Genomic DNA, 144,179 nt, shown 5'->3' with positions numbered 1-144,179 from the left:
TTGACTTATAGATTCAAGGCAATACCAACTAAAATCCCAAAAACTTTCTTTGCAGAAATAGAAAATGACTGAATTTAATTGGAAGGGCAGTGTGCCTCAAATAGCTAAGAATTTCTTGAGAAAGAAAAATGAAATGGGAGGTCTCACATTACCTGACTTTAGAGCATATTGTGACCCTACAGTTGTCAAAACAATATGGTAATGTCATAAAGATAGATATACTGACCAATGGAATTGAACCAATTGTTCAGCAAATAGACCCTCTCATCTATGGACACTTGAACTTTGATAAGGTGGTTGTTCTAATTTGCTAAGCTGCTGGAATGCAGTATACCCAAAATAGAAAGGGTCTTAAAGGAAATTTAATAAGGTTACAATTTAATTGTTCTAAGCCTATCAAACTATCCAAACTATGGCTTCCAGGGAAATAAACTTCAATTCAAGAAGGGCCGATGGGTTTGGAACAACTCTGTCAGGTGAGAAGTCATGTGGTTGGCACCTGCTAATTCCTTGCCTCTGGACTCCCGTTGCTTTCAGCCTCTATTCCTATGGGAGTTTCCTCACGTTGCTTCTCTGGGCTGACTTTTATCTCTTGGCTTCCCTTGGCTCTCTCCAGATCCTAGCTTGCTTGACATCTCATGGGAAGGCACACAGCAACATCTGCTGGGCTCCAGTCATCTCCAGACTTCCACGTCTCTGCTCTCTCTGTTGGCTCTGAAGTTTCTGTTGGCTCTCTCTGTCAGGTCTGTCATTTGTGTCACTTCTGACTTTCTCCAAAATCTTTTAACATATTTCAGTAAACTAATTAAGACCCACCTGGAATGGGTGGGGTCATATCTCCATGTAATCAAACAGTCACATCCACAATTGGGAATGTCACGTCTGTGGAGATAACCTAATCAAAAGTTACTGCCCTGCAGTATTGAATTAGAATTAAAAGAAACAGCTGCCTCCACAAGACTGGGTCAGGATTAATACATGACTTTTCTAGGTCACAAAATATTTTCAAACCAGCACAGTGGTCAAGCCAACCCACCTGGGGCAGAACAGCCTCTTTAATAAGTGATGTTTTGAGAACTGTATATCCATATGCAAAATAATGAAAGAGGATCTATATCTCACATCCTATATAAAAATTAACTCTAAATACAACAAAGACCTAGATATCAGAGCTAAGACCACAAAACTTTCAGAAGAAAATGCAGGAAAATATCTGATAAATCTTGTAATAGGGGGCAGATTCTTAAAATTTACACCCAAAGCATAAGCATTTAAAAAATAAATAGATAAATTAGAACTCCTCAAAATCAAACACTTTAGTGCATCAAAGAAATTTGTCAGCAAAGTAAAAAGGCAGCCTACACAATGGGAGAAAATACTTGGGAACCAGATATCAGATAACAGTTTAGTAGGCAGAATATATGGAAATTCTTCAACTCAACAACAAAAAGTCATACAACCCAATTGAAAACTGTGCAAAAGACATGAACAGACACTTCTCAGAAGAGGAAATACAAATGGCTAAGAGGTACACGAAAAGATGCTCAACTTCACTGGCTATTAGGGAAATGCAAATCAAAACCACAATGAGATATCATCTGACACCAACTAAAATGACCACTATGAAAAAAAAAAAAAAGAAAATGTCAAGTGCTGGAGAGGATGTGGAGAAAGAGGCACATTTATCCATTGTTGGCGGGAATATAAAATGTTGCAACCACTCTGGGAGCCAGTTTTGTGGCTCCTCAGAAAGTTAAGTAAAGAGTTGCCAGATCATCCAACAATCTGACTACTAGATATATATTCAGAGGAATTGAAGGCAAGACACAAACATTTTCACACCTATGTTTATAGCTGCATTATTTACAATTGTCAAGATATAGAAATAACCTAAGCGTCCATCAAAAGATGAGTGACTAAACAAGCTGTAGTACATACATACAATGGGATATTTCACAGCTTGAATTCATATTCACAACATGAATGAAACTTTAGGACATTATACTGAGTGAAATTATCCAGAAACAAAAGGATAAATATTGTATGGTCTCATTAATATGAACTAACATTAATGAGTGACTTTGAGATTTGCAGTTAAGAACATAAGTTATCAGGAGATAGAAATAGGGTAAATATTGGGCATTTGGTGCTGAAAGAATACAGATTATGTAATAGGAAGGATTGTAAAAATTCAGAAATAGATAGAACAATACTACCTGATTGTAGCACAATAATATTAGTACACTAATTGAAGCTGAATGTGAGTATGATTGAGGCAGAAGTGCTGGGGACACATATAAAACCAGAAGGAAAGATAGAGGATAAAAACTGAGAAGGTATAACCTTAGGGATGCCTAGAATGGAAAATGCTGTTGATTAAAAGTACAAATAAAAAATGTTTTTTCATGAAGGACGACAAATGAATGTCAACATTGCCAGGTGTTGAAAATGGATGGTATACAGGCAAAAGTTTAATCAATGCAAGCTAGGGGAAAGCTATGAATTCTTTGTCAAAGAAAAGGAAATATATTCATATAGATAATGGTGGTGAAGTCATGTCTATTTACTTAGGTTGGATTGCATGATGTGCAAATAAAACTGCACATCTAGAGAAACAAGTCCTAGGGAAAATGCATAGAAAGGAATGAATTTGTTCACTGTCAGCAGGGAAACTGAGGGTTGCAGCCCCTTGGAAAGCAGTGTGGTGATTCCATAGGAGGCTAGGAACCATATTGCCATGTGATTCTGAAACCCCATGGCTCAGCATGTACCTGGAGGAACTGAGTATGAAGATAGGAATGGACATTTGCGCACTGGTGTTTATGGTGGCAGTGTTAGTGATTCACAAAGGATAGAGGTGGCTAAGGGTACAATGACTGAGGAATGAAAGGGGGAACTGTGGTGTATACATGCAATGAACTACTGAGCAAGAAGAAATGAAGTGGTGAAACATGCAAATAGGTAACTGAACCTGAAGGACTGTACGTTGAATGGAATGTTAGAAATAAACAGACAAATATTATCATGCCTCACTCAAATGGACTAATTATGATATTAAAACTCAATAAATTGGATGGGCCACAGTGGCTTAGCAGGCAGAGTTTTCACCTGCCATCCCAGAGACCTGGGTTTGATTCCTGGTTTTAATTGGTGTAAAATTTATATTTTGGTCAGTACATTGCCTAATTTAACTTGTATGGTCAGTTTAGTTGAACACCATAAGTGCATGGACTCTTGACTAGGGCATGATATCTTGGTTTCTCTAAGTTAGTGTGATGCCCCATATAGCCCAGAGTAATTTGGGCAGTGAATAAAGAGGTATTTGCATAGTCCTCTTGGGGGACTGGGGAGAAAAGAGGAAACATTCAACTTCCCTATTTGGAGAATTTCTGATAATCATGCAAGTGGTGGGGACACCCAGATCAACAATCTGAGCCCTGGATCTTGGGCCTATGAAACTTATTCTCCCAAGGATAGGCTAAGCCTTCTTAAAATTATGCCTAATCATCACCCCCAGAGAATCTCTTTTGTTACTCAGATGTCACCTCTCTCTCTAAGCCAACTCGGCAGATGACCTCATTGCCTTCCCCCCTAGATGAAACATGACTCCCAGGGATGTAAATCTCCCTGGCAACATGGGACAGAACTCCCATATTTGCTGGGACCTAGTATCATGGAATTGAGAAAACTTCTTGACCAAAAAGGGGAAGAGAGAAATGAGACAAATAAAGATTCAGTGGCTAACAGATTTCAAACAGAGTCAAGAGGTTATTACATAGATATCCTTTTTCAGTTTATGGTGTATTAGAGTAGCTGGAGAGAAATCCCTGAAACTGTTGAGCTGTATTCCAGTAACTTTGATTCTTGAAGATGATTGTATAATGATATAACTTTTACAGTGTGACTATGTGATTGAGTAAACCACGTCTCTGATGCTCTTCTCCAGAGTGTGGACAGATGAGTGGAAATATGCATAAAATAAATAAATAATAGGGGGGATAAGGGGTAAAATAAATTGGGTAGATTGGAATATTAGTGGTCAGTGAGAGGGCATGGTAAGGGGCATGGGATATATGAGATATTTCCTTTTACTTTTATTGTACACCATGTATGGACTGTACATGTGTGAAGCTTTGCCAATTAAAAGTTTAAAAAAATGAATGAGTAAATGAGTGAGTTTTTAAAAAATGAAGATGTAAATAAATTGAGTATTATGGGGGCAATATATAAAAATCATGGTGAAGTATCACTGGATATCTATAAGAATAGCTAAAATAAAAATTAATGGCATTACCAAATACTGACAGTATTTGTTCCAACGGTGGAGAGGAGAAAGTGAATCTTCTAATGAAGGCAGAAGTATAAAACTGTACATTCACTCTGAAATATAATTTAGTAGTTTCCTATAAAACTAAACATGTGCTTACCATATAACCCAGCAATAACACTCTTGACCTTTTATCCCAGACATATGCAAATTTACTTCCACGCAAAAACCTGTACATGAATATTTATAGTCACTTTTCTTTTTTTATAACCAATAATTGAAACCAACCATAATGACCCTTAATTAGTGAATGGTTAAAATTAACCATTACTCTGTTATCTCACTACCATGGAACACCACACAGGCTTAAAAAGATATAAATCATCAATACATGTGGCCACTGTATGTGTCACAAGGACATTGTGTTAAGTGGGGGAAAAGAAACCATCTTAAAAAGGCATATACTGCATGATTCCATGTATATAAAATTCTCAAAATGACAATGTTATTGAAATATAATACAGCTAAGTGGTTGCCAGGCATTAGGCATGGGTGGAGGGGAAGCAGAGGGGCATGACGATAATGGGTTAGCTAAAGGGAGATCTTTGTATAGATGGAATAGTTGCATGTCTTAGTTGTAGTGGTTCTTACAGCAGTCTCTACAGCAATAAAGTGACATAGAACTTGTATTAGCTGCCTGTAGTTGTTGTAACATATTATCACATGCTTTGCTGAAATAAGCAGTAATTTATAATATTTCTGGAAGCCAGCAGCCTGCAATCTGGGTTTTGTCAGGATCTGAAATCCCCAGGATACACTGGAGGAGAAACCATCCCATGCTTCTTCCAGCTTCTGGTGACGGTCACCTTGACTTGTGGCCACATACCTCTCTGCTCTGTCTTTACTTTGCCTTCTCTTGTGTGGGGATCTCCCTCTGCCTCTTTCTTATAATGACACTTGAGATGACATTGAGGGCCACTGGGCTATCCAGGATAAGGTCCTCCTCTCAAGGTTCTCAAGCACATCTTTTGCTATATAAGTTAACATTCATTTTTTTTTTACCATATATGGTTACATTTACCATTTCTTGTGATTAGTCAGTGTATCTTAGTGGGCACTATTCTACATTACCATAGAAGTACACACACACACATTGGCCCTAATTTCATCTAAGATGAAATCATTGGTGGAAACTAAGTGAGGGGTACACAGGATTTTACTATACTAGCTTTCCAATCGATGTGAATCTATAATTATTTCAAAATATGGCTGCAACGGTGGTTTCATGGCAGAATTCTCACCTGCCATGCTGGAGACCCAGATTTGATTCCTGGAGCCTGTCCATTCCAAAAAATAAATAAATAAATAAAAATAAAAAGTAGATAAAATATAAAACAAGAGTCGTTAAAGAAAAATGCACTTCTTTATTTTTGTTAGACAAGAGGTTTACTCTTGTTTATACTCAGTACAGAGTATAATCATTTGAGATTTTTCTCTAGAGGACATGATTAGAATCTAAAAAAAATAATTGGCTATAATCAGAAATAACGCTCATATGTAGATACTTTTTTATTTGCATAGCAAATTTGCATGTATTATCTCATGTGTTCATCACAGAAGCCAAGCACACCGGAATTTTCTATTATTTTTCACATTTATAGAGGAGAATATCATAGAAAGATCATGATCAAGGTCAGTAAGTTATTAAAACAGTGTAAATGATAGGCAGTCAATCTGCATTGCATAATAAATTCGTATTTTCTTGATAAATAATCTTTCATATAATACTAATAAAGGGAAGATTTATGCCAATTTAAGTTGCAGCCTCTTTTTATTAGGTGCACAAGGTTGTTGTCAAACAACAGCCCTTATTTAGTCATATTAACCCAAGAGGGAAAAAAACAGAATGAACATTTTTATATTTATTCACACAAATTGAGTCCTGGATGTGTTATTGTAAATGCACATAACTAACCCTAAGTTTGGTTCCTTGTGCATTTTCTGCATTACAATGAAAGAAAACTAATTTATGTCATGAAAGCATTGAGGAAGCACAAGAAACTGAAACAATGGTTTTAGTTTCTTAGGTTCCTCAAGCAAATACCATGAAATGGTTTGCTTAAATAGTGGGAATGTTTTAGTTTACAAGTGAGTATATTTATATAAACTCTACATTAGAGTAGTTGTGGTTTTCTAGAAAATCATACGTAAAAAACAATATTCCCACACACCACCTCATCACCAACACTTATCATTGGGGTGGAACATTTATTAAATTGATGATAACACTTTTTTATAATTTTTTTTTAAAAAAACAGTAGCTATCTTTGTTAAAATAGATGAAAAACTATCAAAATTGATGAAAGATTATTAAAATATACTATTACCTATAGTCCATAGTTTATGTTAAGTGTTTTTCTCATGTACAACTCATTATTAACACTTGCATAAGTGTGATGCATTTGTTATAATCCATGAAAGAACATTCATGTACTTATACTATTAACTATTGTCCATCATCTATAATAGGGCTCACTGCATTGTACAGTCCTATATTTTCTATTTTAATTTTTACTCTAGTAACGTATGAACTAGAAATTTCACCTTATAACTACCTTCACCTATATAACTCAGTGCTGTTAATTACACTCACATTATTGTGCTACCATTCATTCATTTCCAAACCTTTACAATCAACACAAAAAGAAATTCTGTACACTCAAACATCAATTCCTCATTCTCTGAAACCAATCTATCTCCTAGTAAACTATAATCTACATTCTAACTCCGTGAATTTTCTTGTTATAATAAGTTCATATTAGTGAGAGCATTACAATATGTGTCCTTTCGTGCCTTGCTTATTTCTCTCAATATTATGCCCTCGAGGTTCATTCATGTTGTCACATGTATCAGGACTTCATTCCTTTTTATGACTGAATAATATTCCATTAAATATACATACCGCATTTTACTGATTCATTCATCAACTGATGGACACTTGGGTTACTTCCATTTTTTGGCAATTGAGAATAATGCTGCTATGAATGTCAGTGTGCAAATATCTGTTTGAGCCCCTACTTTCAATCCTTCTGGGCATATACCTAGTAGCAGGATTGCTGGGTCATATAGTAATTCTACACTTAGCTTTCACAGGAAATGTCAAACTGTCTTGCACAGAAGTTTTCCATTTTACATTCCCACCAACAATGAGTGTTGCTGTTTCTCTACATCCTCTCCAAAACTTGTAGTGTTCTGTTTGTTAAAAGCAGACATTCTAGCAGAAGTGAAATGATATCTCATTCTGTTTTTTATTTGCATTCTCCTAATAGATAGTTATGTTGAGTATCTTTTCATATACTTTTTAGCCAATTGTATATCCTATTTGGAGAAATGTTTACTCAAGTCTTTTGCACATTTTTAAATTAGGCTGCTTGTCTTTTTTAAAATTTTTTTATTAATTAAAAAAAATTACAAGAAACCAAAATTCCCAACACATACACTCAGCAATTCACAGTATCATCACATAGTTGCATATTCATCATCATGATCATTTCTCAGAACATTAGCATCAATTCAGAAAAAGAAATAAAAAGACAACAGAAAAATATAACAAAGAGAAAAAAAAACTTACAGGCCATACCCCTTACTGATCCCTTTCATTGATCACTAGCATTTCAAACTAAATCTATTTTAACATTTGTTCCCCCTATTATTTATTTTTATTCCATTTGTTCCTCTCAGCTGTTGATAAGGCAGATAAAAGGAGTTATCAGACACAAGGTTTTCACAATCACACAATCACATTGTGAAAGCTATATCATTATACAATCATCATCAGGAAACATGGCTACTGGAACACAGCTCTACATTTTTAGGCAGTTCCCTCCAACCTCTCCATTACATCTTGGATAACAAGGTGATATCTACTTAATGCATAAGAATAACCTCCAGGATAACTTCTCGACTCTGTTTGGAATCTCTCAGCCATTGACGCTTTGTCTCATTTCACTCTTCCCCCTTTTGGTTGAGAAGGTTTTCTCAATCCCTTGATGCTGGGTCTCACCTTGTTCTAGAGTTTTTCTCAATCCCTTGATGCTGAATCTCAGCTCATTCTGGGATTTCTGTCCCACGCTGTCAGGAAGATCCACACCCCTGGTAGTCATGTCCCATGTAGACAGGGGGAGGGTGGTGAGTCTGCTTGCTGTGTTGGCTGGAGACAGAGGCCACATCTGAGCAACAAAAGAGGTTCTCTTGGGGGTGACTCCTAGGCTTAATTTTAAGTAGGCTTGAGCTGCTTGTCTTTTTATTGTTGAGCTCTAGGATTTTTTTATATTCTGGATATTAAACTCATCAAATATGTGGTTTCCAAACATTTTCTCCCCTTGGGTATATTGTCTTTTCAGCTTTGTAACAAAGTCCTTTGAGGTGCAAAAGTTTTTAATTTCGAGAAGGTTCCATTTATCCATTTTTTTTTCTTTTGTTGCCTATGCTTTGGGTATAAAGTCTAAGAAAACATTGCCTAACGCAAGATACTGAAGATGCTTCCCTACATTTCTTTAAATACAATTTTATCGAGATACATTCACATGCCTTATAATCATCCAAAGTATACAATCAATGGTTCATAGTAACATCATATAGTTGTGGCATTCATCACCACAATCAATTTTAGAATATTTTCATTATTACAAAAACAAATAAAAAATACATCCAAAATATACTATAACCCTTAACCCCCCTCTGATTTATTTATTTTTGCTTTTAGGTTTTTACTCATCTGCCTGTAGACTGGATAAAGGGAGTGTCAGTGTCAAGGTTGTCACAATCACATGATCACAACATAGAAGCTATATAGTTATACAATCATCTTCAAGAATCCAAGCTACTGGATTACAGTTAAAAAGTTTCAGGTATTTCCTTCTAGCTATTCTAATGCACCATGTTTCTAATGCAAAAAAAAAAAAGAATATTCACATAATGCATTGAATAATCTCCAAAATGACCTTTCAACTCTATTTGAAATCTCTTAGCCACTGAAATTTTATTTTATTTTTTTCCCATAATTCCAGGAACAGGCTCATCCCTAGGAGTCATGTCCCACATGACCAGGGAGATTTTGCACCCCTGGGAGTCATGTTCTACCTAGGGGAGATGGTAGTGGGTTTATTTGCGGTGTTGGTTTAGAGAGAGATGCTACATCTGAGAAACAAAAGAGGTTCTCTGGGAGTGACTCTTAGGCATAATTATAAGTAGGTTTAGCTTCTCCTTTGCAGGAATAAGTTTCATAAGTGAAAGCCTCAATATCAAAGTCTTGGGTTATTAAATTGGTAGTCACTAATGCTAACAAGAATATCAGGAATTCCCAACTGGGGAAGTTTAATATTTCCACATTTTTTTTTTGCAGTCCCTCAAGGGGACTTTGCTAGTACATTTTTTTTGTGGTTGTTGTTTTCACCCAAATTACTCTAGGATGTATCTGGATATTACAAGTCCCGTACAAACAAAAAGATATCTTTCCCTATTCAAGTTTACATGTAATTATGTTGCTTCAATAAGCTGAGGAGAGTTGAATGGAGATATGGTGAGAAAAAACACCCTGCATCCTTCAAGTACTTAAGAGTGGCACTGATCTCTGAAATCCCTCCAGGAATTTGGTATTGCTTCTGACTTATTATTTTCCTAGGTAGGGGCAGTTCCAGTGGCTTCTACTTGGACTTTCCCATCATGATAGCCCTCACTCCACGAGTCACAGAACCAATGTGGGGTTTCTGCCAGATGCTCAGTATATCTATTCCAATTACGCATTCTGGAACTGAGGAAATAACTGCAGAATGGGTATGAGGACCCACTGGACTTACTATGAGATGGGCCTGAGCTAAAAGTCCATTGACCACATGCCCTCCACAAACCCTAAATCTGATGGAGAGCTAGAGTGATGTTTTGGGTTCTCTGGAATTAATGTCACTTCTGAACCAGTGTCTAATAATCCCTGAAATATCTGATCATTTCCTTTTCCCAAAAGGGATCTGGCCTTCCCCTCATTCAAGGGGCTTTGGGTCTGTAAACTGTCTAAAGTATGAGAATTGATTGAGGGGCCATGACTCTCTGTTTTTGTAATTAAAGTTAAGCTCCTGCTCAGTTGCCTAGAATTCTTCTGCTTATACAGCTCAAGCAAGATAGTAGGCTTCCAATCTATTGTACTTCTAGATACCCCATGATTTCTTAACCAATGCCATAAGTCTCAGCAAGTCAGAGAATTTTGATGCCTACTTTGAGTCTGAGTTCCATTATGATAGCTGCACCCACCTTATCTTTGTGATTAAGTGCCACCACCTGGCTTCTGCCAACTCAGGATCCAATCATCCCCACTGTGTTTAAGGATTATAGCTCAGTGACAGCTGTTCCTATTGTAATATCTGACCTACAAAGAAAAGCAACTACAGAGCTTTTCAGAGATGATGTAGCTACTCTCACAAATTTATTTCTCACTGTTCTGGTTAAAGATGCGTCCTCTGGACATTCCTGGGATATATGAGCATTTCTTTCATGACAAATCCACTCTAATAGTTCAATCTCCCTATCTGGATCCCCTTTCTACATTATACCAGGGCAATTCTGGCATTTCAACCTCAGGTCATGTCAGCCACCTTTTGATCCAATTTTAAACCAATAATCCAAACAAATTGATAATGCCCTTTCTAACCCATTGACCTGCAACATTGAATAGGGAATATCTACTTAGTGGGCCCATATGAATAAATTAAGCTGATCTAGCTTTATAGTCCTTTTACCATTATCCCACACCCTTAATATCCATCCCCATACATATTCCCCTGATTTCTGTCTATACAAATTAGAAAACACATGTAGTTCTTTTGGAGATTAGTGTACTTCCTCATGGGTGACACTTTATACCTCAGCTTTTGGGGCTTGTTGAGGCTTTAGTCTAGTTATGGGTCTAGAAGAAAAGAAGAGTGGTGGGGTGGGTCATGAAAAGATTTAGAAGTTCCTTTCAAGCCAGTTACTGCAGAGCATTCATTTGCAGTTTCATCTTGTGAAACAGTGTTAATCTATCTAGACAGAGGGGCAAGGGCTGTTTCCCCATGGGAGTCAATTGCATACCTTGCAGGCACTGAAGATTTAATTTTTTCAGGTGAAGGTTAGATGGCTGAATCCTCAGGGTGGAATAGAGGTTGGGGAGTCATTTGCTCAAGCAAGGTGGACCTGGACCTCAGGTAGCTCTTTCCTCATGGTAGGCAGAAGGTGCAGTGGTTCTGTCCTCTCGGGAAACCATTATGGGTTTATCTGGAAAAGACTCAGCAGAATCGAGGATTTCAATGTCTCTGCAGCCATCATTATCAATCCATATGTCACCATCCCATTTATCAGGATCCCACTTCTTTCCAATCAGTGCCCTCAGTTTAACAGCAGATACCCTGCAAGGTTGAGATTTCAGCTTACAATTTAAATCTGCTACTCTAACAATGAGAATCTGGGTCTGATTTCCAGAGATCTCATGTCTGCAGGAAATAAGATTTTTCTTCAAGGCACTCATAGAAAAACTCACATTTTTGTACAGCACTTAAGCTGCAAATTTGAAGCCGCCTGCCAATCCCTTTATTTTATAACTGTACCCAGTGTACCTAGAAACAACCAGCCAATACCATTATACCTTTTAACTCCACAAAGCTCTGTGAAAGTGTCAAAACACTCTCACTCAGAGCCTTGCCTTGTGTAAGCATACATTTGCCAGAATCGAATGGTGATATTTTGTGTTTCTCTCTTGCTAACTCATCTCATGGACTGTCAGTGCCATCTTGATTATTGGAAACAGAGTAATTAGTGCCTTTGAGTCTAATCAAAGTAGAAAACCAATTATAAAATCCATTTTTAAGATTCTGTTTCTCAAGTACCACTCCCAGTACCAAGCTGTATAAAAGTCAAGGTTCTCTGGAGAAAGAGAAATAACAGAAAAGATCTGTAAATATGACATTCATGAAAGTTCATAATGCAACCATGGTGCTGTAAAAGTCCAAAATCTGTAGGGCAGACTGTAAACTGTCAGCTTCAATGAAGGGTCTTGATGAACTCCACAGGAAGGCTCACTGTCTAAACCAAAAAGGGAAATTGTTTCTTATAAATTCTTGTTAAATCCTTTGGGTGATTAGATTAAACATCACACATTGCAAAAGACACTCCCCTTAGCTGACTTCAGTTGTAATCAGCCATAGATGCAACCAATATGGTCGTGATTTAAGTCCATGAAATGTCCTCACAGCAGCAGTAACCAAGTGCTTGCTTCACCAAACCACTGGGCACTATCACCTGGCCAAGTTGACACATGAACCTGATCATCACACATCCCGTTTTCAACATATTGCAATGTTAACATTCACTTATTCCCATATTTGTACATTTAATCACCATGATTGTCCGTTCTGGGTTTCACTAAGTTATACAGTTCTAGTTTTTATCCTCTATCTTTATCTGTGGTGTCATACATGCCCCCTAGCCTTTCTCTTTCAATCAAACTCATACTGACCTTTGTTCAGTGACCGTAGACTATTGTGCTACCATCAGATAGTATTGTGCTATCCATTTCTGGGTCTTTACAATCAATTCTGTTGAACATTCTGTATTCCTTCAGCATCAAATGCCCAAACTTCATTATCTCTTTCTATCTACAAAAATAACCTGTGTCCTCAACTTAAACTGTCAGAATTTGCTCATTATTATTAGTTCATATTAGTCTTCCATTTTTTCCTCTCTTACCCTTACTGATAGCATTCATTTCTGCACTCTTTCCCTCTCTCTCTTTTCCTATCTGTCAGTCGTAATCCCTTTAGCATTTCTTGTAGAGCAGGTCTCTTGTTCACAAACTCTGTCTGTTTGTCTGAAAATATTTTAACCTTGCCCTCATTTTGAAGGACAGTACCATGAGATATAGAATTCTTGGTTGACAGTTTTTCCCTTTCAGTGTCTTAGATACGTTATACCAGGGCCTTCTTACCTCCATGATTTGTGTTGAGAAATCTGCACAAAGTCTTATCAAGCTTTCTTTGTATGTGATGGATTGCTTCTCTCTCACTGCTTTCAGAATTCTCTCTGTCTTTGATATTTGCTAATCTGATTGAAATTATCTTGGAATAGGTCTATCTGAGTTCTGTTTAGGGGATGCTGTGATTCTGGGTTCTGCAATTTTATGTCTTTCATAAGAGTTGGGGAATTTTCAGTGAAATTATTTCCTCTGTTATTCTTTCTGCCACTTTTCCCTTCTCTTCTCCATCCCATAGCATATGTATTTGTGCACTTCATGTTATCATTCAATTTCCTGAGAACTGGCTAATATTTTCTTCATAATTTTTTGTATGGGATTTCAGTTACTCTGTCCTGTAGTTCACTAATCTTTTCTTCTGCCTCTTCAGTCTGCTGCTGTGTCTCCATTGTGTGTGTGTGTGTGTGTGTGTGTGTGTGTGTGTGTTCAAATCTCTTCTACCATGACTTTCATTCCCATAAATTCTGGTATTTGTTTATTCAAGCTTTTGAGTTCTTTAGGGTCGCTGATGTCTTCTTTCATCTACTTTGACATATATCCCCTCAACTCATTGATTTGAAATTTGATTGGATATAGATTTGTTTGAACACTTTTAATTAGTTGTTTTAGCTCCTCTGTATCTCATTAGAAGAATTGGTTTCTTCCTTTGATCAGGCCGTATCTTTTTTCCCTCCTGATATGAGTTGGTATTTTTGCTGATATCTAAGCACGTGATGTCCTTGATTAGTTTATCCTAGAGATTGTTTTCCTCTTTTTCTTAGAGATTTTTTTTTTTTTGGCTTGTTCTTTATATTTCTTTGACATTCATTTAAACTTATTCTACATCTCTAGCACAGCTTTTGCTTAACTTACCAGAGTTTTTCAGCTGTTGTTCATTTGGTTCTTGCTCTGTTTATATGGAATGTTTTTTTTTTCTTATTGAGGAGGAGGAGGTGGAAGGTCTCCCCAGATATGTCCAACTGCAATCAGATTTTCCCAGACAAGACAGACCCAGTTTTTAAGAAGAGGGTGTAACAGGTAGCAAGTTTCACTGAGAATGAGACCCAACAGGTTGTCAGTCTTTCCTGAAAAGCCTCTTAACCCTGTGCTTTCCCTGTCCTGCCCAGCAGGTGACACTTGTCAGCCTGCTGCTCCCCACTGGTGTAAAGTGAGGTAGTGCCTTTAATTTCAGCAGACCCTGTCTCTGACAGGGGCCTGGGTGAGACCCAGGCTGAAGTAGAAGACAGGCTTTAGCTGTTTCTGTTTCTAGCCCTTGGGAGCTGCCACTTTGGCCAGGCCCTGCACCTCTTTTCTTGGGGGAATTTATGCCCTTTAGCAAATATCTCCTTCAGCTGACTAGTTACTTTGTCTTTCAGACATACCTTAACTCCACCCTTGCCTGAGTCACTGCTGACAACTGAAAATGCCTGAGGCTTTTTTTAACTTTTTTTTTTTTAATATTTATTTTTAATGAGTCCTTTTCAGAGCCAGTCCACAGCCCCTCACCTCAGGGTTCACAAATGAAGAGCCAGAGTTGGGACCTGGCTCTTTGAGCCCTTTTTCTTGGGGCACAGCCCTCTCCCAGTATAATGTGCTCAGCCAACTCCAAAAGCCTCTGGTGTTGATTTTTTTTTCCAGCAGCCCCACCTGCTGTCTGCTGGGAGAGACCTCAGAGTTCCTTTCATGCTTGCTCTGGGTCTACCTGAGCTCAGAGCTTGTATTCAGCAGTCCAAATTAAATTTAAAACTGGAGCTTTCTTGAGCTCTCCTTCCTTTGCTCCTAATAGAGCCTGCTTCTTTTTTCCCATGGGGAAGTGTTTCCAGAAAAGCCTGCTATGCTGGAGGGTCATCAGTCTCCATTGTTTGGGGGACGTTACTCATAGTTCTGCCTTGTGATCTCAGCCATTCCACTTATTCTAGACTTGTGTACAATGTGTGTCCCATCACAGAATTTTCTCAAATAATTTGTTCCGGACAGTTCCTATTTACTAGCTGCCCCAGAGGACTAACTAAATTCCACACATCCCTGTGCTACCATTTGCCCTGATTCTTCTTCCTTCCATTTTGTTCTAGAAGTCTCATAATCCTGGTCCTTATATTTAAGTATTGGGTACATTTTGAGGTAATTTTTGTATATGATAAGGTTCTTTTGCATTCTCTTGCATATGGACACCCAATTCTCCCAGCTCTGTTTGTTGAAGAAACTGTTCTTTCTCAACTTAGTGGGTGTGACAGCCATGCCAAGATTCAGTTATCATAGGTGTATCTGTTTCTGAACTCTCAATTCAATTTCACTGGTCAGTATATCTACACTTGTGCCAGTACCATGCTGTTTTCACCAACGTAGCTTTGTGTACTATGTTTTAAAGTAAGAAATTGTAAATCCTTCAAGTCTGTTGCCTTTCAAGATATCTTTGGCTATTTAGGGCCCTTTACCATTCCAAATGAATTTGGTTATCGGCTTTTCCATTTCTGCAAAGTAGAGTGTTAGAATTTTTATTGGGATTGCATTTAATCTCTAAATCATTTTGGGTATTGTTTTAGTTTGCTAAAGCTGCCAGAATGCTGTATTCTACAAATGGATCAGCTTTTATAAAGGGGCTCTATTAACGTAAAAGTTTAAATTCCTAAGTTCTTAAAAATATTCAAACTAAGGCATCCAGAGAAAGGTAACTTAATTCCAAAGAAAGGCTAATGTCTGTCATATGGGAAGGCATATGACTGGCATTTGCTGGTTCTTGTTTCTGGTTCCATTGCTACCAGCTCCTGATTCCAGTGGCTTCCTCTTTAAGCATCTGTGGGTCCTGACTTAGAAGCCCCAGGGGAAAGCTCTAGGTTTCATCTTTTATCTTAGGATCTCATGGAAAGGGGCATGGCAACATCTCCTGGGCTTTGTTTCCTGTTTAGCTTCTGTCAGCTTCTGGAATCTCCTGGGTCTTCTGCATTTCCAAACATCTGCACCTAAGCTTTCTCTTAAATGTTTCCCTGTGATAGCTTTTTTAAGGGCTCCAGTAAACTGATCACGACCCACCTTGAATGTGGTGGATTCATATTTCCGTTTAATCAAAGGTCACACTCACAATTGGGTGTGCCAAGTTCCCATGGAAGCAATCTAATCAAAGTTTCCACCCTAAACAATAGGTGTTCCCACAAGATTGGATTAGGAAAAGCACATGACTTTTTGGAGGAACATAACAGTTTTAAACCAGCACAGTTATAATTAACATCTTAATTAAATTTAGTCTTCCAATGCATGAACAGGGAATGTTTTTCCATTTATTTAGGTCTTTGCTTTCTTTCAGAAATATTTTTAATTATCTGTATATAAGTTCTTTACATGCTTGATAAATTTATTCCTAGATATTTGATTCTTTTAGTTGCTATTGTAAATAGAATTATTTTTCTTGATTTCCTCTTCAAATTGCTCTTTACTAATCTATAGAAACACTATTGATTTTTTAATGTTGATTTTATACCCTGCCACCTTGCTGAACTTTAGATTTGTTGTAGATTTTTTTGGAACTTTCTATTTATAAGATCATGTCATCTGAAAATAATGTTTTGCTTTTTCCTTTTCAATATGGATAACTTTTATTTCATTCTCTTACCTAACTACTTTGGCTAGAACTTCCAGTATAGTATTAAGTAACAGTGGTGACAGCAGGCATGCTTGTCTTGTTCCAGATCTTAGAAAGAAAGCTTTTAATCTTTCCTGATTAAGTATGAGCTAACTAGGTTTTTCATATATGTTCATTATAATGTCAAGGAACTGTCCTTCTATTCCTGTTTTTCTAAGTGTTTTTATATAAAAATGATGCTGCATGTTGTCAAAAGCCTTTTCAGCATCAATGGAGGTGAATATGCTGTTTTTCTGTTTTTCCCCCTTCACTTAGTTAATATGGTGTTTCATTAATTGATTTTCTTATCTTGAACCACCATGCATACCTGGGATGAAATGTACTTGATCATAGCGTATAGTTCTCTTAGTGCACTGTTGAATTCAGTTTGAAAATATTGAGGATTTTTGCATCCATATTCATAAGAGAAGAAATCAGTCTATAATTTTCCTTTTTTTTTTTTAATACTTTATTCTGACTTTGGAATTAGGATACTGTCAGTCTTCTCATAGAATGATTTATATAATCTTCTCTCCTCTTCAATTTTTTGAAAAGTATGAGCAAATTTGGTATTAGTTTTTAATGGAATGATTGGTAGAATTTACCTGTGTAGTCAACTGGTCTTGGGCATTATTTTGTTTAGAGATTTTTAATGACTAATCAATCTCTTTACTTGTGATTGTTCTGTTGAAGTCTTCTATTTGTTCTCGAGTCAGTGTAGGTTCTTTCCCCACTTCTAGGAATTTATCTATTTCATGCAGGTTGTCTAATTTGTTGGCATGCTGTTGTTCATAGGATCCTCTTATGATCCTTTTTATTTATGTGTGTAGAGAAGCAATGCCCCCCTTCTCATTTCCGATTTATTTATTTGTATCTTTTTGTTTTTGTCTTTGTCAGTCGGTGTAAGGGCTTGTAAATGTTGTTGACCTTCTCAAAGAACCAACATTTGGTTTTCTTAATTATCTTTTCTTTATCTCAATTTCATTTATTTCTGCTCTCATCTTTGTTATTTTCTTTCTTCTAGTTGCTTTGGATTAGTCAGTTGTTCTTTTTCTAGTTCTTCAAGGTGTGCAGTCAGGCCTTTTATTTTACCCCCTTCTTTCTTAATGGAAGCATTTAGGGATATAAATTTCCCCATCAGGACTGCCTTCACTGCATCTCATAGCTTTGATATGTTATGTTCATTCATCTCAAGATATTTACTGATTTCCCTTGTGATTTCTTTTTCAATCCACTGATTGTTTAAGAGTGTGTTATTTAACTTGTATGTATTTGTTATATTTAACATTTCTCCATTTTTTATTGATTTCCAGCTTCATTCCATTGTTGTCAGAGAAGATACATTGTATAATGTTAATCTTTTTAAATTAGTTGACCATTGTTTGTAACCCAGCATGTGGTCTGCCCTAAAGAATGATTCATGTACACTAAGAAGAATGTATATCCTGCTGCTTTGGGGTGCAGTGTTCATATATTTCTGTTAGGTCTAGTTTATTTATCATAGTATTCAAGTTGTCTGTTTTCTTATTGATCATCTGTCTAGATGTTCTATCTGTTGATGAAAGTGGTGTATCGAAATCTTCAACTATTATTTGGAGGTGTTTATTTCTCCCTTAAGTTTTGCCAGGGTTCGTCTTATATGATTTAGGACACCATGGTTAGGTGCATAAATATTTATGAGGTTTATTTCTTCTTGATTGATTGCAACTTTTATTAGTATGTAGTGTCCTTCTTTGTCTCTTATAATGGCTTCTACATGCAATCTATTTTGTCTGATATTAGCGTAACTACCCCAGCTCTTTTTTGGTTACTATTTGCATGGGATATATTTTTCCAAACTTTTGCTTTCAACATATTGATGTTTTGGGGTCTATGGTGAGACTCTTGTAAACAACACACATTTAGATCATGCTTTTTTATCTATTCTGCCAATCTGTGTCTTTTGATTGGGAGTTTAGTCTATTAATATTCAGTGCTATTACTGTAGAGTCAGTACTTACCTTAGCCTTGTTGTTCTTTGCTTTTCATATGCCATATCTTTTCTCTCTCTCTCTTTTCCTTTATTTTGAGCCCCCTTTTCTGTATCAATGGTCTTTTGTGATACATTTGACTATTCAGTTTCTCAATTGTGATTCTGTTTATTTTAAAAATGCTTTATTTGTGGTTATCGTGGGGTTTAGCTGTGCAATTTACATTTATAAGCTATTAATTTGAAAAGGTACCAATTTAGCTTCGATAGCATACATAATCTCAGAGTCTTTATTTTCTCACACTACAAGTCACTCTCTCCTATCTTTTCCTTTCAACTTGTGGAACTCTCCTTAGTTATTCTTTAGGGAAGGTCTTTTGATGACAAACTCAGTATCTGTCTTTCTGTGAAACATTTTAAATTCACCCTAATTTTGAATGGCAGTTTTGTCAGATATAGTATTTTTGGCTGACAGTTTTTTCTCTTTAGGTACCTTCAACATACCATGCCACTGCCTTCTTGTCTCCAAGATTTCAGCTAAGAAATAAGATAAGACATTTAGTTGTATTTAGGTTTCCATGTAACTGACAAATTCTTTCTTTGTCTGTGCTATTTGACTTTCAGGTTAGTCTGAGTCTCACAGTAGGTCTATTAGGATTTATCCTGCTTGGAGTCCATTGTTCTTCCTGGACTTGTATATTTATAAGAGTTGGGACAATTTCAGCCTGTATTTCCTCAAATATTCGTTCTGCCCCTTTTAATTTCTCTTCTCACTTTGGCACACCCATGATGCATATGCTTGTGTACTTTTTGCTGTCACTCAAATCCCAAAGACACGGCTTGATTTTTCTATTCTGCCTGTTCTTCCGACTGCATGATTTTACCGACCTGTCTTCAAGTTCACTGATTTTTTTCTCCTGCTTATTCAAATCTGCTGTTGCATGCCTCTAGTGTATTTTAATCTTGGCATTGTGTCTCTTATGCCTTTAATTTCTAAATTTATGTATAGTTTTCAAATTCTTCTTTATGCTCACATATTTTCTTCTTAATATCCTTAATCTCTTTATGCATATTTCCTTCATCCCCTTTATTGATTCAGGGAAAAACAACTGTTTGGACATCTTTTATTAGTTATTCCAAATTCTGTGTCTCCGCTGAGTTTTCACTACTTTCCTTAACTAAGTTATATCTTTCTGCTTATAATTATGGCTTGTAATTTTTTGCTGATGTGTAGGCTTCTGATTATCTTGATGAAATAACTCTGAAGGTCAGCTTCTCCCCCTTGCCTAGGGTTTTGTTGTTGATTGGTTTTGTCTCAAGGCACTTCTTTGATGCTTGGTCTAATTTATTCTGATCCTTTAGAACAGCTCAGATTTTCCCAGCTCTTCTTTATCTAACTCTTGCCCTAAATATGTGGTAAATTTTTTTTAAGATTGCACTTTTTTTGTAATTGTTTCACCTCCAAGAGAAAGCTTCCTTTTGTCTGAATCTTGATCTGTTCTGCTTATTTTTGTGCTGAATTTTCTCCCAGCTCCTATGGTTTGTTTATATTCTCCCTTTCACACAGAACCCTGCTTTCCTTATATTTTTCAATTCTAGGACCCTTGAGTCTTAGAGTAGTTCAGTCTAACCCCATTTTTTTTTTCTCTGTGATGCTTTTCTGCCTTCAGGTTTTTCCCAGTTAGGGAATCCCCCTCAGGGAGCCAAGTGGGGTCAATCCAGAAAGGGAGTTCAATCCAGAAAAGTATGCTTTGCATTTAAGGAGTTCCATTGATAATAACTGGCTTGACTGAGTACTGCACTTGGCCACCAGTCTATTGTGGTTTCTTTCTTTTTTTAGCTTTTCCCCCTGGGTGTTCTTTTGTATGCAGCTCTCTTCAGTAGCTAGTGGTCTACCTGGAGTTTCTGTGGATTTGGGTCTCTGCTTGGACATGCATGGAGTTCTAACTCACTGCTGAGAATTCCTCTGTAGTGTTTTTCCTTGGTGGATGGGACAAAGCCAATGCCTCTGTAATATAGTCTAACAAATTAATTTTCCCTTATTAACATGTTTAGTTTTATGGTCACCAGAGCCTAGCAGTTAAAAGATATTGTATTTGTTTGTTAAAGCTGCCAGAATGCAACATAACCACCATATTTATTGATTGATTGATTGAATACTTTATTTTAACTTTATAAATTGGATAATATAACATATATACAAAGCAATGAAGGAAAAAAGCAATAGTTTTCAAAACACTCTTCAACAAGTAGTTACAGGAGAGATCCCAGAGTCTGTCAATGGGTACCATACCATCATCTCAGATTTTTTCTTCTAGTTGCACCAGAACATAGGAAGATAAAAGAAATAAATGAATTTTTTTTACCATCACAACTACCTTTTTTTCCTTTTTTGTGAAAAATAACACACATACAAAGCAGCAATAAATTTCAAAGCACAGCAGAACTTTCAGAGTTTGATATGGGTTACAATTCCACAATTTTAGGTTTTTACTTCTAGCTGCTCTAAGATACTGGAAACTAAAAGAAAGATCAATTTAATGATTCAGCAATCGTGTCCATTTGTTAAATCCAATTGAAGGCCCTCTTTTGTGATCCTAATGCATTTTCTGCATGTATCAAAGAGGAACTTACTGTCCTGTGGTTCTCAGTTTATTTTCCTGCTGCTCCCCCCTCACTAGATACATTCTGCAAAGGAAGAGAATACACACACACACATACACACACACACACACACACGCACACATATATATATATACATGTATATTCAATTTCTCAGTGCCTGTAGGGCAATGCCTGGCACAGAGTAGTTCTTTGATAAATATTTGTTAAATGAATATATAAAATATTCATTATATAGAGCTGATTACTACAAGAATAGAACCAGACCTTATTTAAAAATGAAGAATACTACTACTATATACCTTATCAGGTTGTTATAAAATTAAATGTGCAATAAATATGAAATATGCTTAGTCTGACACATAGTATTATATGTATGCACGTGTGCATGTATTTGCCCTTATTAATGGTAATACATTTAATGATATGTGATTGCGAAGATCATTTCAACCCTCAAAATTAGATACAAGAACATAAAGACTGCACATAGGGGTGTCTGAGGGTAGAACTTAAGAAAATAGAGTTATGAATATTACCTGTGTCACACTTATGTAATCCTGATGTCAAGTTGTTTCCTAAATGGTTTTTGACAAAACCAGTGGAATGTGGGGGACCATGATAAAGTCGCTGATTTTAATGAGAATGATAATTAAAACTCTGTATGTATGTATCAGCAGGCCCTAGAAATCTGCCTATAAAACAATGATTTCATCATTTGGGGCTGATATTCTCTGTACCCTATATTTTGCTTAAATATCTAAATGTTACATTAGAAAAACATGAAGTGTAGGTCACTAAAAGAAAGGATCATTTATTTTTGTATTTGATATCCAGAAAAGTTAATACACATTAGCACGTTGGGTGTTCCTGATGTCCATATGTCATTGTTTCTGAATGATAATTTCTTACATTTCTGTTCTTAGTAAACTACTTTTTCAAGCACCTCTGAATTTACTCTTGTTTCATTCTCGACTTCAAAATGAGACTTAGCTAATTCTTCCAAGTGCTCACAGCTTTGTTGAAATGAGTCCTTGACAAAGAGCAATTAAATAAAAATAAAATTCATGCTGTCATTGACTATTATTTCCTTCTCATGCATACTAGCAGACTCCTAAATTTAGCTCCCCATGTATATTTACATCATCCCCAGGTGTAAAGTCATACTCTAGAATAAATGGCTATTTTAGTTAATGAATACCTATTTTCTCAAAAGTACTTTGAAAGTCATTTCATCACGAGCAGTTTAGGTATCACTGGGAATGACATTAGTTAATTCCCAAAGTGACTGCTTCAAGGAAGACACAGAATTAGTTCAACATGTAGAGTTTCCCTGAACTTTTTCACTTTTCAAACTATTAACCATAATACAATGCAAATAAGAATGCTTTCAGAGAACTGGAATATTTTCAATAGTAAATCAAAATTCTACCAACATCTGTTTTCTAAATGTTACATTGGGTAACAAAATTCATGTTGATATTATAGCATATGTATAGTTTTCTTTTCTCCTTAGTCAATATTTACATGATATCCAACTGAAAAATGCATATCTTACATTTGTCTAAACTTCCAGCACCGTGACAACACGAGGATGCCATGTAAGTGATGAATTGCATTTTCACCTTTCCTGGACAGATGTTTGTTGTTCGCTTGATGAGTATCTGTCAGTTATTTAATTTCTTTTTTGTCTTTACTATTAAATGTCAATAAATATCCATGCTTCTTTATTGCTAAAATTATAAGGAATTGTTTCGAGGGGAGTTGCACTATGAAATGAATATCTTTTGATCCACCACAAAAGGATGCATGATGTTTCCTTGTTGCAAAGATTGAGACCTAGGAAATCAAGTATCCTTACACAACAGTGAAATAGGCTTTTCTTGACAGTGAAATGGAACCCTACTAGAGAGGAGACTTTAGGGGCAGAAAAAGCTGAAATCTGATTAAATATTCCTATTTGACCTCTCCTTAGAGAGTTGAGAATATTTTAAAAAGAGGTAACAATAACCAGAACTTCAATTTTGACTTCAGGAAATCACAATCTGCTAAACAGAAAAGCTACTAAAAATTATCAGAAGAAAAATTTTGATGAAACAAAAAAGTTTCCGGACATTTTCTATTATTTTCTTCATTTCCCAAATCATACAGCTTTTATACACTGAGTGTGACTACTGGCTTTCTATCCATGTATGCCAGACTTTCAGACAGCATTTTACAAAATAGCAGCATATCAACTTTTAATGAAAATATTATTTATTTCTACTGGTGGGAGTTCTCTATATTCAAAGAAAATTTGACTTTGTATGATTGTCTTTTCTTGTTTATTTTCCCTGACTTCTTGCTATGTTTAATATCTATCGTCACAATTTTCGCTACACTCAGAGCTAATATAACATTGATTTTTGAAGTTGTGTTTTTTGGAAATTGGAAGCATTTATCAGACGCAATGATAATCTAATTTTTTAACTGCAAGGTTTTGAACAAGATGGATTTATAATATGATAGAATGTATAGAAAACTTCTGACACTTTTAATTAAAAAGGAGTGACAGAAATTCATAGGCTAGGTTGCCAAATCTCACAAATAATACTTTGAAGAAAGTTGATAAAAGAAAGTTCATTCAATTTTTTCACTGTAAACAATATTTGGAGAAATCAGTGATAACACAATAAGTCAATCGTCCAAGGAAAACCTGAGATGGACTCCATTTTAGGGCACTATTCTCCAAGTTATCCCAATTAGTTCACAACATGATTTTTTCATGCTTCTTTATGAACAGTTCTTGGATCTCCATTCTTGACCTTTAGAATGTCCCTGAATCTCAAAATTTTATTGTGTACACATATAAATACAATTAAAAACTGTCAAAGAAATGTAGTGGAAGGAGAATTCCTTCTTCTTTTCAGTACAGGAATGCTAGATCCTAGCCAGTGCTCAGTTATTTTTATCAGCACATTTTTCTATTTAGACATAAAGAAGCAATTCAGCATATGGATTAGGAACTTGAGCTTTCTGCGGTTAGATAGATAGGCCCACTACCTACTAATACCTGATATATGAAGGACAATACACTCTGTGTCAAAATACTTGAAACTTATAAATCGAGATAGCAAACTGTCAAATAAAATAAAATTCTGTCCTCTTATCTTAATAAGTATTCTTTGTAACATTATTCAAAACCACATTCAAGTTTAGACGTTTTGAATTCCCTAGAGTTCAACACTGAAAGGTGTTTATATGAGGAGACCCAGCTGCCATCCCCTGGCACCGCTGAATTATCTTCCATTTGTCTGACCCTCACCTCAAGGTGCCCCAGCTTTCACCTCCGAATTCTGTACAGACTCATGTGAGAGCTGTGCACAAGCCCAGAGATGCAGACACCAGCATGTGAACAGACTGATGCCTGTGGAAGGGTCCCAAGAAGGTCTAGAAACAGGAGCAAGCCCATCCAGGCTGGGAACTTTGGTCATCTGGTAACTGCAGCGTAGTGCAGTTCAGAAAGTGGAGCATGGAATGGGCACCATCCCCTGGGTCTCTTGGATTCCTTCTTCCATGGGAAGATGCCTGACCAGAAGGCCAAAGCAGGCTTTCTAAATTGAAGTTCCCAAGGAAGAGACCTCTCTTGTTTGAATATAGTTATAATGCAAATAATCTTCAGCATAGATTTCTTTTCCATCCCTCTAAATTATACATGTACAGTGGAGGTGATATCTCTCTAAAGGGACAAAATAGGTTCCTGGAGGGTGAAAATAGACCTCTTGCTCTTTTTATAGATAAAGCATAAAAAGACAGAGTAAATAATATCTATGGTATTAAAATTTCACAGGGAGGAAGGAGTAATTAGGAAAACCTGGGGTTTACAAATTTGGCAATAATAAAAAATAAAATTTGAGAAACACTGTTCCTCATGTTAGTCTGGAACCAGACTTCCTGAGTCTGAATTCCTGCAGCAGTAGTAGCTTAGGCAAATTATTTAAACCTCTTTGGTCCTTATTTTCCTCATATTTAAAATGAGGACAATAAAAGTGCCTAGCTTAGAAGGTCTTTATGAGGGTGAAAGTGACTGTTGTTCATATAATGCTCAATATAAAATGTCTAAAATATAATAAGGACCGTCAGCATTTAAGAAAAAATATTTCCTCATTTGTAAAATCTGAGATAATAATAGTGTCTCTCATAGAGTGTTTGCAAAGATTAATTGTGTAATGCCAATTAAGTGTTTATCACAGTGCCTGATACCTAGCAAATATCTAAGATTGTTGACTGATATTAAAATGAACAAAAATGATTGGGGTTCCATATTATAATATTATATTAAAATCAGAGTCTTCTAAGACATTTGCTATCATGAAGTATGTTTTTTGTGTTTATTGCAAATATTGCCTTTCCTTACTTCTAGAAAATGTGTACAAGTTTTGCTCATAAGTTTAAATAAATTGGAACAGGTTTGAGCTGGTTTTTCATAAACATCAGTCTAAATAATTTGAAAGCCCATCATATTCTCATCATTGGGAATTCATCCATTCACTTACAATCCTTGGTAAATGTTCACCGTGTTTTCAGGGTGCTAGGACTTTCATGTTACAGTTACTGCAAGGAGTAATAAGATGCTGACAATCAAATGCATGAAGCTAGTTTGCTTCTCTTCAAAGGAGTTTTCCATCCAGCACAATAAAAAACCAAATGCATTAACTTTATCTAAACCAGGGGTTACATATTCTAACAGCACCTTAAAGTACAGACCCACTGTACTTCTGAGGAGTTGCTTTAGACATGTACATGACACTTTTCTTTCACCAAAATTCATCTCTTCTCATAAAAAAGAACAAAAGACAATATTTACCATTAATGATCCTGGGACTACAGATGTGGTTCTGATTTTAGATAACGGAAAATTCAAATTTATTTCCTAAAGTTTCTGGCACTCTCCATTTCTCTAAAATAAGTGGGCAAATCCACAAAATAATTCATAAAGTCATATGTCTTGAAAATACTCTGCTTATTTTTATTGACAAGTTTAGATTAAAATATCATTCATATTTGTTAGATGGAGATAAAAATGTTATTCAAGCATTTAAAAGTCAATTTGAATGCCAGAGATCTGGGTTCAATTTCTGGTGCCTGCCTATGCAAAAAAAAAAGGGAAAAGTCAATTTCGGGGAAGCTTTAATGTGGAAATGAATTACCTGGATCTACAATGATTGCTAATATGTTTAAATGATTTAGCACTGACAATTACTGGAAAAGCTCATTTAAATTGTACACTAGGCAATTTAAAAATGAAGTTTTCAGACTTTTAACAGTTAGTAGCCTAGTCACCAAACAGTTACCTAAAATCCTTGCCTCTCTGTTCCTGAATTTGAAAACAACTCTAGCATTCACACTGAATCCAAACTTCTTTGAAAATCATCAAAGAGCACTTGCACTTTTAGATATAAAGCTTCAAAAAGTGACAGAGAACATTTTGAGACCAAAGAGCTATTTCTGAAAGCTAAGAGTTGACTTGAAAAACCAATCAAGTATTCTATAGAAAATAAACCTTTCAAAGTGAAAATGAGAACCCTCCAAATCTGGTCCATCGCTTCTTGCACTTAATGTACAGGCTCTCCCCACGCTGTGGGGGAAGAGGAGGATTTATTACTGACAATGGGGCACAGGAGCCTTGAAGGGCTATTCCCCCACTCCACCCATAATGATTTTTCCTGTGGCTTTTATATAGGTTAGAGTCAAATGTATTCATTTTAGGTAATATGTAACATTTAGCAGCGATATGGTGAACTTCGTAATTTTCCGATCACAGTTATTTACTACATGCTTTAAGGTACACAGTGCGTGGTGCCTCTTAGACTGGGCAGTAAGGCAAACAATAGTGATTCATTTAGCACTTGATTTAGTGCCTATATGTGATTGGGTACATATACTACATTCTGCTTCTCTATGAGACTAAGTTTTAAGCACTTAACTAGCTTAATTTCAGCATTACATATAAACTATTAATACTACAAAAGTTTCATAAAAATTTGGAACAACATCAATTGCAGTTATAATCTTTGGCCAACTTTCAGACCTATGAAACAACATTTCTGAGTAAAATAGACTTAAGAAAACATGATATCAAAACTGTATGTAAAAATAAGAGCATTATCACTTATATTTTTAATAATTAGTACCCCTACAGGATATGTTGTGTGGATGGAGCACAACAGTTTAAAATACATGAACTGAGTACAGTTAATATCAATTCCCCTCTGTTTTGTCACACCCCTGACCATATTTTTCCAATGATTGATAACTTGTCTGTCTTGACCCTACCTCCCTCTCTTTCTTCCTTTCCTTCATTCTTGTTCTTTGTTGCTTTCAGCTAAAACATTTTGATTAAATTGAAAAATAATTAAATGATACAGAAGTTTTATCTATATAAAACTTCCATGAGAGGCACATAATCCAGTGCCCATCAGTTTTTAATAAGTTTCTGCTTATCATCTGGCAAGATATTTGCCTTATTTTTTTTTTAATTTTAATTTTATCATGATGACCATGTATTAGTTCAGCATATGATAGTTTCTATAACAGTAAATCCCCAAATACGTGATAGGTCAATAAGATTAATGTTTAGTGCCTGTTCACAAAAGATATAGAACAGGTTTTCCTGATAGGCAGTACCTCCTCTCTATTTAGAGGCTTTCTAGGGTTTTTCCAATTTATGGCTCTGCCATCTATTTAATTGGCCTCCAAATCTGCAACACCAGCCAGTCTTCACCAAGCCAGCAGAAGGGGGAAGAGCACAGAGATCACAAATTGAGAGGTTCTTACCGGCTAAGTCTGGAAATTTCTCACACTACTTCTCTCACATTCTATTAGCTAAAATTCAGTTACATGGCCACATCCATGAAAGGGACTCTGAGCCATATAATATAGTTATGCACCTAGGAAGAAGAAGAAAAAATGAGATTAGTTTCACAGTAATTATCACTGATAGCTATAGAAAGCCATAAGATAATTTAAAAGTTAGCAGACTCTTGCTTTGAGAGTTTATTTTATTATGGCCTAGTATTTTTCCTAAATACAACTGGGATACATGAACAACAGGATTGATCATGAAAATCATGTCCACTTTGTATATGTCATTATTTAAAAATTAATTGAAGGCATATGAACAAAATCAGAGGTTTACATGGGTTTGGGTTGGAAAAACGTTATTGATATTGAATCGTTATCTTTATTAAAGGGAAGTAGAACCATTGCCTTTTATTGTATTATAGAATATTACAATATACCTGTATTGTAGTATATCTTTTATTTTTATTTCATTTTATATTTAAATATAGAAACAAGGCTCTGTAATATCAAAAGGACTAACATACATGGATTAGTCATTACTTTGATTATTGATTAATGTAATGCCCTGAGAGATCAAAGGAGGAAAAGTTAAACAGTGTTTGAAATAGATTATCAGATCCTTCTAGGGAAATGCAGCTTCTTTAGAAGGATAAGCAAGTTGGAATAATGATTATGCAAAAGCTAATGAAAGCAAGATTAAAGACAGATCCCACAGCTAATGATTAATGAGAATAACATTACTCTGGGTGGCTGTGCACCTAGGAACTGGCCCAAAGGCATCTGGCCAAGAGGCATGTGGGGACCTGAAATCCTGCCTGTGCTCCAGATGACCTCACATCCAGGGTCAGGGAGATTAGCCAGGACAGGGGCTTTAACCACTTCCGTTAACACCTCCTATGCGTGCCTCTTTTCCCACGCTCCTACCAAGAGAATGTTGAAAAACTTTTAGTTTTTTCCAGTGTGAGAGCTGAAGAAAGACTCCTCCCAGAAGTTTAGATGATCATTTTCTTTAGATGATCATTATAAGTGCAATTAAAATTTTATTCCTGTGCTAAAGAGTCATTTTATACCATTATTATTGAATTGTCTTTCCATGTTTCCCATTTTTTGTCATGCTTTTCATCTTTCCTCCTTCCATGTTAAATATTTACTTAAATATTGTGGATTATAGCCCTTTAATTGTGATTTTTGTTGTAAATATCTTCTTTCAATATATCATTTATCGTTTAAGTTTACTTATGGCTAGTTTAACCATGCACAATATTTTTAAACATTTTTATATTGTGAAATATAACATATACAAAAAAGGAATACTTTTCAAAGTACATTATAACAAGTGATTACAGGACAGATTTCAGAGTTTGGTATGAGCTACAGTTCCACAATTTTAGGTTTTTCCTTCTGGCTGCTCCAAGACATTGGGTACTAAAAGAAATATCAATATGATGATTCGACAGTGATACATTTTTGTTAAATTCTACCTTCTGTTATAACTCCTGCTTCTCCTTTGATTCTTTTCCCAATCTTTAGAGATATTTGGACTATGCCCATTCTAAATTTTTCATGTTGAAAAGGGCTGTTGATAATATGGGATAGGGGTATGGAAATAGAGGATGTTCTAGAAAGGCTGGCACCTCTGGATTTCAGGACTTATCTGGCCTAGGAACCCAAACGGAGGTTGTAGATTTCTGGAAAATAACTCAAGTGCGTGAAACAATTGTAGAATCTCAGATAAAATCCTAGGTGTTCTTAAAGGGTGACAAGAATGGCTTTGGTTGGGGTTTGGCAAACCATGATAAATAGCAATATCTAGCTAGTTTACATAACAGTAGCCTCCAGAATAGCATCTTGACTCTATTTGAACTCTCTCAGCCACTGATACCTTATTTTCTTACATTTCTTTTCACACTTTTGGTCAGGAAGACATTGTTGATCTCACAGTGCCAGGGCCAAGCTCATCTCTGGGATTCATATCCCATGTTTCCAGGGAGATTTTCACCTCTGGATGTCATACCCCATGTAAGAGGAATGGCAATTATTTCACTTGCACAGTTGGACTTAGAAAGAGAAAGGCCACCTCTGAGCAGTAAAAGATGTCCTCTAGAAGTAACTCTTAGGCATGACTATAGGTAGGCTTAGCTTCTCGCTGCATAAATAAGCGTCACAAGAGCAAGCCTCAAGATCAACGATTTGACCTACTGACTTGGGTGTACCTAATGTTTGAGACTGTATTAGGGATTTCCCTGGTGGTAAATCTTAATAATTCCATATTTTTTCTCCAGTCCCTCCAGGGACTTTACCAATACTTTTTAAATTATCTGCCCAACAACCTCTGGGAGGTATCTGGGCATTAGATTAAGCTATACAAAATTACAAGCCCTCATACCCTTTCTGGGCTCCCTGTGTTTGTGTTGTTTAAATGATCTATCCAGACAGATTGAGTTAAATTATGTGCTAGAGAAAATTCAGGTTTTGGACAAAATAAACATCTTTTCCTTTGGTCTCATACAGTATGTGAAGTTCTAAAATACAGACAATGTCATCCTTACCCCAACCTGATTGGTTTCATTCTTATCTCTGATTGAAGCCTGATCTCCTTTTCCATTTCTTTAACAGTTGTTGTATGTGGAAATGAGGACTTTCAGAAATGAAGAAATGTGTCTTAAGTGTCACATAAGTACTATCCAGGGAACTATCAGCATAGCCTCTCAAAATCTAGAAATAACATTTACCACTCCATACTAAATGTGACTGCTATTACAGCATACAATCTAGGCCCCAATTTTCTTATTAGTATTTTCTAAAAGACACCATACAATATTTGTTCTTTTGTTTCCAGCTTATTAAGTATCACAAAATGTCCCTAGATTCATTCACCTCTTTTCATACCAAATAGGTTTGTTCCTTTCAACAGCCACACAATATTCGATCATATGTATACAACGCTTGCCATTCTACTTCTTAGTCAGTGTATCCTTCAGCCTCCTTCACCCACTGGGCATCATGAACGATGTTCAAAGTCAATAATCCGCATCCATATTATCATCACTTAATTGTACAGTCATCAACACTCTCAATTTTAGACAATTCTCATTGTTCCCATGATAAAAATAGCTGATAAACACCCCCTCATCAAATAGAAAATCCAAAAGTTTCTTTAACTCTTGTCTTTTCCCCCCAGTTATTTGCCTCTGGTATTTCTGTGGTATTGTTGATGCCTTCCTGTCAAACATAAACCATGGCATGCAATACTTGTTTTCCCTGATGCCCTGATGTTATTCACTCTTTGTACAAGATTCATACTTTTGAAGTAGTTATTGTAAGAACGTATTTTTATTTGAAGCATTAATCAGTGGTATACATAGTTCTATACAAAGCTTTTCAATCATGTGCACCTTCAATATGGAAGTATAACTTATAGGCCCATAATAAACTGCCCTCACTTCTATCCATTCCCTTAGATTTAAGTTCAGATGTTCACCCTTCTCTAGCTTTTGTGTACCTCTAGATACCAGATAGTCCATATTATAAGCCACTTTGTTTACCATTACCAAGGTCATAAATGCAAAATCATACAGTATTTACACTTTTGTGCTTGGCTTATTTCACTCAGCATTAGGTCTTCAATGTTCATCCATGTTGTTATATGCTTCATGACCTCATTTAATCTTACTGCTGCATAATAGTCCCATCATATGATCATATGTATATACCACATTTCATTTATCCACTCCTCCATTGATAGGAACTTGGATTGTTTCCATCTTTCGGCAATTGTGATAAAGCTACCATGAATATTGGTATGCAAATGTCTGTTTGCGTCACTGCTTTCAGTTCTTCTGGGTATATACCAAGTAGTGGTATAGCCGAGTCATAGGACAACTCAATATTTAGTTTTCTAAGGAGCCACCAACTTTCTTTCATAATGCCTGTACCATTATACATTCCCACCAGCAGTGCATAAATGCTCCAATTTCTCAACATCCTCTCCAACATTTGTAGTTCCCTGTTTGTTTAATAACAGTCATTCTTATAGCGTGAGGTGACATCTCTTTGTAGTCTTGATCTGCATTTCCCTTAAAACTAATGAAAATGAGGATTTCTTCATGTGCTTTTTTTGCTCTTTGGAAAAATTTCTATTCAGATCTTCAGCCTTTTATAATTGGGTTATTTGTTCTTTCGTTGTTGAGTTGTAAGATTTTTCTATATACAGGAATTCAAACCTTTGTCTGGTATGTGATTTCCAAATATTTTCTCCTGTTGAGTTGGCTGCTTTTTCACTTTTTGATCAAGTCTTTTGAGGTGCAGAAGCATTTGCTTTTAATGGGTTCCCATTTTTCTATTGTTGTTGTTGCTTGTGATTTGGGTGTAAAGTTTAGGAAACTACCTCCTATTACTAGGTCTTGAAAATGTTTCCTTACATTTTCTTCTAGAAGCTTGACGATGCTAGTTCTTATATTTAGGTGTTTGATGCACTTTGTGTTAATTTTTGTGTAGGGTATAAAATAGAGGTCCTCTTTCATTCTCTTGGCTATTGATATACAGTTCTCCCATGCCCAATTATTTAAAAGACTATTTTGTCCCAGTTCAGAGGATTTGGGGGCCTTGTCAAAAATGAAAAAAATATGGAGCACTTCACGAATTTGCATGTCATCCTTGCACAGTGGCCATGCTAATCTTCTCTGTATTGTTCCAATTTTAGTATATGTGCTGCCGAAGCAAACACTCTCTTTTCTCTTTTAATATAGGCATTTAGCAATAAATTTCTCTCTCAACCCTGCCTTTGCCACATCTCAAAAATTCTGATGTTGTATTCTCATTTTCATTCATCTTCAGATACTTACCAATTTCTCTAGCAATTTCCTCTTTGATTCACTGGTTAGGAGTGTATTATTTAATCTCCATATATTTGTGAAAGTTCTGGTCTTTGGTGGTTATTGATTTCCAGCTCCATTTCATTTTGAGTATAGAAAGTGCTTTGAATAATTTTGATCTTTTTAAATTTATAAAGACATGTTTTGTGCTCCAGCATATTATCTATCCTGAAGAGCATTCTATGAGCACCAGAGAAGAATGTATATCCTGGTGTTTTTTCTTTTAGGTCTAATTCATTTATCAAATTGTTTATGCTTTCTATTTCCTTGTTTATCCTGTCTGGTGGTTCTATCTTTAAAGGAGAGTGGTGTATTAAAATCTCCCACTATTATTTTTGATATGTCTATTGCTCCCTTCAGTCTTGCCAATGTTTGCTTCATGTACCAGAGTTCCTTTATTGGGGGCATCCTCATTTCTTCTTCTTGGTCAACTGTCCCTCCTACTTTATAGCATCCTTCTTTATCTCTTATGACAGCTTTACAGTTAATTTCTATTGTGTCTAACGTTAATATAGTTACTCTTGTTTTCTTTTGGTTACAACTTGCATGGATTAACTTTTTCCATTCTTTCACTTTCAATCTATTTGTATCCTTGAGTCTAAGATAAGTGTCTTAAAAGTAACATATAGATGGATCATATTTCTTAATCTAATCTGCCATTCTGCATCTTTCAGTTGGTGATTTTTGTTTCTAAAATTCAAATTATTGTTGGAAAAGCATTTCTTGAATCTACTATTTTATACTTTGGTTTTTATTTGTCAGATCTATATATTATTTTCCCTCTTTCTCTTTTCATATTTTAAGTTTTGCTTATTGGTATTTTTCAATTCTGTACTCTCCTCCAGACCTCCCTCTCCTGTGTTTTTATTTTGTTTTTTTTTAGTTGACAGAACTCCCTTTAATATGTCTTGTAGGGCTGGTCTCTTGTTGACAAATTCTCTCACCCTGTCTGTCCATGAAAATTTTAATCTCTTCACTTCTTTTTTTTTTTTAATCTCTTCACTTTGGAAGGACAATTTTAGCTAGATATAGAATTCTTGGCTGGGATTCTTTCCCTTTCAGTATTTTAAATGCATCATACCACTGCCTTTTCCCCTCCATGATGCTTGTTGAGTAGTCTGATCTCAGTCTTACATGGTTGTCCTTGTACATATTTCATCTCTTTTTTCTTGCTGTTCTCAAGATTTTCTGCCTCTCTTCAATATTTGACAGGCTGATTAATGTGCCTTGGAGTAGGCCTATTTGGATTTATTCTACTTGGTGTTTAATGGGCTTCTTTGATTTGTACATTTATGTCTTTTATAAGGGTTGAGAAGTTTCGTCCATTATTTCCTCAACTAACTTTCCTAGCCCTTTAATATTCTTCTCTTCTCCTTCTGGGACACCAATGATTCTTATATTTAAATCTTTCATGTTTTCCATTATTTCCCTTATAAAGTCATTTTTTTTTTATCTTTTTTGCCATTTTTTTCTTTTCTGTGTTTGAATTCAATTGTCCTGTCCTCTACATTACTTATTCTTTCTTCTGCTTCTTCAAATCTGTGTGTTCCTAGCATATTTTTAATTTGATCTAGAGTATAGTTCATCTCTGTGATATTGGTTATTTTTCTATTTATTCTTTCAAATTCTTCTTTAGGGTCTTCAAATGTCTTTTTTTGTTTGTTTGTTTGCTAAGTATACTTTTTTTAAAAGTATTTTTATTGATAAATCTTCACACACATGCATTCCATACATGGTGTACAATCAGTGGCTCACAACATCATCACATAGTTGTGTATTCATCACCACGGTCATTTTTTAGAACATTTGCATCGCTCCAGCAAAGAAAATAAAAAGACAAAAAGATAAAACTTATATGTACCATATCCCCAGCCCTCCCTTTCATTGGCCGCTGATATTTCCATCTACCCAAACCATTTTACTCTTTGTGCCCCCTATTATTTATTTATTTTTAATTATTTTTTTATCCATTTTTTTACTCATCTGTCTATACCTTAGACAAAAAGAACAACAAATACAACATTTTCGCAATCCTACAATCAAATTGTAAAAATTATATTTTTATGCATTTATCTTCAAGAATCATGGTTACCAGAACGCAGCTCAACAATTTCAGGTACTCCTTCCAGCCATTCCAATCTATCATAAACTAAAAAGGGATATCTATATAATGCATAAGAGTAACCTTCAAGACAATCTCTTAACTCTGTTTGAAATCTCTCAGCCACTGAAACTGTATTTCGTCTCATTTCTCTCACCCCTTTTTGGTCAAGAAGGCTTTCTCAATCCCTTGATGCTGGGTCCTGGCTCATTCCAGGATTTCTGCCCCATGCCAGGGATATTTACACCCCTGAGAGTCATGCTCCATGTAGGGGGGAGGTGGGGCAGTGAGTTTACCTACTGAGTTGGTCCAGAGAGAGAGGCCACATCTGGGCCATGAAAGATTCTCTTGCGGGTATTCCCAGGCTCCATCTTAAGTAGGCTTAGAGTCCGTCCTTTGCAGGACCAAGCCCCATAGAGTCAAACCCCAAGATCAAGGGCTCAGCCCACTGCCCTACATGTCACCACTGCTCACGATGACATCAGAAACTCTCCAAATGAGGAAGTTGAACACCTCCTCCTCTCTCCTCGTTCCCCAAGGGTATCCCGCAAACACATGTTCATTCACTGCCCAAATCACTCTGTGATACATCCGAGCATCACACCAAACTGGACAAACTAACAAAATCTCACACTCCACTCAGCACTCCATGTGTTTATGGTGTTCAACCAAGCTTGTTATACAAGTTAAAGTAGGAAATATATCGCCCAAAATATAAATCCCACACCAAACAAATATCTTTCCCTTTGATCGTACACAGAAGCTGAAGTTCCAAATTATGGCCAATATCACCCTTTACCCTGTACTCTGATCCACCCTATTCCTATCCAAACCAGCTTCATTCATATCTCTACTCAAAGTTTGATCCCCCCCAAAAAAAACAGTCTGATCCCCTCTCCAACTTTGTTAATAGTTCCTGTATTAGGCAGTGCTGACCCTCATAGCTTCAGAGCTTTAACTCTGAATCCCAGGTGTCACATATATACCCGAAGTTTCTGGGAAGGACCAGGCTATAAACAAACAGCTCAGTATCTCAAAATCTAGAAATGACAGTCACAACTCCAGAACACATGTCACTGCTGCAAGAGATCACAATCTAAAACCTTCCACAATAGGCTTCAAATTGACAACCCACACTCTCAACCTCAGTTCACTGAGTTGTTACAATAAAGTGAGTACACATGATTGAGGCATGGTAATACTTGTCTTTTTGTTCCTGACATCTCATTCAACACACAGTCCCCAAGGTTCATACACCCATATGCATGCCCCACAACCTCACTCCCTCTTGTGGCCTCCCAGTAGTCCATTGCATGTACACACCACAGTTCCCCCTTCCATTCCTCAGTTGCTGCACACCCATCCACCATGGATCATGAATACTGCTGCCATAAACACCAATATGCAAATGTCCATGTGTCCCCACATTCAGTTTCTCCAGGCATACACTGAGCAATGGAGTTTTAGGATCATATGGCAACCCCACCCATCCCTCCAGAGGGGCTGCATTTCTCAGATTCCCTAGTGAATAGGTACATCTCTTTCTTCACATTTTTTTCTAACACTTTAAACTTTAAACTGTTTTGTTCACACATGGTACAATCCAACCTAAGTATATAGACATGCCTTCCCTATTATAATCTATATAGAAACATTGCCTTTTCATCCACAAAGAATCCATATCCCTTCCCCATGCCCCTCCCTGTCTGTTGACATTTAATTGTGGCACAATGCCTTTGTTACATTCAGTGGAAGCATATTATAATGATACGCTGATTATAGACCCTAGTTTGCATTGATTATATTTTTTCTCACATACCATCTATTTTCAGCCCCCTGTAACATTGACATTCATTTGTTTGTCCTCTTGCAAAAATGTTTTTCTTTTTATTTGTACGTTTAATCACCATCATTGTCCATGCAGGCATTTCTAAATTATGCCATCTCAGTCTTTATCCTCTAGCTTTCCTTCTGGTTTCATATGTTCCCTAGCCCTTCTCCCTCAGTCATAGACAAATTCAGCTTCATTCAGTGTACTTTTATTATTGTGCTAAAATCAGGTAGTACTGAGCTATCTTATCAGTCTTGTTGCACAGCCTGTATTCCTTCAGTACAATTGCCCAATCTCTACCCTATTTCTATCTCGTGATAACCTGTGTTCTTCACTTCAATTCTCAAAGTATGCTCATTAACGTTAGTTCATATTAGTGAGACCATATAGTATTTGTCCTTTTGTTTCTGGCTAATTTCACTCAACATAATGTTCTCAAGGTTCATCCATGTTATTACATGCTTCATGACTTTATTCTATCTTACAGCTGTGTAATATTCCATTGTATGTATTACCACTGCTTTTTTAGCCACTCATCTGTTGATGGACATTTGAGTTGTTTCCATCTCTTAGTAATTGTAAATAATGCCTCTATAAACATTCTTGTACAAATATCCATTTGTGTCCTTGCCCTCAGGTCCTCTGAATATAAACCTAGTAATGGTATTGCTGGATCATATGGCAATTCTATACTTAGCTTCCTGAAAAACCATGAAACTGCCTTCCAAAGTGGTTGTACCATTTTACATTCCCACCAACAATGAACAAGTGTGCTTCTTGCTACACATCCTCACCAGTACTTATTTTCTTTTTGGTAATGGCTGCTCTAGTGGGTGTCAGATGATATCTCATTGTGGTTTTGATTTGCATTTCCTTACTAGCCAGTGAAATTGAACATCTTTTCATGTGCCTTTTAGCCATTTGTATTTCCTCTTCTGTGAAGTATCTGTTCATGTCTTTTGCCCATTTTTTAATTGAGCTGTTTGTCTTTTTGTTGTTGTGTTGAAGTATCTCTTTATATATCCTGGGTACTAAACCCTTATCTGATATGCAGTTCCAAAATATTGTCTCCTATTGCATAGGTTACCTTTTCACTTTCTTGACAAAGTTCTTTCATGCACAAAAATGTTTAATTTTGAGGAATTGCCATTTATCTATTTCTTTTTTCAATGCTTGTGTTCTGGGTACAAGGTCTAGGTAACCAACTCCTATTACAAGTTTTGTCAGATATTTCCCTGCATTTTCTTCTAAAGGTTTTATGGTCTTAGCTGTAACGTTTAGGTCTTTGATCCATTTTGAGTTAATTTTCATATAGGGTGTGAGTTATGGATCCTCTTTCATTCTTTTACATATGGATATCTGGTCCTCCAAATACCATTTACTGAAGAGGCTGCTCTGTCCCAGGAGCACTGGCTTTGCCTCCTTATCAAAGATCAATTGTCCATAGATGAGAAAGTTCATTTCTGAACATGATATTCACTTCCATTAGTCAGTATATTTATCTTCATGCCAGTATCATTCTGTTTTGACCAATGTAGCTTCATAATAAGCTTTTAAGTCAGGTAGGGTGAGATATCTCACTTCATTCTCTTTCTCAAAATTTTTTTTAGCTATTTGGGGCACACTTCCCTTCAAATAAATACGGTTATTGGATTTTCTACTTCTGTAAAGTAAGTTTTTGGGATTACAATTGGTATTGCATTGAATCTATAAATAAATTTTGGTGAATTGACATCTTAACTATATTTAGTCTTCCAATCCATGAACATGGTCTACTCTTCCATTTATTTAGAGCTCCATTTCTTTTAGCAATTTCTTGTAGTTTTCTGTGTGCTGTGTATAGGTCTTTTGTACCATTAGTTAAATTCATTCCTAAATGTTTGATTATTTTGGTTGCTGTTGTAAATGGGATTATTTTCTTCATCTTCTCCTCAGAATGCTCATTAGTAGTATATAAGAACACTACTGATTTTTGGGTTTGGATCTTGTATCCTGCCACTTGCTGTACTCATATATTACTTCTAGTAGCTTTGCTGAGGAATTTTAGGGATTTTCAACATATAGTATCATGTCATCTGCAAACAGTGAGAGTTTTACTTCTTCCTTTTCAATTTGGATTCCTTTTATTTCTTTTTCTTCTCTAATTGCTCTAGCAATGGCTAGAATGTCCAGCACATTGTTGAATAACAATAGTGGCAATGGGCATCTTCTCTTCTTCCTGATCTTAGAAGGAAAACTTTCAATCTTTCCCCATTGAGGATGATGTTAGCTGTGGGATAGTCATATATTCCATTTATCATGTTCAGGAAGTTCCCTTCTATTCCTATCCCTTGCAGTGTTTTCATCAAGAAAGGATGTTGAATTTTGTAAAATGCCCTTTCTGCCATCAATCAAGATGATCATGTGTTTTTTCTGCTTTGACTTTTTTATATGATGTATTACATTAATTGATTTTCTTATGCTGAGCTATCCTTGCATACTTGGAATAAATCCCACTTGGTCATGGTGTATAATATTTTTAACGTGCTGCTGGATTCAGTTTGCAAATATTTTGTCATGGATTTTTGCATCTATATTCATTTTTAAAGATTGGTCTGTAATTTTCTTTTCTTGTAGTATATTTTTTGGCTTTGGTAATAGTGTGATGTTGGCTTCCTAGAGAGAGTTAGGTTGCTTTCCCTCATCTTCAAATTTTGAGGTGTTTGAGCAGTATTGGCCTGAATTCTCTCTTGAATGCTTGGTAGGATTCACATGTGAAGCCATCTGGTCCCAGACTTTCATTTTGGGGAGCTTCTTGATGACTGTTTCAATCTCTTTACTTGTGATTGCTTTGATGATGTCATCTATTTTTTCTAGGGTCAATGTTGATTGTTCATGCCTTCCTAAGCAGTTGTGCATTTCATCCAAGTTGTCTAGTTTGTTAGCATACAGTTGTAAATAGTATCCTCTCATTACCTCCTTTATTTCTGTGTGGCCACTGGTTATATTTCCTTTCCCATTTCTGTTATTTGTTTACATTTTCTTATCAACCTAGCCAATGGTCTATCAATTTCATTGATTTTCTCAAAGAACCAACTTCTGGTTTTTGATTTTTCTCAATTGTTTTAATGTTCTCAATTTCATCTATTTCTACTCTAATCTTTGTTATTTCTTTCCTTTTGTTTTCTTTGGGGTTAGTTTGCTGTTCTTTCTCTAGTTCTCCCACTTGAACAATTAATTCCTCAATTTTTTCTCTTTCTTCTTCTTCTTCTTTTTTTTTATATCTTGGGCAGGCAGGGAATCAAATCTGGGTCTTCAGCATGGCAGGTGAGAACTCTGCCTATTGAGCCACTGTGGTCCACCCTCTTTCTTCTTTTTCTAATATGGGCATTTAAGGCAATAAATGTCCCTCTCTACCCTGCCTTTGCTGTACTTATATATTAGCATAATATATGAGTTCATATATTTGTACTCATACAACATATTTGATATGTTGTATTTTCATTTCCATTTGCCTCAGGATATTTACTGATTTCTCTTGTAATTTCTTCCTCAACCCACTGGTTGTTTAAGAGTGTGTGGTTTAACTTTATATATTTGTGAGTTTTCTGGCCCTATCCTTGTTGCTGATTTTCAAGTTCATTCCATTATGATCTGAGAAAGTGTTTTGTATGACTTCAATCTTTTTAAATGTATTGAGACTTTCTTTGTGACCCAGCATATGGTTTATCATTGAGAAAGATCCATGAGCACTTGAGGAAAATGTGCGTCCTGCTGTTGTGGGGATAAAGTTATGTAATTATCTGTTATATCTAGTTCACTTATTGTATTATTCAAATTCTCTGTTTTTTTTTTTTATTGACCTCTGTCTAGATGTTCTATCCATTGATGAAAACAGGGAATTGAGATCTCCAACTATTATGGCAAAAGTATCTATTTCTCCCTTCTGTGTAGTCAGTGTTTTCCTCATGTACTTTGGAGCTCCCTGGCCTGGTGCATAAATATGTGTGATTGTCATGTTTTCTTATTGAATTGTTCCTTTGTTACTACGTAGTGTCTTTCTTTACCTCTTTTAATTGTTTTACACTTGATGTCTAATTTGTCAGATATTGGTATAGCTACTTCTGCACTTTTCTGATTTTCATTTGCATGGAATATCTTTCCCGAACCTTTCACTTTCAACCTCTTTTTGTCCTTGCATCTAAAATGAGTCTCCTATAGACAACATATAGATGGGTCCAGTTTTTTTAAATCCATTCTGCCTGTCTATGTCTTTTGACTGGGGAGTTTAATCCATTAACATTAAATGTTATTAGTGTAAAGACAGTACTTTTTTCTACCATTTTTTTCTTTTAGATTTTATTTGCTGTATATATATATATATATATATATGTATATATAAATATATATATATATGTATATATAAATATATATATATATATATTCTTTTTCTTTTTACTTTTGCTGATAGTTTTCATTTCTACACTTTTCTCCAGGCCGCACACTCCTGCCTTTTCCTATGTACCTGTAGTGCTCCCTTTAGTATTTCTTGCAGAACTTATCTCTTAGTCACATATGCTCTAGGTGATTGAAAATATTTTAATCTCTCCCTAATTTTTGAAAGACAATTTTGCTAGATATAGAATTCTTGGTTGGCAGTTTTTTGCTTTCAGAATCTTAAATATATCATATCACAGTCTTCTCTCCTCTGTAATTTCTGCTGATAAATCCCCACATAGTCTGACTTCTGCTGATAAATGCACACGTGGTCTTATTGGGCTTCCCTTGTATGTGATGGATTGCCTCTCTCTTGTGACTTTCAAAATTCTCTCTTTCTCTTTGACATCTGATCATCTGAGTAGTAAGTGTCTTTGAGTATATCTATTTGGATCTATTCTGTTTGGGGTATGCTGCACTTTTTAGATCTGTAATTTTCCATCTTTCATAAGACTTGAGAAATTCTCAGTGATTATTTTCTCCATTAGTCTTTCTCCTCTTTTTCCTTTCTCTTCTCTTTCTGGGGCACCCCCAACACATGTATTCACGTGCTCCATGTTGTCATTCTATTCCCTGAGACCCTGATCATATTTTTCCATTATTTTCCTTTTATTTTCTTTTGGGTGTCAGATTTCAGATGTCCATTCCTTTAGCTCACTAATCCTTTCTTCTGCCTCTTCAAATCCATTGTTGTAAGTTTCCATTTTTAAAAATCTTTTCCCTGTTCTTTTCATTCCCATAAATTCTATGATTTATTTTTTCAAATTTTCAAGTCCTTCTTTTCCTTCACACATATCTTCCTTATATTCTCCCTCAAACTGTTGATTTGATTTTTTATGAGATTTTACATGTCTATTTAAACATCCCAAATTAGCTGTTTCAACTTCTATATTGCATTTGAAGTCTTGGTTTGTTCCTTTGGGTCACATTTTTTTATTTTCCTAGTATGACTCATTATTTTTGGCTGGTTTCTAAGCATTTGATTTCCTTAACTACTTTACTCTGGAAGTTGTTTTCACTCTTTTACCTAGGCTTTTCTTCCTAAATGGCTTTGTTCTCTATCTGTTCTTTGACATTCAGTTTAACCTATTCTAGACTGCTAGCATAGGTTCTGTTTAACTGGTCAGAATTTTTTTCTGTTTCTTGCCTGTATGTACCCTTTTTCTGAAGGTAGTTTTCTTAGATATTATAGACCACTGTCAGTTTTTCCCCAACCAGACAGACCCATGTCTCTGGAGGAAAGTGTAGCCAGCATCAGTTTTCCCTGAGGGTGAGACCCAGCAGGTTGTAGACTTTCTTATGAAGCCTTTAGACTCTGAGCTTTTCCTATCCTGCTCAGCTTGCAGCACTTGCCTGCCTATGGCTTCCCACCACCATAAAGTGATACAATGTCTTTAACTTCAGCAAACTCTCCCTGCTGGGGTTGTGGTTGAAACAGAGGTAAGGTGTAGGATGGCTTTAATTGCTTCAGTTTTCTAGTCCCTGGGGCCTCAATTCTTTGAAGGAACATGTCATGGACAGCTTCATGTGTCAACTTGGCCAGGTGGTGGTACCCGGTTGTCCAGTCAGGCAACAGTCAGGCTATGAGGACATTTCATGGAGTTAAATCATGATTACGTCAGCTGTATCCACAGCTGATTGCATTTGTAATCAATTAAGGGGAGTGTCTTCTGCAATGAGTAATTCTTAATCTAATCAAAGGAAGGCTTTTAAGGAGGATTCAGAGGAGACAGTCACTCTTCCTGCTTCAGACAGTGAGCCTCTCCTGTGGAGTTCTTCCAGACCCTTTGTTGGAGTTGCCAGCTTCACAGCCTGCCCTATGGAGTTGGACGCCTTCATCCCCCAAATTGTCCAGCCAGCCTCTCCTGATAGTTCATTGAGGAACTTCATCAGAGTTACCAGATCTGGCCTGCCCTACAGACCTTGGACTCCACATTCCCATGGTTATGTCAGACACTTTTATAAATTTAATATCCATGGATATCTCCTGCTGATTCTGTTTCTTAGAGAACCCTAGCTAATACAAAGGGATTCCATCTGAGCTTGACCCCACCTTTCTCTTAGGGAAGATATACCCTTTAGTGAATTAACTCCTTTCACTTGACTAGTTACTTTTTCTCTCAGACAAGCTTAATTCTGCCCTTCCCTGGAACCTGAGAGTGCTTCCAGTTCTATCTAATAAGCTATTAAGGAGCAGAAAAAGAGCAAAAAAGGGCCTTTTCCAAGCCAGGCCCTTGTTCCTTGGGTTTGTCTATCAAGAGCCTAAGTTGGTTCATGGCTCTATGTATCTCCAGGCTCTATATGCCCCCTTTTCTTGGGATCCAGCCCTTTTCCAGTATTTTGTGCTGTGTTACTCAAAGGGCTGTTTTTTTGTTTGTTTCTATCAGCCCTGTCCCCTCTCTGCCTGGGCAAGTACTACTAGTAACTTTATTACTTATTCCAGGTTTGTCTTCGCTGGGGGCCTATTTCATTAGCTAACAATTAACAGTTAATTAGCAATTAACTTGTTAATTCCGCAGTTGGAGTTTGGTTGAGCTAAGCCCTTGCTGCTAGTAAATCATATTGCCTTTCTCCTTAGGGAACCAGCCTGCCATGCCCATGGGAGAGGGATGCCGGCCTCTGTGACTTTGGGCACTTACAGGTCTGTATAGGTTCTCAGCTGTTCCACCTGATCCAGCCTGCTGTATGTTTTGTATCTTGTCAATGATATTCCCCCAGTCTCTAGAGTCTACTTGTCATCTTTCATGTTGTTAGCTAAACCATTGAATTTATCTAGGAGAGTTTAATTAACATCTTTGATTACTTGTTCCAACATCTGTGTCTTCTCCAGTGTTTTAAGTTGGCTATTTGGCTGGGCTATAATTGCCTGCATCTTCATGTGCTTTGTGATTGTCTCTTGATTTTGATGCATTTAATTAACTTGATAAGGTTACTTTGGGAGTTGATTTCCTTCAGTCATCTAAAGTTTTGTATTTGCTTAGATTTGCACTGAATTTCTCCTTTTTCATGTAGTTCCTCAGTAATTCCCTGCCAAACCAAGACCCAGAACTCATGCAGCAGATGCAACTCCAGTTGAATATTTGTTAGAAGCTAGAGAGATAGTTTGCCAGACTGCATTTTCTACTTATTCCCAGAAAATGGCACTTTTGGCCTCCTCTTCCCATCAGGTCTGACTCTCTGACTTCAGCAGCAGGTGATCTGGATGGAGACCCGGTGCAGTACAAGCCAGGCCTGCTGTTCCCAGTGCGCTTTGAAAGTCCCCAAACCTAGGTCTGATGATAGGGCTGTGTGTACCTCAGCAGAGATTCCTGGTGGGCCCCAGGCTCCTGCCTTGAATGATCATGGGTTTTGGGACTGGGTATGTCAGGTACCCCTGTCCACAGCCCACCTGTAAGGCCTGCCATCCAGGTGTGGCATGGGGTTGAGTTGAGGGAGCTCATGGTGTACAGAATAGGGATTCAGGGGTGCAAGGTGTGGCACAAGGCACAGGGTTAGGGGTGCTGAATGTGGGCTGCAATGAGTGGGGATGGGGGCAGGGTGGGGAGCAGGTACATGGAGGTGTGATAGAGTTGCCCAGGCGTGTGGTGTGTGGGGCATGTGGTTATAGGGTTTGGCACAGGGGTCGTAGTGATGGGGTGTGGCATGGGCAGGGCATAGGGGCAGGTGTGGTATAGGGGTCATCATGGCAGGGTGTGACAGGAAGCTGGTCATGGGGGGCAGTCTTGTGTTTGGGTGCTGGGGGCAGGGTATGGGGATTGGGAGGGCAGGGCATGGATGCACGGGTACTGGGGGAGCAGGAGCGTGTGGCATGGGGGTCTACAGGGGGCTCAGGTACAGGGGTATGAGGTGGTAGGGTGGGTGGGCCAAGGGTGCGTGCAGAACACATGCAGGGGTTCATTGGGCATCAGGGTTCATTGGGTGCAGGTGCACAGAGTGTGCAGGGCCAGATGCAGGTATGTGGTGGTGAGGTATGGGCGCGTGAGACTCAAGGATGTGGGGCTTGAAACTCGAGGTTGCAGGACATGGGCCACAGGGAGGTGTGGCACAGGGGTTGGGTCATTGGGTCACAGTGCTTAAATTCAGAAATTTGTGGAGCATAGGATGGTGGGGAGTGGGAAACAGATGTCAGGGGAAGGGTGGCATGCTTGGATGCATGGGCATGGGGTGGTCAAGGGCACAGCTTAGCTTGCTTCCACTTTTCTATCTTCCTGTCAGTGCAACCCTCTGGACTCTGGGCCTTCATTTGGAAAGGAGCATGGTAGGCTCTTTGCACTCGCTGGATGATTTCTGTGAGCAGGGAAAGCTTCTGGGTTCCCCAAGAAAGCTCCAGGTTGTAGAGCTGAGGGGGCTGATATCCCAGGCTGGGCTACAGTGGCAGGCACTTTTCTGTGTATGGTCTGTTATCCCTAGTGCAGTCCTGATGGAGCCCACTCACCTGATCTACTACATCTCAATTCCTCAGCTTTTTCATCCAGGAGCTCCCTATGTAGTTTTGAAGACCCTCTCAGGTTGCTCTCACCCTAGAACCACGGTCCCAGTCATTTTTCTGTCACTTCTCTAACTGTTCCTTGGAGCAGAGATGAACTCAGCCTACCTTATCCTACCATCTTTCCAGAAGCCCCTGATCATGCACAATTTTTAATTTTTAATTTCCATATAAAATGTATCAATGCTTTCTTTCATTGCCTCTTGTTTTGCAGTCATATTGGGAAAGCTGTTCCCTATACCCAAATGATAGAGAAAATCACCCATGTTTTTTAATACTTTTATGGTTTTGTTTTTATCATTAGAGATCTGATTCCTTTTGAAACTTATTTTCACGTATGACGTGAAATATGTATCTAATTTTAGCTTTTTCTAAAGGGCTATTATTTGATTCTATACTAGGTACTAAAAAGTTCACCTTTGCTCCAGTGATTTGATATACTAAATTTTCTGGGAATTTTGATCTTTTTCCTCTTTTGTTTCATTTAAATGCCAATCACAGATTATTTTAATTTTAGAGGATTTAATGTGTTTTTTAAAATACATATCATAGACCTGGTTTATCCTTGTAGCTTTGTCTGCTTTATTTCTTCCCTAACTATTCTTACATTTATTTTTCCATATGATTTTTACTATCACCTTGTTCAGCTCTCAGAAAAAAAATGCTTTAATTGAATTGAGTTTACTTAATGAAACGGCATTTCATTATGCTATTGACATAATAATCCTATTGAACAGCAAGCAATAGTTTTCCATTTGTCTGAGTAGATTGTTATGTATTACAGGAGTATGTTACATTGAATTATGTACTCCAGAAAAAGATATATTCTTAATCTTAATCTAGTCCTGTGGGTGTGAACTTGTAAATAAGATCTTTTGAAGATATTATATTTCGGTAAGGTGTGGATGAGTCTTAATTCCATTGCAGGAAGCAGTGGAGAAGATGACAGAGAGAAAGCCATGGAGAGGAGCAAGAAGCTGGAAGTCACTGGAACCCAGAAGAGAAAGCAGAGGACAGCACCATGTGCATTGCCAAGGACCCAGTGATTGTCAGCAGATTGTCTGACAGAAGCCACAGCCTTCAGGGAGAAAGCATCATCTTACTGAGGCCTGCCTCTATTTGGACTTCCCCTAGTCTCATAACTGTGAGCTAATAAATTCCCATAGTTTAAGCCTCTCCATTTTGTGGCATTTGTGATTACAGCCATGAACCTAAAATAAGCGGTAACATTTTTCTTATATTAGTTTTCCATATTTCCGTATTCTAAATATTTGATGTTCTTTTTCCTTAAATAGTTTTCACCTTTTTATCTTCTATGTGATGATTATTTGTGTATATAAAGACTACAAACTTCTTTATTTTTAATTTTATATTCTGCTACCCACTGAGTTAATGTCTTGTTTTAGTTAACTTTATCATTGATTAGCTAGACTTTTCAAAGTATAATATCATTGTCTGCAAATGGAGATGGTTTTACCTTTTCTTTCCTTTCTATGCCTCTGATTTAAAAAAAAATCTAATTGCCTAGGCTGATGTCTTCAGTAAAGAACCTTTCAGATATGGGCACTGTTGCCTTGTTCCTAATCTCTGTGACATGTCTATACTATGTCTCTATTACATAAGCTTTTAGGATTGCTGGAGGAAGTGAAGGAAAAGCCATCTCCTAGTCCTCACCTAGCCCTTTTCCTTTTCTATTGTGTGCTGGTGTTTTGATATGTTTCCATTAACAGACTGGGTAGACATTAGTTCTAATCAAATGGCCTGACCATACCTTGAACCTGAAATTGGAACAAGCAGTTCCAGCTGCTTCACAGGCTAGGAACTCTCAGTGGAAGAGATCCTTCCCCCAGGAGTACAAAATTACTTAGCTCTTGGGCAGAACTGGCATCTCTCCTCTCTGAGGCTAAGCAGGACATGCAGAGCTGCCATCCACTGACCTTCACCGTAGCAGTTGGCCTCCTTGGCCCAGCCACCCTGTCCCTATCCAGAAAGGATCTTTTCTCCTGCTCTTTTGGATCTTCCCTGCTGTGTAAGTAATAAAGCAGTTATATGATGAGGATCTTTTTTTGTGCGTGAGCCTGTAATCCCATGACATACAATGTAGTAACTTGCTCCATAAGGACTAAGTTTTGTATATGTTCTTAAGAAAGTATTTATCCTTATTTTCAGGTCCATTTTCTTATAAAGAATGAACGTTGAATTTTGTCAAAGGATCTTTCATTATAAATGCAGATAATCAGATACATTTTCTCATGAGAAATGTAAATATTGTATGTCATTTTGCTGGATTAATATTGCACTAATCTTGCACCCCTGGAAAAAAAAACTTGTTGATGATTAACATTTATTGAGATGATGAATATTTTAATATCAGCCCTCTCGTGCATTGTTTTGTATGTTATATTATGCTTATTACATTTCTTTGACGTGTTTCCTTTCTTCCTTTTTAATTTTCTTAAATATTTAGGAAAATTTCTATTATTAGAGATGATTCTTATGTAATTTCCAAAGTGTGCTTAGTCACCTTTTGTCTCATTTAACCTTTTACTATCTGATTTTTCTTTCTTTTTCTTGAAGAATCCTTTGTCTCACACTTATTATCTATAGAAAAACCAAGGAGGTTATTTTCTTCTTTCCCTCATTCTTCCTTTCCCATTTTGTTTGTATTATGTCTACTTTTGAAGAACATATTATAAATATTTCTGGTTTTTGTCTAGTACATTATCATAATGTTTAACACTTATATAATCATTTTCTCCAACCCCACCTTAATCTTTAATCTGTAGATAAATATATTTAAAGGCTTAATATCAGTCTTTTATTGATAGCCTCTCTGTTACATCTTGAATTTGAGAACGCTCATCCTCTAATAGATTCCTCAAGAAGACTCATGTATATGAAACTCCATAAGTTCTTGTTTATTTAGAACTATATTTCTAGTACCTTGATACTTAAATAAAACCTTGAGTGGTTATAAATCATCTAGTTCACACTCTCATTCCTTGTGTTGTTCATATGGTGTTTTGAGAAGTCTGATTTTAATTTAATACTTTTGTCTCTGTAAATCATTTTGTCATTCAACAAGGAGGCCTTGACATGGTGTCTTTCTTTGATGCCCAGAAATCGTATAAGATAAGTCTCAGAACTGATTTATTTGTACTGATTTTCTCAGATTCCCAGTAGATGCTTTCGGTAAGACAATATTTAAAATTATAATCCCCCCAAAACTTTCCAACGATAAAGAAGACCTTCTTTCCTTACATCAGTTGAACTTTCTTAGTTATTTGTCCTCCTTTATTTGATGATATTATTAAATTTTTATTGTAATTTATTCTCCCTTGGGGACTTGGAAATTTCTTCTTCATTTCTAGAAAGACTTCTTTTTCTCCCATTAACTGAGCAAGTTCAACTGTACTATTATTTTTATTTAGTTAGTTTTTTCCAAGTTTTTACTTGCAATTGTTAATGATGGGTTTCATGTAGAAAGGTTATTTGTGACTGTTTGGGGGATGAAATTTTCATCAGTTAAAATGTTTTGAATCTAATTTACTATTTTATTTTTATAATAGGTTTGTTTCAAAGAAGACAGATTGCAAATCTCCATTTCAAGGAGAGGACTCACCATTTCCAGCATTTATATCAAACTCAATTTAAGCAAGAACTTTAATCTATTTTCTTTCAAATTATGCATTTTAGTTACTTACAGAATATGAAGATATAAAAAAATGTGTGCGCAAAATAAGCTGCAAAAGAATTGACCTTAAAATTTATTTTTACAGATTTCTTCTTCAGAGGCTTTAGTATGCTAAGGTTCATAGTGAAAAGTTCATAGAACCTTTCAGAGAGCATGTAGTATTTATCATGATTTAATATTCCAATGTTTATAGTGAATTGCAGGGGGGTACCTGGTATTTATCAAATGTTATTGGACTGTAATTTCTTTAAATAATGGAACATTTCATGGGATTTATGTTTCATGGAATAAACACTGTCATCCAATGTATCCTTCTCTGTTGCTTTGGTTTCAATGAATGTTTAAACTAATCCTTCTTTACCTGTCAAAAAGCCACTTTTAAAAAATTCTCTTCATTATAATGTGGCAGCACCCATGATAAAATTTAGGTTGGATTTTCCTGCTTATTCAATTTAGTTCCCTTTCACATTTTCTATGATTTGTTCTTAGTTATATGTATTTTCTGATTAATTTTAATAAATAAGCCATCATAAACATACACAATAATAAAGGTTTAATAATCATATACTTAAGCTTTAATTTTTCTCTTTATTGACAATACAAATGAATAACTTTATCTTATGTTGAAACACATTTTGTCAGACCCGTATATTTACAGCCTAGATAATTAGAGCAGAATTTTTTCCAAGTTCTATTTGATTTAGGGTCCTGGTTCAAACAAGTCTTGAAATTATGATTCAAAGTGCATGTGTATTTTTAAATGAGGCAAAATTTCCATATGTTCTACAGGTTATTGCTAAACCTTTAAAAAATGTATTACATGAATGAAAATTTTCAATTTAACATGAAGTTTTATTTCTCAATACTTGTTTAAACCAAATTGAGGTCTGTTGGCTCCCATCATCCTATTAAAAAATATTTTAATTGCAGGATGAAGAAGAAAAAAAACTGGTAAGTCCCTTGCCCCTTAACTTGTACAATTCTAATGCATTGATTACCAATAAGAGGTTAGGAAGGAGTAAAACAGTTTCAGCTCTTCATTCACAATATTCTTTTATGCATTAAATTTCAAATACAATAAAAAAAAATACTGACTAAGCATTTACTAGAAAAGGAAAAAGGAAAACAGCTGGAAATGTCTATGCCATGGCTGAATTGCCCAGATATCCAAAGGCATATGGATTGAACCATAGATTTTTTCATTCAATTATTCAACAAGTATTTATCGTATACCTCTTCTGTGGCACTGAAAAAGTAAGGAAGGAAAAGAGTCAATACCCTTTTATCCTGTTGCTCTAGAGTTTGCAATTACAAATAATCTTATGTCTACTTTCAAATGACACTATACCATTCACATGTAATACAGATATCTTGTAACAGATTATTCCCAATTTTCCCTCCTGCCCCTTATAGTATCGCTGTCATTCTTTTACTTTATTCATTATCGCTTTCATTCTTTTACCTTATTCATAAACATATCTAATATCCAGCCATCCAATGTCACCCAGTAACATTTTTACTATTGGTAATTTTAACAGTTATTTCTTAAAACAATCAAGAATATGAACAATGAAAGATTTTTCTTCATTTTTTATTTTCTTAATGTTCTTCCATATATGTACAGTTTTATGACCTATAATATTTTTCTTTTCTCTGAAGAACTTTAAAGATTTCTTGCATCAAAGAGTCTGCTGGCCACGAATTCCCTCAGTTTTTGTTTGTTTAAGAAAATCACATTTCTCTTTCTTTCTTTTTTTGGGCATGGGCAGGTACTAGGAATCAAACCTGAGTCTCCGACGTGGCAGGTGAGAATTATGCTACTGTGCCACCATTGCCCACCCTTTCTTTCACTTTTGAAGGGCAATTTTGCCGGCTGAAGAGTTCTAGGGTGGTAGATTTTTTTTTCTACCATCACTTAAAATAATTCAGTGTACTTGCTTGCATGGCTTCTAAGGCCTCTCCCCACCTCCAATTCCCAACCTCTTTCAAGAATGTTGTCTTTGTTTTATTGCAGTTTGAATAGGATATGCCTAGGTATTAGATATTGTGGTATTTATCCTGTTTGGTGTTATGTGAGGCTCCTGGGTCTATAGTCTGGCACTCATCATTAATTTTTGGAACATCTTGACTCTTATTATTTTAAATCTTTCTCTGCTCTGTTCTTCTTTTCTTCTCCTTCTGGCCAATTATACATATGTTATAATTTCAAAAATTGTCTCCCGTTGCTTGGCTATTCTGTCATTTTTGTTTTGTTTTTCATTCTTTTCTTTACAATTCAATTTGGGAAGTTTCTATTGACATACCTGCAAACCCACTGATTATTTCCTCAGCTATATCCAGTCTAATAATTAGCTCATCAATGACGTTCTTTATTTCTTTACAGTATTTTTGATCTCTAGTATTTCTTTTTTATTTCTTACAGTTCCCGTCCCATTCTACACATTATCCATCTGTATTTGCTTGTCTACTTTTTCCATTAGCACGCTTAACATATTAGTCATATTAATATATTAATCATAATTATTTTAAATTCTGTATAATAATCCCAAAGTCTCTGTCATATCTGTGTTGAATCTTGATATGATGCTTGCTTTGTCTTGTCAGTCTGTATTTTTCTTGACTTTCTGTATTCCTTGCATCTTTTTGTTGAAAGCTGGGCATGCATCAGGTAATAGGAACTGAAGTAAAAAGACCTTCAATGTGAGAAATTTTGGTAATGTGACTGAGAGTTGGCCTGTGTTTAATGTTTGCTATAGGTGAAGGTACCAGAAGTTCCAAATTCTTATGTTTGCTTCCTTCTTATTTTGGGCTTTTCTAAGTACTCCTTTTCAAAGAGAGTCTGTGCCTTACAGTTCTTCCAGGGTTAAATGAGTAGCATTATACTGAAACACTGTAGATTTGAAGGTGTGGGGGAAGAGCAACTTCTATAATCTTATTATCATTAAGTAACCAATGGGACAGTTTCCCAATGTTGCAAATTCACCTCTCTTTTCAGATTACCAGGTAGCAGTTTCCCCTTCAAACTCAGTTCTCTGATGGATCCAAGAAGAGTTGTTGATTTTCTGTTTGTTCAGCTTTTCTTGTAGACATACGAATGAAGACTCCAGTGCTATTTGCATATTGTGGCTGAAATACTTAAAACATGATATTGAAGAATGAAAGTCATCATAATCACTTTAAAAATCTGCTGAAAATATGTAAGGGATGCTTGACAACCTTTCAGTTACTGTGCTAAGATAACTGGTGGTATCTTCAGATAGAGATACTCTGGGCAACCTCAATTTGGTTTTTCAAACTCTAAGTAAAATCTGAATATTCTCATACTATAAAGACTAATAGAAATTGACCTCACAGTGGTTTTCCATATAGATTTGGAGTATGAGTACTATAAATGTTAATTTTAATCATGAGTCAAATAATGTCATTTCTGTGCATATGTTTGAGAGCCTTTAAATATTTGCATGCTAAAAATTGTTTATAACAAGTAAAAAGGCACAATAAAGGTAATAAATATATTAATGATATGTGTTTGGGATCTTATCTATTTTATTTAATGATTATTTATGAAGTGATTACAATGAATATGGCATTGTGTGAAGTGTGAAGCAGGAAAATAGCTCCTGGTCTACATTCCCTTCCTTTCCTCTGCTTCATGCCATTATCCTGTTTTTCTTCTCTTTTCCCCAAGCCTGTCTGGAGTTAAGCTGAGCTAAGAGAGCTGAGCTCAGCTGCCATGTGTTGAAGGAGGCCAATTAAAACATGCAGAGCCAAATGGAAATAAGATTAATGGCTTTAGCCACTTCTGAGATGGTATAAACAAGAGGTTAACTTGAAGAAGTGCCGGTTCCCCCCATTCATTTTTTGTTTTTTCTCCCACAGAACAGAACCACTAGCCAAGGATTAGATGGATCAGTTCAGATGTGGGGGTATATCTGACTGCTGCAGATGCCCTAAACTAAAACTCCTATGGCTGTGTGGACTGTTTTGGTTTGCTAATGCTGCCGGAATGCTATATACCAGAAATGGATTGGCGTCTATAAAAGGGATTTATTAGGTTATAAATTTATAGGTCTAAGACCATGCAATATCCAAATGAAGGCATCTAGATAAAGATACCTTGACTTTGAAGAAAGGCGGCCAGCATCTGGACTACCTCTGTCAGCTGGGAAGGTATGTAGCTGGAATTTTCTGGTCCTTGCTCCTGGTTCATTGCTTTCAGCTTCTGATTCCAGTAGCTTTCTCTCTCTAAGCATCTGTGGGTCTTCACTTAGCTTCTTGAGGCAAGTGGATTTCATCTCTTGTCTTAGCATCTCCAAACGTCTGTGTCTGGGTTTCATATCTCTGCTCTCTGTATCAATGCTCATCTCTCTCCCATAAAGGGCCCCTGGAAAGGATTAAGACCCACCTTGGATGGGTGGGGTCACATCTCCATGGAAACAACCTAATCAAGAGGTCCCACCCAACAGTAGGTCAGCCCCCACAAGACTGGATTACAAAAACATGGCTTTTCAGGGGCACGTGACACCTTTAAATCAGCACATAGACCTGCAGGCTCAGGGGTGAGGACTGAGTAAGAGCAGAGAAAATTGTCTTCAAAATCATCCCTACATTTCCCCCACAAGGAGGCCTCAGCAGAGGCACCTGAGGAAGGCTGGGGACTAGAATGCAGGTAAGGGAAGAGTTGGGCCAACCAGGGAATCTGAATTCTTGACTGTGATTCCCTTCAAAGACTGACTGTGTCCCATGTCAGGATGGGGAGGGCAGCTTTTCCCGGTGGGGCCCAGTGGGTAAAGAGTCTGTAGTTGCCTATGGTCCAGCCCAAAAAACACAGAGGACCTGGTCTCCTCACAGGCTTTTCTTGCTTTCTCTCTTCCTCCTTCCCTGTGTCCCTTCCTTCTTTCCTGAAGGTAAGGGAACTGTTAGTGAATGTGTTGGTCTAATCCTCTGATCATCTAGGTAGCTCCTAGCTCCAGTAATCTAAATCTGTGTCCTCAGCCCTACATAAACTCTCCTGGGAGGGGAATGAAGAGAGGCTGGTCCAGTTAGCATTGGGTTCAATATATTCAGAAATCAGAGTGAATGAATGTCTCAAGTAAAGAAAAATGAAACTGAGACCAAGGAATGAAATGTAGAATTGCAGGAAAGTTGAAACCCAGGAGACCAGAAGGGAGTTCAAGAGTCATTAACTTGGGTGGGCCACGGTGGCTCAGCAGGTAAGAATGTTTGCCTGCCATGCTAGAGGATCTGGGTTCGATTCCCGGTGCCTGCCCATATAAAATTAAAAAAAAAAGAGTCATTAACTTGTCAGGTGCCAGAAGCAGTGTTTTGTGACAGGAATTTGGCAATGGGGAAATGGGAACAAGTGAAGTGTACTGGTGGTCAAGAGTAAAGCCCAGAGAGGTTTCAGAGGCCATGGGGGATCATTCAGACTTCACATTTATGACCTAGTGGTCAAGCCAGCTAGCGTTAAATGGCCTGAGTACAGAAAGTATGTCTGATGGATTTTGGAAACATTTTTGCAAGACTGTAAAATGTTTATCCAGTGTTCTCACATGCAACGACCTTTACAGCAGCTGTTCTGCAACTACCAATAATATTGTAAAACAGAACAGACAAAGAAGCAAATGAAATTAAGTCCATTTCAGGATCTCACGAAACTATACCGGCAGATGGAGTTTTATTGGAAACACAGACCTGACATTTGTATAGATCTTGCTTTATTAACTTTATTTTCTCAAAAATAATTTTACTCCCACCCATTCTCCAAATGTTACTATCCTCTGAATAGGTAAAAGGCTCAATATTACAAAATGGGCAACAATACTGCTAGTTTTAAAAAGTGTAAATACTACTTTATACTAAAATGATATTTTCTTTAGAGCCATCCAACCTCATGGAAACACTATTATTTCCATTTGTAGGTGGTGGTCATTATGCCTACTTGGAAATTATATATAAGCACAGCTATGTGATGTGGCTCTTTGAAAGACTGTGCAAAATGTGAAGTGAAAACAAGCATGATTTTACCTTCAAATAGCTTATAATATGAAATGAGATTTAGAGTACATTACTAGATAACTATTATAAAAGATAGAATGTCGTTTACCAATATTTATAGCTGTCTAAGAGCAAATATTATGCTCATTATTTCAATAATTATCTACAATAGGTTGCAGTAGGACACAATGAGAATTAAAACAAAATAAACGGGTGGGCCAAAGTGGCTCAGCAGGTAGACTTCTCACCTACCATGCTGGAGACCAGGGTTTGATTCCCGGTGCCTGCCCATGCAAAAAAATAAAACTAAAAAAATAAATAAAACAAAATAAAGACTTTTAAGTGCAGAAGAAGAAGATGAGACCAAATAAGATTTGAAATCTGAGTGGGCCAAAAATGTAGCATTACACAAGATCAGAAAGATCATTACCATTATTTATCTTAATGTTAAGTAGTTATGAACAAGATACAGTTTTTGAATATTAGAGTGAGGAAAATTTCCCTTATAGTCCCTTATTAAAAAGGTACCTCATGGATTAGAGTGGAATATTATAGCTCTTTCCTGTGAAAGTAATACTGTGGCTATGCCTTTTGAAATAACAGCTCAGGTAAGGACATTTCATCAAGGTACAGATCAATGTATTTCTAGTGTACAACTCTCTGATTTTCTGATTATTCCACAGATAAACTTTAAACCCAAAGTTACATGACAATGCACAAGGATAGGGGGGTACAATGGTGGTTCAGTGGCAGAATTCTAGTCCGCCATGCCGGAGACCTAGGTTCAATTGCTGGAGCCTGCCCATGCCAAAAAATAAATAAATAAGAAAATGCACTAGGATATGCTCAAAGTCCCATGGTACCATGGCAGCAATTTCACTCAAAATTAAGTCATTATACTTAAAATTTAGGCCTAATAGTCACCCCCAAGAGAGCCTCTTTTGTTGCTCAGATGTGGCCTCTCTCTCCAGCCAATATGATGAGCAGTCTCACCATCCTCCCCCTCTCTGCGTGGGACATGACTCCCAGGGGTGTGGACCTTCCTGGCAACGTGGAACAAAGATCTTGGAATGAGCTGAGACTCAGCATCAAAGGACTGAGAAAAACCCTAGAATGAGCTGAGAATTAACATCAAGAGACTGAGAGAACCTTCTCTACCAAAAGGGGGAAGAGTAAAATAAGACAAAGTGACAATGGCTGAGAGATTCCAAACAGAGTTGAGAGGTTATCCTGGAGGTTATTCTTATGCATTAAGTAGATATCACCTTGTTGTTCAAGATGTAGCAAAGAGGCTGGAGGGAATTTCCTGAAAATGTAGTGCTGTGTTCCAGTAGCCATGTTTCTTGATGATGATTGAACAATGATATAGCTTTCACAATGAGACTCTGTGAATGTGAAAACCATATATCTGATGCTCCTTTTAGCAACTATATCAACAGAAGAGTAGAACATATGGAATAAAAATAAATAATAGGGAGAACAAATGTTAAAATAAATTCAGTTTGAAATAGTGGTAAATGAAAGCGAGGGGTAAGGGGTATGGTACATATAGTTTTTTTCTCTATTATTTTATTTCTTCTTCTGTTGTCTTTTTATTTCTTTTTCTAAATCGATGCAAATGTACTAAGAAATGATGAATATGCAACTATGTGATGATATTAAGAATATCATCTTAATGATGATTATATATGTAGAACGGAATACTTTCTAAATGTTTTGTTTGTTAATTTTTTTAATTAATAAAAAAGTTAAAAAAATTGTCATTATAATGTTATGTTTATAGTGAAAGAAGTATAATTACTAAAATAAAATGTATTGATATGAAATGACTATTATGCATACTTATTTTGTATAATAAGTAATATGCCAGATCAGCATGATTAAAAAAAGCAAAATTATATTTTAAATGAATCAGCCCTCAGCCTAATTGCAGCAGGCTACTCTGGGCTCTGTTCTCCAAATCCCATGAATACCGGTTTATACTCTTCTCTGCCATTTGGGAGACTTCATTGAAAGTACTTGAGAATTACTCCTAAAGGAAGGGGACGAGAACACAAGCTCAACTCAGATATTCTGTATTTCTTTCAGAAAACTATATCGCCTCTCAAAATGTGTTAGGTTATATTTTGATATTAATAAAAAACTGATGATTGAAGGTGAACATGATGATTATGACGATGGAAAGTGCTGGGTACTTATTATGGGAAACACTAATTTAAAATTAAGTTATTTAATCCTAGTACCAGGCCCCCAAGATAGGTGCTTTTAACACAATTTTACACAAGAGGAATATGAGGTGCCAAGTGGATCCTGACACTTTCTGGCTTCTTGCACTTTGATTTATCTCTATAGACCTCCAGACTCATAAGACCTGAGATTTGTTTTCGTTCCTGAAAATTAAATCCATTATAATAGATTTTTAACCATTATTAATATGCTTCTTTTTCATTTTCTCATATTACAAAGCATTAACTATGCTTTATATATAAGAGTGTTTCAAAGTACAGCATCTGAGTCCAATCTACCTGGTATTAAATCCTAGATCTATTTCGTTCTATATTTGAACTTTTGAAATAAATGGTAGTTATTTTGTAGCCTTGTTTTTCTTGCTATCATTATATATTTTACACATGATGCCATGGTCAGGTTTATGTGTCAGCTTGGCCAGGTGGGGCCTGGTCATCTGGTCAGGCAAGTGCTGACCTATCTGTTGCTATGAGGACCTTTCATGTGCTCAAATCATAATTACGTTGATTGCATCCACAGCTGATTGTGTTTGTAATCAGCTATGGGGAGTGTCTTCTGCAATGAGTGATGGCTAATCATGGGAATGCTTTTAAGGAGGATTCAGAAGCTCAATCACTCTTCCTACTTCAGCCTGTGAGCCTCTCTTGTGGAGTTCATCTAGCCCCTTCGTTGGAGTCACCAGCCTCACAGCCTGCCCTGAAGACCTTGGACTCTTACATTCCCACGATTATGTGAGATGCTTTTATAAATTTCATATCTAGGGATTCTCCTGCTGATTCTGTTTCTCTAGAGAATCCTAGCTAATATACATGAGATAATTTAGACCTAAAAAGATTTAGTACATTTTCCAAAATCTTAGAGAAAGGACAGAATTGCAAAAGGACACAAGGAGATCTGGAAGCATGATTAGATATGTTCATTGCCTATGTGGATGGGTTCTTTAGAGTGATGGTTCCTCGAAATTGTGCTTACATACATCAAAACATAGCAAGCTGCACAATTCTATTATCTGTCAGTTATACCTCAGTAAAGCTAACATCTTTCAAAAATGATATTAATAGGCCAGAGACCCACCATGTCGCTGGCTGAGATGTAGATAGCCAAACTGCTCCATCTGCAGCTGCCACCGCTGCTTGTCCTTACCGCTGCTGCTGCTACTCTTCCAAATTAGACTAACTCGTGGTTTTCTGAACAGGCTGTGGCATCAATCCTGTACCATAAGGCATCACTGGACTAAAGATTGGAATTCCAGGAGTCATGGTACCCGAGAAGAGGCCACGCCCTGAGCGTAAGGTTGTTGTTTTGATCCTCAGTGTTTGCTTTCTTCTTGGTAAACCAAAAACCTTAGATTGGAACTTGCCCTCAGCATTCAGTCTTTTCCCTGGAGCATCACAGGGACGCTCTGCTTAGCAATTTGTTTCATTCTTTGGGTCAGCTTTGGGGCACATGTAGTCAGAAGACTCCTTTCCTTTACATTGGGCAGACTTAAGTCACCTAGGCCAGAAGCAGTCTTCCTTGAATCATTTTCTTCAGGAGAGTGGCAATTTTGCCATGTGGTAGTGGTAGTTTTTATTGACTCTTGAAAAATGTGTTGAAAACTAAGAACTATCTACTCATAAAAGTACATGTACTCCAAATCCTCTAAATTTTGCCTAATATTTTAGAGAGATCCTGCCTGTTTGCAGCCTACTCATGGCGCCTCTTTCCTCCAGTAATCACAGAATCCAAGACTCTGTAAAGCCAGGAGATTTGCATGTAGTAGATAAGCATTCAGTTAAAAAAAAAAAAAAAAGGCTAGATAAATCCTAATTTCCTTAGAGAAATGCATGGTGCTTGTGCTTAAGCTTTTTAGGTATTTTTCTTGTTTTCCTTTGAAGAACTGAGTTCCCAGAATAAGAGTCTTTAGCCATCTAGAATTTTCATGCTATATTTACTGTGCTTCCAGCAAGCATCCTTTCTTATATTCCAGTATGAGAATGAATAGCATAGTGCTTAAATCATAAGTTTTGGAGTGGGAATAACTGGTTTGAACATGGGTTTTATTTATTTATTTTTTGTACCAAGCTTACCTATAAGCTACGTATATTGTAATTCTATAAAAATAGCTCATTTCTTTTTGTAAGACTTCAACAAGATAATGCATGTAAAACTTTTATAGCTATGATTATAAGATGACAGTTTTCTATTCAAGAAATGATTTTTAATGAAAAATTTTGAGATAGTTGTAAATTCACATCAGTTGCAAGACAGAGAACAAAGAAGGGTCTCAGAGGAGGGCGCCACTCAGAGGAGTGGCTGTACATGGTGTGTGCAGGCCAGCGGCAGTCAACGCAGTGACTCCAGCAGTGTCACATATTCTTGGTGTGCCTGAAGCCGACCCAAAGATTGAAATAAATTGCTAAGCAGAGTGTCCCTGTGATGCTCCAGGGAAAAGACTGAATGCTGAGGGCAAGTTCCAATCCAAGGATTTCGGTTTACCAAGAAGAAAGCCAACACTGAGGGTCAAAGCAACAGCCTTACACTCAGGGCGTGGCCTCTTCTCGGGTGCCATGACTCCTGGAATTCCAATCTTTAGTCCAGTGATGCCTTACGGCACAGGACTGACGCCACAGCCTGTTCAGAAAACCACGAGTTAGTCTAATTTGGAAGAGTAGCAGCAGCAGCGGTAAGGACAAGCAGCAGTGGCTGCCGTGGACAGAGCAATTTGGCTATCTACATCTCAACCAGAGACATGGTGGGTCCCTGGCCTATTCCTGCAGCTCTTTCTTTCACAGATCTTACAACTGCGCCTTTGCCAGACACCGCTCCCATTTCCTTCCGCCATGACGCCCACCATCCCAGCACCTGAGAGCTCTGGAATTGTCGCACGACTTCAAAACGTTGTATACGCAGTGAACCTCAGCTGTAAACTTGACTGAGAAAAGCACTGCACTTTATGCCCGAAATACTGTATACAATCCCAAGAGATTTGCTGCTGTGATGAGAATAAGTGGTTACTGCACTGATATTCAGTTCTAAAAAAGTGGTGTGAATAGGAGCTAAAAGTGGCAAGAAAATCGCCAGCTGTACAGAAATTGGCTTTTCTAGGTATGTTCTTGGATTTCAAAATTGAGAATGTGGTGAGGAGCTGTGATGTGAAATTTCCTATAAGATTAAAAGGCCTGGTGCTTAGCCTCCCAGCAGTTTAGTAGCAAAGAGCTAGAGTTAATCCCTTGTTTAATCTACCCAATGGACAAGCCCAGAATTGTTCTACTTATTTTTGTTTTCTGGAAAAGTTGTAGTAATAGGTGCTAAATTCAGAGCAGAAATGTCTGAAGCAATTGAAAACATGTATCTTATTCGAAAAGGATCAGAAAGGCAACCTAATGGCTTTTGGCTACTCCTGCCTCCACCTCCATAGCCAACTATTTTATTTTCTCATCTTTGCTTTTTTTTAAATAACAAAATCAGTTTGGGTACATTTAAATGGTCTTATTTTGAATGGCTCGGCCATTTTTGAGAAGATGGACTTCAGTTGCAGGTTGCAGTATCAGGGAATGCTGTTCTGGAGCATATCCCACGTGGGGATGGTGGGAAAGTGTATTATTTCTGTGCAGAGAATGCCTGCTCAGCATTACTGTGAGCCGCTCCTGTTGTGCTGCTGTTTGAGCAGTGCTGCCCATTTATTCATTCGTATTTTAAATACTTACTGCTTTGACAAGTTGGTGTAAGAGGCTTTTTTTTTTTTTGCCGGTAACCCCCACGCTGTGGGAATGAATAACTGTAATTGATCTATATTTTCTAAGTGGTCAAATTTATGAGAGTATAATTGTCTGTATGTTCCTTTATTATATTTTTAGTGGCTGAAAAATCGGTAGTGATACTGCCTCTTTCATTCCTGAGATGAATGATTTGTGCATTCTTTTTTTTTGTCAATCTTACTAGTTTTATCAATCATATTGATAAGCCTCCTTTTTTCTCATTGATTTCCAACAGTTTTTCTATTTTCAATTTCATTGATTTCTTCTTTTAAAAATCTTTATTATTTCCTTCCTTCTGCTTGCTTTAGCTTTATCTTCTTTTTCTAGTTTCTTGTGATAACGGTTTTGGTTATCATTTAGCAATCTTTCCTTGTTTCTAACTGAAATATTCATTACTTAAAATCTCCCTTTCATCACTATTTTAGCTTCTCACATATTTTCATATACTGTGTTCAGGTTTTCATTTAGTTCTATGTATTATTTAATTCTCTTTTAGATTACTTCTTTGACCAATAGACTACTTAATGTTGTGTTGTTTAATTTCCACATTTCAGATTTTTTAAAATCTTTCTATTATTGAATACTATTATGACACCATTAGGTTCAGAGGACACCGTTAGGTCTATGAATATTGTTGAATGTTTCAAGGTACTTGAAAAAATATTTTACTACTGTTGTGTAGAGTGTTCTCTATATTTCAATTATATACTGTTGGCTGCTTGTCTTGTTCGGATCTTCCATATATTTGTTGCTTCTTTATTTAGTAGTTTTTTAGTTGCTAAGTGGGGAAAAGATGCTTTTATAGAATATAAGGTAGAAAGCAACCATTAGTACAATTAAAATATAATATTAATTGCTGTTATTTACATTTGTAATTGAGCAGTCAATTTTAATGGGGTATTTTGGAAGCATATTTAGACTTTATATCTCTGAGGTTAAGCTAACTGAATAAGGTAGGTGTGGGAAAAGAGAGAAAGAGTAATTACAGTTTTATTCATATAGTTGGGCTAAAATGGACTGAGAACGAGTCCATTTGAAAATTTAGACCTTAGGAAAAAGTTTTCAGACACTGAAAAGGGCACAAATAATACTAGTTCCCTTTGAGTTGAATCATGTTATCAACTTAAGAGTTTAGAAGCTTAAATTTTTTGGATGGTGAAAGAAAATGAGTTTTTCTGGTGATAGTGTAGATGATTAGATTCTAATACTAGAATTTTGGAATATTGATTATTTGAGATTGAGATTTATAGTGGTATTTTTTGTTTGTTTGTTTACTTCCCAAAACTTTATATATATATATATTTGGCTTTGGTTGAAACATGTTTTTAGAGAAAATAGTCAAAATGTATATTTGAATAGCTAACTACAAATCAGTATGGTACAATTGCTCTAAATGTGCAAATCAATTTTATTCAGACTACTTTCAGTGAAGAGCTTAAAATGTAGATATTATTTTTCATTGCCTGCCTGTGCCAAATGATTATCTCAGAAGATCAATGCTACAAATACCAACCGTCACAAAAGAGGCATAACTTTCCACAGTAAACAGAATCAAAAGTTCAGAGGAATATATTGCAGGGATGCTTGACTTTATATTTCTTACTTCTGCTTCTGTGAATTACAGTATCTCTTTGCCCAAAGATGAGAGTTTAACAGACTATTCAGATATGACTGTTGCTTAGAAGACTGTTTCCCCACAAATATTGACAAAATTCACATAGCCATTTTTATTTCATCTTACATATGGTTCTGTGAATTTTTCAGGACTCTTCAGAATAATGATAACTGGTACTCTGGATTTCTATCTTCGCTTTCTTTGTTGACATTTTTCTCACATTTGGAATGCTTTCCCCCGTCTATATTTAAATCAATTCTATTTGTGTTTCAAGGTTTTATTAGAGCTTCGCCTCTCCCATGAAATTTTCTCTTATTGACCTGAGATAAAATAGTACCTCCTTCCTCTCTGCAGCATTGATTGTCTGTGACATTTATTTAACTCTTATGACTTCCTGCCGGGGGAAACAAAAGGTCACATTTTGGTATTATGTGTGCAAGTAGACATGTTGTATTCTCCAAAATGAGATTGTCAACTCTTCCAAGATAAAGCATTGTTTCAGTTTTTATGTGCAGGTACAGGGAACGAATGCATTAGATTCTAAGATTCAGATCCCAGTGGCATATTCACTATGAGGGTAATGATACTTAAACCTTATGGATGGTTTCTTGCATAGCCCCTTTCAACATCTTCCAGGATTTTCCTCCTATAACATGAGGAGGAAACTATTATGTCAGAAATGGAAAAAGCCTAGAGTTAACCACTCATTCCTTGTTGGTGGACATGGGTCTGCAGGAGAGGGCATTAATTGGCTAACACTTCCTCTGTCTCTCTCCTTGTCTCAACCTCAGTCTGTCCTTTGTGACATCATTGGGCATCTGGACCCTAATTGTTGACCTCTGAAAGTATCTTCTCCACTCACTGCTTGAAACCTCTGTGGCCCAGGTTTTATGGTCACATATTATTTGTATAAAGATTGTGTGATGCTTGTGACATTTGCAGATATTCAACATTTTGATTTATTGTGATTTCAATTATTTAAGAATTCTAATAGGTTTTTTCCCCTTTTGCGTCTCATTTTTTACTTGCAGTTTTGCATTCACTTTCTGAAGGAACCATCTCAGTTGTACCACTGTCACCATGACACCTAGATTTGCCCTTGCCAGGACCTTAGGCTGATGAAGCTTTCTCCTTTGATGTCTCAGGACACCCTACACTCAATATGTATCCATCACATTCTCCCAGTCTCAAACCATTTCTTCCTCTATGCTTCTTATCTCATGGAATCTTTCCATTACTTATCCTCTTGATCCTCTGGACTCAGATTAGCGGTCCCTCCTTCCGAGGATAATCTGCTGAACATCCCACTCCTGAGCTGGTGTTCTTCATTCTCTTATAAGCTTTCTTCCCAGAGCCCAGGAGAGGGCTGTGTGCAGATTATCCTTGAAGGAGAGATCTCTAATCTGACTTCAACTCCCCTCATCTGTTTATTTGTTCACCTTCCTCACTACACTGCTAATCTTTTAGGCAAGGGGCTATTAGGGATTCTATCCTTTACGGCAGCATTACCGATTACAAGATCTGACTTAGAGTTGGTATCAAGACACAATTATGGAGGAAAGGTGCAAGAGTAGTTCAGTGGTAGAATTCCCACCTGCCACGCGGGAAACCTGGGTTCAATCCCTGATCCATGCAGTTCCACCAAAAAACAAACACACAAAAAAGAAAACAAAGAAAGAAAACAAAACAAAACAAAACAAAAATTCAACAGATGGTGCTGCAATAATGGGATAATTCACATGGAAAAAAAATGAAATGTGATCCCCACGTACAGCATACAAAAAAATACATAATTATAGAATAGATTATTAAAGCATCTCTGAACTCATGTCAAAGTTCTTTCTATTTAAAGATGCCTGAAAATTTCAGTATGGCAAGTGGCAGTTATTTATCATTAATCTAAAATTCTTATGGCTTCAAGCAAACCACATTGTTTTACCTGCAGTTCAAGAAGAAACTGTGTATTATATATACATCTGTATATTTCTCAGAAGATTGAGTTTATTGTCTTGCAATGAATGTTGACTGATGTAAATTCAGATGTGTGTTTAGAGGTTTTGGTTCCTGACGAGTAGAAATTATTTATGTTTCTGAATGCAGTAGGGGCTCAACCATTCCAACATTTAGGAACACACAAAAGAAGGCTAAATTAATGGGAGATTCTGTGGCAATTTTAAAATGAAAGTGTAGCTATAGGTCATTTTAATTTTAGCTATACCTTTGCAGGACCTAGCCAAACTCTAAGGAACTTAACAGTATTTTCAGTTTGCAAGTAAAATCCAAGGATTGCTCTCAAGGAAACATTATTTAAAAAAATAAAATAAAATTTGCCACTTCAGTGTGTATACCCTTTTTTTTTTTTTTTTTCGGTTCTCCAGCCTTCCCTGTCTGTCTGTCCAGCAATTCCATTTAATGGCCTGTGCTCTGACCTTTGTCTAGTGCCCATAGAATCCAATTCCTTCATTCTGGTGCTTCACCTATGGACCTCCAGGTTAAACACATGCCCTCCCTATCACAGGTGCCTGTGCTCCTTCAGCATTCCCTCAAGACTGGGAAACAGAAAGTATGCTGAGGATCATCTTAATTTTTTAAAAAGTCAGTACCATAAAAGAAGAAAAAAGAAATAGTACTAGGGAAATTTCAGGGAACATGAAAAGGGACTTATGAGGAAAAATTGGGGTAAAGAGGTGCTTTTAAGAATTTTCATTCTTTCACTAATTGTACCTAAAAGCTCTCCAGTGCTTAGTAGAGTCCAGCATTGTTCTATGTACTTCAAGTGTATCAACATTTAATTCTAGGAACCACTTGGGAGATAAGGCACTGCGATTATACTGGTTTTATAATAGAAAAACCCGAGGCGTAGAAAGATTAAGAAACTTGTTCAAGGTTACAAAACTGGTAACTGGCAGAGATGAATCTAACTTAAGTAATCTGGATCCAGAGATGATGTTCTCAGCCAATTCACTATCTCACAAAATGTTGGGAGCAGTTTAGGATTGCCAGGCGCATCGGTTAACAAGAATAGCCTAATTCATTTGACATTACCCTGGAAAAACTGACATTTAAACAGCATATAATAGAAGGATTTTTATTGTTTTCAATTATTCATATATTTTATCTTGATACAGCACAAATAATTTAAATATTTATTATAATTGAAAGAAAAATACCCACATCTCAGTATATGTAAAGTCATGTTTTACCTATTTTTTTCCTTCACAAGTGAAATTTTTACCTTCTCAAGTGAATGGCATAATTTTATATTTCAACTTTTCCTAATTAGCTACCCATTTAATATTTCACCTAGGACATGTATCATAATATATTTAGCTATTCTCTAATATTAGTATTTCAGTTCCTAATTTTACACAATTGTGTCTACAATAAACATTTCACTTCACATATCTTTTATTTTCTTTTTGGATACAAATATATATCCCGTTTCACCATGAAACTAATGTTCATATGAGAGTGTCTTCAATGTTAACATCAAGCTCTCTAGCAAATTGAAATCTTTTGCATTAATATTGGGTTTAGCAATATAAATATAGTTAATATAATTTTAAACATAAACTTGGGACATTCTTTACACTTTCCCTTTACTTATCTGGCCCAAACACCACCCAGTCAATCAACACATTTTTTTTTGGACTTTACCTCCTAAGTATGTCTTCAATTCTCTACTACTACTAACCAGACGTTGCAAACTTTGCACTGTGAGCGCATTAAAGGCAGGATCATTCCAGTTCAAATGAAGTAAATTGAAAGACTGATATATTGATCAGGAGTAATATAGACAGAGCACAAGCTAGGACAGAAGGAATGAAAATTGAAAGGAAGGCACAACTTCTGCCATAAATTATACCACAACAGCTGGTATATTTATGAAAAGCTACTGCTTCTGTTTGTTATTTTGTTTTGTTATTACACTTCAAAAACATTTTTTAAGTAAACAAATTACCTTCTAGAAAAATAAGGTCATAGATAGATAGATAAATATATATGATAAATGATATTGCTGCTATACTGGTTTAGGATATGCTGCAAAGACAAGATATGCTGACTGTGCTGTATTTATTTCATAGTAGGCAAAAAAAATTGAAATTTGGTGTTTCTAATTTTATTAGCCAAGAGCAAGCTTCCAGCAAGCTAAAAGGCAACGCAAGTTCCCAAACACAAAGAAACGATTCTCTTGGCAAAACGTTGTATAGGTAACCGTGAAGAACATCTAGTAGGGCACAGTGACAAGGCCACTGTTCCATGGCTCAAAATATGAGTGAACTGAGAGATTAGCAAAACCTAACCATTTCCTTGTATGACACATTCGAACAGCTTTTTATAAGTTCTTGCTCATCAACACCTTTTAAAAATGAAAGTACTCATTGTTAGCCGATCATTTCAATGTCATTGACTAATATACCAAGGCTTAAGTATTCACCTCTCAAAGATTCATGCATCATCATTTTAATTTATTTTAATTACTTCTCCTAGAGTTGTTAACAAGCAAAAAAGTAAAAGGGAAGAAAGGAAAGAAAATGACTGATGAAGGTTTTACGTTTATTTTTTTTTCCTAGTAGTGGAAAAGTAGAAAAAGAATTCAGAATTCCACCTGGATCCTTACTTCTCTGCAATGCTATCCTCCAAGTGGTAAAGTCCAGCATTCACAATGACTAATTACTGTGGGCCTGCCAATGTGTTACTCAGTGGGAAAACAAAGATGAATGAAATGCGGTTCCTCTCCTGCAGCGCTAAATTGTCATATCAGTTGAAAAACATTTTCCATCAATAAGATTGTTTTTATTAAATGTTAAAATAGGGTAGGTATTGTTTTGCAAACTGCTATCTGGGTGAAACTACATAAAGGGTACATGAATTACTACTGTATTATTTCTTAAGACTATATGCAAACCCATAATTAACTCAAAATAAAAGTTTAATAATTAAAAAAAAAAAGGTTGGGGAAGAACAGAGCCTCTATCTTGATATCTTATTCAGGCACCTGATTTCAAAGTAATTCAGCTTGAGCATTGATTTTCCTATTTCACAGGTTACATGCTGTGGATTGAAAAACAGCTGGAATCTTCAGACAAATACAGCAGCCAAAATGAAAGCCCCCCCAAAGGAAGCCTTTTTTAAAAACAGTAAATCTGTGTGTATTTTTGACTAAGCAAGTTGGAAGGCTGAATGGGAAGCTACTTACTAGAAGTCCAGAGGGACTTCTGCCGTATTGCCTGGATCCCTACACTTGCATTTTTCTCCTATTGGAAGCTGTACCATGTTTTTGCCAATACTTTCCACTCCATTTAGCATCTCTTTGTGTTTAGCACACTTTTGAGTCTTTAGCACGCTTTTGAGTCTTTATTGTGAATAGTCTTAACTGTAAATGTGTATAGAAAGGCTTTTCAGAGGTGCATTGGGCGAGGGAGATGCAGTACTGAGTCACGGTTGAGAGGGCTGATGGCGCGTTGCAGTCTGCTGTGTAGAGCTGCAGGCAGCGCCCAGGCTGCGCAGCGTTCGCACTGACGTCTGTCTAACCCGTGAGCAGTTTACACGTGTCCCTTTAATTTCCTTGTCATTGCAAATAGGATTTTAGTATCAGAAGGATTTTGAGTGGATCGAATGCCTAAACAGAGGATTTTAGGAGATTTAGGTTTGGGGGAGTTTAGGGCTGAATTTGTAGAGTAATGATTCTAGACTGTAAAGGAGTTGAGAATAGTTCCTGTCACAATGTTGGTTCTTCGTACTTTTTGTTGTGCAAATGAATGGAAACATAGTTGCATCTTGAACTCAAATAAAGAATCCCCCCCCATTATTGAAATTTTAATTCCTTACCCAGTCAAGAGGGTTTTTATTAAATAAATGTTAAAATAGGGTAGACGTTGTTTTGCAAGCTGCTATCATTGGGTGAAACTACATAAAGGGCACATGAATTACTACTGTATTATTTCTCAAGACTATATGCAAACCCATAATTAACTCAAAATAAAGGTTTAATAATTAAAAAAAAAAAGGTTGGGGAAGAACAGAAGGAGTAAGGCTGGAATGGAGAAACTGCATATTTTTTTGTTAATATTGATAACAGAGGATTCTATAACTAAGCAAAGTCCTGAAATTTGCCATATTCTCCACAGGTTAATTAAAATTTAAAAACCAATTTTAAATGAATGAATGAAAAGAGAATCTAATTCAATGGTTTCAATTGCTTTTTAGAGATCATTTTCATCAAAATCACCTAGCGCACTTTTTAAAATTCACATTCTTAAATAAATTGTTCTTGAGATATTAGGGTTTATTAGATTTAAGTTGGATCAAGTTATCTTGATAACTTGTATTTTTAAATACTGAATAATTCTATCGTGTTTCCAGATTTGGGGAATATGTCCAAATATTCCTTATTTTAGTGGGTCAGAAAGATCATTTTTCACTATATGTATGAATGACTTTGTGTTAAGGAACTTGCTACTTTCCAAATCAGTGAATTTTCTGTTTTTTAACTCAAAATATTTGATTATATAGATGTAGATAGTCACTTTGATTGCGAGCTAACAAAGAACAAGAATGATTATATATTAATGCATACCAAAAACTGTAAAATGTTAAAAACCTGCAAAAATGACCTTCCAAATATTAAAGTAAGCACAGACCCCACTGTACAAAAGGTGCTCTGGAAATGTTTTTACGTTTCAATTTGTTGAAAATATGTACGTCAAATTCTGTTGGGAGACCTCTCATTAATTTTATCGTCTAACCTCCAGGTGTGTTTTATTGTCCCCGTTTTGCACGGTGAGGTACTGTTGCAGAGAAAACTAAATGATTTTTCTAAGATCATGCACTTAAATAAATTTAGGAAAACATAGGAGCTAGGATTTGCAGTGTTGTCTGTCTGGTAAAAAGTCCAGTCCATGGCTCCCACGTGAACATTTATTACTTTAAAGCAACATAAAGTAGTGCTGAAAAGCATCTATGTATATATGTGTGCATTTACAAGTAAAATTAGTTTTAAAGAGTAGTTTTTGAATTAATGAATTCAATGAATATCAATTGAAATCAATTGAAAAATATCAATTAATATTTATAACATTAATTTTCATAATTAATATGGACTAATTTTCATAATTAAAGTCCATTTTATTTAAATTCTCTTAATTAAGTGTTATTTTAATTATCTATCTAATTACTAATGTCTGCCATATTCAGGTACAAGAGAGAAAATAGCCTAAAACTGGTCCAGGAAGCAAAGGACCACATTTCCTATACTGCTACTTAACTTCAGTGTGAACTTTTGTAGAATAGTCATCATATTTTTCTCTCTTTTGAGTAGAAATGAGTGATTATATTCTTTATATGAATGTCTATTTCCTAATAATTTAATTTGTAATTCTGAAATTCATTGTAGTGCATATTTCCTGTAAGTGTCAAAATCCTTGATACATATTAAAGTATTATCAGTGTAGATATGATAGAAATGCAGAAGAATGAAAGAAATTTTGGTTCATGTCACATTCTTGATAAAGCTGCTGACTTAAAAATGTAGACCTCGTGTTAGTGTACATTTTCAGGCATTTAAAAACGTTTTCCTGTTACTGTTTTAAATAATCTCACAAAGATGACAAACAAGTGATATGTGTAAACTATTTTAAATCATACTTATTCATTAATTTTCTTACACCTAAGATGGCTTTTATTTTTAATGTTAGGTAATGAGACTAAATGAACTCTAATAAGCATGCATTTTGGCATAGAAAGGGAATTCAGGAGGATTGTAACTTTTAAAAATTGTGTTTCTGTGTTTAGAATGGAAAATAAGATTTAAGTTTCATCATTTTAAAATTGCATTTCCTTGTAACAGTATTAATGAAGTTCAAGTAATTTTAGATGGCCATCTCTGATGCCAGTATTTCTACCTTTCTTTGTCCACAAAACAATTCATTTCTCTCATCTGCTTCCTCTTAAATTACTTTCATTAACTGCCAAAGAGCTTATCTGGATTGTGAAAAGAACCACCCTGTGAAAAGAACCACCTTTTTCCCCCAAGAAGGTGATAGAAAAGTAAGAGAACAAAGCTTTGCAATACTAAATCAAAAGTAAAATAAACTAAAGAGAGAAAGTGATCTACAGAATTAGATTTTCATAAATCTGTAAACAAAATTTATTAGAAAAATTGGGCGGAGTTTTCCAAAGGAGTCATGGTAACCTCTGTTAATAGTAAGTTACTAAAACCAGTCCCTTTAAATAAAAATAGATAGACATATAGACAGATAATTGAGAAGCCATATGGCATTTTTGGAAAGTAATGCTTGAAATCTGGACATTTTCTTTTAGAACAATTATGAGTCTTTGCATATAAAATAAAAAAAAACAGGAAAATTATCTACTTAAAAGAAGAATACAGATCACTCCTTATACATTAAAGCTGACCCATTACAGTATTTTGGAGGAGAACAATGTTCTCCATTTGTATTTTATCCTTAGCACAAATCAAGTTATTTGAAACTCATTTTATGAAAACTTTCGTAGTTCGTATAGTAACATGTGACATTATTACTTGAGGTCACTGAATGAATAGTTTAATGCTTTTTATCTCTCTCTTTCAGTGTGGACTTTATCATAATAGCTGGGTTAGTGCTGAGAATTAGAAAAGATGTAATTAAGAACTGAGAAGAGAAAAAACGTAAGAATTCAAAACAAATGATGATATGTTTTCCATGTAGACTTCAGAGCGATAACACAAGTTAAATCCAGATATATTTAGCATGAGAGTGGAAAAGGCAGAGGCTTGTTTAGGGGTGTTGACAAAGAAGATCTAGAAGATACCGTTGTTTTGGTCATCTAATGGAGTCATTGTGGGTGGAGTTTAGTTAATATAATTCTGTCCAGTGCAGAGAAATATTGAAACATGAAAGAAATCTGTCTTTATGAAAAATGCCTATGGAGTAATAAAAAAGTGAATCATATTTCATTCTTTATATTAAAGGTTTCTGCCTATTTTTACTAACTTACGGCTGTTGTTATTGTTGCTGTTTTTTAAGTGAGATCTAACCAGATGAAAACATTGAATTATTTTTCTTTCAGTATAATCAGGATTTAGTCAAGAACCACTCTAGCTTTCTCAAGGAAGAAGCTATTTGACACAGGGAATTAGGTGCTTACAGAATCATCAAGACTAGTTCTAAGGTTTACTGATTGCCCTTAGAGAATAAGGAAATTGTACTGCCCAAGGCCAGAGAACGGCCAACAGTGGTCACAGCCGATTGCTGCATGAAGATAAGTGACTCAGAGGAATGGACAGATGTCTGACAAAGCCCACGTGTCTGCCTGCCAGAGCCAAGCAAAATTAATGTTTTCTGCTTTTCATAGCATCCTACTCTTTCATGAAAGCCTTTCATTGGTGGCATATAATTAGAACACCGCTGGCAAAAGATGCTGAAAAATGTAGTTTTCTGAAATAAGGGACAATCCAAAAGGGGATAAGCATTGTGCTGCTTGCCAGTTGCTTAGCCTACTTCCTTCCTTTGGCATTAGACACAAGGATTTCTAAAATCTTTCACAATAAACTTGTTCTCAAAGATTCATTAAACCAACTAGTAAGCACAAACACAGGTATTTATTGCATGCTTGCTATCTACAACACATTGTGCAGTATATGGTTGAAATAGATCTAAGTCACAGTTATTACCCTTTGCTCAATACGAATATAAGCAAATTGTTGGCTATGATACAAAGCAACATTAAAGAGACAAATATGTGGGGAAAGAAATACTTAGAAATCCTAAATTTTAAATATGGCATGAGTCATAGGTTTGAATTCAAGCTCCATTATTTATTAACTTTGGTAAGACACTTGTTGGGTTTACTAAAGCTGACAAGATGCAGGATACCAGAAATGAGTTGGCTTTTTCAAGGGGAATTTATTAGGTTGCAAATTTACAGTTCTAAGGCCATGAAAATGTCCAAATTAGGGCTTCAAGAGAAAGATTTCTTCTCTGAGGAAAGGCTGCTAGCATCTGGGGTTCCTCTGTCATATGGGAAGGCACATGGCACTATCTGCTGGTCCTTCTTCTCTCCTGGGTTCTGGTTTCAATCAGCTCTCTCAACAACTGGCATCTCCAGGGTGCCCTCCTGCATCTCCACTTGTCTGTCCTGGTTTCTGCTCTCCGTAGTAGCTCTAAGCTCTTGTTATACTTTCTGCCTTATATACTCTTCATCGAGGACCCCAGTAAAAGGATTAAGACCCACCTTGAATGAATGGGGTCATATCTCCATGGGAACAACCTCATCAGAGTGTCTCACTCACAATTCGGTGGGTCACATCTCCATGAAAACAATTTAATCTAAAGGTCCAAAAAAAGCCTGCACCCATGTGATTGGATTAGAAGAACGTGGCCTTTCTGGGATATCCAACAATTTCAAACCAGAACAGGCACCAGCATATTTGAGCCCCAGTTTTGTTTTTTTCGTACATGCTACCCCTAGGATTAAACAAGAACATATGTTAAAATGCCTGACACACAATAGTTGCCTACTAAGTATTATTTCCTTTTGTTGTTATTGTTGCTTTATTTTATTTTCTGTAGAAAATAGCAATTGTGCCTAGTCTGGAAGTGTGGATATCATGTTAACATTGGCGAAATTAGAGGAGGAAGAAAAATTGATTCACTGAGCCATGTTTAAATTCACCACCTGCGTTGAAATAATAGACAAATTAGATTCTACTTTCTCCACCTGAGGTTTAATCACATTAGATAAACAGAAACTATTCAAAGGCTGGTAGGTTTGGCCTCCCTCTCTTTTTTTTTTATAGATTTCTGTTACTTTTTGTGGACAAGAATGGTAACATAAGTTTAAAAGGTGAATTTCAGGAAGTGTGATGTATAAACAGACTATTATTATGTACAAGAGAAATGAGAAAAACACAATATTGAGCATCTTTTCAGTGATAGGAGACTGAAAATTTTTAATAAGAAATGTTTAAATGTATCTAAATTTGACTCTTACTTTGGGTTAACTCCAAAACAACATTAATGGTTCCCTGTCGTTCTTTCCTGCATAGTTTTGTGACAGTTATTTATGGAGTTGCATAATTTTCAAAGAAAGCTCTTTGCTATAAAAGGAGAAAATGGCTATCTTTCTAGTAGAATAATATCAGAATTGCCAGTATGGGGATTGGACATACATTACACTGACTTTCTACCATCTGGTGTTCTATTTTCTACTTTAAAGTACTATTCAGAGGACGCAAGCTTTAAAATTATTTGTCAGGTGGAAATTCTGATGTTTGGGATTTTAATTCTTAACTGGGTAGAGGTTGACTATACAATGACAAAACAAGATAAATATAGAAGTATATGTTTAAGTAACAACGATTGCTCAATACAATACATTTGATCAAGACAGAAGGCTTAGAAAGCTCATCAGGAAATTTTCATTTCTTCCCCTCTTGAATAATTTTTCTTCTTCTCTGCTCTCTAGTTTATTGGCAACATGAAAAATCTGAAGATTCAAAAGACATCCAGTAGATAAAAAGTAGGATAGAAGGAAAGAAAAGAGATATGATGATGCTTTTTAAGACTGCCAAAAATAGACCACACACAATTTGCATTTCATCCCTGTCAGTTTCTAAATATAAACAGTTGTGAAACCATCATGGGATAGCATTTACTTTCTGTGGTAGGCGGATTCTAAAATGACCTCCAGTGATTCATGCCCTTGTAAAATCCATTAAGTGCAGACAGAATCTGTGACTTACTTCTAGCAAATACATGATGTCAAAGATGATGGAACAGCCACTCCTGTGATTACATTGTCTAAGCCTCCACCATAGTGAACTGGAGGGAGAGACTGCCCTGCTGTACTTGAAGAAGTTAAGTAGCCATGAAGGTTTGAAACCATGTCCAGCACATGGAAAGAGCCCTGTTCACCTGTTAAACAAAGAGGAGATAGCTCACATTATATTTAAAAAGCTTCTGATTTCGTTTTCCATTTTTGGCTTTTCCCCATTCACTGACTGGTTCCTTGGATCACAGAGAATTATAAACTCAGGTAAAATAATTTAGTGATTTTTCCCTACAAATTTCTGGGTTTTGTTCTGTAATATGTTCACCGCTGCCTTTTTTAGGCTATTATGGGATGTGACATAGGGGAGTCAATGCACTTTGTCATCATGGTAATAGATGTTTAAGCTCTGAATTATGCATAATGATTAATTGCACTACCAAAATTTTTTTGAAAATTGACAGCAGCACTTAATTTTGCATACATGAATTTCTTTTTAACTGAGCAAAAGAATCTTTTCAGAATTCCATTATACATTGTCACTCTATGAAGAGTGTCTTCATTTCTTTTACTGAACATAACACTTTTCTAAAGAAATTTTCACCTGGAGAATTTAGATTGACAGCATTAAGAACATGCTTGTCCAAATCCTGACATCATATTTCTAAGCAGTGAGAAGGTGTGTTATAACGCATTTCAAACTTTTGACAATAAGCTAAGTCATAGATAAGTAAGTCAAAACAAGTCCTTTCTGAGTCACCCTTATTTGTATTGTCTCTATTGAGTTTCAGAAAGGTAACCCAGGGATAGCTCTGAGCAAAAATGTCAAGTTCAAAATCCTCAGCCTAGCTTTCAAAGCCCTCCACATTTCATTCCTTCTCTAACTTTCCAACCTCAACTTTGATTATACTCTCAAGCCTTTTGTTTTCTGTTTTGTTTAGTTTTGTTTAGTGCTTTGCAACCTGTCCTCCAAAACCTTGCTGTCATTGCTAAAATTGTTCCTTCTACCTAGATTACTTCTCTACCTCCATATAAGCCTAACATTTTGTATTCCACATGCTTAAAGAAGACTTCCAATTTATAACCCAAATTTTTATATGCCTCTCTTAATTCTTCGTATTTCTTTTCCACCTTCTTTGCAAATCATGTTATGATTTTCTTTGAGCTAAATTAATTAATGTATATGTGATTATTAATTTAATTGTAAGCTCTTGAGGCTCCATATATTTTTCTTATTATTAGTGGTAGTAGTAGTAATAATATTTGCCACAGTGCTGTGAATAATGCTTTGTTTGATTGTTTGCATGGGTAGGCACTGGGAATCAAACCTGGGTCTCCAGCATGGCAGGTAAAAAGTCTGCCTACTGAGCCACTGTGGCCCATCCTCTGAATAATGCTTTGGAAAGGATACATATTAAATTATGTTTGTTGAATTGAAGAGTATTGGAATTACCAAGGCATCTGGACTTGAAGGCCTGAGATTATTGATTGTTTTCACTTTTCTCTTGAGCAAATCAAAGTTGAACTGCACTTGTTTCATCTGTAAAATGCTACAATAAATGAGATGATGCTTTTAAAGTAATCAGTAAACTATAAAAAATAATAGAGTTTGATTCCTGGTGCCTGCCCATGGTAAAGAAAAGAAAAAGTAGTACAAGCACAATTGCTGAGATTGTATTTATTCTGCATTATTTACACTTTCTCCTCATTTTTCTTCTCTTCTGGGCAGAATTCCATACCTTAAATTGTTTTCTTACTTTTATTTCCTATACAGGTCACATTTATCGTACAGTTTCTTAGTATATAGTGATGTGATCTTGACATGGAAATCTCTGCATATGCTTCTAATTTAAATACTTATTTCACATTTAGAAGTCCAGTGATACTCCTACACATACTTGCTTTTGTTAAACAAAAAAGTAACAGCAAGGTAAAGATTAAAAAAAAAGTATATTACAGATTAGTGGAATAAAAGAGATGCTTTATGTGCAGGAGAAATTTGTTGTAATAGCTACAGAAAAGTGAGATTTATAAGCCTGCCATGAATAGATATGCTATAATTTTAAAAAGATAAGAAAGGAGGCTGAATATAAACCATTGAGGTATTCTTTCTTTGCCTTTCATCCTCTAGCTTTTTGCTGGATTTCCATCCTTTTTGAGGTGCTTATGAAAATGGAAGTTCAAATCAGCCTACTGAGTTTGAATTTCAGCCCTATAAATATATGCCTTTGCATATGTGTTATCTTTATGATCTGATTTCCCCTTTGTTAAAATGGTAATTATAATAATATGTATCTCTTAGGCTTATTGAATGGATCAAAGAAATGACTGTGTTTCCTGTAATCAGGATGGCATTGACAATCCATGGGGTAAGCTGACAGAAGAGTCAAAATATCACCATTTAATTCTGCTAATTGTATGCTTATATGAGGCAAGGCTCTGGATGATAATGTTTTTGACACCTTTATGAAATATTTTGGAATTAGGAGGTATAAAAATGTTGGCTGATTGTTGTTAGATATGCTGGATACATTGATAAGGGAAAAGGATGAGCTGAAGGCTTCAAATGAGAAACTTATGTGCCATATGACAGATGTAAAAATTTCTATGCATGCCCTGAAGGAAAATCTTATTTATTGTAGCCACAGACTTGAGATCTCTAAAAATCAGACTTAGGGTCTCATTTTTAGAGTCGCAACTTTGCAATGTAAACTGAAATCTCAACCTTGCATGGTGTCTGCCATGAAAGTGAGTGCATTGATTGGAAAGGAGTGGGACCCTGAAAAATGGGATGGTGACATATGGATTGATAATGATGGCTGTGAAGACATTGGAACACCACTCCTGGTACAAAGCTGTATTGGCTAGAGTTCTCTAGAGAGGGGGAGTCAGTAAGAGACATCTATAAATATAAAATTTATGAAAGTGTCTCATGCAACTGTGGGTATGTAAGAGTCCAAGATCTATAGGGCAGGCCATGAGCTGGCAGCTCCAATGAAGGTCCTCAATGAACTCTCAGGAGAGGCTGGTTGGCTGAAGCAGAATGGGTGAATCCTTCTTAAAAACCTCCCAGTGATTAGATTAAGTGCCACTCATTGCAGAAAACACTCCCCTTAGCTGATTGCAAATGCAGTCAGTTGTGGGTGCAGCCAATGTGGTCATGATTTAAGTCCATGAGATGTCCTCACAGCAACAGACAGGCCAGTGCTTGCCTGACTAGACAACCGGGCACCGCCACCTCTCCAAGTTTACACATGAACCATCACACCATATTATCTCTTTCCTTCACTAAGACTGATGATTGATTCCACTCTATTAATTGACGAACTGAGACATATCACCACCATCACTTGTTGGCCTCTGTGTGCTTCAGATCCATCTATATTACAATGGGGATAATAATTGTACTACTCTCATAGCCTTGTTAGGAAGGCTAAATAAAATAATGTATATTATTTGAATGAGCATAAAGTGAGTGCCATATAAGCATTTTTATTGTAATTATTATTACTGCTATTATTTTATGTGAATAATGGCTTGTTTTTGTTGTTGTACCAAAGGGATAAGCTAAGCCCTAAAACATGGATGAGGGGAAGAAAATGTCGATAGCGATGTTTCTTTTGGACCTATCTGCTAATGAAGAAGAGTCTCTAAGAACATCCATGTTTTCTCTAATTTTTTGTTTGCTTTATTATTTAGAAACATCAAAATAAGAATCACATCTGTTGTGGAAAATAGGTAAAATTTTAGGGCCAGCTTACTTTTGATTTACTCTCTTTTTCAAATCTCCATTCTGGATATTAATTTACAATCCAAGAATTGTATTAACTCTTATTTATTTATAGCTTATTGTTTTATCGTATGCCTTCATAATATATATCTGCTCATTCTTTAATTGAATGCATATCAAGTGCTTCTACATTCAGCATGTTGTAGTAGGTTCTGGGGTTCAATGTCAAAAAGAAGAAATATTATTTTAAAAGGTCAGATAAAGGCAAAATTCTTACATTCATTGAAATACTCTCTAGACAAGGAGATTGCTATGAGCAAATAATTACAGAAATAATTGTAAAATTCCAATAAATGTAACAGAAAAATGCATGGTACGCTGGGAGTATTTATTGAGTAAACGTTGGGAAAAATCATGCTGAGGAGAAACATGAAGAAAAGCATACATAGTTGTACTGTATAATTAGGTTTATGCTAACTCTATACTGACTATATATGTGTGTGTATGTATACATATAATGTATCAAACTTCAATTAGATAAAAACTCATTAAATTAAATTCAAAAAATAAGAGCCCCCTACATATAAATATATATTTTTTCATATTCCAGACTGAACATTTACTATAAATGTTTGTTAGGGTTTACCCATTTAGGTCTCTTTATATAAAATATTTGCCACTCTATATGAAAGTATTTTTGAAGAATTAAGTAGAATATAAATTCACAATAATTAAGCAATATTTGGCTGCATCTTTCCATCAGAATTTTCTGACAAAGACAAAAGGACATGCTAGGATAGCTAAGTCCGCACTTCATAATGGATGCTTTACAAAATGTATTATACCTATAAATATATCACAGCCTGCAGTAGGTAGGCAGTTTGTTTTGATGCTGATTTTCAGTTCCAATTCAATGGAAAACTGGTGACATTTCCTAACCAGTTTGACTAAGGGAAGACTTTCTGGTTTTCCATTTTTATTTGATGTTGGTTTTGCCTGTACTCTTCTAGAATGTTTTCTATTAGCTTTCCAGGTATTTTCATTAACCATGTGATGCCTTCAGTCTATGCTTAGCATTTTCATTCGATGAAGTCTTTGAGAGCTAGTAGATTTCAACTTTACTTCTTTCCCATTAGTTGTGGCAATTATCTGCTGACTTATGCTTGTTCGTGAGATGGAATGTGTAGGAATGAGATTTTGGTCCTGTCTCCCCCACTTTAGATTTCAGAGCAATTTGAAATAGAATATTTACTGTTTCTGTCACTTCAGCATGCCTACCTATCTTTATCACTTTCCTAGAGCTTCCATGAATAAGTACCACAACCTGGATGGCATAAAAATAACAGAAATTTATTTCCTTCCAGTTCTGGAGGCTAAAAGTATGAAATAAAAGTCTAAAGAGGACCATGCTCCCTCTGAAGTCTGTAAGAAAAATTCTGGTCTGTACAGCTTTCTTGGCTCTTCCCCCCATCTCTCACTTGCCATGATCACAAGGCTGTGTCTATCTGTGTCTCTTCTCCCCTACTTATAACGACATGAGTCATAATGTATTAAAACCCACCCTACCCCAGTATAACGTCATTTTAACTTGCCTAATTCCATCTGTGATGACCCTATTTCCAAATAAATTCATGTTCTTGGGATTAGGAATTCACTGTATATTTTCTGGGTTTGGGAGATCCAATTCTTCCCAAAATGTCATCAAAGGGTCTTAGTAAGTGTCATGCTGCTAATCTCAATCATTAATCTCCAGTGCTTCTGAAGCTTGGTTCCCCTCAAGTTCTCTTAGTTTTGAATGTGATGAAAGACACCATAACTCCTAAAGATCTTGTGTTCTCTTTAGTTTCACTGATCCATCTTGCATTAAATCCCATCTCATGTGGACCTTTCCTCAGAGAAACCTGAAATCCCATCTCATGTGGGCTTTTCCTCCTTCCTGCAAGATTGTCATGGCCCTCAGATGTTGAAAGTAACCTGCTAAGATGTTGAATACTTCAGCCTCCAAACTCCATAGCCCCCTCATCTTTTACCTAGAGGCTTCGTCTTTCAGAATCTTCAAAGAATCATGTTGCTTAATATTTAAGGTCTTTTATAATTTCACATTGTCCTAGTATAGTGAGAGGTGTAGTTTTTCCCTAACCTACCAAGGGGAAATCTAGAGACCCTTGGAATATCCTGCCTGTTAGGTTTGTCTTTGTTTGTCTGGGAACTTTGGCTACCAGACAGTCGTCTAACAATATGAGTTCTCATGGGGACTTTGGGACACACCATGTTAGTCCTGACCTCCACATGAGATGGGATTTAATGCAAGATGGAGCAGTGAAACTAAAGAGAACACAAGATCTTTAGGAGATATGGTGTCTTTCATCACATTCAAAACTAAGCCAACCTCCACAAGGGGCTGGAGACTATCACAGGACATGTAGGCAGCATATGTTTGAAACTCAATAAAAACTGTGGATACCGAAGTCTCAGATACTCTTCCCTGGTTGGTAGTTCTCTGTGCATGTTGTCATACATATTGGTGAGGAGAAATGACTCCAGGGCGAGAGAATGACCAGAAGCTTCACATTTGGATCCCTCCCACACTTTACTATGTGATCTTATGTTTTGGCTGGTTCTATTTTGTATCATTTCATTGTAATAGAACTTTCATTATAGTAGAACACTTTAGTGAATTCCTTGAACATTCTAAAGAACTGTGAAAATGGAAGGAGGTCGTGGGAAGCCCCAAATTTATAACCAGTTGTCTTGAAGTGAGGTCGGTCTTGGGGCAGTTTCCTCTGACTTTTCATTTGGTTAAATTCTTTGCATTGACCACATCACGGTTGTGAGATCCATGAATAGTCCTGCTGCAGCAGTGACTTTGACTCAGCTGTTTTTTCAGGCTGTGAAAACAATGCATTGGGATTCATGACATTCATTTTTAGTAGATTTCCTGAATTAAGCAAATTTCCCATTCTTTATTACTCCAACCATACTTCTATCCTCATAACTTTGGCCCCCTTGAATGTCATGAATATTCAATCTACTGCCTCAATATATAGGATCTTAACTGTGAAAGCAAAGTTAGAATTTCTTTACTAAGGCAGTGAGATACAGCAATTAAAGAGCCCTTGGGTTTTCCTTTAATACCGAAAAAGTGTGCTGTTATAGCAGTGACATCTGGCAATATTTATGTGTTTTTCAAAAGGAATGTTAACTGAACCATCTAAGAACTTACTAATTTGAAGCTCTGCAGCAACATTTTTGCATACAACCCGTTCATTTCAGCACATGTATTCCTCCTAGGATATAAATGAAGGGGAAAAAGGGATCAACAAATTCCACTTAATTTCAATTTAACAAACTGAGAAAAAGAACAACAAATTCCAATAAATTTCAATTTTATAAAAATTGTCACTAAGTGAATCAAAACTCTCATGTTAAGGGACACCAAATGATTTTGTCTTGAAGGTACAGGTCCTTAGAGACTGATTGAATTAAAGAGGGAACTTGAGAAAGGCAAGATTTTACTGAATCTATTAAATCTATACTGTAGAGCAGAACTGAAGCTATTATCTAGCAGGATACTGGCTACAGATGTCTTGGAGAAGGTAAAGAAAATGAATTAGCATATAAAATAATTCTTGGGAATAAAATATTCTACTTAATAATGGCTGCAACCTAAAACGTGTTCTTGGTCCAGACTTTTCATCAGGCAATATTAAAATTTCTGTGATGCTTTGAAAACACATTATCATGTGTCTGTGTATATTATATTACTAACAGAATTATATCATCAAGATGACCAAAGTGCCAGCCGTGATTATGGGCCGTTCCCAGAGGGGGCAGTTTGTTTTTAAAAATCCTCGAATGCTCACCAATGGCACAAGAAACTTACAAGTCCACTTTTCCAAGTTATAGGATGTGAGAAACAAGGGAATATTTCAGAGATTATACATAAATCATCCAGAGAGTAACATTCATCCTGATTTTTCAAGTAAAATCTTGTGTTCAGGAAAAGGAAAATCTGGGAACTGTTTGCTTATTACTACAAATGCCATATTTTATATATATAAAACTGATATTTCTTTTTATTTGCTAACAAAATAAAAAATAAATGACAAAAAATCCAACTTTTAGTCTTTAATAAATTCCATATTTATGTTTTAATTATCCAAAATTTTCTTTGAATTTCATTATAATGCCATGGATGGCATCCTAGATCTTTTGCTATTCAAATATCTGCTGAGACCCAAGTATTTTCTCAAAGTTTATTCCATTGTTTTGACAAACTTTTAACTTCTTTTAATTTTCGTATAATGCTGCATCTTTGTTTTAATCTAAAATAATTTTTTTGTATAAAGAAATCACTGCATTCTTCTATTAAATGAAAACTGTGATTTTAAAAAGTAAAGTTTATGGCACAATGACATATTCTATGACAAATGGGTACTTAGTTTTCATTCTTCTCAATCATTTTGTGGAATTTCACATAGGAGTTATTTCCTTATCATAGTCCTGAATTTCCTAGTTCAGATCTCATCATCTTTGCCTGAACATTTTTTTCCCAACTAATTTTTTAAGGAAATATAGCATAATGCTTGTAAATGCCATCTTTATGATTACCAACTTCTATTACTTCCTTAATATTGGTAGATTAATACAAAGCAACATTTTCTGGTATGGATTCCCAAGGGTGAACACAATAAAAGCTCATTGCCTATGTTATCGTTAAGGAAAAGGACAGCTTTATAGTGGTAGCAACTTTATCTTGTTGAGTAAAAAATGATGTCTTTGTAGAAGAATTTTAAGTATGAGATATTTTCTAAAACATGCTTATGTGAAACAGCATTCTATCCATTACTGTTAATTGAGAAATTAGAAATAAAAAAATAGTACCATTTAGAGATTTCATCTTTCAACTCTTAAACTGAAAGAACACCACTCATCACATTAAATAAATTTCAATGAGAGAGAGAAAGAAAACAGGAGAGAGATTATGTAGTTATTTTGCTTTTTATTATGTAGATACCATTATATCTTTGAGGAGCTCCACCAGCATTTTCTGTTTTTATCTCCAATATCTGACTTAATTGCTCTGCTGCCTAGTTGCTATTGGAGAGAATGTACTCAGGCTGCTCCATGGTGACAGACGGGAATGGTTGCTGGGCAACCTTATCCATGACTAATGAATTGCCGCACCTTTTACATTGAGAGCCTTGTTTTGGGATAATGTGTGAGAAAATCTACTTCTAACTCATGTGGCTTTAGGGTTCAGAAAAGAAAGATATTGGGAATGTAATTTAAGATACTTACAAGGGAGTATCAACTAGAAAAACTAAGGTATCTTTGTTTTATTCTTAGATTATTCAAGCTGAATGTTCTGTTTTTAAATCACAGCATAATAATTATTTTCTGTAGTTATACTTAATTTCATTGTAGTAAGCTTTTCTGTAATTATAAAATCTTATTTTCTAAAAAAATGGCTGCAAAATGAATTTTGAGAAATATTACTTTTCTAGTTCTGGATGAGCCAAAATAATGGATATTTTTCAAGGATCAGAACAGAGTGTGATCAGGTCACAGGAAGAGAGGGAGCCTGAAAAATTTGAACAATGAAGGCAGAGTATCAATTGGTATCTGATTAGTAGCCAAATCTTTCTCTTATGCTCTCTAAATCAAGACATTTTCTTGCGGGTAGATGTATGAGGGCCATTGAGAATTGTACATGCTTATAATGTCATCTCACTGTATGAGGCTCAGAAATATGAAGCACTTTATTAAACGTGGTCTGCGCTCAGTGGCGACAAGGATGCCGATGGAGCAATTCTGTTTATCAGTTTGTGTTGTCCTGGAATTTGAGAAGAATGATAGCAGTAGAGAAACAGCCAGAAACTGTTGCTGAACATTACGTTTATGGCTTTTTCTCAGGGTATTTATATGGGTAATTATGCAAATGCTACAGTTCATATTTTGTTGGACTCTCATTTCTTTTCATCTTTAGATGAACTTGATTCTGCATCAATTTCATTCTTAGATATTTAAGAATTGTATTAAAAAGCCAGACCTTTTGCTTGAAAGGGATAGTTCTAAGGTGACATTAGAAAGGATCATTTCCAGAGGAAATTGACACATTAATTAAGGGAAATAAAGTAGCAGAAACATAATGTCATAGAATCTCCTTGAATAATGTTTTCCCCTTGGCAGAAGAAATCTAAATAGTAAGTGAATCTGTGTAAACAAGGTAGTTTAAAGGGATGTGGCATTTGTTACCCAGGTGGCAACAATCTTTATTTCCAACACTCTCTAAAAAGTCAATGATAAATATGAGAAACATATTTGTTCCAACAGTTGTCTCAGAACAATAATTTCAAAGGCTAGTGACACTCTTTACAAATGTCATAAGTTAAATTGTACTCAAAACTCTTATGGCTGAGGTTCAGCCATCTAGAAAGTAACTTAGACTGGCGATTATGAATATAAATTATTTTATTTCTATGGTGAAAAGTAATTGTAGGTAGCAGTAAGCCTGAAGGTCCCTTAGCTCAATCTGTTATGCAAAAAATATAGAAAGGCATAGGTAAGACAAGTTTGAACATGGTATTGCTATCAGTTATAAAAAGGTACATTTAAGAAAGTAAAATTCTTCTATATGAATTATTGTAAGCAAAAATACACACACGCATGCACAGATCAAAAGCATACATTAAAAATAAATGAAACAATATTCTTATAAATGGGAGTGTATCAGAATTTCAGGTGTAAAGGGTGTATAGATTTGTTTCTGCAAAGGCTTTACCACACCTTCAAAGGCTTGGTACAATAGCTTCTAGGAGGGAAGGAATTATTTTGGAGATCATCCTTCCTAATAAAACTGAAAGAGAACAGTCAATGTCACAAGGAGGGAAACTCATAAAAGGTACAGAAGTTAATATATAGAACCCTATGTTTTACAATCTTGTTTCTATTGTTTGTTTATACTTTTAAGCGCATTGGTAGGGGCTCAGCAAAATAAAAATCTCATTTTTATAATTTGTGCACCCTCCAAACAAAAGCCAAGATACCTTTCTGCTTTTGATCACCACACTGTGCCATGAAATTATTAAAATATGTGGGCCTTATTAATAACCACTAGTTAATAACCACAAATCAAATTTGTTTCTGGATTTTTAGCATGAGATAGGTTTTTAACCGTACAACCTGAAAGACAGAAGAGTTTGCTTGTGCTTTGGAAGCCTAACTCATAAATCCAGTCCTGATAGGAGCCAGCTTAGAGCAAATAAGCAACATAAACAGCAGACCAATTTCCCAGGGCAGTAACTGCTGTAACACTCATTAGAATGAGCTGATAAAATTGTCCTGAAGTGTAGTTTCTGCCAGAGATCTGTGTCCAATCCCCTCTTCTCCATTAAAATGCCTGCAACTTGACACAGTCATGATATTTAAGTCTTCTATTTCCCCAAGCCTTGAATCTTTTCCAATCAGAAGAAGCAACATGAAAACGAATTTAAATGTTGGCTTCACTCACATTTGCTATGTATTCTCTGCACGAAGACCCATTTAAACAATTACAATGATTTAATCTTTAGATAGAGGATATCAATCTTTAGACAGAAAATAATATGATAGGCTTTAGGAATTTCAAAATCTCAATATTAAATATTTTGTTAGAGAAATTTTAAAAGGATATTTGAATATTAAGAAAAAGCACACATATGTGTATATGCATATATATTCTTATGGTTTAGAAATCTATTAGTAGATCGAGTCCTTTGCTCACCTTCAGGGAATCAGTGGAAACTGCAAAGTGTGTTCTTTGTCAACCTAAGATTTAGAGTTGCAATGGCAGGCCAACCCAGCTGTGTTAGTATGGGGTAAATAGCTTAAGGCCCACAGTTAGCTAGTGACCAAGTAGAGATGGGGACCCAAGTCTAGCTGATGTCCTTGCTGGCTCTTATTCATTCTGCAAACGGTTGTTCAAACGGAGTTCTGTTGAACAGGTAGAAATATATTTACTATTTTTTTTTTAATTTAATAATCATTGTAACACAAACACACATGAACAAAAGATGCATTCTATTTGAGGCTACCTAGTAAACTTAGTTTTGTGATATCTTTAAATCACTATTTGGCTGCCATCATTCAATCTTATACACCCTGAGATTGCAGACTAATTGTTAAAAACAAACCAAAATCAAAATGAACAAGCAAGAGCATTACCATTTGTATTTTCTATTATTATGATGATGATTTTCTCCATAACTGTGCAAAAATATAAGTGTGGAAATCAAACGTAGTCTGTTATAATCTGGAGTTTTAATATTAAAATCCAATCTCAAATAACTGTCTTAAAGTAGCTTTATTTTTCTTAAAAAGCCAAAATCCAGATATAATGGACCCTCTTATTTCAACCTTACTATATAATCAATAGCAACTGTATGAATTTTCGATATAATTTGGAATTATATTGTGGATGGTGTGACTTAAAACATTGGGTATATGGCAGAAGAGAAATCAATTTCAATGTATTCTGTTTTGCAAAATCACTTCAAAGATATAAACCATCATTTTAAGGAATAGTCTAGAAGAGTGAATTTGTGATCAAGCTCATTCATGTATTGGAGTGTAAAACTTTATTTAGTATGCTCTATGGTGGGAAAAGCTGGAGTTAATTTATTTAAAAACAGTTAATTATTTTCCAAAGTAAGCCTGCATTAGCCAGGTAGTAGTGAGCAAAGTTATACATTTGAACTTACAAGTGTATTTTCATAAAAGCAAAACTACTCTTACTTCTTTGGATTAGTCATAATGCAAGTTATTTTAAAGTCTTACCACTAAAGAAGTTTAAAACTAGAACTCAATAATATACCTTCATCTCAGTAGCACATAAAAAATAAAATCTGATGCAGAAGTTCTGCCAGCACATTCGAGAATGTCGCTGACACTGAATGCACTGTTGACATGATAGCTTAGTTTTGCCATTTTATTATCTAGGTTTTTGAAATCACTCTTATCATTTATGTTTACTTTGTTCTTGTATTTTTCTCATGTATTTCCTTTCTAATGGATTGATAACATTTTATTCTTTTTTCCCCCATACAATTTTTGGAAATTACATATTCAGTGATTACTTATATATTTTTAACCCATATTCTAAATAAAGTTTGTGTTTACTTATATTTTTAGCCTATATTCGCTTCAATAAGTATAAAAATAAATATTTAAAGGCAAGGACCATGAACATGTTTTTTTTCTTTTTGGATATGTGGTCTGGGAATTGAACCTGGGTCTCCAGCATGGAAGGCGAGCGTTTTACCAGTGAACCACTCGTGCACCCAAGGACCATGCACATTTTAAATTTTCACTAAACCCCTGTCCTTCACCCCCCATAATTTTATAATTTTCTTGTATGGAAAAGAACTTGACCTCTTGTCTGGTATTACACTGGAGGTGACAAGTCATGAGCTAAGGATGAGTCCTTATATTGATCCACCTAGCCACATGATGTGATCACATGATATCGTAATGAACAATATCACATGATATTGTAATGGACCAATGGAAACAGTAATTTGATGTATTCAGATACAAAGAGAAAATGTAATTATCTATGTATCTATATATCTCTCTGCTCTGTGGACACAATTTTCACACACGTTTAATCTTTAAATTATTAATGTTCCTTTTCAGAGGAAAAAAAATGAGGTTTTCCTTTCTTTTTTTATTTAAGGCCAAATAATATTACAATAGTTTGAAAAGTTAACATTTTTCCTAACATTAGCATATATTAATACATTTAGTGTTGACCATGTTAATAATGTCCTTTTTTTTAATATTACTCATCTACTGTAGAGTAATCAGGAACTAAATGAAAGAAAAGAAGTTTTGGTCAAGATGAATATTTTATATTTGGTATATTTATTGACTTCATTTTCTGCTGGCTACTCCTTTTCCATTATGTACCCACTGTTCCCTTGGGTGGTTTGCATATTTAGGTTTTGGTTTGAATATGTAATATGTGTATATTTCAGTTTTAATTTTTTTTTAAATCTGTCATTTCAAGAAAAATAGACGTGCATTTTACTTTACACTTGGCATAACTTTAAACTGAGATTAAAATTTGTCTTTTTAAGGAAATATTTTTGGGGAGGACTTACAGACCCTAGTTCAGACTATTTTCAGCTAAGTAATTGTGTTGAGGGAGAGTTTTGAGTTTGTTATTTTATTTTATTTTTTATTAGAGAAGTTATGGGTTTACAGGAAAAAAAAACATAAAATACAGAGTTTATATATACCATCCTGCATTAGTGTGGGATATTTGTTATAACTCACGAAATAACATTAATATAATTGTGCTATTAATCATAGTCCATTGTTTACAATAGGGTTCACTGTTTGTGGTGTACAGTTCTATGTTTTTCTTCTTTTAGTAGCATCCACAACATAAAATATCTCCTTTTAACCATATTCACATATATAATTCATTGTTATTAATTAGAGTCACAATGTTGTGGTATCATCACCTCCATCCATTACTAAACTTTACAGCCAACACAAATAGAAACTATAAAATTTAAGCATTGACTTTCCATTATCAATCCCTATGCCAGTCCCTAATAACATTTATTCTAGATTCTGGCTCTGTAATATGGCTTATTGTAATTATTTCACATCAGTGAAATTGTTCAATAATTTTCCTTTTGTGCCTGCTTTATCTCATTGAAACAATATCTTCACATTTCATCCATGTTGTCACATGTATCTTAATTTCATTCCTTTTTATGACTGAATAATATTCCATTGTTTGTATATGTCACATTTTGTTTATTCATCAGCTGATGGGGTGATGAATAGATATGTTGCTTCCATTTTTTGGCAATTATAAATAATGCTGTAACTGTTACTTAACAGGAGATTCTGAACAGGTGAGGTCATCAACATGATAAAGTAAGATATCCCCTGAAAAAACCTCCCCAGAGATTACCAAATAAAAGAATAAATCCTATTTGGTTAGAACTCTGAAGGAAGGTAGAGACTGGAGAAGAACTATACAAATGCTTCATCAAAAAAACAGAAAAATACTAGGGAGGAAAGTTTTGTCCTAGACTGTCATTCCTTTCACATTCGCTTGGTCCATGCAGCTTGGGAGTCACACAGAGGCAGCATAGCCTGCAAACTTCTCACAATGGACAGAGATTATAGAATGACTTAAAGTAGTGAATTAAGAACTCCACACATGTCCAGGCACAGAGATGGAAGTCTGGAGAGACCCAGAGCAGAGCACAAGCCACTAGGAGAGCTGAATACAAGAGGGTTCCTGAGGGAGAGAGCAGAAGAAAACCATGATGGAAGTGCTGGCAAGAATGGTAGTGCCATCATTCAATCTGGTTTCAGTTGACTGAACCACCTAAAGGCAAAATTGGCTTTTCTGAAGAGACACCTCTTTCTGGATTAACCTAATTGGGCTCCCCAAGGTGGGATAACCTAACAGAGAGGAAATCAGAGGCAGAAATGCCTCACAGAAACTTCTTACAGAACTATTGCAAGATAGGAAGGAAAGTATAAGAAAAACTGGGCCATTAATGCAAGAGAGAATTTAGACAAATAATAGGAGCTGGGGAGAAAATTCTGCACAAAAACTGACAGAATGGGGCAAGACACCCGGAGAAGGAAAAGAGGACAGGAGACTTTCTCCTGGAAATGAACCAATTACACAAAAAAGGGCAATCTTAAAAATTGTACCACGTGTCCAGAATGAGAATCAGATATAGAAAATCTGAGAAAATCTGAGCAGTTATCATGGGCTACACTAAAGTTTCAGTATAACTTGGAACAAACATGAAAGAGAATCCTTAAAACATAGCCAATCTATAATAAATCTACATAGGAAAGAGAATTTCACCTTCCGATTTACCACATCAAAAAGATCAGATGCTAGGGCAGTGCAGTGGTGGCTCAGTGGCAGAGTACTTACTCGCCTGCCAAGCTGGAGATCCAGGTTCTATTCCCAGTGCCTACCCATGAGAAAAGAAAAAGAAAGAGCAGATGCCAGATATCAACAAACAAATTACAAGTGATACTAAGAAACAGGAAGATAATGGCTCAATCAAAGAAACAAACTGCTTGAAATCATACAAAAACATCTTCTCTGAGCAGACTAGAATGAAGCTGGAAATCAATAACAGGTGGAAAACTGGAAAATCCAGAAATATTTGGAAGTTAAATAACACTTTCTTAAACAATCAGTGGGTCAAACAAGACATTGCAAGGGAAATCATTAAATATCTTGAGATAAATGGAAAAAAAAAACCCAACATATCAAAACTTATGAAATGCAGGAAAGGCAGAGCTGAGAGGGAGATTTTTGACACTGAATGCTTACATTAGAAAAGAAGAAAGAGCTAGAATCAAACATTAAAGTACACACATGGAGGAACTAGGAAAAGAAGAGCAAACTAATCCCAAAGTAAGCAAAAGGAAAGAAATAAAAAAGATTAGAGAAGAAATAAAAGAAATGAGAAAAGGGGTTGTGAGGGTAGTTCAATAGTAGAATTCTCGCCTGCCATGTGGGGGACCCGGGTTCAATTTCCAGCCTATGCACTTCCAAAACAAACAAAGAAACCCACAAAAACAAAAAAGCAGACAAAAATTTCAACAAATGGTGCGGCAATAATGGGATATTTACATGGACAAAGAATGAAATGTGACTGCATATACAGCATACAAATTAAAAAAGAGAAAAAACTATAGAGAGCATCAGCAAAACAAAAGATGGTTCTTTGAAAAGTTCCATAAAATTGACAAATCTTTAGCTAGATGGACAAAGAAAAAGAGAGAAGGCGCAAATATTTTTTTAAATATAAATATTTAAAAATTTGAAAAAAAAATTTTAAATGTGAAGAGTTACTACAAATAACGACATTACTACTGACCCCAAAGAAATAAAAAGTTCATAAAATGATACTATGAACAACTGTATGCCAGTATATTAGACAACCTAGATGAAATGGATAAATTCCAAGAAACATGCAGACCACCTATACTGAGTAGAGAAGACCTCAGCAGAACAACCACAAATAAAGAAATTGAATCAGTCATCAAAAACCTCCCAATAAAAAAAAAGCCCAGGATTAGATGGCCTCACAGGTGAATGCTACCAAACATTCCAATAAGAATTAATACCAGTACTGCTCAAAGTCTTTCAAAAATTAAAGAGGAGGGAATATCACCTAATTCATTTTATGAGGCCAAAAACACCCTAATACCAAAGGTAAGTAAAATAACTACAGAAAAAACAAAATTACACACCAATTTACTGTAAGAATATAAATGCAAATGAATCCCACGTGATCAATAGGCCATATTGGAATCAAGTGGGATTTATCTCAGGTCTGCAAGGATGGTTCAGTATCAGAAATTCAATTAATGTAATACAGTCCATCAACAAAACAAAGGGGGAAAACACACGATCATTTCAATTGGTGCAAAAAAGGGCATTTGACAAAGTTCAGCATCCTTTCTCAATAAAACACTTAGAAAAAATAAAAAATAGAAGAAAGTTTCTCAGTATGATTAAAGGCACATATGAAAATTTAGAGCTAATATCTCACTCAATGGTGAAAGACTGAAATGTGTACCTTTGAGATATGGAACTTGACAAGATGCCCACTGTCAGCAGGGTTATTCAACAAGGCAAGAAAAAGAAATGAAAGCACTGAATTTAGAAATGAAAAGATAAAACTTTCCCTATTTGCAGATGATGTGATCCTATAAATAGAAAAAAAAAATTAGCAACAAAGCTACTAGAGCTCATCAACAATTCAGCAAAGTGGTGGGGTACAAGAGCAACATGTAAAAATTAGGAATGTTTCTATATACTAATAGTGAGCAATTTGAAGAGGGAATCAATAAAAATTTCCACTTAAAGTAGCAAATCAAAGAATCAAACATCTAGGAATAAATTGAACGTAGTATTTAAAGGACCTATAAATAGAAAATGGCAAAACCATTGCTAAGAAAATCAAAGAATACCTAAATAAATGGAAGAGCATTCATTTTCAAGGATAAGAAGATTAAATATTAATTCCACCAAAAATGACTTAGTAATTCAAGGCAATTCCAATCAAAATTCCAACAGCTCTCTTTGCATAAATGGAAAAGTCAATTATCAAATTTATTTTGGAGGGTAAGGGGGCCAAATAGCCAAAAACATCTTGAAGAAGAAGAATGAAGTTTGAGAACTCATACTTCCTGACTTTCACACATATTACAAAACTACAGTGATCAAAGCAGCATGCTACTGCCGTAAGGACACATATATTGATCAATGGAGTAGAACTGAGAGCTCAGAAATAAACCCTCACATCTATAGCCCATTAATTTTCTTTTTTGATATGCTGTATGGCAGGGTCACATTTCATTATTTTTCCATGTGAGTATCCTGTTATTGCAACACCATTTGTTGAATTTTCGTTTTTTTGTTTGTTTGTTTTTGGGAAGTACATGGACCGTTACTCCTGGGTCTCTGCATGACAGGTGAGAATTCTACTACTGAACTACCCTTGCACCCCTGGCCCATTGCTTTTTCTTTCTTTCTTTCTCTTTTTTCTTTTATTTATTTATTTATTTTTGCAATGGCAGGCATCAGGAATCAAAGGTCTCTGGCATGGTAGGTGAGAACTCTACCTGCTGAGCCACGTTGCCCACCCTGGTCCATTAATTTTTGACAAGGTTGCCAATTCCATTTCATGGAGAAAGAAAAATTTATTCAACAAATGTTGGCATAACTAAGATATCCATATCCAAAAGAATAAAAGGAAATACAGGGAAGCAGCTGCAGGGTGTTCTGTTAGGCAATTGTTTTTTAGCTTTCAAACCCAAAGCACAAGCATATTGAATATTCTTTTATCAAAGGCACCACTATTGCAATATATCAATAATAACAGGGGAAATGGGAACACTACTTTTTAGAGTGCTTTTCTATAAATCTACAACTTTTCTAATGAAAATAATAATTTAAAAAACATTATGCTAAGTGAAAGAAACTAGACACAAAGAACTACATATTGAGTTAAAAGAGCAGATATCTTGAAGATGCTTCCCTGTGTTTTGTTCTAGGAGTTTTATTGTTCTTTTGTTATATTTAAGTGTTGATGCAGTTAAAGTTAATTTTTTTTTAGATGGTGTGTGTGATGGTTAGGTTCTGATGTCAACTTAGCCAAGTGATGATGCCCAGTTGTCTAGTCAGGCAAGCACTGGCCTAACCATTGCTGCAAGGATATTGCACAGTGGATTGATAAATTAGAAGGCTGGTGAATTAAGTTGTCAGTTGATTGCATCTGTGGCTAATTACATCTGCAATCAACTAAGGCATGTCTCCCACAATAAGATATTCCTATCAGTTGAAGGCATTTAAGGAAGAAGAGAGAATCTTTCACACTTCTTCACCCAGTGAGCCTGTTCTGTGGAGTTTGTCAGACTGCTCGCTGGGGCTGCCAGCTTCATAGGCTGCCCTGAGGATTTTGGACTGCCATTCCCACGGTTGCATGAGACAACTTTATAAATCTCATATTTATAATATCTCCTGTTGATTCTGTTTCTCTAGAGAACCCTGCCTTGTACAGCTCGGTACCAGGAATGGTGCTTGAGAAACAGAATCTTAAAAATGGTTTTTTGTAATTGGTTTTCTACTCTGAATAGAGGCACTAATGACGCTGTTTCCAATAATCAAGGTGGCACTGACAGTCCTTGGGGTGAGTTGGCATGAGAGATACTCAAAATATAAGCATCAGTTTCTTTTAATTCTATGGTTATACAAGGTAAGGCTCTAGGGGGGAAAGGGTTTTTGAGAGCTTTATGGAGTTTTGTGGAATTAAGAGATACAATGATGTCAGCTGGTTGTTGTTAGATATGCTGAATACAATGATGAGGGAAAAGGATGAGCTGAAAGCTTCAAATCTGCAACTTAAGTGCCGTATGAATGATGTAAAAGTTTCCGTGTTTGCCCTGAAAGAAAATTTTATTTCTTGTGATCAAAGACTTGAAATCTCTGAAAACCAGACATAGAACCTCATTGTGCAAGTAGCAGATTTACGATGTAAACTAAAATCTCAACCTGGCAGGGTTTCTGTTGTTAAGGTAGGGTCATTGACTGGAAAAGAATGGGATCAGGAAACATGTGATGGGGATACATGGCTTGATAAACATGGCGATAGAGAGGTGGAATTCCTGGAATCTGCTGAGCCTTTGCTAGATAGCCTGCCCTGAGGAAACAGCTTTCTGGTCTCCAGTCTCCCTAGAAGAGCCTGCCATCCAACCTCCAACTAATAAGATTAAACCTTCAGTTCCTGCTAATTCTGTTTCACCAGATGAAACTACAATGGAATGCCCTGAGGTAATTGGTGGAAAGACACTTCTTTTCATGACCCATCCCCAACATGCCCCTTTTCCTCAGACCTATAACTAGACTAAAACCTCAATAGGCCCTGAAAGGTGAGGTAGAAAGTGTGATCCATAAGGACATAGGCTGTACTCAAAAGGCCTGAATAAGTTTTCCAATCTATATAGACAGAAATCAGGTGAGTATTAAGGGTGTGGGCTAATGGTGGAAGGCATAAAAAGTTGGATCACGCTGAATTTATTGATATGGGCCCACTAAGCAAAGAATCTGTGTTCAATGTTGCTACTCAAGGAGTTAGAAAGGACATTAACAGTTTGTTTGGATGCTTGGCTGAAATATGGACCCAAAGGTGGCTGACATTACCTGAGGTCAAAATGTCAGAAATGCCCAGGTTTAATGTAAATGAGGGGACCCAGAGGCTTAGAGAGATGGGTATGTTAGAGTGCATTTATCATGGGACACCTGCTCACACACCCCAGGAATGTCCAGAGGGCACATCTTTCACCAAAATCTTGGCAAATAAATTTGTGAGGCTAGCTTCATCAGCCCTGAAGAGCCCTGTAGTTACCATTCTCTGTAGGTCAGTAATGCTATCAGTGGGCTAGAATCTGTAAACAGAATGGGGTTGATCAGATCCGAAGTTGACAGATGCCATGTGGTGACAGTGAATCACCATAGACAAGGTGGGTGTGGCCACCATAATGGACAGAAGACTCAAAGCAGCACTCAAAATTACCTAACTCAGAGACTTGTGGCATTGATCATGGGGTATCTAGATGTAAAATAGTTGGGCAGTCTACTAAATTCTTGATTGAGCTGTATAAGCAGAAGAATTATAGGTCTGGTGAATAGAAGTCTAACTTGAATTACAACAAACAGAGGGTCAAGTCTTGTTCAATTCCAAGGCTTGAGACACTTTACAGACCCAGAGTCCGTTGAATGAGAGGAGGGCCAGGTGTACTTGGGGAAGGACCCTTTTACACTGGCTAAAATTTACGCTGGTAAACCTCCTCTCAGATTTCCCCAAGGAGACCTAGGACCTTTTACCAGGGGGCCTGTGCATTGGGGAAAAGAAAATGATCAGATATCAGGGATTATTAGACACTGGCTTAGAAACGACACTAATTCCAAGATACCCAAAGCATCACTCTGGTCCATCAGTCAGAGTAGGTGCTTTTGGAGGTATGGTGGATCAATAGAGTATTAGCTCAGGTTCATCTCACAGTGGATCCAGTGGGTTCCTGGACCCCATTCTGCGGTCATTTCCCCAGTTTCAGAATGCGTAATTGGAATCAATACACTTGATTGGACCTAGTGAGCAAGAAGTAGCAATTATTGTTCAGGCATTTGTGTGTCAGGGGATGGGAGATAAATCCAACAGAAATTCAGAGGCCTTCTACCTCAGTGAAAATTCTAGGTGTCAAGTGGTGTGCGGCATGTCTAGATATCCTTTCTAAGGTGAGGGATAAGCTGTTCCATCTGGCTCTTCCTGTCACCAAAAAAGAGGCACGAATACCTAGTTGGCTTCTTTGGATTTGGAGACAACATATATTTCGGTGTGCTACTCTTGCCCATTTACCTAGTAAATGACTAGTGACTAGTAAAGCTGCTAGTTTTGAGTGGGGACTGGAATAAGAGGAAGCTCTGCAATATGTTCAGACTGCTGTGCTAGCTGCTTTGCCCTTGTGGCATATGATCCAGCAGATCCAATTGTGCTGAAATTGTCAGTGGCAAATAGGGATGCTGTCTGGAGACTTTGTCAGGCCCCTATAGGAGAATTACAATGCAGACACTTAAAATTTTGGAGCAAAGCCTTCCCATCTGCTGCAGATTCTATTCTCCTTTTGAGAAACAGCTTTTAGCCTTCTACTGGGCCTTAGTAGAGAATGAATGCTTAATCATGGGCCAGCAAGCTACCATGAGACCTAAGTTTCCTATCCTGAGATAGGCGTTCTGACCAGCCAAACCATAAAGTTTGGGTGTGCACAGAAGCACTCCATCATATAATGGAAATGGCATATAAAAGATAGGGCTCAAGCAGGCCTTGAAAGCACATTTGAAGTGGCCCAAATGCCCATGGCTCCAACTCCTGTTGCATTACCTTCTCTTTCCCAGATCAGAGTTATGGCCTCTTACAGTCATGAGGAAGAGAAAACTCCAGCCTGGTTTACAGATGGTTCTGCACAATATGTAAGGACCACCCAGAAGTGGGCATTTGCAGCACTATAATGCCTTTCTGGGATGTCCCTAAAGGAGAGTGGTGAGTGATAATCCTCCCAGTAGGTAGAATATTGAGTAGTGCTCTTGGTTGTTCATTTGGCTTGGAAGGAGAACTGACCAGAAGTGTGTTTGTATACTGACTCATGGACTGTTGCTAGTGATTTGGCTGGATGGTTAGGGACATGGAAAGAGCATCTGTGGACTTACAGAATGGTTTATCCACTATCGTGGTATTCCACATTGTATTGCTTCTGACCAAGACACACATTTCACAGCAAATGAAGTGCAGGAATGGACACCTGCTCATGGAATTCTCTAGTCTTACCATGTTCCCCATCATTAATAGGTGGCTGGATTGATAGGAGGGTGGAATGGTGGAATGGTGGAATGGCCTTTTGGAGACCCAATTATGGTTCCAACTAGGTGGCAATACCGTGCAGGGCTAGGGCAATGTTCCCCAGGATGCCATCCACTGCATGGTGCTGTTTCTGCCCTAGCCAGGATTCACAGGTCCAGGAATCAAGGGATGCATTTGGAGAGGCACCACTCACTATCACCCCTAGTGATCTACTAGGAAAATTTTTCTTCCTGTCCCCGAAACCTTAAACTCTGGTAGTATATATGTCTTAGTTCCAAAAGGATGAGTACTCCTACCAAGATTCCATTGAACTGGAAGTTAAGACTGCCCTGGCCACTTTGGGCTTCTCAAGCCACTGAATCAACAGGAATAAGAGAGGATCACTATTCTGTCTGGGTTTATTGATCCTGACTACTAAGGAAAAACAGAACTGCACAATGGAGGTAAAGAAGAGTTTTCCTGGCATACGGGAGATCCCCTAGGTTGTCTCTTATTATTACCATACCCTGAGATTAAAGTCAATGGAAAACTACAACAACCCCATTGAGACAAGACTATTAATGTTCCAGAAACTTCATAAATGAAGATTTGGGTAACACCACTTGGCAAAGAACATGGCCAGTGCTTGCTGAGAGTACAGGGAATATGGAATGGGTAGTAGAAGAAGGTAGTGATAAATATGAACTATGACCACATGACCAGTTACAGAAATGAGGACTGTGATTGTATGAATATTTCCTCCCGTTTTGTTATGAGTATGTTTGCATTTGTACATGAGCAATGATCTTGTTTTCCTCTTATCATATGAAATGTTATATTGTTAATGTTATATTTAAGTCATAGGATATGAAGTTTAAAAGTGAATGTTACCTAATGACTTGCTCCCTCTTCTGGAGAAATGTAGTGCATTTCTGTTTGTATGCAGGACAATTGAGCATTGTTAGGCAAAACATTTATCTGTTATTGTGTCCTATTTTGAAATTAAGCATATTTCAAGCTGATGTGTATAGCAGCCAAGCTGACAAGGAGTGGACTGTGATGGTTAGGTTCTGGTGTCAACTTGGCCAAGTGATAATGCCCAGTTGTCTGGTTAGGCAAGCACTGGCCTGAACATTGCGTCAAGGATATTTCACGGCTGGTTGATAAACCAGAAGGCTGGAGTATTAAATTATCAGTCAGTTGATTGCATCTGTGGCTGATTACACCACCCAAGGACATCTCCCACCAACAAGATAATGCAATCAGTTGAAGACTTTTAAGGAAGAAGAGAGAAAGTTTCACTGCTTCTTCAGCCAGCAAGGCTCTCCTGTTGAATTTATCCAGATCCTTCATCAAAACTCTCAGTTTCACATACTGCCCTGAGGATTTTGAAGTCTTTCATTCAAAATAAATGAAAGACTTTTATAAATCTTGTTTTACAGACATCTCCTGTTGGTTCTGCTTCTCTAGACAACTCTGGCCAATAAAGTTTGAGATGGAAGACTCTCTTCACTCTTTTCCATGTTGATATCCAGTCCTCCCAGCACCATTTTTTTTTTCATTTCATACCAGCGATTGTATTTATATAATGACAACATATAAGTTTCCATTTTAAATGTTAGATGTCATCTCTACATTCAGAAGTTCACTCATTTTAAGGACCAACAAAGGAAGGTTCTTTCTTTTTGTAAGTGTTGTGCTTCTGTTTTTCTTTGTACTGAGGGTATAGTACTAACAAGGGCATTACCATAGGATGGCTTTAAAGCTAACATTTTGTAAGTCAGAATCTGCTGATATGATGGAAAAAAGTGCATTATAAAATGTTTGCTCCTATACAAATTCGAAAGGCCATGACATTCCAAAAGGGTGATTTGATCTACTACCTCAAATAAGTAAATTATGGCTGTAATTTCAAAACTGATGTTTAATGACAGCAGAGTGATTTTAAAGTATGCTTACAAATATTCTGATTTCATATATTCTCTGCCAAGATGCTAAGTAACAGATTTAAAGTAGGACCATTATCATATCAGACCAATTCTAGTTTTTTAGTGTTTGAGATCAGTGCTGAGTCTGTTTATTAGTAAATGGGCACCATAAACTTAAGTTAAATAACATATTCATATTTTACCTGCCAGTCCTTCCTCAGTTCTAGTCATAAATTGATATTTCTATATCAGCAATATATAATGTATTAATGTGTTATCTCTTCAAAAGAGATGGACTTAGATGTTTTAAGGATTTCTACCAATACCTTAAAATCTATAGTTGATATCAAGAATCACCTGGGGAATTTTATATTCTGAACCTCCATCCCCAACTCCTGAATGCCATCAGTAGTCGGTAAGACTTTAGTTTTTATGTGTATCTGTATGTTTTTGTTTAAATTATAAAGTTCCATCGTATATGTATGCCTCCATTTAATATATTTTTGGTATGAAGCAAAAGTAGCTATCACCAACCTTTATAAAGCAGAGAAGATAGAATATTACACCTAAATGATCAGTATGGTATTTGGTTTTAAGTCACACCTCAAAGTAAATTTTGAGAACATGGTGTCAGTGTTCCATTTTAAAGATGTATCTTAATATACTACCTACTACTATATTTGCAAGCTAAAGTAAATTTGGGCCTTCATTAGAATCTCTTTAAATTAAAGAAATTGGCCATCGTTATCAAGTCTTGCTAGGTAGCCAGGTCTAGACTGTTTCTTTTTAATGTAATTCATGCTTCCAGGTTTAAGTAAGAATCAGAGTATTTTATTATTTAATGCACTAGGGCAATGAAAAATCAGAATTAGAAAGGCAATATTAGTTACATATTTTGCACACCCCATCATTGTTAATGTTATAGATCTCCTGCATACAAGTTTCTTATTAACACATCAGAGGTTGCACAGAAGCTCAAAAAAGCTGTAAATAGTAGTGACTATGTAAGTAACTTGTCAGCCTGCATCTTTCAAAGTCAGATCAGTATATACAATACATGTGTTATAGTCATATGAAATGTTAGTTTGGTGCTTTCTTCTTGAAGGATATGGCAACAGCTTTAACACTATTATCAAAGATTACACAAGTCATCTTATCCACAGGCAAACTGCTTGTACCCCTAGAACACTAACAGGTCTTTTAAAATTCAAGTGAAACTGTCACAAGACAGAGAGTGTATATTTGATACATACTGGGAAACTTTACAAACAGCCATTTATTATTTGGATTAAACATGATTTGCTCTGCAATACAGTGTACACTTTTCAGTTTATAACCAGTCTTTACATGAGCAGATTCATGCCATTGCAATGCACAGGAGTTCATAAATAAAATTCTACTCAATTAGGTAGTAACTAACAAGTGGCAAGTTAACAAAGTCTCTTGTATCGTGCAATTCTCTTTACCAAGATGAGTCTTTCAGATTTCAGCACTAATTTGACTGGCTCCTTGTAATGCCTTTAGCATATCAGCTGCATCTTTCTCCTATGCTGTGTTGTGTCCTCAGATTCAGTCAAAGGTCATCCAATAAGGAAGATTTATACAGTTGTCTTACTAACTCACTCTGAAAAGTATCTTTCACATGATTAACCAAAAAATGTATTACCATCTTTGGCACACTGTCTTGAACATTCTTTCTGGCAGTAAAAATATATAATTTGTTGAGTCTTTCAATAACTTCACAATTTCACTGTTCACAGACAGATAGCTTTTGTGCAGCAGGAACTGACACATTCAGGAAATTCATAGCATGGCCTTTTTGTGGACTGGCTGGCATAATTGGAATTGGTTTTGATTTTTCTTCAGCTAATAACTCTTCAGCTTTTGAAGTTTTCACCATTCCTCTCCAGTTGTCTGCTGTTGGTTCTTGAATGGCATCTCCTACGCCACCACTTCTAGATGCAACATTTTTAGTTTTTCTCCTGCTGTCCTGAATTAACGTGTCTCATGATATAGCTGAAGGTAATGCTCTTGTTAGCCTACTTCTCCTTTTTCCTTCTATATCATTGTTCATTAGCCCACTAGCATCAGTGAAGTCTAGATGTTTTGTGTTGATAAAAGCAAATTCAATTGCCACTAAGTTATGGATGATTTCATTTGTGACAGGCAACCTTTTATGAAGAAGACAAGTCACTACTTCAAACATAGCATCGTGAAGTTTAGGAAACTGCAACAGTTCTTGTGTACTGTAATTGATACAGTGCTGAATAATCCTTTGTATTTACTCATGAACTAGTTCCATACAATGGAGACTAGGCTCTTCCAGATGTTTGATTTGTTGCTTAACCAGTAATTCAAATGAAATCTCAGGCACAGATAAAGCAGGATGGAGACCTGTAGCTTTTTTAAAATTATTATTATTATTATTATTATTTTGACTCAACAACAGAAATTTATTGGCTCATGGTTTCAGAGGCTAGAAGGTTTACTTTCTCCTGGGCTCTATCATTGGACTGGCCAGCAACCTTCTGGATTCCTTGGCTTTTCTGACATATAGCAATGTACATGGCAGTGTCTTTTCCTTTCTCTTCCAGGTTCTGTTGATTCCGGCTTCTGGCTGCTCTCTGTGGCTTCTCTCTCTGAGTCCTTAGCTATAAGGCCTTCAGTAATAGGACTAAGACCCACTCGGACCAAGTTGGGGCACACATTAAATTTTAACTTCATCAATAGGGCTTATTTTCAATGGGCTCACAGTCATGGGAATGGATCAGGATTAAGAACATGTTTTTCTAAGGTGTGTAACTCCAAGCCACCACACCTTCTGTCTTGCTTCTCTCCATTCCCGGGGAATTACTGTCATTTACATGTGTAGCATTTTTAATAGTGGTCAAAACGTGAATAGTGTTAAGGCCACCTAGTGGATCAACAGATTCTGAAGTTCATCCAGAAGTTTCATGGAAAATGTAACATGTTCTAGCACCACCACAGAGCTCTGAAGTTTCAATATATTTTGCACTTCCTTCAATAGCGTTACAAAACTCTAGTACAAACTAGAGTTACTAGTACTCTGTGGCAAATTTGGTAATAAGCTGGAATAAAGCAACACTTTTATCATCCACAAATTCACTGTGGCTATCTAGAAGAGACTGATATTGAGCAACCAGAACATTTATTCTTGTTTTCAACTCAAGTAAGCAATCTCTGATGCAATGCATCAGTAACCTGTTTAGAGTCCTAGCAAGATACTTTGTTCCATTTCTATTGTCCAGAGATGGATATTTCTTTGAAGAAAAGCGTACTTGTCATGGATTGAATCTGTTACACTCTTCTTATAGTTAATATCTAGCTGACTCCTGCTAACTAATCCAATTATTCTAAGTTTGACTGGTATAAGCCTTTTCCCATCAATACATCCACGGCATCTATTCTCGCACCCATGAGATCAAATATAGTGATGCCAGCTAGGGTTCTATGACCATCTGGAGCTACCTCTCCTGAAATTTCAAAAACCTCTGATGTTGCCATATCCATATTATCAACAGTGACAGCGAGGATAATGGAATTTGGATTACTGATGAACTGAGGAATGAGCTCTCTGATTTGAAGCTCAATATCTTTAGGTTGATCACCTACAGGCACTTTGTCATTCTTGGTAAATCCACAAATGTCAGATTGTCAATACTGGTTGAAGAAAACTTAAGATGAATTAGTTCAGGACTTACTCCCTTATTGTTTCCTGAAATCCCTTCTGTTTCACTTTCAATTTCTTGGCCAATTTCATCAAAATCTGTGTAAGGCTAATTTTTGGTTGAAGAAATTTATCCCATTCTTCTGCTTCAACTCCATTTTTTTTCTCCTGTTGTTTTTATTTATCTTCTGATGAAACATGAACCAGCTGCAGAATGGGAGGTCTCTGCATGACAATACTAGTCCCTCTGGGAAGCAGGTCCCTACCCACTAGGCTCTCCAGCGCTGAGCTCTTTCCACTGCCTTGTGTTCCCACCTCTATGATCTGAGGCAGCTGAATAATGTCATCACCCACAGTGTTGAAGACATCCTGGAGCTTGTTGATAACAGGAATTAGCACCTCTATGACTGCGAGAAAATGGGACACCTGGGCAATGAATGGGGCAGGGGCCTGGATCCTCCTTCTTCCTACTCTCCTCCGCCTTCTCCTTGGGAGCTGGCACCCATTGGATCTGGCCCACTTGCTACCTGGCCCCTCACCCCAGCATCATTTTTAATTGCAATATTATTGATATATATTCACATAACATATAATCATTCAATGTATATCATAAATGGTTCACAGTATCATCAAATACTCGTGCATTCATCACCACAATTTTAGAACAATTTCATTACTCCAAAAAATAATAAAAGGAAAAAAGAGCACCCAAAACATCCCCAATGCCTTATCATCCTTATTATTTATTTTTTCTCTTTACTTTATTACTCGTGTGCCTAACTACTTGATAAAAGGAAAGTCAATCACAAGGTTTTCACAATGACATGGTCACACCATAAAAATTGTATAGATATAAAATCATCAGGAATCAAAGTTACTGGAATACAGTTCAACAGTTTCAGGTATCTCCTTTTTAGCTATTCTAATACACTAGAAACTAAAAAGGAATCTCTATATGATGGATAAGAATAACCTCCAGAATGATATCCCAACTCTATTTGAAATCTCTTATCCACTGAAAACTTTATTTTATCTCATTTTTTCCCTGTTTTGCTCAAGAAGGCTTTCTCAGGCCAGGCTCATCCCTTGAAAGTCATGTCCCATGGTGCCAGAGAGATTTACACTCCTGGGAGTGCAAATTTAAATTATAAATTTGATAATTAGGTTTTCCACTTATGCAAAGAAGTCTGCCAGAATTTTTATTAGGATTGTATTGAATTTGTAAACCACTATGGATAGAATTGAGTTCTTAATGATTTTAGTCTTCAAATCAATGAAAATGAAATGTCCTTCCATTATTAAGGCATTCTTTGATTCATTTTAGCAGTATTTTATAGTTTTCTGTGAACAAGCCCCTTACAATCTTGGGTAGATTCAGTGCTATCTATTATTTTCTTTTAATTACTGTGGTAAATGAATTTTTTTCTCGATTTCCTCCTGCAATTGCTTATTACCAGTGCATTGAAACACTCCTGATTTTTCATTTTGATCTTGTAGTCCACAACTTTTCTGAATTTGTTTTTTAACTCTAGTAGTTAAAAGATTTTTTAATTTTGTAGATTTTCCAGTAATTTCTCTAAATAGGATTCTAGAGTTTATAAATACTGAAAAGTTTCCTATTTCTTTTCTAATATAGGTGGCTTTTATTACTTTTTCCTGTCTAATCACTCTGACTACAACTCCCAGCACAATGTTGAATAACAGTGGTGACAGTGTACATCCTTGTCAAGTTCCAGAACTTAGCGATAAGTTTTCAGTAATTCATCATTGAGTGTGATATTAGTAGTGGGTTTTTCATATATGCCATTGATCATGTTGAAAAAATGTCTTTCTTTTCTTATTCTTTTAAGAATTTTTATCATAAAAGGATGCTGAACTCTGTCAAATGCCTTTTCTGTGTCAATTTAGACGATCATTTTTTCCCTTAATTTTGGTAGTGTGATGTATTTCATTAGTTGACTCTCTTATGTTGGATCCTTGAATACCTGGAATAAATCCCACCTGATCATTGTGCTCATTTGAAACTGTCATGTACCCTAGAAAATCCATGTCATTTAACTAATCCAATTTTGTGGGGCCAGACCTACGTTTTAGGGTGGAAACTTTGATTAGATTTTTCCATGGAAATTGACCCACTCAATTGTAGGTGCAAATGTTTGACTATATTACCTCCATGGAGATGTTGTGTAGCCAATGTTGGGTGTGAGATTTGATTAAGTGGAGATGTGACTCTGCCCATTCCAAGTGGGGCTTGATTAGTTTACTGAAGTCTTTTAAAAGGACATTTTGGAGAAACCTCAGATGCAGATGCAGACAAAGATGTTTGGAAATGCAGACGCCCCAGGAGAAAGAGTTGCTTCAGAGCTGATAGAGATGCAGGCATTTGAAGATGTTTGGAGTGTTGACAAAGAGAGCAGATGTCTAGATATGGATGTTTGGAGATGAAGAGCCCAGCAGACATTGCCTTTGTGACTTTCCTTGAGATGCTAAGGCAAGGCAGCACCCAGAGTTGTGCTCAGAGGAGCTAGAGTTGTGTCTCAAAGGAGCTATGTGAAGGCCCACATATGTTTAGAGAGGAAGCCACTGGCATCAGAATCTGGAAGTAATGGAACTGGGAGCAAAGGCCAGCAGATGCCAGCCACATGCTTTCCCCTGGACAGACAGTGGCCTTCTTTGAGTCAAAGTATCTTTCTCTGGATGCCTGTATTAGCTAGGATTCTCTAGAGAACAGAATCAGCTGGAGGTATCTGTAAACATAAAATTTATCAAAGTGCCTCATGTAGCCGTGGGGATGTAAGAATCCAAGGTCTATAGGGCAGGCCCCAAGCTGGCAGCTCCAATGAAGGTCCTCAACAAATTCTCAGGAAAGGCTGGCTGGCCAACTGTGGGGATGTAAGAATCTAAGATCTGTAGGCCAGGCTACAAGCTGGCCATTCTAATGAAGGTCCTCATGAACTCTCAAGAGAAGCTGGCTGGCTGAAGCAGGAAGAGTGATTGTCTCTTTTGAATCCTCCTTAAAAGCCTTGCAGTGATTAAATTAAGTGCCATTCATTGCAGAAAACACTCCCATTAGCTGATTGCAAATGCAATCAGCTGTGGCTGCAGCCATTGTGATCATGGTTTAAGTCCTTCAATGTCCTCATAGAAACAGACAGGCTAGCGCTTGCCCGACCAGACAACCAGGCATCACCACCTGGCCAAATTGACATGTGAACCTGACCATGACAATGCCTTAGTTTGAACATTTTTATGGCTTTAGAATTGTAAACTTGTAACTTAGCAAATTCTGTTTTTAAAAGCTATTCCACTTCTGATATATTGCATTCTGGCTGCATTTAGCAAACCAATACATCATGGTGTATAATTCTTGTAATGTGCTGTTGGGTTCACTTTGCTATTATTTTGTTGAGGAGTTTTGCATTTATATTCACAAGAGAAATTTATCTGTAATTTTCTTTTTTGTTTTGTGTACTTATCTTTATCTGACTTTTTTACTAGGGTGATGTTGGCCTCATAGAATGAGCTAGGTAGTTTTCCCTCCTCCTCAGTTTTTTGAAAGATTTTGAGCAGGATTGGCATTCATTCTTGGAATGTTTGTTAGAATTCACTGTGAAACCATCTTGTCTGAGCCTTTCCTTTATTGGTAGGTTTTGATGACTGATTCAGTTTCATTACTTGTAATTTGTCTGTTGAGATTTTCTATTTCTTCTCGTCAGTGTAAGTTCCATGTTTCTAGGTATTTGTCTTTTTCATCTACGATGTCTAATATGTTGGCATATAGTTGTTCTGTATCCTCTTATGACACTTTATTTCTATTCTCCCCTCTGATTTCTGATTTTCATCCTTACTTTTTTGTTACTCTACCTAAAGGTATTTTGGTTTAATTGACTTTTTCATAGTACCAGCTTTTGATTTTTTTTTTGTTAATTCTCTCTAATTTTTTTTTCTCTATTTCATTTATTTCTGCTCTGATTGTTGTCATTTCTTGCCTTTTGGTTGCTTTCAGATTAATTTGCTGATCTTTTTTTCAGATTAACCAGGTGTTCAGTTTGAGTTTTTTAGCTCTTTGTTTTTTTTTTAATGTTAGCATTCAAGGCTATAAGCTTCCCTCTCCACACTGCTTTTGCTGCATCCCATAGGCTTTGAAATGTTGTGTTTTGGTTTTCATTCACCTAAAGGTACTTATTAATTTCCATTTTTTGGCCCATTGATTTTTTAAGAGTATATTACTTATCTTTCATATATTTGTGGATTTTCAAGTTTCCTATTATTGATTTCCAGCTTCATTTCATTTTATTCAGATAAGATGTTTTGTATAATTCATCTCTTTTGAAATTTATTAAAAATGGTTTGTGGCCCGAAAAATGATGTATCATCAAGAATAATCAATGTGCATGGGAGAAGATTTTGCATCCTTATCTATTGGGGTACAATATTCTGTATATGTCTGCTACGTCTTGTTCATTTATCATAGTATTAAAGTTTTCTTTTCCTTATTGATCTTCTGTTGAGACGTTCTATCTATTGATGCTAGTGGTGTATTGAAATTGGCAACAATTATTTATTGAATAGTGGTGTTTATGTCTCCTTTAAGCTTTGCCAGTGTTTGTCTTATGTATTTTGGGGCACCATGGTTAGATGCATAAGTATTTATGATTCTTATTTCTCCTTGGTTGATTGACACTTTTATTAATATATAGTATTTTTCCTTGTCTCTTGCAACTATTTTTTTTTTTTTTTTTTTTAAAGGAAAGACAGAGAGAAGGAAGGGAGGATAGAAGGAAGGAAGGGAGGAAGAAAGGGAAACATTTTCTTGTTTTATTGTATTTTGTTTCTCCGTTTTTGTTACATGGGCTGGGGCCGGGAATCGAACCGAGGTCCTCCGGCATAGCAGGCAAGCACTTTGCCCGCTGAGCCACCGCGGCCCGCCCTTTGCAACTATTTTTGACTAAAATTCTATTTCATCCAATTTTAGTATTTCTACCCAGCACTTCTTTGATTATTATTTACATGGAGTATCCTTTTTCATCCTTTCATGTTCAACCTACTTTTATCTTTGGGTCTAAGGTAACACTACTGTAAACAACATTTAGCTAGATCATGTTTTTTATCCATTCTGATAATCTGTGTCTTTTCTTTGGGGAGTTTAATCCATTAACATTCAGTGTTATTTCTCTAAAGACAGTACTTACTACAGCCATTTTTTCCCTTTGTTTTTTTAAGTGTCTTTCCTCTTTTGTTCTGTCTTTTCCTTTAGTGCAGGTTTCTTTTTTGTATGGTCGATATTTTGTGAGGTATATGACTGACCCCCTTCCCTTTCCATTTCTGTATATATTTTTTAAATGCTTTCTTTGTGGTTGTCTTGGGGTTGGTACTTCAAAACCTGCATCTATAACCTACTAATTTGACAAGATACAACTTAACTTCAATAACATGCATGCTCTCTCCTCCCATATCCATCCATTTCCCTTCATGCTGTTTTTTCCCCCCACATTACCTTTTTAACTTCTGCATGTTCAATATCAAGAAATATGGCTGTCTTATGCAATTATATTCTAACTTTTATAGGAATCAAAGAGTATTGCTATATATTAAGCATACAGTAGTACTGGGTTTTGCATTTATCCATTCAGTTAGATTATTGAAATTCTTCACTTCTTCCCACTGGTTCAAATCTTTTTTTCCTGTCTTTTCAATACACCATGAAGGAGTCCCTTTAGGAATTCTTGAAGATCAGGACTTTTGGTGATGAATTCTCTCAGTTTCAATGCATCTGTGAATATTTTAAACTCTCCCTCATTTTTGAAGTATGGTTTTGGTGGACAAAGAAATTTTGTCTGCAACAATGAGAAATTGTCACCTAGTCTTACTAAGGATTTCTTGTGTATGACAAATTATTTTTCTATTGTATCTTTTAAAATTTCTCTTTATAGCAATTGACATTCTGATTAGTATGTGTCTCATAGTAGGTCTATTAAAGTTTATCCTATTTAAATTTCATTGTGATTCTTCAACATGTATATTTATGTCTTTCGTAAGAGTTAGGAAATTTGGAGCAGTTATTTCTTGAAATATTCTTTCTGTTCCCTTCCCTTTCTCTTCTCCTTCTGGGGCTCCCATGAAGCATTTGTTGGTATGCTTCAGGCTGCCACTCGAGACCCTTAGATATTACTCATTTTCCTATATTTTTCTCTGTCTTTTCTTCTGCCTGTATGATATTAATTGTCCTGTCTTCTAGCTCACTGATTCTTTCTTCTGTTTGGTTAAATGTGTTGTTGTATGCCTTTATAGTATTTGTCATCTCCATTATTGTGCATTTCATCCCCATAATTTCTGTTATGTTTCTTTTTAAACTAGTGAATTCTGCTTTTTGCTCACACATTATCTTCTTAATATCCTTTTGCTCTATATCAGCCATTAATTTATTTCAATCCATATTTTCCTTCATCTCTTATTTATAAACAATACTAAGAAATAGGAAGATAGGGCTTAGTCAAGGGAAAAAAATCAAACTTCAGAGAAGACACAGACTTTGCAACAACTAATGAAATTAACTCAAACAAATATATCAACTCAGTTCAAAGAGATGAAGGAAAATATGGATTGAAACTGATTTGATATATTTGTTTGAACTAATGTCACTAGTTGTTGAAATGAAAAGTCCGTGTCTTCTCAGAAGTTTGGATTTTTTCCCTTGACGGAGCACTATCTTCCTGTTTCTTAGTATTGTTTATAAATTTTGCTGATGCCTTGGCATCTGATCATTTTGACATGCTAAGTCTGAAGGTCAGTCTCTCCTGCTTACCTAGGGTTTTACTGTAGATTGGAGATTATATATATATGTATATACATATAATATATATTAAATATATATATATCAAAGCTTTTCTTTGATGCTTGCTCCAACTTATACTGTACCTTTAGAGTAGCCAGTGTTCAACTCTCAGATTTTCTCAGATTTTCTGTGCCTGACTCCTGTTCTGGATGTGTGGTGCAACATTTAAGATTGCCCTTTTATATGTAATTACCTCAGGTTCAGGAGAAAATCTTTTCTAAGCTCCTTCTCCAGGAATCCTGATCTGTTTGCTTGTTTTGTGCTAAAATTTCTCCCCAGGTCCCATGATTTAATTTCTCTTCCTCACTCAGTGCCCCCTTATCATTATGCTTTTCAGTTCTGGGATCTATCCTGCCTTACAGCAAGCGAGTCTTGAAGGAGGGAAATTTTGAATTCACTGAGATTAAATTATAAGTATAATACCATTCTAAGAATATGCCATTTGAAAAAAATTGCAAATAAAAATATCAGAAGTGACTCTCTGGTTTACATAGCTTTCCCTTCAAAGTATTTTCTGTGAATGTTCCAAATTCATTTCTGCATAATTTCCATTCACATTTCATATTTTCTTCTAACACAATAGAATATGACTTAAATGGAATAAATTCTGGGGAAGTATATTGAATCCCCATATGTTTATACCCTCAGAACATTCTACTTAGTACTGAGGAAAATATTCTGGAGGAAATGTTTTAACAGGGAGAAATATAGTGAAATATTTAAAAGTGTGGAATAGAGTGACAGATTTCTTTTGTTCAGATCAGCTGCATCACTTGTGTGATAATGGACAGTTTAATTCAAGCCCTTTGTCTTGTTCTTGTCACCTGTAAATTAAGTGTAATAATAAGTACCTCAGTGTCGTTATGAAGAGTAGACAATTTAATTTATGTAAAGCCTTTCAAAGAATGTCTAACTTATATTATGGACCAAGTCCACCACTTTGGAGAGACCTAGGAGGAAACATTCACATAGAATGTCATGCAATTAGTGACATCTGGGAACACAACTCACTGTAGGTGTGGTGCCCTTTGCAGTTTAAACAGCAGTCTTGGCAAGCACAAGATAATTACAATTGTTAGTGCTATTATGAGTAAAACCAGGGTTTTACATACCCTGGTTTGCCCAGGACTGAACTGGTTTATGCCAATCATCATGACATGATTATTAACAGGGACACTTTTCACTCTCAGAAGTATTCCCATTTTGACTATGAATTATAGAGTCATGCATTCATGGAAGTACATTTAGGCGAAACTTTTATTTGGGTAAAATTTATTATTATGAATCTCCTGATAAATAAAGATTTTATTTCTATTCAATTATCAATATCCATAGCACTAGACACTATTATATTTTCATAGCCCATTTACAGTATAGATTTTCATAAGCAAAAATAGGAATTTCTTCTGAAGAAATACAAGGTTTTCTTATCATTTTTATAATTTTTTTCTCTGTTCTTCCAGTTGACTTGCATTCCTTTTTAATGCTAAGTGCTAGAGATATTTTGGCATGGTTTCTTAATAGTGTTATTGTTTGAGGTTTAGTCATTCACCTGAGTTTTAGCTCTTCAGAACCTTGTCAACTATAGCAATCTCAGATATGCTTATATTTTCTAGGAAATCTAGAAAGAGAGTACTATGTTTCATATTTTCTCAATTATTTCCCCATCTACAGAGACAAGTAACTTTAGGCTAAAGCAGAAGGAGTATGTATCCAAAGCCTGGTGGAAGAGGGGAGTACATTTTCTTTATAAATAAAAGAAAATTAAAATATTATATTGTTTTCATTACCAAAAGTCTTAATTTTGTATCTGTGAATAATTTTTATAGTTGATTTTCTACTTAAACAGTTAGATACAATTCCAAAAGTGTTAATAATGTCATCATTTTATCGATAGTCACCATCAAAAACAAATTTTGCAAAATTATGAGGTAACAATTGGCAGAAAAATAGAATTTTTCTTTAATTGACAGGAACTCCTTACTTTCCAATTCAAAAATTCATATAATTTGATTTTAAAATAATGTAATTCAAGGGTAAAATTATTTTTGAACTCTAACTGATCTTTTTCTTTAAAGATGAATGTTTCAGTTCCCAATAATATGCTAAATGGAGTTTGAGTTCAATTAGTTCTTTATATCAAGAATTTAAAGGTAATGATGGAACTTTCCTTCAAGTATTTATAGAAGTTACATTATTTTTAAATAGTCTCTATCACACTTTGAGTAACAATACTCATAGCATCTCTCTCATTAAGTGATGGACTTCAGTAATCTGAAAATCCCCTCAGATGTTTCTGGGAATCCACCTTGCCTTGCATATATTTCAGTAAGAGTTCATTCCTAGGAGGTTTTAGTTACTACTACTGTCCAGCCAGGAGATGGCAAGGCTGTCACCATGTTTGCTGAGCCTCTATCTTATGCAACTATATGTTTTTTACTGAGCTTATTTCTCTATTGTCTTGACTCGCAAATGTGTTTATCTTGGAGGATTCCAAAAAGAACCCAAGTTCTCTTATATTTTCATTCTGTAAGATATTTCTGGGTTTCATGCAGACATGAGGGAAAACAGCAACAACAACAAAAGTATTTCTTCAAAGGCCTCAGATATTATCTCTGAAACAGAGCTGAAAACCAGACAACAGAAACCTAGGCTAAAAATAGTTTACTTGCTATCCCCATGCACATTTCTCTTTGAGATTGATGCTGGTGCAGTTATCATCTCAGCTATAACAAGACACACTCTGATACTGGTTTGGTCTAAATTGCATACTCTATTAAATGACTTCTAACACAGATTAAATAAATAACTCTATTCAATTCCCCCAACAGTTCTTGAGCATCTCCCCTGTGCTAAGCAAAGTGCTGAATGCTATGAGGGAGACAAGATGAATACGGTTGGGAGTGCATGCAGCATGGAGCTTGCAGCAGGGTGGAGTAGGAAGACACATTAATTCAATAACTCCACAAGTATATGTAAGATCTCTAGCGTTATCATTGTTGGTACAGAAAAGCTTATGATCTAATAAAAAAAAAGATAGGCAAAATGCTACCAATGCAAATGAAGTTCGTTGAGGAGACATTTATTGAGACAAATTGCCAATGTATGTAATAATAGCTGAGATTCCTTGAGGAATAGGAGATAAACAAATTGGAAGAAGGTCCTCAGAAGATGGAGGAACAGTGCTTCACTTAGAAGAGTCAGGAAGACCTTAAACCAAGAAGGTAAAGCCTGGTACACTTCTAAAATGATAAAACAACAAGAGTGATTTTAAGTGTGAGAAAAGTGTGAAGTTCTTGACAAAAAAAAAAAAAAAGTCCTGCAGCACTTTTTTTAATGCAGTTTTATTGATGCACATTATATATATTCACATACTGTGTAATCATCCAAAGAGTACAGTCAGTGGTTCACAGTATTGTCATATAGCTGTGCATTCATCATCGCAATCAACTCTTTTTTTCTTTTTTGTGAAAACTAGCATATATTAAAAAGCAACACATTTCAAAGCACACTGTGACAATTAATTGTAAAACAGATTTCAGATTTTAGTATGAGTTATAATTCCACAATTTTAAGTTTTCACTACTAGACCTGCAGCACCTTTTTTTTTTTTAAGTCCTGCGGCACTTTTAACCAAGAATTTTAAATGTGCTTATTAGAAAATGTAAACAATGAATGTGATGCAGTTAAAAAAGCATTTCACTTGGCTTCAGAAAACTTGCATCCTTGAAACTCTGTTACCTCCTATGGTAAATGATGGTCATAATCACTACCCTGTCCCTGTCAATGTCACAGGTTTACAATAAGATTTGCATCAGAAGATTTATTGTACAATATCTGCCAAAAGGTTGATACGTTGATATAAGATCAAGAACAATGACTAAAAAGATAGTGAAGTTGAAGGCAGAACTTGTTCAATTATTTGAAAGTTAATAACTTGAATTCAATGAAAGATCAAGATTAATTTCAAGTACAGGGCCATATGTGTACATGTAAATCATTCTGCTAATTTATCAGAAAGTTATAAGTGGTTTTATTCCCCAATGTAGCTTCCATTATTAATAGAATAAACGAGGTCAAATTTTTAAGGAGATGCCAAAATTATATGGATTAATAATTCAGACAGCTCTGTGTATAAAACTCAGATGCATCACTTACTGGGCTGAAATTTTAGGTAATTTTATAACACTGCTACTCTCATTTTTCATCCTTAAGTGAGAATAGTGCAGATATTGCAAGGCTGTTTTAAATGTAAAGTATTCCATTAGTTTATTAAAGCAATCAAAATGAAATAAAGCAGCAATGGAATGGCTTTGAAAGAGGAAATTTAATAAGGTACTAGTTTACAATTCTAAGACCATGAAAATGTCCCAATTAAGGTATCAACAAGAGATTACCTTCACTCAAGAAAGGCTGATACTGTCTGGAATACCTCTGTCAGCTGGGAAGGCACATGGCTGAATTCTGCAGTTCCTTGTTCCTGGTTCCATTACTTCCAGCTTCTGATGCCAGAGGTTTCCTCTCTAAGTGTCTGTGGCCATTCACTTAGATCCTCCAGGACACAACTATGGATTCTGGCTTGCTTATTATCTCATGGAAAGGCATATGGTTACATCTGCTGGGCTCTACCCATGTCTGGGCATTGCTCTCTCTTTCAACACTCCAAGTATCTCCAAACATCAGTGTCTCTGTCAGCTCTTTGGCAACTATCCTTCAAGCCTCTGCAACTGTGGTTTCTCCAAAATATTTTCCCTTTTAAAATACTCTAGTAAACTAATCAAGACCCACTCTGAATGGACAGAGCCACTTCTCCATCTACTCAAAATGTCACACCCACTTTGGGTGTGCCACATCTCCTACAGGAGTAATTCAATCAAAGTTTAAACCCTAAACAATAAGTCTGGCCCTACAAGATTGGATCAGGATTAGAACATGCTTTTATTGGCATAATAGTTTCAAACCAGCATAGGTATATTATATGAAAAGCATTTGATACAGTGGATGAAACTGTATTTTAATAGTTTATATTTACAGAGTAGTTTTTGCATTCAAATTTGCATGGAAATAATCCTATCTCTGTAACAATTCTGTAAATATTTTGAGATATGTCACCTTGTATCCAGCTGAATTTTTATTCCTGGGGACATATTTATGTTTCTAAGCTTTCTATTCAGATGCCATTTTCTTCCAATTAAATAATCAGGAAATGACTGAATATAAAAGATAATAAGCCTTTGATGGAGTGCCATAGCAGAATAAGTGTTAAATCTAGTATATTTGCTATAGAACATTTAAACTACATTTTTAGATGGAATGCAAATAATCTATCTCCTTATATGTGGCCTATGTACATAATACTTAAATGTTTTTTTACATATGGAAAGCCTTTGGGGTTTATACCACTGGACAAAAGTCTGAATAAAGTTTTAGGGACTTGGTAATTAATTCAATCATATGTTCCTCCAGTCTGCATTATCTGTTTATGTGATGTAACTAATGTTAATATAGAAGTACGTCTTGTTTACTTTTCTTGTCCCTAGTCCTAACTTTATGATCTGGTGACAGAGATACAAATTGTCTTCTTTTGTAGAAAAAAAGCCAATAACTAACTCAATAAAATTACCATGCAACATTTAACTCACATTTGTATCTTATTTCATTTCTTAACTGCTTTCCCAATCCATTATCAGATGCAAAAAGTTTTCAATCAGTTTTGAAACTTACTTCTCCTGCCTTTGAGCTGTACTTTTACCAAGTTAAAGTTATAAATGAATTAAATATGTGTAGTGTACATATTGTTATAGCCTCAATGTGAAAGGGGTGTTTTAGTTTCCCTGCTGCCAAAACAAATGCCATACAATGGATTGTCTTAACAGCAAGAATTTATTGGCTCAAGGTTTCAGAGGGTAGAAGACTTGCTTCTTCTCAGGGTGGTTACTTCTGGCTGGCCTGTAATCTTTGGGATTTCTTGATTTCTCTTCCACATGGCCATGCACATGACCGTGTCTTTTCTTTCCTCTTCCAGATGCCTTGACTTGTAGCTTCTGGCTGCTCCACTGACTTTCTCTCTCTTTGACGTTCTCTGTAAGGCCTCCAGTAATAGAATGAAGACCCATCCTGATTCAGGTGAGCCTCAACTTACTTGAAGAAACCTCATAACAAGGTTGTATTTGCAATGGTTTCACACCCACAGGCATGGATTAAGATTAAGAACATGCTTTTCTGGAGTACATGTAACTCTAAATCACCAAAAGGAATTATCATTCATGAAAAAAAAGTCCAGCATTTTACATTTGTGTTCTGTGGCTATTGCAATGTGGTTTTGGTTAATTTAATTTCTCTATGAATTTCCAGAAATCAATTTGTAGTTAGGTGTTATGCACAGAACAGGCATTTAGATATATATGTCTTATTCATATATAATCCATGCTGAATATAAAAGTTTAACAAACTTCTTGTTTATGGTTAATGCTAATTTGTAGCACATAGAGACAACAAAGAATAAAAAGTTGATTTGTTAAGTTGGAATTACTACTGATTTTTTTTCTTCAGTCATTGCTATGACAATGTTGTCTATATATAGGGCATATTTTAAATAAACAGCTATCAATGTAAATGCATATAATATATTATATTGTTTCTCTAGTCTGTGGAGCTTGTCTATTATGAGATCAATTTAGGCCCTGCAGATATGGAGAATTAAGTGGCAAGATCAGCAGGGGAGACATAAGCAATCAACAAAAGATTTTTAGAGTAGCTGCTCATAGAGTTAGGCACAGTGGGAAATGCAGGATGGTAATAATATAATTTCCTTCTCTCTAGAAGGTTAACCACATATAAACTAATAGTCATAATTATTTTGAAGCCATTATGTAGGCCTTTTGCAAATACTTATGGCCAATAGATTGATGCTAAAACATTTGATTTTCTCCAAAAGCTTTGATAGTGATGCTCATCCAGAGATCATTTTGCATAGAGAAGACATGGTAAAAATGTAATTTTTCCATACTTTTTATGAAAATCATACTCAAAAGCTAGGGATGGATTAACTTTCTGTGAAACAGTGTCTGTCAAACCAATATACTTATAAATAAAGTCCAGGAAGTAGAGAAAAAAGAGAATGGAGGAGGGAAAATAAGTCCCCAGTTGATCATCATAACAAGAAATGCTAAAAATTTCCTGTAGCCTGAAGAGATATATCAACAGATGGAAACTCAAATTTATAGAATGAGAGCACCATAAATGGCCTGTGAAAATGAGAAATTAAATTGAGGATAATGAGAGGCAGGTTTCTCGTTGTTGGTGAATAAAGATATTTACAGACATCAGAAGGATGGAGATATAGTACACTGTAGCCTTGATTTTTCATGGGGGGGCATAAATATATAAGTATGGATTTAGAGCATTAAACATCTAGATATATAAATAAATATAAATGCAAAATATAGATAGATATGTGTCTGTGTATTTAGGTACATGTAAAAAGATGTGGATATATATATATGCGTATATATATTTGCATGTGTATATAACTGGAATATGTGTATAATATTTATATATATATATATATATATTTTTTTTTTTTTCCTAGATCTGTTCACTGAGAAAGTCCCCAGAAGGAATGATCACATTTAGGACTCATATCTCTGTTTCTAAACCCCATTCTTCACTGAAAGAAACTAGGACATCTTCTAGTAAAGCATAATTCAAGGCTAGGATGAATATATATATATATGTATATATGATGAGTTTGAAACATGTTCTTGAGCCATAATGTAAAGAATGATGAGATACATAAAAACAACCAGAGAATGAGACAGAAGAGGCTCATAGTGATCAAATATGGGAAAATTGAATGATAAAAGTGAAGTGAAATTTACATAGTCTCAAAATTTCACCTCACAAATGACTAATGAATAACAAAGGAATAATAATTACAGTGAAAGAACCAGGTAGCTACCACCATAACCAAGCGGTCAAATATTGTCAACAATGTAACACATTTATTTCTTGGTACTTCTACCGAAAAAGCATAACTTGAATTTTATCAAGAGAAAAACATGAGACAGACCTAAATTAAATGACCTTCTACAAAATAACGGGACTGAACTCTTCAAACATATCAGTGTTAAAGAAAGACCAAAAAAAGCTGAAGACATTTCTAGATCAAAGGAGAGGAAACATACATTACAGTTAAAAATATGCACAATCCTGGATTGGATACTGGTCTTGAGGGGTAGGGGAGGTTGGGAGTGACAGTTGCAAAGGACATTACTGGGAATTTGAATATGCACTGTGGATGGACTGATAAATATACTACAAAAATTACAGTGGCTTTTATAAATATTAATGAACAAAAGTTAAGTAAAATATGAGGAATCAAAGTCTAAGACAATTTAAAATAACACCCCAATGCCAATTTGGATTTATTTCAAGAATTAAAGGTGCTTCATATTAGAAACCTATTAATACAGATAATTCTAACAAAGAGAAAAATCCTACGATTATCTCTATATATGCTGAAAAAGCCCCCATTATCCAATATCTATCTCTGATAAAAACTCGCAAGAAAATAAACTTGATAAACATTGCTTTAATGTGCATTGATAGGTACCTATACATTTGTACTAAATATAGCATCTTACTCAATTGGAAACAGTGCAGGCATATTTACTAAAAGCATATACAAATATTGTTTGCTATCTCCTTTACTATAATTTAACATTGGAGTAGATGTGAGTCAATACAGTGAAACAAAAGACACCAGCTGAAGACATTAGAAACTGATTAAAAGGGGGAAAGAAATCTTTATGTACAGATAATACAGTAGCATATTTGGAACCCTCTAGAGTACCAATGATAAAAATGTAAATCTAACAATAAAATAATTTAGCACGTTTGTAGGATATTAAAACAACACACACAAAATCAATTAACTTGGTGAATCAAAATGATAACTAATATGGAATAATGGTATAGAAAATGTTGTATACAGTAACCAAAAAGAAGATTAAAATATGTAGGAAAAATTTAAAACACTACTGAAAGGCAAAAATTAGATTTAAACAAATGGAAAAGTATCTTTTGTTTCTTCGTAGAGTCAACATATGTGAGTTGCCCCAAATCAATTTTTAATTTAACATGATTTTCCTACTCCCAAAGAAAGGTTCATTTATGATGCTTGCCAAGTTAATATTAAGTTGATATAGAAAATAAATATGCAAGATAGCTACATAAATATTGAAAATTAAAGCTGCAATGGGAGAGTAGTCCTATTAAAACACACCATGAAGCAACTCTAACTAAACAGTGTCTTCAATAAAGCACAAGTAGGCAGACCAGAAGAAATGAATAAAATGGCCAGAATTATATCAAAATGTATATGGAACTTTAGATCTGATCAAAAAGGCTTCTGAAATCACTGGGCCCTTGGTTTCCTTCTATATGAAATGTTGAAAATAGTACTTGTCATACATAGCCAAGATTGCTGTGAGGATCAAATTATGTGCTTCTGTAAAAAGTAATCCATAAATTGTAAATTATCATCATTATTATTATCTATTGTGAACTGAACCTCAGCAAGAAGTCAACTTACATTTTCTATCGTTCACAAATAGGATAGATACTACAGCCAGATGATCGGTTCTATAATCAACAAATCTGTGCATTGACTCTGCAGGTTAATAGTGCTCATGATCCTGGAGAAACTGACATTAAAAACTCTTCTGGATTTTAGGAAATATTCTTCCTGTGCAGACAGTGCAATCCTTTAGTTAAGCAGGCAGTTGTTCTTCTTAAAACTAAGTGGTAAATATGGGAAGAAAACTACTATTGCATGCTATGGGCTTTGTTTAACAGGAAGACATCAACAGTACCACAGAAATACCAGGAGTAAATAATGCGGAGAAAGGAAAAGAGTTTAAGGAGGTTTGGATTTCCTATTTGGTGAAGGTGTGTTTATCGGTTATTTTTCTCCTGGGAACAGTATAAATTCTCTAATATTGCAAGGATAGACTGTTGGCCTTGGACATTATGCATGATGCCCAGTGGATGGCAGTGGCTGAAGGATACACTGACTGAGAAGCAGAATGGCAAGCTGTGGTGTATACATATTGAATATCGTGTGGCTACAAAAAGGAACAAAGTCATGAGGCATGCAACGTTGTAAGTGAATCTGTGGGACATCATGTGATGCAAAATAAGCTAAAAGCAAAAGTGCAAATATTGTATGGTCTCATTTAGAAAATACTTATAAGAAAAGTTGGGCCTAGATTGTAAGCTCTTATAACAGTCACATTTATTCTGGAGCGGGAATTGCTATTTCTAGATTTTGAGAGGCCGTGCTATACATGTAAAACTTGGTATTTCCCTGGAGCTTTGGTTACCTGTGTGACACTTAAGACAGAGTTCTGCAGTTATGAAGGTCAGCATTGCTAAATACAATGTTAAAGAAATTGAAAAAGAGATCAGGTTTTAATTACAGATAAGAATAAAGCCAATTGGATTGGAACTAAGGTAAATCAGAATATAGGTGTAAGGAGGACATTGCATTTTAGAACTGCATATGAAACCAAAGGACCAGAGGTTTATTTTTTCTAGAACCCCAAATTTTTGAAGTATATACTCTAACTCAACCTGTATGGATAGATCATTTAAATATCCCAAACACAGGGATCCAAGTATGGGAATGAGGGCTTTGTAATTCTGTATAGCTTAATGTAATGCCTGGATACATCCCAGAGTATGTTGATCAGAACATTAAAAAGTATTGGCAAAGTCCCCTGAGGATGGGAAAATAAATAGGGAATTATTAAATTTTAGCACTGTGGAAACTCCTGATATTGTCTCAAATATTAGGAACTCCCAAGTCAATAGGCCAAGCCCTTGATCTTGAGTCTTAGTCTTATGAAGCTTATTTATGTAGTAGAGATGCTTAGCCGATCTATAGTTATGCCTAAGAGTTATTTCCAGAGGACCTCTTTTGTTGCTACATTGAACATGACACCCAGGAAAGAAAATCTCCCTAGCAATGTGGGATATGAATCCCAGATATGAGCCTGGCCCTGGTACCGTGGGATTGGCAATGCCATACTGACCAAAAGGGGAATAGAAATGTAACAAATAAGGCATCAATGGTTGAGAGAGTTTAAATGGAGTCAAGAGGCTACTCCCATGCAAGCTTTAGCTAGATACTGCTACTTACCATGGTTTACCAAAACCCAACCAAAATCATTCCTTCCAACTCTAAAGAACACCTAGGGCTTTATTTAAGATTCTACAAGCTGTGATTACTTTCCAGAAACCTACACACACCAGATAGGTTCCTAGGCCACATAAGTCCTGAAAACCAGAGAGGACAGCCTCTCAAGAGTCCCATCAACTAGTTCCATCCCCCATCCCATAATATCAGCAGTCCTTCCCAACGTGTAAAAGTTAGTATGGGCATAGTCCAAATATCCCTAAAAATTGGTTGAAAGATCAAGGGAGAAAGTAGAGTTATAACAGGAAAGATAGGATTTAACATATGAGTATGAATACTGAATCATTATATTGATATTTCTTTTAGTCTCCAGTGTCTTGGAGTAGCTGAAAGTAAAAACCTAAAATTGTGGAATTGTAACTCTTACCAAAATCTGAAATCTTGTCTACAGCTAATTGTTCATGGTGCACTTTGAAATTTATTGCTATTTTGTATATGCTATTTTTCACAATTATAAAAAGTGAAGAAAAAAAAAAAACTAAATGTTAAAAAAAAACACCTAAATGTGTTAGCTATTTTTTTGCTGTAAGTAGTCTGTTGCAAAACTTCCACATATTAACAAAATAGTAGAACATTGGGACAAAAGCATGAATACAACTATTCCTTTTCAACTTTCCTTTAATCAATATTAAACAATACATTTGTTCCCTTTGTTAAAAACAAAACAAGACTTTGTTTCCTAAAATTCAATTTAAATAGAGCATATTTTAATATGATCTCATTAACTGTTTTGATTTAGTTTTGGCTTTTGAAATATATAGCTTTTAAAAATATCTTCTTCATTTAAAGTAACTATTAAACACACTATCTTGCAAAATACTATGTATCTCATTCCTTTAGATTATTTTTGGCTCCTTACTGCTAATCCTATAGAAGCCCAGTCTCCAGTAAATCCCCAGTGTCCGCAACAGTTCTTTTTTTTATGCCATTAGACATGCCCATATTTTTTCTCCACTTGAGTACTCATTTACTTTTCAACAAAATTTCCCACATAGTTCTCTGATGTTCACAACATTTTCATATACAAATATTAGAAAACTCAGGCACTATAAATGACTTCACTTAATTCTTACGCTTTATTTTTTATTATTTTTGAGAATCATAGAAAGAAACAATTAAGTTTTAGTGGTTTCTAATATCAGAAAAAGAAGAAAACTCAAGTTTCAGAAGTTCAATATCTTTTAAATGAAATGCTACATAGTAAACATGACTCATTTACATGATGAAATTTGTTTCATAATAATGATCAAATTATGAAATTGGAAGATTTGATAAGTATTTAATAAAATATATATGTCTAATTTCAGACGCAATTTTCACTTTTCTTCCTTGTGGCAAAATAATTTTCATCAATCATTTGTTTTACTATATGGAAATGCATCTAATATTCCATTTTTCTCAATGTTATAGAGTTTGTATTCCAGAAAAGTTGTATTTGCATAAATATAGAACGTTGGTCTTCTACTATTAACTACATATTTCATAGTATCTATGAACACGAGGATTTATATAGAGCATATATAATGCAATTTCATAAGAATTTTTATTATGTTGCAGACTTTAAGCTATGTGTGCAAAACCTTTCTAGTTTCTCCACGATCTTTTTTTTTTTTTTTAGTTTTATATCTCCATGATCTATTTTTATGACATGATTTTGACAACTTTGAATGTGTTCAAATGACTTCTAACCAGGAGTGGTCCCCAACTTTGAAACCACTGCTAGAATAAGTGGCAGGACATAGTGGGACAGTTTGGGTCATTTGCATTATTCATCTGTTTCTTATGTTCTCATCTGCAGAAAGAAAGGCTTTTAATAGTATGATTTTTAAAATATTTCCAAATTTAAAACATCTATGAAGGTCCCTGAATTTCCTCTTTGCCTCAATGGAGTTGAACAGTCAAAAAGGAGCAATACCAATTTTCCAATAGTGATGAATATAATTTCTAATATAAAGCAGAGAATGAAATCCTAAGAAACAATATTCACTGCTTCACTCTCCTCCACCTAGCTTCACTTTCTCATAACTCTGTAAATTGTCTTGCCATTTCTTTTCACTGAGAAGCAGGTTCTTTTCCCCTGCACGACATCATTTCTTCTGCTTTCCTGTCCTCTTTTCATATCTTCTCCCCTGCACTGGAAGCTACATCTGTCCTTTTGTTCCCTAGAGCCATTGAAAAGTATACCATCACAAACTAAACTCCCTACACATTTTCTGCCCTCTGCTTCCCCACAGAAGTATTCTCCTTCCTAAGCTTTTACAGTTTGGCATGGTGATGTTATTTGTTTAAAATGAGAGCAGAGAGAACTCTCTATGCTAGAATCTGTTAACTTGTTAAAACAGGAAGGCATTTATGTGATTCAACCTGAGCAACAGCACTGTAAAATGCACCTCCTTAAAATATCTCCCGATTTGCTCCTGTGCCTGGTTATGTTTTCTTCTTAGAGAACATGTTCAGAGGACTGGTATTACTTAAAAATAAAACATATTTGGAGCATGGTGCAAATGATGAGGAAACCATATCTTATGAGACACAAGAGGAAAAGTCTATATTTCCTGAGAAAAGAGGACACCCAAAAGCTGCTACGTAGGGGAGATGTAAATTCTTTAGAGCCTAGCAGTAAATGTTAGTACGAAAATTATCTGAGTAAAACCTACGGAGACAGCTTTCATTTCTTAAGTCTAACCGACGGCTACGTAGAAACATTGAGTCCCTCCTCCATCAAATCATCCCCCACCCTGAGTTATCCTCATCTCGGTAAATGGCATTGCCATTTGCTCAAGTGCTGGATGTAATTTCTGCCCCGTTCCTCTAGCTCTCTGCCTAGCAACATATTCAAGCTATTCCATTGGACCTTTCTGCTCTCAGCTCACCCAATCCCTCGCTGCCACCCCTTAGCCTCCTCACCAATCACGCAGCGTGCCTCCCCTGGCCCCCCCCCATTTCCGCCACACCACTATATAAAGCTCTGTACTTCCTCTAAGAAACGTTCTGGTGCGCGCGCCTTGCCAGCTCCTCCAGTTCCCGCAAGTCGTTCATCGTCTTGCGCGCCCTCCAGACCTTCGAGCCCCCGGGACCGGTCGGCTACCGAGTTCCCCCATCTCGCTGCGAGGAAGACCCCAGGCGGGAGCTAGGGAAAGCTCCTGCACTCAAACCTAATTCCTAAGATTCTTTTTTTTTACACATTGGAACTTTTATTCATTCAAATACTCCATATTTATTTTCCTAGACTCCCCAGTGAAATAATGATTTTCTCTGATGTAGGGGCTGTGTTATCAGCTACAAAAATATCACGACTATGTACATACTGCTTATATTCAGAGAAAATTGCATAAAATCAATTTAAAGGCAGGAAAGAACATTCAGAAATTAGCAAATGCAACTGGTAAGGTTTGCTCTTTGTTTTTCTCTAGGAGAATTTTCTAAAGATAAAAACAGAACAGATCTGTATTTCCCCAGTGTTTTCATATTTGTTTGCCATAGAACTTAATTCTTAATGCACAAAGACATTCTTTGAAATTAGTAATATGCATTCCCATATCAATGACGCCCATTCATGGTTGTCATGCTCATTAGTTAGATGTTATTGTATTTTTATGAGAAACAACCTCAGATTAATTCTTGCTGCTTACTTTCCTTTCCTTCCAACACTGAATCCATAACCAAGTCCTATGCATGCTGACTCCAACATCTTCCAGCATCATCCACTTCTGAATATCTGTACTGTTGTAGTCCTGGTCCAAGCCACCACCCTCTCTCATTTGGACCGCTGCACAGTGTTCTGTATGTTCCTTTGCCAGTCTGGTCCTCTTCTAACAATGAACTAATTTCAAGCCACCAAGAATTAATATATATATATATATCAGATACATAATTTTTTTCACTTAAAACCTTCCACTGACCCTTAAGAAACCAAATTCATAGCAAGACATATCAGACCATCTCATTCTTTCCCTTGCTTTTTTCTGTAATCTGTCTTATATGGTTTTCATCCTCAATCAGTTTGCTATGGACACGCAGGCATTCTTTTCTTCATAAACGATATCCAGTTTACTACCAGACTAGGGAGTGCATATGGGATGGTTTTCACTAGGTGGCATACTCGTTTTCTTTATCTTCGCATGCTTAGCTTCTTGTTATTCCTGCCTCAACTGAAATGCCATTCTCTTAGAAAGACCTCTGACAACCCTCTCCAATTACTTTTTAAACACCAACCTATTTTATTTTCTTCAAGGACATTAAAAATGCCGAAGTTCTTGTTTAGTTTTTAACCCCCCCCCCCACAAGGAACTTATAAGTTTATCTGTCTTATTTGTTCTGAAATATCAGAGCCTAAAGTGTGTCTGGTCACCTGGTAAGCTCTTGAAAATGAATAAGTAGCTCTTGAAGACTTCTACTGGTTAGAGGAGAATGGCTCAAAAGTAGAAAGAGCAAGTGAGTAAACTGTTGTTGGAAGTGTTTTAAAACAGCTTAAACTGTATGTCTTAGAATAAATTTCAATGCTTTATCTGGAAGGTTAGGTTACATCATTATTAATAACTTTTCTGAGCTTGAGAGTCAATGGTTCTATGACTTTGGATCTTTACCATGAGAGGCCCCTTGTCAGGTGATATCTTGGTGTTGAATACAGATTTGCCAGAAGACTGATCAAGATACTCACATTTGTTCTCGGTGTAAATTCTAACTATTCCTTTAACTTCCCCATTTCTTAGGAGCCTCACATGCAAAATGGGAATAATGACAGCATCTATATTTTTGGCCGTTGGATGGATTAAATTGGAAACCTAAGATAATGCTGATAAAGTGCCCAGGAGTGCCTGGAGAATAGCAAATGCTTGTTAGAGTTTCTTAATGCTAAAACAAATACTATACAATGGGTCAGCTAAAACCACAGGAATGTATTGGCTCAGGTGTTAACTCAGCAAGGTGATACTTTCCTCCAAAAGACTGTGGCATTTTGGGCTGGCTGCTGGCAAGCCTTGGTCGTTGGTTTTTCTGTCACATGGCAGAGCACATGGCATTATTTTCTTCCTTTCATGTCCAGGTGCCATTGACTTCTAGCTTCTGGCTCCTCCCCACAGCTTCTCTTTCCATCTGATTTTTACTCTGTTTATAAATGACTTCAATAAAACAAACAAACAAACAAACTAAAAACCTGATTCAGTTGGGCCACACAGTAACTGAAGTAATACCTTGAAGAAATCTTTAACAATGGGTTCATATCCACTAGAATGCAGCCTAAGAACAGGAACATGCCCAATCAAAATCACAAAGAGCTACCTTTTCACACCCAGTAGGATAGCTGTCATTAATAAAATGGAAAATTACAAGTTTGGGAGAGAATGTGGAGGCATAAGGACACTTATTCATTGCTGAGGAGAATATAAAACCGTACAGTCACTGTGGAAGACAGTTTGGTGGCACCTTGGAAAGTTAAATATAGAGTTTCCATAAGCTTCAGCAATCCCACTTCTAGTTATATACCCAAAACAACTGAGGCAGGGACATAGACATTTGCACACTGATGTTCACAGGGGTGTTATTCACAATTGCCAAAAGATGAAAGACCCCAAGTGTCCATCAGCTGATGAATGGATAAACAAAACGTGGGATATGCATGCAATTGAATTTCATTCAGATGTAAAAATGAATGAAGTCCTGATACATAAGACAACATGGGTGAACTGTGAAGAATCATGTTGAGTCAGATAAACCAGACACAAAAAGACAAATATTGTATGACTTCACTTATTGAAATAATTAGAATAAATAAATTCAGAGTCAGAATCTAGAGAAAAGGTTATCAGGAGATGATGGCAGGATAGGAAATGTGAAGTTAAGGCTTAAATGAAAAGGATTCTTTTTTGGAATGATAGTAATTCTTTAGTAATGGATGGTGGTGATAGTATTACAACATTGCAAACATGATTAACAGCTCCGAAATATGTATCTGAATGTGATTAAAAGGGGAAATATTAGATTGTGTGTATGGTAATAAAATAAAAATAAAATAACAAAACCATGGAACTATACTACACAGTGAACTCTAAGTTAAACCATGGATTATAGTTAATGGTACAATTATAAAAATGTGCTACCATCAACTGTAACAAATGTTCAACACCATTACAATAAAAAAAGAACATGTCCAAACAGGGGTACGCAATTCGACCACAGTATCCAATGAGTGTTAACCTTTATTATTTTTTCTTAGATTTTTCACTTTTCACTTTATATTGAGCTGCATGAATTCAAATATACCTTGTCAAAATTATTAACAATAATAGCCCAAGATTATCTATGATCATTACAGGCACGTATGCCTAAATGAGCTAGATTATTATCCCAAGATTGTTCCTGCATTTGGCATTCTCATTTGTTTTTCTATTGATCTCATTATCATTCATGTCTACGTATTGTGGATCATATAAAGTATCTTAGTAAATAGGAATTTTTGTTTGCACTGTCTAAAGCTTTACCATTTCTGGGATATTTATAAAGTCAAATACCTGTATTTATATAATGTGCATGTATTTGAAAAAGTTTTCTGAGGCACAGTACTTCTGAGAGAGAATCAAGCACCCAGTTCCTATTTTTCAAAATTTTTAAATTAATTTTTACGTTTTTTAAAAATGTATGATAAGAAAGAAACACATACATTCTTAACATATGATCATTCCATTCTACATATATAATCAGTCATTCACAATATCATCACACAGTTATTTTGCTGTCCAACTGACAGAGAGAAGTTTCTCCAATATTAAAATGCAACCCTTCCTGCATTTTAAAAAATTAATAGATATGCTACAAAATCAACCTTAAACCAGCCACTGTTATGCAACTTCCCTCTTGGAGTCAAGGAACTACCCAGTTGGTTGGTGTCTCTAATAGTCCTCAGATATACGATATGACCCAGCCCATAACTGGGATTCGGGCTTAACTGAGGAACATTTTTCCCTCCTTTGAAACACCACACCTACTAATTTAATAAGGAAAGATTTGCAACGCAGATAAAATTACAAGACTAACAGTCCTGCTAGTCTCTTCCTTATCATTTCTGGGGACTCCCTATTCATAATGAGCATATAGATAACATAGACCTTCACTTACTGGTACTTTTCTAAATCAAGATGAAATTGAACTAAGGGCAAAGACACAAACGGACATTTGCACACCAATGTTTATAGCAGCATTATTTATAATTGCAAAGAGATGGAAACAGCCAAAATGTCCATCAACAGACGAGTGGCTAAACAAACTGTGGTATATACATACGATGGAATATTATGCAGCTTTAAGACAGAATAAACTTATGAAGCATGTAATAACATGGATGGACCTAGAGAACATTATGCTGAGTGAGTCTAGCCAAAAACTAAAGGACAAATACTGTATGGTCCCACTGATGTGAACCGACATTCGAGAATAAACTTGGAATATGTCATTGGTAACAGAGACCAGCAGGAGTTAGAAACAGGGTAAGATAATGGGTAATTGGAGCTGAAGGGATACAGACTGTGCAACAGAACTAGATACAAAAACTCAAAAATGGACAGCACAATACTACCTAATTGTAATGTAATTATGTTAAAACACTGAATGAAAAAAAAATCAAATTGACAAATAAAAAAAAAGATGAAATTGAAGATCTCAAGGATAAAACATGTCAAAATGTTAACAATGCTAGCTGACAACCCATAAGGATATTTGGCTAAAAACAGATTATCTTGTAACTCCCAATGTTACCAAATTTGGGAGTCAAAAGTCTTCTACCTACTACATGTATGGTATACAGGGGGTTGTTACAGTATCATCACACCATTGTGCATTTATCACCATGATCATTTTTGGAACATTTGTAGTACTACAGAAAGTAAAATAAAAAGTAAAACGAAAACTCCAGCCATCCCATGCCCTTTACCTCTCCCTCTTATTGACCACTAGTATTGCATTCTACCAAATTTTAAGACTTACAATAGAAATAGGTTGACTAAGACAGTGCAGTGTATGTACATGTGTGTGTGTATATATATATATATATGTGTGTGTGTGTGTGTATATATGTAAATATCAGTGAAATAAAACAAAACATCCAGAAGTAGATCCATACAAACATGCACAACTGACTTTTTCCTTTTTTTGCAATATAGTTATACAATTATTATCAAATATCAGGGCTAATGGATTACAGTTCAACAACTTCATGTATTTCCTTCTTGCTATTTTAGAATACTAGACACCAAAAAGAACTATCTATAGAATGAGTCAGCAGTCACATTCATTTGTTAAATCCTGATTTCTCAGTTACACCTCCTCCTTCTCGATTGCCCAGATATTCCTGAAGATTGAAAGATCAATGACCATTTTAATGTCTTTCCTAGAAAGGAGTCTTGATCCTCTGGGGTAGAGAGATGAACCTGCTTGATGTTCTTGGAGACACCAGTACCTCTCCAAGTGTTTCAAGACTAATCTGACCGAGGATGAATCTGGAGGCATAAGATTTCTGAAAAAATAAACTTACTAAGAAAAACTTTTATAGAGACTTATATAGAACCCAAGGCACTCCCTAGGGTTTTCAGAAATACTATTTTTTGGTACATGACATGTTGTGGTAGTTTGAAATATCTACCTAAAGCTTGCATGAGAGTAACCTCCAGAATGATTTCTTGACTCTATTTGAAATCTCTTAGCTGCTAAAACTGTTTCTTCCATTTATTTTTCCCCTTATGGTTAAGAAGGCATTCTCATACCCAAGATGTCAGACTCACCCCTGGCAGTCCTGTCCCACACTGCCAGGGAGACTTACACCCCTGGGAGTCAGCTGGGAGAATAGTGAGTTTATTGGCTTAGAGAGAGAGAGGTCACATCTGAGCAACAAAAGCAGCTTTCTGGGGATGACTCTTAGGTATAAGTACGTGCAAGCTTAGCTTCACCATTGCAGAAATAAGTGTCATAAGGGCAAACCTCAAGATTGAGAACTTGGCTTATCAAACTGGGAATCCTTAATACCTAAGAGAATATCAGGATTTACCTAGGTTGGGAAATGTAATAAATCTGCATTTTTCTCCAGGCCTTCAAGAGGACTTCTTATTTTCTACCCAAAATACTTGGAATGTGTCTGGGTAATGCATTAAACCTGTGCAGAATAATAAGATCTCATTCCCTATTCTAGGTTCTGTTTAATTATGTTGTTTAAATAAACTGACCAGACAGGTTATACTAGGTAGCGTTCTACAGAATGTTTAAATTTTGGACCAAATTAATATCTTTTCCTTTGGTATCCCACAGAAATTGAAGTTGTAAAATGCATACTATATCATCTTTTCCCCTACTTTCTGATTTACCTTAGTTCTAACCACAGTCCATTACATACATATCTCTAAATTGGAGTGTGATCGCTTTTTCACGTTCTTTAGCAGTTGCTGTAGGGAGTAATGCTGATTTTCAGAGCTGCAGAACTCTAACGTTGAGTCTCAGGTGTCCCACAGATACCCAGAGTTCCAGGGAACTACCAGTTTTTACATCTCAGAGTTCCGAAGGAACAGTTAAAATTGAGGAATAGATGTGACTGCTGTAAGAGTTTATAATCTAGGAAACTTTACAATGAGCCTTATTAGAATATTCTGTACTACTTAATCATCAATTGCCCAGTCTTTGGCTACCTTCCATCCCCTGATAACCTAAGCACTCAAATTCAATTCTCAGAGTTTGCTCATTATAGTTAGTTTGCATTAGTGAGATCATACATTATTTGTCCATTTTGTTCTGGCTTATTTCACTCAATATGTCTTCAAGGGTCATTCTCCAAGTTGCATTCCGTACCACCTGACTTCATTCCTTCTAGCAGCCACGCATCATTCCGTCATATGTATACACCGTGTTTCCCCCTTCTGTTCACTAGTTAATGTACCCTTAGGGCACCTCCATATATTGCAAATCATGAAAACTGTGACCACAAACACTGGTATACCAATGCTTATTCATGGCCCTGCTTTCAGTTCTTCCAAGTCTGTCTCTGTTAATGGGATTGCAGGATCTATTTAGTTCCCTATGGAACCATCACACTGCCCTCCAGAGGGGCTGAGCCATTCTACTACCATACAGTATGATCATGTAGTTATGTCATAGTTATAACTATACAGTTTTGCACTCACCACCACAGTATGTATGAGAATACTGCCATTTCTTCCACAAAGAAAGAAGAGGAGAAAAGAATAAATGAGAGGAACAACAAGAATTCCCTCACACCCTTCCATTATAGCCCACTCATTGACATTTAGCTTTGATATATTGCTTTTGTTGCAATTAATAAAAGAACAGCACAATGTTACTGTTAACCATAGGCCCTAGTTTACATTAATTTTGTTTTTTCTATTTACCAACCCCTTTTTAACATATTACAATGGTGAGCTTCAATTGCTCTCCCTTAAGTAAAAATTTTCTTATATTTTTACATTTAATCACCATCATTGTCCACTCTAGGTTTCACTATGTTATACAGCCCCAGTTTTTATCCTCCATTTTTCCTTCAAATATTATACATTCCCTTAGCCTTTCTCTTTCAACCGTAGTCACCTTTAGCTTTGTTCAATATACTGACAATTTTGTGCAACCATCAAATACTATTGTGCTATCCATTTTGCATCTTTGCAATCAATCCTGTTGAATGTTCGATATATTACCAGCATCAAGGGCCCAAACTCTGCCTTCTTTCTAGCTCCTGATAACCTGTGTTCTTAACTTTTAACTCTCAGAATGTGTTCATTATAGTTGGTGCATATTAATGAGACCATGCAGTATTTGTCCTTTTTTCTGGCTTATTTCACTTAACATAACATCCTGATGGTTCATCCACGCTGTTGTATACTTCATGACTTTATTCTGTCTTACTGCTGTATAATATTCCACTGTATGTGTATACCACAGTTGCAGTTTATTTATCCACTCATCTCTGATGGATATTTGGGCTGTATTCATCTCTAAGCAGTCATGAAAAATGTTGCTATAAACATCAGTATGCAAATGTTCAATCCTGTTCCTGCTTTCAATTCCTCCAAATATATACCTAGTAATGGGATTGCTGGATCATGTGGCAATTCTATATTTAACTTCCTGAGGAAGGTAAACTGGCTTCCAGAGTGGTTGCACCATTATGCATTCCCACCAACAGTGAATGAGTGTATTGCTTTCTCCACAACCTCTCCAGTACTTGTAGATTTCTAATCTTTTTCTTTTATGATGACCGTTCTAGTAGTTGTAAGATGACATCTTAATGTGGTTTTGATTTGTATTTCCCTAACTACAAGTGAAAGTGTTCTGGCTTACTAGTTTACAGTTCCAAGGCCGAGAAAATGTCCCAATTAAAGCAAGTCTACAGAAATGTCCAATCGAAGGCATCCAGGGACAGATGCTTTGGTTCAAGAAGGCCGATAAATTTCAGGGTTTCTCTCTCAAGTGAGAAGGCACATGGCGAACACAATCAGAGTTTCTCTCTCATCTGGAAAGGCATGTGGTGAACACGGTCAGGGTTCCTCTCTCATCTGGAAGGGCACGTGGCAAACACGGCATCATCTGCTAGCTTCTTCTCCTGGCTTCCTCTTTCTCTTCTGCCCATTTTTAATCAAATGATTTGTCTTTCTGTTTTTGAGATGCAAGATTTCATTTAATATTCTAGATATTAATTCCTTATCTAATATGTGTTTTCCAAATGTTGTTTCCCATTGTGTAGGCTGCCTTTTTTACTTTTCGAGCAAAGTCCTTTGATGCACAAAAGTGTTCAGTTTTGAGGAGACCCCATTTATCTACTTCTTTCATTGCTCATTCATTGGGTGTAAGTTATAGGAAACCACCTCCCATCGCAAGATCCTTAAGGTATTTCCCTACATTTTCTGCCAAATATTTTATGGTCTTAGCTCTAATGTTTAGGTCTTTGGTCCATTTTGAATTAATTTTTGTATAAAATGTGAGATAATGGGTCCTCTTTCATTCTTTTGGATATGTATATCCAATTCTTCAAGCACCATTTGTTGAAGAGGCTGCTCTGTAGCAGTTGAGTTGACTTGACTGCTTGATTAAAGATCAATTGACTGCAGATGAGAGCCTCTACCTCCACACACTCTATTCAGTTCCACTGATATGCCAGTATCACACTGTTTTGATCACTGTTGCTTTATGGTAAAAAATATACTTCAGTGTCAAGAAGCACAAGACATCCCACTTCGTTTTTTTTCTCAAGATATTTTTAGCAATTCAGGGCCCCTGCCATCCTAAGTAAATTTGATTACTGTTTTTTTCTGTTTCTGCAAAGTAAGTTATTGGGATTTTAATTGGTATTGCATTGAATTTAGAAATCAATTTGAATAGAACTGACATCTTACCTATATTTAGCCTTCCAGTCCCCGGGAAATGGCATATTCTTTCATTTATTTAGGTTTTCCTTGATTTCTTTCAGCATTATTTTATGGTTTTCTGTGCATAAGTCTTTTATGTCTTTGGTTAAATTTATTCCTAAATATTTTAACCTTTTGGTTGCTATTATAAATAGAATTGTTTTCTTCATTTCCTCCTCAGATTGTACATTGTTGGTGTATGAAAACACAGCTGATTTTTGCGTGTTGATTTTGTAATCTGCCACTTTGCCAAATTCATTTATTAGGTCGAATAGCTCCGCTGTAGATATTTTGGGATTTTCTTCATATAGAATCATTTCATCAGCAAACAGTGAAAGTTTTATTCCTTCCTTCCCAATTTGGATGCCTTTTATTTCTTTTTCTTGTCTAATTTCTCTGGCTAAAACTTCCAGTGCAGCATTGAATAATAGTGGTAACAATGGGCATCACTGTCTTGCTTCTGATTTCAGAGGGAAAGCTTTCAGTATTTCCCCCATTAAATATGATATTAGCTGTGAATTTTTCATATATTCCCTTTATCAGATTGAGGGAGTTTCCTTCTATTTCTATCCTTTGAAGTGTTTTCATCAAGAAAATATACTAAATTGTTTCCATTGCCTTTACTGCATCAATTGAGAAGATTATGTAGTTTTTCCACTTTAATGATGTGGTGTATTGTATTAATTGATTTTCTTGTGTTGAACCAGCTTTGCATACCTGGAATAAAGCTCACTTGGTCATGGTGCATAATTCTTTTGATGTGCCTCTGAATTCAATTTGCAAATATTTTACTGAGGGATTTTGCATCTATATTCTTAAAAAGATTGGTCTGAAATTTTCATTTCTTGTAGTACCTTTGCCTGGCTTTGGTATTAGGGTAATGTTGGCTTCATAGATGTTTTAGGTAGCTTTCCCTCCTCTTCAGTTTTTTTAAAGAGTTTGAGCAGGATTGGTTCTAATTCTTCCTTAAATGAAATTTGTAATTCACATGTGAAGTCATCTGTTCCTGGACTTTTCATTTTTGGAAGTTTTCTGATGATGAATTCTATCTCTTTACTTGTGATTGGTTTGTTTAGATCTTATGTCCTTCTTGAGTCAATGTTGGTTGTTCAGGCTTTCTAAGAAGTTGTCCATTTCCTTGAGGTTGCCAGGTTTCTTTGAATATATTCATATTATCCTCTCATTATCTCCTTTATTTCTGCAGGGTCAGATTTTCTTTCTTTCTTTCTTCTTTATTTATTTCTGATTTTATTTATTTGCATCCTCTGTCTTATTTTTTTTGTCAGCCTAACTAAAGTTCCATTGATTTTATTGATTTTTGCAAAGAATCACATTGTGTTTTTTTTAATTATATTGTTCTTTTGTTCTCCAATTCATTTAAATCTTCTTTAATCTGTATTTCTCTTCCATTTGCTTTGGAGTTAGTTTGCTGTTCTTTCTTTGGCTCCTCCAGGTGAGCAATTTATTCCTTGATTTTCTCTCTCTTCTTTTAAATATTGGCATTTAGGGCAATAAATTTCCCTCTCATAACTGCCTTCGCTGCATTCCATAATTTTGGCATAATGTGCTCTCATTTTCATTTGCTTTGAGATATTTACTGATTTCTCTTGCAATTTCTTTCTTGACCCACTGGTTGTTTAAGAGTGCACTATATAGCCTGCATATATATGTGAATTTTCCAGCCTTCTTCCTGTTATTGAATTTCAACTTCATTTATATATGATCCAAGGAAGTGCTTTATATGTTTTCAATCTTTTTAAATTTATTGAGAACAGCTTTGTGACTTAACATATGATTTATCCTGGAGAATGATCCATGAGCACTAGAGAAAAATGTGTTTCCTGCTATTGCTGGTTACAATGATTTGTAAATGTCTTTTAGGTCTAGTTCATTTATCATATTATTCAAGATCCCGGTTTCCTTACTGATCCTCTATCTAGATATTCTATCCACTGACTAGAGGGGTGTATTGATATCTCTTAATATTATTGTAGAAGTATTTACTTCTCCCATCAGAATTGTCAGTGTTTGCCTCAAGTTTGTGGGGGCACTCTGGCTTGGTGCATAGATATTTATAATCGATATGTCTTCCTGCTGAATTGCCCTTTTATTAACACATACAGTCCCTTGTCTCTTTAATTGCTTTATATCTGAAGTCTGAATTGTCTGATATTAGCATAGATAACACTGCTCTTTTCTGGTTGCTTTTGCATGAAATATATTTTTTTCAACATTTCACTTCCAATCTGTTTTTGTTAAATGCATTGTCTTCCACCATTTTATCTTTTGAATTCTACCTATCATAATTTATTTTTTATTATATTCATTTTTATCATATTAGATACCCTTTCTACTCATCTTCATTTCTACACTCTTCTCCAAACCTCTTTCTCATGTCTTTTCCTATCCACCTTTAGCACTTCTTTTAGTATTTCTTGTAAAGAATGTCTCTTCTTCATGAACTCTCTCAGTGTCAGTTTATCTTTAAATATTTTAGACTCTCCATCATTTTTTAAGAGTATAGAATCCCTGGTTGGCAGTTTTTCTCTTTCAGTATCTTAATATGTCATACTGCTGCTTTCTTGCTTCCATGGTTTCCACTGAGAGATCAACACTTAGTATTTTGACCTTCCCTTGTGATGTGATGGATTACTTTTCTTTTGGCACTTTGAGAATTCTTTGTCTTTGACACTTGATAATTGATTAAAGTGTTCTGGAGTAGGTCTATTTGGATCTATTGTTTTTGGAATTCATTGTGCTTCTTGGATCTGTAATTGTTTTATTCCTGAGAATTGAGAAATTTTCAGAGATTATTTCTTCCATTATTTGTTCTTCTCCTTTTCCCTTCTCTTCTCTTTCTGGGACACCCATTGCACATATATTTCTGCACTTCATGTTTTCATTTAATTCCCTGAAACCCTGCTCATATTTTTCCATTCATTCTCTATATATTCTTTTGTGTGTAGAGTTTCAGATGTCCTGTACTATAACTCATTAATCCTTTCTTCTTCTTTTTCAATCTGTTGTTTTATGTCCCCCATTGTGTTTTTCATCTCTTCTATTGTGTCTTGCATTCCCCTAATTTCTGTTACTTGTTTTATCAAGATTTCAAGTTCTTCTGTATGGGCACTCTGTGTCTTCTTTATGTCCCTCATCTCTTTTTTTCATATTTTCTTTCAACTCTGAATTAATTTAGAATATTTGTTTGAACATCTTTAATTAGTTGTTTCAACTCCTGTATCTCAGTTGAGGTGTTAATTTGTTTCTTTGGCTGGGCCATGTCATCATGCTTCCTGGTATAAGTTGTGATTTTCTGCTGGTATTAAAGCATTTCATTTTTTTGCTTAGCTTATTCTGGAAGTCATTTTCTCCTTTTTGCCTACGGTTTTTGTTGTTGTTGCTGTTAGTTGTTTTTGTTATACATCGGTTCATCTCTCTTGCTAGCCAGTTCTCAAATTGGCTGTGTCCCAGGTCTTACAAAAAAAGAAAAAAACACCCACAGTGGCCTGTCTCAGGGGTGGGAAGTATGGACTTGGCACCATAGCAAGGTCTCTGTTTGTGGGTAGAATGAGTCTGTTGAGTCCCAGTTGCACTTTGTTTTTCTCTGGCCCACAAGATCCGGGTTTGTTTTGGGGGAGTCCTTTAATAGTTGGGTTATTTGAATTTCTCAGCCAAAATAAGGGTGTGTTTCCATGTAGGGGATCTAGACCAGCTCCAATAGGTCTGAGATATTTTTCTGAAGATTCTCTGAAAAAAACCCTTCAATTCCCTTGCACTTTCCTGTCTGCCCAGAAGATGATGCTGTTAGAGTACCTAATCATCAGAATCCATTTGTCTTGTAGTGCAGGTTGTATCTGACCAGATGGGCCTGAGACTGCAGGGGTGCTGTACCCTGCCCTTGCCAGCCAAAATCTGGCTCAATGTGGAGTGTGTCCCCAACTTTATTTGTGGCAGAGGACTCCTGCAACTTGGCCAGTCTTCAACCAGTCCCCAGGTAGGAATCAGTCTGCCCACTGCTGTTTTCCTCAGGGATATACACAGGGCTTTTGGACTCCAGGCTGAAAATATAGACTCTGTTCACATTTTCTCAGACTCTTTATCCTTCTCTTGAAATGCTCTCCCCTGTCCCGTGAGTCTTCAAATGCTTGAGTTCTGTTTCACTTGTTTGAGATAATTTCTATTCTGTGTCCCTGATGGGAGATATCCTGGCTGCTGTTTCTGTGCCTTTCCCATGCTAAGCATGAGATCCAGTGAGGGGGGAGGGGAAGGACTGGCCACTATGGCACAGAGATTTCCTACCTGATAATATCCTCTCTCTTCAATTTGACATTTGTAGGGACCTTCTCCAGTCTATATCTTCCTCCAGAGTTCTGAAAAATTCATAATTTTACTTTTTTTCATTGAATCCCTTGGGAAAGATTTTCAATAGCTATTTATGTCCCCATGTTGATGACATCTCCCAGGGTTCGTTTTGACCCATCACGTTTCCCCCTTGGCTAAAATAAATCTTTGGATAATCTAATTCAAGAAAAAGGAACTGAGCCTAAACCAACAACAAAACCCCTAAAAACTAAGAACTCAAGGAGAATTCTGAATTGCTTCCTTCTTTTCTCAAGTCTCTTCACTTTTATGCTTTACAAAAGACCCAGAAAATAGGGAACATCCAATGTCCATGGCTTAGAGAATAGCAGGAGAGCAAGAAAATGCTATCAATGTCAGGTCTTATTGCCCAACAAAATCATGAATTGGGCAGATTCAGAAAGCTTTAAATATAGTGTTGGCCTCTGAGGAGAACATGAGATATATCAGGGGAAGAGGGCTGAGACTCACTGGGTTCTTAAGAATTACTAAAATATTTGAGAAACAAAAATGAAATCCTAAAATTAAAAAAAGTGGTTGGATGGGGGTGCATCTTGTCCTGAAGATTCTTTAGATTAGTTATGAGATCTGTTCTCTTAGCTTGCGTTGGTCACCCATGGACACTGGCTGAGAAATATACTACAGACCCTGGTAATTTTCTTTTGGTGTTTTCCTATGCTGCAGTGTTCAAATGTGTTACCTCTGGGGTCTTATATTTTGCTGTGCCTCTGCTGCCTCCATCAGATGATGCCACAAGTGATTTCCAAATAAATAAAACAGAAAAATCTGAGTCTTATTGATTGGAAACAGCCATGCTTGAAAAATGCATATGTGAGCATCATATTTTTAATATCTGTGAAGATCTGGGTTGATCACATACCCATATGTTCATGGTCTGTTCTTTCACTCATGATAAAGAATGATCATGGATTTTAGAGGTGGGGGACACTGAGAACCTAAACCACGTATTCATGGTTTCTGTTCAAGACTATTCTAAGAAACTCTTTTCCCTTTCCCAGGAAGATCAAAGTTGTAAATAAATGTACTATGTTTTAGGAACTTTCTGAAAATCTACATAAATGAACATCTATTTGGAATGTTTCGCAAACCTATTAACAAGAATCATACTACTCAAACTTTTGTAACATAGCATCAAATTACTGTTTACTCTTCCAGCCTGGCCTAGAAACCTTAACCTGGAAAGTAACCTTACTGTGTCCAATGATCCCAAGTTATTGCAATATGATTATTACCCAACCCTAATCAAGGCTCTGCATTCACAGACCTGCCTTAAATGAGACCCCCAACAAAAATCTCATAAATATCCCAACTTTGTTCTCACCGTTCCTAAGATGCTACTAGGACTATGTCAAACTGGTGACTCACTATATTTTTGTATGGGATGCAATCAGTTCCTTCATTAATAAATTATTTTGGTTGTACTTTTTGAGACGTAGCATTTAACACCTTCCAAAAATAGATCATGTGGGGAAAGACTGAAGCAGTATCAATAAAAAAATGAAATATGCTCTTTGACAGCAGATAAATGTACTTTCATGAATACACAATAAGAAAAATGTCAAATGTTGAATAAAATATTTTTATTTATTGGTTTTGATAAAATGTTTTTAAAATTTTGAATAAAACTTGGTGCACCACAGAGAAATAGTTTTAGTGATGGTTCTTACATATGTATATAATTAGAACCTTTCAAGTCTACTGATACATTTTCAAATCCAAAATATTATCACATGTTAGGATTCTACAAAGAAAGGGAATTAGTTTGTTAACTGATGATGAGAATTAGTTCATTTCAGTGATAATAAAATAGAGAGCCTATAAAATTTTAAATGTACAAATAAAAACAGAATGGAATATTTCAACTGCCTTTCTTAATTGATATGAGGGCATTAAAATGTAATTGAAAGACATTTTAAACAAAAATACTACATGAATCAACTTCAAAGATGCAAGATAGCTACTGTTATTCCTCAGAGTACTTTACAAACTTTTGTTTCTAACATTATAGTAGCTTCTAAGAATGCAGGGGCAGGTAATGGCATGTTAGAGAAAAAGAAAAAGGATTTATAGCAATAAGAGTTGTCCTTTTGAGGCCAGAGACCATTATATGTGTAGTCAGGAATGAAAGAAACAAAAAGATTTAGGACAAGTGAGATGCCACAGTGACCACATTAATTCCGAGTACAAAGATTTCGTTAAGGAATTGCCTCATTTTGTTGTCACAAGCCTTCTCATCATTTTGTGAAAGTCCAAATGAGTTCCTAATAAAGGAAGGTTTTATCTCATGAAAATAGGTGATGTAGCATATTTATACAATGCAGTGAATGTCCCTACAATTAAGAATTTGTGTGGCTTTTACTGCATAAAAATAATTACATGGTATAAAATTGTCCAACTAAAAAACTTAGGGAAAAAAATTTCCCTAGATTCATTGATTTAGTTTAATTTGCACAAGGGAAATGTCAGCAAACGTGAGCATTTTATATAGATTCCATTGCTATTCTTTTAGCTACTTATTAAAGAAAATCTAAATTATTTAGCGACAAACTGATTATATGCTTCAGCTTCTCCTGAGAACATTCAAGTGTTCATCTTTAGAGCACTGATTGCAGCAGTTAGAATTCTGTTAAGAATGTACTAATACTAACTAAAAGTTAGGTTGTGACAGATAGAGGAGATGAGTGGATTGAATAATATTTAACAAACCTCAATGCTTAACTGTTAGTGCAGTGTCATATTAATGAGTACAAGATTCATCATCAAATAAATTCCAGTATAATGAGGCCACATCTGTAATTGATTATTTGAAAACATGCCTTTTAAAAAGCATTTAAGGGTGTTTCAGTGATCACAAACTTAATGGAAGGGAAAAATTGACATCTCGCATATGGTCCTTCTCATCAGATCGTTGAAACTGTGCACATGAGCATTACAAAGAATTTGGTTTCAAACATGAGGAATGCAAATGACGTCATGGAATTATACTCCTTTAAAGAAATGAATAAAAGTCATAAAATTGGAACTTGGAGACACCCTAACACCCACTTTTCTGGCTCATATAAAGGGCTTCTAGAGAAGGACATGACTTTTAAAATGATGTAACTGACTCATTTATTTCCTTTTGCGCATGCTCTGACTGAAGCTGACAAAGTCACAGAGCCACGCCCACCAGGCACCAGCAAATTAATGGCACTTTTGAAATCCTTTGAAACCCTTTCCGGTGAACTGTCCACCAGGCCACAGAGCCTCATGTCCTGAGAAAGATTTGTGAATTCATAAAATAGTGTCAGCATCCATACTTTCTTTGTCAGTTGAATATCATGGGACATAACTTGTCATCTTTCTTTAGACCCCCGGGTTGGTTCTCACTGAAAATGAAAGCATTTAGTAGGCATCCTATTCACATGAAGGGAATCATGACAACTTTTCAGAATCTCATTCTGTTAATGAAACCTTGAAACATCTAAGAAAATTATATATTTGGTATAATTTTGCATATATCACCTGCAAGAATGTGATAAACTGTATTGTGATGATTTAACAAATATCCTAAAGTAGTGAAAAGGCAAGGGAAAAGGTGAACATGGTGAGGGAGAATTTTTCTGTGTCTTGGTTTCTTTATAGTTGAAATAACTATATTGGGCTAGCATTTTCTAATGTTCCCTTTGTGCATTAATAGGCTTTCAATTTATTTCCCCCCACCCCCACATACACACATGAAAAATGCTAAAAGAGCAGCACTCATTTTAGACACTCAGATTTCTGGCTTTGCACAGTCCTATATTTCATAATGTCATAGTGCGTCCCCTGATATTTATGTCCATTTCCTCTATAAGGCAAAGAAAATTGAGCAAAAAGTGAAATAAAAGTGGATTCAGTTTGCTGTCAAACTGGATTATAAAGAAATGACAATCTATTTGGTTTCTTTTATGGCAGTGACAAAACTCAAATCCACATATTTCTCTGGATTTAACTTTTTTAAGAGAAAATCATGTTCTTAGAAAATTGGTGCTGGTACAAGGGAATCCTTTTTTAATTTTGCTATCACAGATATAGTTATGGGGAAAAAAGTTTGACTCCCTAGAAAATATAAGTTGTATTCATGTGAGTGTATCTTATGAATAAAGTAAGTAAAACTTTTGCTTTGAATATCCATTAGAATAAAACAAATATCCCTGTCTTTTACAAAGTCAGATTGTTGCATTAGCTTCTGTGTCTTATCCATTGCTAAGCATAGAAAACAAATGATTGTTTTGAAAAAAGTAGGAATCTCATCCTTAGTGAAAGTATCAAGTCTCTTATCAGATGACACACTTCAGTTATAATTTGCATTTTATATGAGTTCTGCTGTGTGATTCCTTAAGATAATTTACAAAGCTAAAATACTTTATAACAATCTGATAGAGAAGCTAATAATATGTTTTAGAGATTTTAATTCAATCTACCAAAATATCTGATCATCAAAATTAATAAATAATAATATATTAATATTATCATTCATAGTATCAATATTGAAATATTATAATAAGTTTTTGTGTGGTTTGAAGCTTTTAGTTATCCCAGAAAAGGCTCTATTATTAATGTATTCCTGTGGTGCAAACCTGTTGTAGGTGGGAACTTTTGGTTAGCTTATTTCAGTTGAGATTTGTCCCACCCCACTGATGGTGGTTCTTAATCCTCACACTGAAATCCTTTATAAAAGGACACACAGAAAAAGCCCAGAGAGCTCAGAGAAACTAACAGATTAAATAGGAGAAGTTCACAGAGAAAAGCCCAGGAGAAGCTAAGTAAAAACTCAGAGTTTTTCTGTCTTGGTTTCTTTATAGTTTAAATAATTATATTGGACTAACATTTTCTAATGTCCCCTTTGTGCATTAATAGGCTTTCAATTTATGTCCCCCCACCCCCACATACACACATGAAAAATGTTAAAAGACCAGCACTCAGAGAGGAAGGTCAGAGAGGAAGCCACTAAAGCCAGAAGCTGAAAGCAATGAAACCTAGGAATGAAGGACCTGTAGACGCCAGCCATGGATCTTGCATGTGACAAAGAGGTCCTGGATGCCTGCAGCCTGTCTTCAGAGTCCACATATCATCCTGTAGGTGTCTTGATTTGAATATTTTTAAGGCCTACCTGTAAATTGTACATTAATATACCCCCATTGTAAAAGCCAACTCATTTCTGTTATGTTGCATTCTGGCTGCCTTAACAAACTGAAAGTTTTGTAAACTCAGTGTTAGCTTTCAATCCTGTAGCACGCTAAATAGAGGTTATACAAAATGTTAGGCTAAAATTATCACTATATAGATTAGTGTTTTCATGACTTTCCCTTTAAAAATGACCCTTGTACATATACCAGTTGTTGTCAATGCTCTGTATTCTGAATCTCTCATGAGAGAGTAGCAGGGTCTATTTTGTACTACAAGGTAATACTGATTTATTTTCCCAGTGTGCCTATCTTTAAGTAATACCTACCTTTTTGCCACAAGCAAAATCCTGGCCAGGTTTCATAGCTTTTCAACTCTGACTAATGCACTATTGGTTGGGTCTGTCCATTTGCACTGTTTGAATGCCCCATGGTCACTCATCTCATAACCAAGAAACCAACTCTAAAGAGAAAAGTGGGCATCTGCTAATTTTCAGCTCCCTGTGAATTTGGAAGTAGGCTTATAATGGGTACCAACATGCTTCATTTTGACTTTCTCCTCGTAAGTCCATGATGTTTTTCTGAACCTATTGCTTTACACTAGAGTTCCTTTTGTCTTCCAGTGATCTAAGTCCCCTTTTCCAGGCCTGAATTCTAGTCCACTTACTATTGCCCAAGAATGGTAAGAATCCATGCC

At 35.9% G+C, this 144,179-nt stretch overlaps 2 long non-coding RNA genes, 1 other non-coding gene and 2 pseudogenes across 4 annotated transcripts; 2 read left to right on the top strand and 3 right to left on the bottom strand.

The window, feature by feature from the left end:
• Positions 1-32,967: 32,967 nt before the first annotated feature.
• Positions 32,968-33,074, bottom strand: LOC143645303 (U6 spliceosomal RNA). Its single transcript, XR_013157027.1, has one exon. It is a non-coding gene; the product is annotated as a U6 spliceosomal RNA (small nuclear RNA).
• A 25,534-nt stretch (positions 33,075-58,608) lies between these two features.
• On the top strand, positions 58,609-118,359 carry LOC143643698 (uncharacterized). Of its 2 annotated transcripts, none has more exons than XR_013156330.1 (3): positions 58,609-58,785; positions 116,329-116,429; positions 117,895-118,359. It is a non-coding gene; the product is annotated as an uncharacterized LOC143643698 (long non-coding RNA). The 2 variants fall into 2 exon arrangements; XR_013156329.1 differs by lacking the exon at positions 58,609-58,785 and adding an exon at positions 84,077-84,239.
• LOC143643947 (TATA-box-binding protein pseudogene) lies at positions 59,312-61,454 on the top strand (annotated as a pseudogene).
• Positions 81,582-84,032, bottom strand: LOC143643697 (uncharacterized). Its single transcript, XR_013156328.1, has 3 exons — positions 83,929-84,032; positions 82,135-82,198; positions 81,582-81,799 (listed from the first exon to the last, which is right to left on the bottom strand). It is a non-coding gene; the product is annotated as an uncharacterized LOC143643697 (long non-coding RNA).
• On the bottom strand, positions 101,185-116,301 carry LOC143643946 (dynamin-1-like protein pseudogene; annotated as a pseudogene).
• Positions 118,360-144,179: the final 25,820 nt, after the last annotated feature.

Source organism: Tamandua tetradactyla, chromosome 8 (assembly GCF_023851605.1).
Source record: "Tamandua tetradactyla isolate mTamTet1 chromosome 8, mTamTet1.pri, whole genome shotgun sequence".
Lineage (NCBI taxonomy): Eukaryota > Metazoa > Chordata > Mammalia > Pilosa > Myrmecophagidae > Tamandua > Tamandua tetradactyla.
The sequence above is the reverse complement of the archived record's forward strand: the minus strand, read 5'-3'. Positions and strand labels throughout refer to the sequence as shown.